Below are 131634 nucleotides of genomic sequence, written 5' to 3' on the forward strand. Positions count from 1 at the left end.
ATGGTATGTCTGTGTTGGTTGTGGTAACCAATGTGGTACCTTTTAACTTATTCACGAGTTGGTTAAGTTTATGCGTGTCTTTGTAATCTAGCCCTATTTTGGTTTTATAATAAGACCTTTTGGTTTGTCTTATTGCATATTTGTATTTTCTTTGCATTTGTTTCCATGCGTTGAGTGTGTGTACATCTTTTATTTTTGCTCATGCTTGTTCAAGCCTCCTGGCTTGTGTTTTTAGTTTTTTTAGTTCTTCGTTGTACCATAGTATCGAGTTGTGTCTAATTGAGGTTCTTGTTTGTAGTGGTGCTATTTCGTCTAATAAGCTCCTGCATCTGTTATCCCAGTTTAGGAGATAGTGTATGGAGTCCGTTTGTGCTGTCCATTCGTTGTTGTATATCTGTTGCCAAAATATTTCCGGGTCTACTTGGCCTCTCGTGGTGTAGGTTGTGCGTTCATGTATGTGGTATGAGCCTTTCTTTCGCCATTGTAGGGATAGGTTTAACTTGTGGTGGTCTGACCATGGAATGTCAGTCCATTTTGTTTCTAATAGTATAAGGTTCTGGTCAAAAGACAATTTGTGTGTAATAAGGTCGAGCGTGTGCCCTTTGACATGGGTTGCTTGCATATGTGGCCATTTCAGGCCCCATAGTTGGAGGAATTCCATGCATTACCACCTATAACTAGGTGGTTTCCATAAAAACATTCATAATCAACCACAAATACAAAAACATTACTCAGCATCAAACAGACTCATGTATAATTACCAAAACGTAGAAACAGTTTTGTTTTCAAAAGTTTTTTAAACTGCTTAAAGTCAGAGCATCGCCGAAGCTGGCCAGATAGTTTAATCCACAAGGAGATTCCAGCTGACACAAAAACTGAAGTTCTTGTATCAGCGTATCGCAATTACATTACTGCATCAACAGAAATATGCATACTTGATTCTAATCTTAACATATGTCTGGGACGGTACACCTGTAGTGCTTGCTTCAGGTAAAACGGAGCAGAAGCAAACAATGCCTGATGAACAATTGTCAGCACCTTTTTGTGCCACTGGAAGCCAGTGTAGTCGCTTAAGAGTAGGTGTCACAGGTGAAAATCTAGATAAACCCACAATTGTTTTCACAGCAGCATTCTGGACTATCTGCAATGCCTTAACTCCTGAAGCAGTCATACCAATGTACAAGGCATTGCAGTAGTCCAGTCACATCAAAATCATACTTTGAACCACACAACGATAATCATACAAAGTAAGCATAGATTTTAATCTACAAAATCATATATAATTGTCTAAAGGCTGTCTGGACAACATTAGCAACCTGGGATTTCATTGTAAGCATATGATCCAGCATCACCCCCAACAACTTCATCTCTTTCTTAACCAAAACACTTGTATCTCCCAAGCAAACAGTCTCAGGCCACTCTTTCAATTCTTCCTGTCCCACAATCATTACCTCTGTTTTTTCACCATATTTAAAACTAAACCATTCTCTTCCATCCACTGTTTCACTCCTACCATATATCTACTCAACTGCAAATTTAAACTTTCTCCCCACTTCAATATTGAAAAAAAATTGCACATCATCTGCATACACTCGATAATTAACCCTTAGTGACTGAAACATTTTACCCAAAGGTGATAATTATATATTGAATAACAGTCTTGACAGGGCTGATCCCTGTGGAACTCCACATTCTACCTGTATAGATGTTGAAACCTGCAATCCACTCCTCGCTATCATTGACCTTCCCATCAAATATGAAGCAAACCACTGCAATACTCACCCTTCAACCCCTAAACCTTGTAACTTATCAAGCATCAATTTCAAATTAACAGAATTGAATGCACCAGAAACATTGATGATGTATTGAAACCCTCTGCTCAGTGTGCAGCGGCAGCTAAGAAAGCAAATAGAATGTTAGGTATTTTTAGGAAAGGAATGGAAAACAAAAATGAGGATGTTATAATACCTTTGTATCACTCCGTGGTGCGATCGCACCTCTAATATTGTGTGCAATTCTGGTCACTGCATCTCAAAAGGATATAGTGGAATTAGAAAAGGTACAGAGAGGCGCAACAAAAATTATAAAGGGGATGGGACGACTTCCCTATGAGGAAAGGCTAAACCAACTAGGGCTCTTCAGCTTGGAGAAAAGACGGCTGAGGGGAGATATGATAGAAATCTGTAAAATAATGAGTGGAATAAAATAGGTAGATGTGAATTGCTTGTTTACTCTTTCCAAAAATTAAATTCATTTCCAGAGAATGTAGTAAAAGCAGTTAGCTTAGCGGGATTTAAAAAAGGTTTGGATAGCTTCCTAAAAGAAAAGTCCATAAGCCATTATTAAAATGGACTTGGGAAAATCCACTGCTTATTTCTAGGATAAGCAGCATAAAATGTATTATACTGTTTTGGGATCTTGCCAGGTACTTGTAACCTGGATTGGCCACTGTTGGAAACTGGATACTGGGCTTGATGGACCTTCAGTCTGTCCCAGTATGGCATTACATATGTACAGGGATATTAGACAATAACACATGTTATTATCCATGTTTCATTTTAAGCAATTTACAGTATAAATCAACAATATCTCAACACTATGAGCATGCCTAAATCCATATTGAAAAGGTTCTAGTCCATCAACTCTCTCCACAAGTTCATCCAATTGTTTCAAAACTATTTTTTCCCAAATTTTTCCCAGAAATGGAATAGTTGAAATCAGTCGATAATTAGATAATTCTGCAGGATCAAGTCCAGTATGTTTCAAAAATGGCTTTATAGTAGCTTGTTTACAAAACCGTGGAAAAACACCATCAGACAATGATTCATTTACAATCTGGCAAATAGACGGTGCAACCTCTTGGGACAGCGCACGCAGCACTCCAGTCGAACAGGGATCACGTACGGACCGTATTGGAGTAATCGAGCAAATTATTATTTCAATCGCCTTATCCTGCACCAATTCAAATTCATTCCATATATCAACCCCATCATCAACAAGCTGCACCTTCTTCCGTTCTACTCATGTGGCCATATTCACTTTTAAGCTGTCTAACTTAGCAATGAGAAAATTTACAAATAAATCTGCATCTGGCCCCACATCTGTTTCCTTGATCTTATAACCATACATCAAGAAACATATAGTTTGGTATAACTCTTTAGGTCTATGCAATGCTCCTACTAGTCTCAGTTGAAAAAATTGATTTTTTACATCCTCACAAAAATGCGTATATTTACACAACCAAATATGATAACCATCATAATCATCAACATCTCGAGTTTTCCGTCACTTAAACTCTGCTTGTCTCAACTCACGCCTCACCTGCCAAACGCCTGACGTTTTCCATAGACACGGATTGTAATCAGTTCTCACTTGTACCTCTCTACTCGGGGCAACGACATCTAATGCTTGCTCCAATGTATGCACCCAAGTCCCTACCATATCTTCCAAAGAATCAGAATCCCAAAACTGCAAACTTGAGGACCAAACTGCCCAGAGATCTGCCACCTCAAAATGCGGCCTAATTTGCATTTTCCTCTGAATCTCACCAATCTCTTTTTTTGTCCCACACACGTTTAATTCAAATAAAATGAGATAATGGTCCGGCCATCCTACCGGCCTCCCTAACAATCTTGCCTTCAAAATAGGTGACAAAAAAATTAAATCCAACACATGTCCTGCTGAATGAGTAGCTTCATGTACTATCTGACACAATGAAAGTGCTTCCAGTAAGTAAAACAACAGATGTTCTTGTAATAAAAACATCCCCCTCTGGCACAAAAGGGATATTAAAGTCACCTAACAAACAACTTTGTCACATCAATGGAAAGACCAGCTAAAATTTGCAATAAAAACGAACAATAATCACTCCAGGTGGGAAATACACCATGCGAAAGGCAATATCATCATTTATAACAAGAACACATTCCCCACATTCATTCACCTCAACACACACCAATTGTAATTTCAAACGTTCTTTCTAAAAAAAAAATCACAATCCCCCCTTCACACTGCCTAGAACGACATGCCCAATACCATTTATATCCTACAGGACAACATTGTCTTATTACTACTACATCAGTTTGCAGAAGCCACGATTTTGACACACATAACACATCCATCTCTTCAACATTCAATAAATCATAAATGAATTCAGCCTTTTATCTAATCTTGCATTCAAATAAGCAGTCTTCAAGAATGAGCCAGCAACCTCCTTCGCATCTACAATAGGAATGGATCCACAGAAGCTTAGCTGAAATTGGGTGGCGGGGGGAAGAGGGGTTGGTGGTTGAGAGGCTAGGATAGGAGAGGGCAGACTTATACGGGGTCTGTGCCAGAGCCGGTGATGGGCGGCGGGACTGGTGGTTGGGAGGCGGGAAATACTGCTGGACAGACTTATACGGTCTGTGCCCTGAAAAAGACAGGTACAAATCAAGGTAAGGTATACACATATGAGTTTATCGTGGGCAGACTAGATGGACCGTGCAGGTCTTTTTCTGCCGTCATCTACTATGTTACTATGTTATAGGTGTATTCTTCAAACAATTGGTCACTCCTGGATAATCACACCTACATCTTTTTAAATGACATAAAAGTCCCATATCTGCCTCCCCCATCATCACCTCAGTCGTTGCTATTACAATCTTAGCACAACACCAAGAAAAGAAAAAAAAAAAGAAAACAGAATAAAACTGGAGTCAGTGATCAGGTCATCTGCCCACAGCAAAGCCAATAGCAAACTAGACCTGGAGACCTGAAGCAGAGAAGTCTGCTAATACAGATTCCAAGGGAAGGAAGTTCAATAGCAAGAGGGCTGGTTAGTCCTTAGGTTACTGTGAAGTTTCCTGTTTTCTGGCAACCTCTTTTAACTGAATCCCAGTCAATTGCTGGTACCTAGGAGTATGGTCCTGCTGGCTTTCTAACACAGTTTAGTTAACTAACTGGGCTGATGGATAGGACACTCATCCTGGGCTGATTCCATTTTAACATCTCACTGGGGTCATGTCCTTTCATATATAAAGGTGAAAAATGTGGTTAGGAGGAATGAGCCACTGGAGTCTATGGACAGGGTTACCAGGACAATGACATTGAAGTCTATCAAGATGAATCATGGAGGTAGGAGGGGAGATACCACTAGATGTTAGAAAGAATGATGAGATGAGGAAGGAGGTTGCTACTGGATGTTAGAGGGAATGGTGAAGTAAGGAGGGGGGATGCCACTGTATATTGGAGGGAATGATGAAGCTGAAGGGAGGATGTTGCTGGATATTGGAGGGAATGATAGGGTTAGGAGGGAGGATGCCACTGAATATTGGAAGGAATGATGAGGTTAAGAGGGGGATGCCACTGGATGTTGGAGAGAAGGAGGATGTTAAAATGGGGGATAGCCACTATATGTTGGAGAGAAAGATAGTTAAAAGGGGGGCTGCCACTGGATTTTGGAGGAATGATGGGGTTAGGAAGGGGGTTGCTACTGGATGTTGGAGGGACTGCTGAAGGAGTGGAGTGGAGGAGTGGCCTAGTGGTTAGAGTGGTGGACTTTGGTCCTGGGGAACTGGGGTCGATTCCCACTGCAGGCACAGGCAGCTCCTTGTGACTCTGGGCAAGTCACTTAACCCTCAATTGCCCCAGGTACAAATAAGTACCTAAGCCGCATTGAGCCTGCCATGAGTGGGAAAGCGCGGGGTACAAATAAAAAAAAAAGGGGGTGAAAGATGCTGCTTGATGTTGGAGGGAATGATGGGGTTAGGAGGGGGGGTGCCACTGGATATTGGAGGGAATGATGAAGTTAGGAGGGGAGATGCTGCTGGATTTTAGAGAGTATGATGTGGTAGGAGGAGGGATGCCACTGGATGTTGGAGGGAATGGTAGGGTTAGGAGGGGGATTCTGCTGGATGTTGGAGGGAATTATGAAGTTAGGAAAGGGGATGTCATTAGAGTTTATGGGGTAAAATAATATGGTCAAGGTGAATAATAATGGTGGCAGTGGTGATAGTTGGGCGGGGGAGGGGGATGGGGTTGTCACTGGAGTCAATGGAAGTGAATGGCATGGTTAGAAGGGAGAATGCCACCAAGACTTAATGAACTGAATACTTCAGTGCAGCTCTGAATTCTAAGTAGGGGAACTGCAGGATGCACGATCATATTGATCACCACATAGTTGATAATGACAGCAGATAAAGACCTGAATGGTGCATCCAGTCTGCCCAACAGCCACCCGTATCAATTCATGATTAAAACCAACAGTGAATGACCACAAAAGTTATTTGGTCTTTTCTGCAATTATCATCTAAACTCAGCATAAGTGATGTGATGCCTGGGAGATTTCTATTTTATCCCTCTCCCCCCCCCCCCCCCCCCCAGTGATAGATGGCTATTTTCAGGTGAGAGTCACTATTTTCTTTTTCATATCTGCATCTTTATTGGTTGTACCTGAGGTCAAGCACAGAATTTCCAGAGCTGGGCTGTTGACAGCAGATCTGCACATGGTACAAACATTTTCTCGTGAGACTTTCGATACTGAATCAGGGGCAATAATGGGACCCCACAAAAAGGCATCACCCAGCCTTTAAAAAGAAAGCTTCTTGAGGGAGGGGTGCATGGGGATGGTGTCACCCTTCACCAAAGTCCCTCCTATTGAGGTGAGCCTGTGACTCTTGCCCGTGAGTAAGGCTGCTGAGATCACTGCAGGGTGGGGGTGGGAAGAGGGCCAGGGTTTTGTTTGAATTGGATTTAGGTAGTGGTCATAAAGTATTTGGAACTCTTTGGCTTGGATCTGATTTAAGGCCGGGACCTGGCAAACTGTCATTGATGTCATGAAATTTGCATCCCGTATACATCTCTTCATTTTCTTCCTTTCTCCAGTCTCTTTAGCCCAAACTTAGCTGCAATTTCAGCTGCTTTAGAATCTCAACCCTTCCCTGTCTGTCTTTGGGTGATTAAAGACTCTGAGATGGTGGAGGACAGGGAGAGAGCTCCTTTGCTTCTGTGAACAGTTCCCACTCTCTCTCTCTCTCTCTGTCTCTCAGCAGTAGGGAAGATGGGGGTGTGGTTAGAGGATGGTATAAAGTCCAGAGGCTCAGAGCTTGCACTGAAAGCACAGAGTCCCTCTTTACAAAGAATGCCTGTACAACTCTGCTTGGTCACTCATCATACTATACAGCCCTGGGTGTCTGAAGCGCTCTCTTGATCCCTATCAGCACTTTATCTTGGACCAGTACTCCTGTCTCTTGCCATCACTGGATGCACCTCACACTCACCAGCTTGCCTGAACTGCACCATCTCCAGTTGGTCCAATCCCCTAACGCCTGGTCTCTCATTTTACCATGCAGCCTGGCGGGCTGTCTGCCATCATGCTCCTGGCCATAAGTGGGCTTTGTGTGACCGACGAAGCCATCCACTGCCCGCCATGCTCAGAGGAGAAGCTAAGTCGCTGTAAGGTGCCTGTGGGTTGTGAGGAGCTTGTGCAAGAGCCAGGCTGTGGATGCTGTGCCACTTGTGCCCTGAGCATGGGGACACCCTGTGGGGTTTATACAGCCCGCTGCGGCTCAGGGTTGCGCTGCTTCCCACCTCGGGGAACTGAGAAACCCCTCCATACATTGATGAATGGACAGGGACTCTGCACAGACCTGACTGAGATACAGGCCATTCAAGAAAGCTTCCCGGCAACAGGTAAGTCTGCTTTCTTCATCATTCAGTGCTATATGACAGTATAATCATGCTGGAGCAGTGACATCTTTCCCAAGCCTCAGCTAAAGGGACATCTTCAGGGTTGGCAGGGTACCAATCCACTCACATGTATGTACAGTCAGAATCAGTCTGTCCTGCTAGGTCAGTATCTTATGAGCTGCTGCTGTGTTTACATATCTCAGCCACTACAGCAGGGAACACTAGATAGGTGGGTGGGAAGGGGATCACCTGCTGAGACCCTCTGTCAAATAATATGACACCCCTGATGAGATTTGTGGAGCAGGGACACTTTACAGTAAGCAGCCAATGGGGAGGGGAGGGGGGCAGAGGTGATTTTGTATTCTTAGGATTTTGAGACTGTTGTGAGAAAAGCATCAGATAGAAGATTAAAATGATTGAGAACCACAAGCTTAAACGTTCTTACTGTCAGCTTCACCTTCTCCTCTAGAGCCTGGATGGGGCCTCAGTCCCATGAATCTGCCTCCCACACTGGGGCTCAGAGGATTCAGTGAGAACCTGGCAACTCTCCCCAGGGCATATACAAATGCTTGTAATCCAATTTGTATGATCCACAGATAGAAAAGGTGGAATAGATTTTTTTTAATTAAATAAAATTTACAAAGACTTGTGCCCAGCACTGGGCGTAGACGTTTGTGCGCTGTGGTGGGAGCACTAGGTTACAGGGGTACAATTATGTGTGCACAGACGTGTACTGGTGCATATGTGCAAAGGTGCATAAGTCCAGGTGTGTATATGTGTGTGTGTGTGTGTGTACAAGTGCACATTTCCTGGTAAAGGATACAATGCAATATGGAGACAAGAGGTGGGAGGAATGGTAGTGTTTGCTTCCACTGCAGCCTTGAATGAGATTCACAGGCTCTGGGGTATTCAGAACTCAGATGAAGCAGGATAGGAGTAAGGGTGCCACTCTGCCTTCTACACATGGTGAAGGTGGGGAACTGTATGCAATCCAGTGCAGCTTTAACAGAGGAAGGGACTTCATTGAAAAGAGCAGACTGACCAACCCTTTGCAGCACCCCTCCCCAACAAATGCATGAAAATACAACCCTGTCCCCTTCTAAAAATCTGTAGATCCTCCTTTTCATCAGCTGTTAGTTGTTGTTGACTGACCTGAGAGATAAGCAGCAGCTGGTTGAGACAGGAGACGAATGATATTTAAAAAAGATTTGTCCAGGTAGACAGCACCTGCACCTGGTGAAATGCCCCTGAGAGATATATTCCAATGGCACTATCTGGATAGTGCCACTGAATATCTTTACAGACCACCTCAGCACTATCCGGACAGTACCACTGAATATATTTACAGACTACCTCAGCACTATCCAGATACTGCCACTATCTTTACAGACCACCTCTGTACTATCTTGGTAGTGCCACTGAATATCTTTACAGATCACTTCAGTGCTATCCGGACAGTGCGACTGAATATCTTTACAGGCCACCTCAGCACTATCCAGACAGTACCACTGAATATCTTTACAGACTACCTCAGCACTATCCGGACAATACCACTGAATATCTTTACAGACCACCTCAGCACTATCCGGACAGTACCACTGAATATATTTACAGACTACCTCAGCACTATCCAGATACTACCTCTGAATATCTTTACAGATCACTCCAGTGCTATCCGGACAGTGCCACTGAATATCTTTACAGACCACCTCAGCACTATCCGGAGAGCTAGGGCTGTCCAGAGGTGGAGACACAAGATATCCAGATGGCAATGATTTTCAGCACCACTAGCTGGATATCTTGACAGCAAAAAAGCTTTCCTACATGCTATCAATTCAACGGCTGAATATTGCTGCTATCCAAATAGTGCCGGCAGCTCACAACTCTATCGAGATATTCAGGGGCAGTCACTATCAGGATTCTGCCACTGGATATCTGGATTTTTTTTTTTTTGCCCATGATGGCTGGTGCTTAAAAAAACATTGACCTCAATCTTTGTGGGGAGGTCTGCAGTGTATATAGCACTATTACTGTCAACAACCCTGGGTAACATTGTTCAAACCTCCCTTCCCCAATGAGCTTACAGTGTAAGAGTGAGCATAGAAGACCTTGAGGGGGTCGTTTCAAAAAGCATTCTCATGAGTAAAACAGCATCTCAGAGGCAGATTGGCTAGTGTATAAGCTTTTAAATTTACACACATACACCCTGTGCCATAAGTGTATCTGAAATGGGGAGAGGCATTCCTGGGGGTGCGATTTGTTGCTAGATATACTGGTATCGTCTGTGTAGTGTATTAAATAGCAGGGGTTCGCGTGTGTCTGCACTTTCCATGGGGTACATTTCCATTTAAATACTGGTGATTCTTGCATAAGTTAGGCATGGGTATTATAAAATGATTTTCCAAGTGACTTATTAAAGGTCACAGACGGACAGAGCTATGTGTCCTCGGCACTGGGGTTCACTGCCACTGCCAAGTTTAATGCCACAGGAACTTAAGGCTGTGCACCTGTACTGAGAATTATTCATTTAGTAACTTAGGTTCACCTCTGTCCAACATTCGATGACTGGGGATACCGAAATTTACTCTGGACTTCCATCTCCCATCCATAGGAGCCAACTTTTCAAAATTATTGGGGGTGCTAAGCCTAGTGGAAATAACCCCTCTGGACACATACAATGAATTTTCTCAATATTGGGGGTGCTCAAGCACCCACAGAGCCGGCTCCTATGCCCTCATCCCTTCTTTTCCTCTTCCTCTCCCTGCCTCCTTCCCCCTTCCCTTCCTCGAGAGGATGCTGGACTTTAAATAGCTTACAAAGAGCCGGACACAGAAAAGAAAAACAGGAAAAAAAAAAGAGTCCCCGATGAGGCCTTCTTGTACTGCTGTTTCCTCTCCGAGTCCAGACTGGAGCATCAGCACCTGGGTCGTACATTGTGTGCGCCTTAGACTGGACCAGTTCCTGTTCAGGGTCCCAGGGCTCTGGTGATTGAGGACTGGGACTTGTTATCATGGGAATCTCGCATGCTCCTGCAGAGACAGGATGTGACCTTCAATGAGAGCAGGAGGAGGAACTGGCTGTCTCCACTCCTGATTTAAACTGGCAGATTGCTGCAGTTTTGGTGGAGGAGGCTGGGGTGCTGCTGCTGCAGTCTGTATTAGTGTCACGCACACGGAGGAGAGTTTCCTTAATCTGGGACTCTGGGCTGGAAGGGGAAGAGAGAGAATTTGACCCAGTGTGAGGTGAGAGCATTCTTCAGTCTGGGCTGGTATCAGGGGGAGAGGGGGAATCCCTCAATCTGAGCTAGTGGGGGAGGGCAAGGGGCTTCCTCAGTCTGGACTGGTATCAGGGGGAGAGGGGGAATCCCTCAATCTGAGCTAGTGGGGGAAGGCAAGGGGCTTCCTCAGTCTGGACTGGTATCAGGGGGAGAGGGGAATCCCTCAATCTGAGCTAGTGGGGGAGGGCAAGGGGCTTCCTCAGTCTGGACTGGTATCAGGGGGAGAGGGGGGAATCCCTCAATCTGAGCTAGTGGGGGAAGGCAAGGGGCTTCCTCAGTCTGGACTGGTATCAGGGGGAGAGGAGGAATCCCTCAATCTGAGCTAGTGGGGGGCAAGGGGCTTCATCAATCTGGACTGGCATCAGGGGGAGGGGGAATCCCTCAATCTGAGCTAGTGGGGGGGGAGGTAAGGGGTTTCCTCAGTCTGGATTAGTATCATGGGGAGAGATGATACCTCAGTCTGTGGGGAGAGGGGATTCCTCAGTCTCTGCTAGTGCTACATATAGGATGAGGGACTCCCAGAGTCTGTGCTTTTGTGAGATGCATAGAGAGAGACTCCCTTGTCTGTACATCCTCCCATGTGAATTTTGGAAAATGGAAGTTCAGGTAAAAGGATTCTCAACATGGCCATGTTTTGCCCAGTAGGGCTGCTTCAGGGGCAATCTTGAAGTATTATTTTTGCCCCTGAAGCAGGCCTGCTGGGCAAAACAGGGAGTGTCAGGCATCCTTTTACTTCCTTTCTACAATAAAGACTTGTAAATTTTTCTGTGGTCAGCTGTGACAGAATTATGCAGTGATCCCCATAACGGCTGCCAAGTCCAGAAGGTCCAGATCCTCACATGGGCTGAGCCAATCCTGCTGTTACCCCTTCCAGGCTTGGATTCACAATTTCAGGCAGGAACTATTTGGGTAAGAGTAAGGGGGAGGCAAAGGCTTTGGCAATGCCAACATGAACTCTGACAACATTAAAAAGCCCTGGACTCCTCCCACCTTGGGCAAATAATAATTTCCATGAACCCATAATGGCTAAATTGCCACAGTCTTTCTAGGCAGGGTCTAAGATCACCATCAGCGAAGCATTTGGCTCATTTCAAAGAGGATTATTAACAGCCCAAAACCTGGGGGGGGGGGGGGGGAGAGTAGTGATAGGAGCCCCCTCCCCTGGAATCTGTTGTGGATATGGTGGTGGTGGGGAGAAGTTAGAAAAGAGGAAGAAACTAAAGGTGGGTGGGGTGATGGAGGTTAAAGAACATAAGAATAGCCATACAGGGTCAGACCAATGGTCCATCCAGCCCAGTATCCTGCTTCCAACAGTGGCCAATCCAGTTCACAAATACCTGGCAGAAACCAAGATTGTGGCATACATAAGTAAATAAGTATTCCCATACTGGGAAAGACCAAAGGTCCATCAACCAGCATCCTATTTCCAACAGTGGCCAAACCAGGTCACAAATACCTGACAAGATCCCAAAAAAGTACAAAACATTTTATACTGCTTATCCCAGAAATAGTGGATTTTTCCCCAAAGTCCATTTAATAAAGGTCTTTTCCTTTAGGAAGCTGTCCAAACTTTTTTAAAACTCCGCTAAGCTAACCGCCTTTACCACATTCTCTGGCAACGAATTTCAGAGTTTAATTACACGTTGAGTGAAGAAACATTCTCTCCGATTCATTTTAAATTTACTACATTGTAGCTTCATCGCATGCCCCCTAGTCCTAGTATTTTCGAAAAGCGTAAACAGACGCTTCACATCTACCCGTTCAACTCCACTCATTATTTTATAGACCTCTATCATATCTCCCCTCAGCTGCCTTTTCCCCAAGCTGAAGAGCCCTAGCCGCTTTAGCCTTTCCTCATAGGGAAGTCGTCCCATCCCCTTTATCATTTTCGTTGCCCTTCTCTGCAGCTTTTCTAATTCCACTATATCTTTTCTTTTTTGAGATGCGGTGACCGGAATCGAACACAATTTTGTATCGCACCATGGAGCGATACAAAGGCATTATAACATCCTCATTTTTGTTTTCCATTCCTTTCCTAATAATACCTAACATGCTATTTGCTTTCTTAGCTGCAGCAGCACACTGAGCAGAAGGTTTCAACGTATCATCAACGATGACACCTAGATCCCTTTCTTAGTCCGTGACTCCTAACGTGGAACCTTGCATGACGTAGCTATAATTTGGGTTCCTCTTCCCACATGCATCATCTACGTCTACTACCACAAATCATTTCTATAACGCTACCAGTCGTACGCAGTGCTTCACAATTTAACATGAAGAAAAGACAGTCCCTGCTCAAAAGAGCTTACAATCTAAATCCTCTACCCTCCCTCGGGAGTTTTGTGAACTGTCAGTGGAAGGGTGGAATCTGGGACACTGACAGGGTGTCCTGTCCTCTCATGCCTTATCTCAATAAGAGAGTGCACTCGAGAAGGAGACTGTGGCGACACTATTTCAAGTTGAGAACGAGCCTGGTTACACTTCCATGAGAGCCATGCAAGAAATGCTTCAATTCCTACGCGAGTTCCGCAAACCTGGATGGGGTTTCACGCAACTTCCGTTCCAACACAGGTCCCTACTGTGAACAAAAAGGCCATGCAATTAAATGCCTTTTCATTATCAATCGTTAAAGCAACAGCATGGCACTCAAACCTTTCTGCCAGGTAGAGCGAATAATATAAAAGACTTTTCATTATCAGTGATGTGCTTCCCTGACATAAAACAAACCTAGCACCCATTTAGACTCCCAGTCTCGTAAGGTCCTCTTGTAATTTTTCACAATCCTCCCACGATTTTAACGACTTTGAATAACTTTGTGTCATCAGCAAATTTAATTACCTCACTAGTTACTCCCATCTCTAGGTCATTTATAAATATGTTAAAAAGCAGCAGTCCCAGCACAGACCCCTGGGGAACCCCACTAACTACCCTTCTCCATTGAGAATACTGACCATTTAACCCTACTCTCTGTTTTCTATCTTTTAACCAGTTTTTAATCCACAATAGAACACTACCTCCTATCCCATGACTCTGCAATTTCCTCTGGAGTCTTTCATGAGGTACTTTGTCAAACGCCTTCTGAAAATCCAGATACACAATATCAACCGGCTCACCTTTATCCACATGTTTATTCACCTCTTCAAAGAAATGTAGTAGATTGGTGAGGCAAGATTTCCCTTCACTAAATCCATGTTGACTTTGTCTCATGAATCCATGCTTTTGAATATGCTCTGTAATTTTGTTCTTAATAATAGTCTCTACCATTTTGCCCGGCACCGACATCAGACTCACTGGTCTATAATTTCCCAGATCTCCTCTGGAACCTTTTTAAAAAATTGGTGTTACATTGGCCACCCTCCAATCTTCCGGTACCACACTCAATTTTAAGGATAAATTACATATTTCTAACAATAGCTCCGCAAGCTCATTTTTCAGTTCTATCAGTTCTCTGGGATGAATACCATCTGGTCCAAGAGATTTGCTACTCTTCAGTTTGCAGAACTGCCCCATTACATCCTCCAGGTTTACAGAGAATTCATTAAGTTTCTCCAACTCGTCAGCTTCAAATACCATTTCCGGCACCAGTATCCCACCCAAATCTTCCTCGGTGAAGACCAAAGCAAGGAATTCATTTAATCTCTCCGCTACGGCTTTGTCTTCCCTGATTGCCCCTTTTACTCCTCGGTCATCTAGCAGTCCAACTGATTCTTTTGCCGGCTTCCTGCTTTTAATATACCTAAAAAAATTTTTACTATGTGTTTTTGCCTCCAACGCAATCTTTTTTTTTAAGTCCCTCTTAGCCTTCCTTATTAGCGCTTTGCATTTGACTTGACATTCCTTATGCCCCGTTTCTTATTATTTTCAGTCGGTTCCTTCTTCCATTTTCTGAAGGATTTTCTTTTAGCTCTAATAGCTTCCTTCACCTCACTTTTTAACCACGCTGGCTGTTGTTCGGTCTTCCATCCTCCTTATTTAATATGCGGAATATATTTGGCCTGTGCTTCCAGGATGATGTTTTTGAACAGCATCCACGCCTGATGTAAATTTTTGACCCTCGCAGTCGCTCCTCTAAGTTTTTTTTTCACCATTCTTCTCATTTTATCATAGTCTCCTTTTTTAAAGTTAAACGCTAGCGTATTTGATTTCCTATGTATACTTACTTCAAAGCTAATATCAAATCCGATCATATTATGATCACTGTTATCAAGCGGCCCCAGCACCATTACCTCCCGCACCAGATCATGCGCTCCACTAAGGACTAGGTCTAGAATGTTTCCTTCTCTCGTCGGCTCCTGTATCAGCTGCTCCATAAAGCTGTCCTTGATTTCATCAAGGAATTTTACCTCCCTAGCTTGCCCCGATGTTGCCCCAGTCAATATCGTGGTAATTGAAATCACCCATTATTATTGTGTTGCCCAGTTTGTTTGCGTCCCTAATTTCCTTTAACATTTCTGCATCAGTCTGTTCATCCTGGTCAGGTAGATGGTAGTACACTCCTATCATTATCCTTTTCCCCTTTACACATTGAATTTCAATCCACAGTGATTCCAAGAAGTGTTTTGTTTCCTGCAGAATTTTCAATCTATTTGATTCAAGGTTCTTGTTAATATACAATGCTACCCCTCCACCAATTCGATCCACCCTATCACTACGATGTAATTTGTACCCCAGTATGACAGTGTCCCACTGGTTATCCTCCTTCCACCAGGTCTCAGAGATGCCTATTATATCTAATTTTTCATTTAGAGCAATATATTCTAACTCTCCCATATTATTTCTTAGGCTCCTGGCATTCGCATACCAATACCAGCAGCCTGGTCCCACCCTGGTTAAGGTGGAGCCCATCCTTTCGGAATAGGCTCCCCCTTCCCCAGAATGTTGCCCAGTTCCTAACAAATCTAAAACCCTCCTCCCTGCACCATCGTCTCATCCACGCATTGAGACTCCGGAGCTCTGCCTGTCTCTTGGGCCCTGCGCATGGAATGACCAGGAGAGGATGAAGTGCTGACCATGCGGCTTCTTTCATAGTTAATATTTAGCTGGGACAGTAAACAGCTCTAGTGTTTCCTTTGAACAGGGAGGGAATCGATTTTACATTAGGACAAATTGGATCAAAGCTTTCCCCCTGCAGGGTTGGAGATGGTGAAAGAGTGTGATGCCTATCAGAGTCTAGATATTTTTTAAGTTCAAACGCGTTATTGAATTTTTATAACAAACAAAATACAACTGAGCAGAGTCTAGATATTTAAACTAGGTTTAAAATGGCTATAAGGAAACATTAAAGGAAGCTGTGCCCTTGGTATTTCCTCCTGCTGCTTCTTAAGTTCCTGTCATGTTCCTTTTAGTGTGCTTAAGTAGGCAGGACTTTAGGAGGACTGGGAAGCAGTGGCGTAGCCACAGGTGGGCTCAGTTAGGGCTCAGGCCCACCCAACAGTAGCACATATTTAGCGGTAGCTGTTGGGGATCCCAAGCTCTGTCAGCTGAAGACTTCCCCCTGAGGAGAACAAAAACACTGCTCTCCATGATACTGGCACCTGCGCATGTTCTGTTTTCAGTGCAAGCCTGCTGCAGACTGCCAAGGTGGAGAGAAGCATTTTCCCCGCCAGCTTAGATATTTTTTTGGTGGTGGGGAGAACACTTGGTGCCCACCCATTTCTTGCCTAGGCCCACCCAAAATCCGCTGTCTGGCTACGCCCCTGCTGGGAAGTGTCATCTTTAGGCCTCAGAAGGCTGAGCCTTTGAATTCTGTGATGTCACACTGTCCCCGGAGACTGCCTGCAATTCACATTTTGACATCATGCTATCTACTTGCTGCTCACATTCTCTGTGGTGTCACGCTATCCCTGGTTTTGCTGCAGCTCACAGGCTCTCTGGTGTCACACTACCCCCAGGATGTCTTACTGCTCATACTGTGTGATATCACACTGTCCCAGGGTGCAGGGGAAAAGCCTGTGGAGAACCGAAAAGACGCTTCCCCCCAAGACCAGCTTATTAAGTTATGATGTCGGCATGTCCTGCTGCATGGTGAGAAGCAGAGTAGGCTGAGGTCACTGACTGGTTATCTTGCTGCAGGCTTAAATTGAGCCACTCTGCCAGTTTATTTATTGCTGTTTTGTATACTTATTTATTTATTTATTTATTTATTGCATTTGTATCCCACATTTTCCCACCTATTTGCGGGCTCAGTGTGGCTATATTAAAGGCTATATTAAAGGCTATATTAAAAAGATCTGTCCTAACCCTCTTTTTTGGAGGTCAGTGTTTTCTGTGTCTTCTATTGTGGTGGAGATGAAAAGAAGATAAGAGCTGACTTGGGCTGTAGACCAAATTCTGCAAGTTGAATTGTAGTTATAACTCTCACTAGAAGGACAAGGCATAATGTGATCTGGATTTGCTTAGGGAGGTTGAGGGAACATGGATAATAACTTAGGTTTATTTAGAAACATTTATATGGACAGGATCACACTCCAGCACTATGATTACATTGCTTCCAGAAACATACATGCAGCCAGCACTGGAGTGGATGTCTAGGCAGCATGTTCACAGAGGCGAGAAAATAGAGGCAACACAGTAAAAGGCATGGGTGTGCCCAGGCTTGTCTTTCACATGAGACTGATTTTCAAGCTTCTCCCCGAGCAGGGCTTCTCCTCCTCCTCAGTTCATAAAGATTGCTGTAAGTGATAGGGATGTGCATTTATTTGAAACCTTGCACCTTGGTCCACAAAATCGTCTACGGGGAAGCCCCGACCTACATGTCAGACCTTATAGACTTGCCTATTAGGATCGCAAAAAGATCATCACGCACATTCCTCAATCTCCACTATCCTAACTGTAAAGGGCTAAAATACAAATCCACATACGCGACCAGTTTCTCATACATCTGCACACAGCTATGGAATGCACTACCGAAGGCCATAAAAACAACGCAAGATCTAACCATCTTCCGAAGGCTACTGAAAACAGATCTTTTCAAGAAGGCATTCCATAAACATCCATCCTAAATACTAAATAATAACATTATACACGATCTATACAAAACCGAACTTTTATCGCATGACTGCTTAACCTCTTTCCTATTAATGATCAAGCACTACCACTTTAAAACTTATATCGAATAGTGTTTTTCTATAGTCGATGGCCTAATGTATGTTACAACCCAATTTATTACTCAGGAACCTTCTTGCAATACCATAATGTATTCTTCTTTACCATGTATGTATGCACATGGTATGCCTTGTAGCGCTATAGAAATGCTAAATAGTAGTAGTAGTATATATATATACCATGATCTGTCCCATATATATTATGTTCCATGTATGTTACCATGTATGTATGCACCTTAACGCAATACCATTTGTAATCCTGTTAACCGGAAATGGCAACCGCCATTACGGCAAATGTAAGCCACATTGAGCCTGCAAATTGGTGGGAAAATGTGGGATACAAATGCTACAAATAAATAAATAAAATAAATAAACAACATTTCCCAAGTCATTGGCAAATTTCAAACTTTTAAAATTTGCTGTCAATATCGTGCCCTCTTCCTAAAGAGCGCAACACTTAAAGAATGCACAATTTTTGCAAAGTGCACCATCATGCATGTGCAAATAGTGCATACATGCATGCATTCTCAGGAAAGAATGCCCACTGTGAACAAATAGTGCACATTATTTGCAAAAAGCGCACACTCTTTTCGAAAGACTGCATGCTCTTTCTCAAAGAGCATAAGAATAGCCATACTGGGTCAGACCAATGGTCCATCTAGCCCAGTATCCTGCTTCCAACAGTGGCCAATCCATGTGACAAGTAGACGAAATAGCTCCTGTAACGAAAAAATGCCCAGAAAACTACCACACAATATGAACATTCTCATAAACAACATGGATAAAACCCCAGAGCAAAACGTTTCTGGCTGCTCACCCCTAGAAATGCAAGTTCCAATCCCACCTTCCCCAATTCACCAGCTCCTGCCTAGCAAAAGGGCATTTGTAGAAAGGTTTGCTTTGTCCTCCCTAGCTGTCTTCTGCCATGTGTTTTGTGGCCAGGCTCACTTGAAATATGGTCTCCTAATTCCTTGGACGCTAAATCTAAATTCAACACTTGTTTCCAGTGGACGAAAGCTGCTTACGAGGCCAGTTTAAAAAGGATTCCAGAGGTGATCTGGGAAATTACAGACCGGTGAGCCTGATGTCGGTGCTGGGCAAAATGGTAGAAACTATTATAAAGAACAAAATGACAGAGCATATACATAGGCATGGATTAATGAGACAAAGTCAACATGGATTTAGTGAAGGGAAATCTTGCCTCACCAATCTACTACATTTCTTTGAAGGGGTGAACAAACATGTGGATAAAGGTGAGCCGGTCGATATTGTGTATCTGGATTTTCAAAAGACATTTGACAAAGTACTTCATGAAAGACTCCAGAGGAAATTGGAGAGTCATGGGATAAGAGATAGTGTTCTATTGTGGATTAAAAACTGGTTAAAGGGTAGAAAACAGAGAGTAGGGTTAAATAGTCAGTATTCTCAAAGGAGAAGGGTTGGTAGTGGGGTTCCATAGGGGTCTGTGTTGGGACCGCTGCTTTTAAACATATTTATAAATGATCTAGATATGGGAATAACTAGTGAGGTAATTAAATTTGTTGATGACACAAAGTTATTAAAAGTTGTTAAATCTCAAGAGGATTGTGAAAAATTGCAAGAGGACCTTACGAGACTGGGCATCCAAATGGCAGATGATGTTTAATCTGAGCAACTGCAAAGTGATGCATGTGGGAAAGAGGAACCCAAACTATAGCTACATGATGCAAGGTTCCGCATTAGGAGTCACCATCCAGGTAAAGGATCTAGGAGTCATCATCATTGGTGGTACCTTGAAACCTTCTGCTCAGTGTGCTGCAGTGGCAAAGAAAGCAAATAGAATGTTAGGTATTATTAGGAAAGAAATTGAAAATAAAAATGAGGCTGTTATAATGCCTTTGAATTGCTCCATGATGCGACTGCACCTTGAATACTATGTGCAATTCTGGTCACCGCATCTCAGAAAAGATATAGTGGAATTAGAAAAGGTACAGAGAAGGGAGATGAAAACGATAAAGGGGATGGGACGACTTCCCTATGAGGAATGCCTGAAATGGCTAGGGCTCTTCAGCTTGGAGAAAACATGGCTGAGGGGAGATATGATAGCGGTATATAAAATAATGAGTGGAGTGGAACAGGTTGACGAGAATCGCTCGTTTACTCTTTACAAAAATAATAGAACTAGGGGTATGCAATGAAGCTACAAAGTAGTAAATTTAAAATGAATCGGAGAAAATAGTCACTCAACGTGTAATTAAATTCTGGAATTTGTTGCCAGAGAATGTGGTAAAAGCAGTTAGCTTAGCCATGTATAAAAAAGGTTTGGATAGTTTCCTAAAAGAAAAGTCCATAAGCCATTATTAAAATGGACTTGGGAAAATCCAGTGCTTATTTCTAGGATAAGCAGCATAAATTGTATTGTACTGTTTTGGGATCTTGCCAGGTACTTGTGACCTGGATTGGCCACTGTTGGAAACAGGATACTGGGCTTGATGGACCTTTGGTCTGTCCCAGTATGCCAATACTTATGTATATGTGCTTAACCTGAATAATCGTCCACCGGAAAGACAGATTGCTTCAGGTCTGAGAAAAATGAAGAAAGCCATACACATTCTTTTCCTAAAATTCTGCTTCTTTATGGGGCATATGTTACCAGAAAATCCTGTCAATCCTGTCTATACTGGTTCCAATCACAAAATGGCTGCCAGGACCTCCTGCAGCAGTATCATGCGAGACTACTGTTAAAAGTCTTGTCAGCCATTGCATCGGAGCAGCGGCACAGGGCAGGAATGAGTGGGGTCCCAACCGACCATCAGGACTTCCAAGTGTACAGTTCTGCGTACATCTAGTAGCGCTATAGAAATGATAAGTAGTAGTAGTAGTAGTAGTAGTAGTACTTCCTAAGGTAGGCCCAGGGAGGGCCTATGGGTGGTCAGTTGGGATGGGGGTGGGGAAGAATGAATTTCAAGTTTCAGCCAAAAATGCACAGGCATTTTTGGTCAGACCCCAAACCCGGATTTAGGTCCAATTTCAGTGCTGAATCCGAAACTGAAATTCAGTTGGCCTCTAAATATTAATATCTTTCAAATATTTAAAGGTCTGTATCACATCTCTGCTATCCTTCCTTTCCTCTAGGGTATACATACATATTCAGGTCATCAAGTCTCTTCTCATACACCTTGTGGTGCAAATCACATACCATTTTTGTCTCTTTTCTCTGAACTGCTTTTATGTTCTTAGTGAGATACAGCCTCCAAAACTAAACACAAATACTCCAAGTGGAGCCTCACCAATGACTTGTACAGGGGCATTAACAGATCCTTTCTTCTGCTGGTTATACCTCTCTATATGCAGCCTAGCTGTGTCACACTGTGACATTGTTTTGCCACCTTGAGATCCTCAGACACTATCAACCCAAGGTCTGTCTCCTGAACTGTGCTTGTCAGTATCACCTCCAATCTCGAACATTTCCTTTGGATTTCTGCATCCCAAAGTGCTTCACTCTGCACTTCTCTGCATTAAATTTTAACTGCCAGACCTTAAACTATTTTTCTAATTTTTGGAGCTCTCTTCTCATGTTTTCTACTCCCTCTGGGGTGTCCACTCTATTGGCAATCTTCGTGTCATCCACAAAAAGGCATACTTTTTCTTCTAACCCTCTTTGGCAATGTCGCTCACAATTATATTCATTAGAATCGGCCCCAGCAGTGGCGTTCCTAGGGGCGTTGACACCTGGGGCGGATCGCCGATGTGCCCTGCACCCCCTGGGTGCAGCGCGACCCCCCCCCTGGTGAAAGAACCCCCTCACCCCCGGGTGCACGCTGCTGGGGGGGGGGTACCGCACGCCGGTCAGCGTCGTTCGTTTCCATGCTCCCTCTGCCCCGGTTCCGAGGCAGAGGGAGCATGGAAACGAACGACGCTGACCGGCACGCGGCACCCCCCCAGCGGCGTGCACCCGGGGCGGACCGCCCCCACCGCCCCCCCTTGGTACGCCACTGGGCCCCAGAACCAATCCCTGAGGCACTCCACTACTCGCCTTCCTTTCCTCTCAGCAGATTCCATTTATCAGTCAACCAGTTTCCAATCCAGTTCACCACTTGGGTCCTAATTCTAGTTTGCTCAGTTTATTCATGACTCTGGTGTGAGGAACTGTATCAAAGGCTTTGCTGAAATCCAAGTAGATTACAACTAGAATGTGCTCTTTATCCAGTTCTCTTGACAACTAGTCAAAGAGATCAATCGGGTTCATTTGGCAGGATTTTCCTCTGGCAAAACCATGTTGCCTCAGATCTTGCAACTTGTTAGGTTCTAGAAAATTCACTTTTCTTTTCTTCAGCAGCATCTCCATTATTTTTCTAACCTGAGGCTTACTGGCCTATTGTTTCCCACTTCTTCCCTATCTCCACTTTTGTGAAGAAGGTCCAAATAAGCTCGTCTCCAATCCTGCAGAACCTTTCCCATTTCTTATGTATCTATTAAATAAATCCTTAAGAGGTAGCACCAGGATTTCTCTGAGCTCCCTCAGTATCCTGGGATGTATACGGTCTGTGCCAGAGACGGTGGTGGGAGGTGGGGCTGGTGGTTGGGAGGCGGGGATAGTGCTGGGCAGACTTATACGGTCTGTGCCCTGAAAAAGACTGGTACAAATCAAGGTAAGGTATACACAAAAAATGGCACATGTGAGTTTATCTTGTTGGGCAGACTGGATGGACCGTGCAGGTCTTTTTCTGCCGTCATCTACTATGTTACTATCTCATCCAGTTCCATGGCTTTGTCTACTTACAGTTTTTCAAGTTGTTCATATGCACTTTCTTCTGTGAAAGGCGCAATATTCACTCTGTTCTCATATATATTTTTGGCAGCTGGCTGTGGTCTTTCTCAAGGATTTTCCTCCGTGAACACAGAACAGAAGTATTTGTTTCACATTTATTTTTACCTTATTCCTCTCCACATAGCAATTCTCATCATCATTCAGTCTTATAGTTCCATTTCTAGCCTTCCCCGTTTCCCCAATGTGTCTGAAAAAGGTCACTCCTTTTTACATCTTAAGCCACCTGTGATTTTGTTAGCCGTTTTTCCTTCTTCATTTCTCTGAATTTTATTTGGTAATCTTTTCTGTGGTCCTCTTGTGTTCTTCTGCATTCATTGAACGCTGCCTGTTTTGCCTTTATTTTATCAGTCAGGTGTTTGGAGAAACAGATTAGTTTCTTGTTTCTCTTGTTTTTATTTTGTGAGCTCAGCCCTTCAGGGAAATCACCTTCATAAATCTCAGAAACAGGAAAATTGTATTTTATGTTTAACCCCCTCCCCCATATGTCCCCATCCTTGATAAGGAAATCAGGAGGTTGGAGGTCTAATTGGATTTCAAGCAAAGTCTTCCATTCCTTCACCTCCCCCAACAGGGACTGCCCCCATTATGGAATAATCCTTCCTGTTACCTCATTGGAATCCAGGATGGAAATCAGTCTCTCCTCCAGAGGTACCAAGTAATCCAGTTCCAGAGGGGAGATTTTAGCCCAGTCATGAATTTCTAACAACCTCATCCTGATGCTTTATGGGACTTGCAGCACTGATTGCAATGGGTAAAATCAGGAACCACAAATACCGCACTGCTTTGGTATGCAAGTTCAAACCCAAGACTGGCCAAAAGGTCTACCTGGCTGGAACTGGATATCTTGGAAGCTCTGCTTTCTCCCCTCTCAACTCTTATACATTGAAGTGTTTCTAAACTTTGATGCAACCAACCTGCCCCTTCTTCCTCAGGCCAGTCAGTGACTTCATTCATAGACTCCACACAGACTTAAAAAAAATGTTCTACTCAAGGCAAGTTGAAAGGGAGCTACCTTAGTGATTACCCTGGATCCCCAGCACTGGCTGGGCCCTATTCTTAGTTCCTGCCCCCTCAGTGTCTAATCATTGATGAAAACAAAAGCAAATTGATGTTCAGTTGTCCTTTCTGCCTGTTCCCATTTATATTTATTTATTGCATTTGCATCCCACATTTTCCCACTGTATGGCAGGTTCAATGTGGGTAAAAAAGGCGGTTACAAAATTTAGATTTGTAGAAGTACTATAAATGCTTAAGTTGATATATTAGCATATTCTTTAATTCAACCCTGACTATCCTGAGTATCTTTCCTCTTACCCTGGGGTCCGGGTACAAACAGTGTTCTTGGACTAGGCTTTGTTTAGAAGTTACTGTGGTCATTTTCCTCTATCTGATTGGCCACTGGACTGCACTTTGGATGATGTAGTGGCTCCTATTTCCAGGTGAAGTCAATGGTCTTTCCTGACTATTTTTAGGCAAACACTGAACTGCTCTTTTCTTTAAGGGCTGTGCTTAAATGTGATGTGATCCTACACATTCATCCAAGATGTTGAGTTGAAAAAGTTTCCTTTAAGGTTGCCAAGTGAATTTGCCCCTTTGCATGAATCAGAACAAGTCCCTGCATTCAGTAGGGGGTAAAGCCAGAACTAGATCAACCCTTTCAGGCAAACCTGGATCCAGTTGGCAACCCTTTTATATTTAGGGCAGAATGCAGGGGGGTGATCTTTTGTGCCCCATCCTACTAATCATTTCTATAGCACTACTAGATCTACACAGCACTGTACACATTACATTCAGGTACTTTCTCTGTCCCTAGATGGCTCAGTCTAAGTTTTTGTACCTAGGACAATGGAGGGTTAAGTGACTTGCCCCAGGTCACAAGGAGCTGCAGTGGTAATTGAACCCAGGTTGCCAGGATCAAAGCCCATTGCATGAACCATTAAGCTGCTTATCCACTATGTTAAACCATTTACAAGGACCAACTATTTAGAAAAGCATTGACAGCCCTGGTTTCCAAAGATGCCAAGTCACCCACTTCTAGGCAGGAGATTTTTGACCAGTACTGGTTTTGAACTTACCTTCCAAAAACAGTCTGGGATTTGTAGTGCCTGAACCTGCCCATTGAAATCAGTGCTGCAAGCCCCAAAATGCACTGGATTGAGGGTCCGAAATCCAGAACTGCCCAACATCCCAGCCTGGAACTGGGTAATTTGATATCTCTGGGTTTCTCTGATATCATTCCAGGGATGACACTAATGGGACAGGTAGGAGTCACAATAATTTCCCATGTTGTTTCTCTGAGCTCCGTAGCAGACTTCATTACTGATTTATAGTGGCATTAACTTTAATTAATGTCCTGCTTATGCTCCTCTAAACTTGCCAACTGGATCCAGATTCATGCAACTAGGTTTACCCAATTGCATGCAGGGACTTGTAGTTCTCATTTCATTCCCTAAGAAAAGCAAGACTACAAGTCCCTGCATGCAATAGGGTAAACCCAGAAGTGGATCAAGCCAGTTGGGTGAATCTGATTCAGTTGGCGACCTTACCAGAGCTACCAAGTTAGCCATTCCAGGGAGGAGACTTTTTGGGTGGTCCTGGATGTCTGCCAACCTGACCCTGGTGCATTATGGGATCTGCAGCACTGATTTCAATGGGTAGAATCAAGGATTACAAATACTACACTGCTTTGGGATGTAAGTCTACAACCAGAACCAGCAAAAAAGTCTCCCTCCTGGAATGGGGTAGGGTTACCATATGGCTCCAGAAAAAGGAGGACGGATTGAGCCAGCCGGGTTTTACTTCCATTGCTTTCAATGGAAGTAATTGAGCCAGCCGGGTTTTACTTCCTTTGCTTTCAATGGAAAGCAATGGAAGTAAAACCCGGCTGGCTCAATCCGTCCTCCTTTTTCTGGAGCCATATGGTAACCCTAGGAATGGGTAACTTGACATCTCTGCCTTTCTCTAAACCTGACAGCCTATTCATGATGACTCCCTGATGAGAGGCAGATGGGAACAAGTAAGGAGAGGCCATACTGGCTTCTTAATGAGAGATGAATGAGAAAGAATTAAGAGAGAGGCCGTGTGTGATGGCTTCTTAATGCAGGGCATTAAGTATATATGTGATGGCTTCCCGATGAGAGGCAGGACATTATGTTCAGAGAGGAACACATTCTAGTCCCTCTGAAACTTAGTAACATAGTAAATGATGGCAGATAAAGACCTGAACAATCCATCCAGTCTGCCCAATACTCACACTCTACTACTGCTACTTCTTTCTTTGGCGTTTCTGGGACATAGACCGTAGAATTCTGCCTGGCACTGTCCTTACATCCCAACTCCTGGAGTTTCTATTGAAGCCCATTCCAGCCTATACAAATTTGTCTTGTCATTTGCGGGATGCAGACTGTAAAAGTCTGACACTGTCCTCACATTCCAGCTCCTGAAGTTGCTGTTGAAGCCCTTTTTAGCCCATCCTAAACTGGATTGCCCGGCACCGGCCTTAGTTCTTCACAGCCAGAGTTGCCATCTGAATGCCGCTCAACACATCCAAGCATATGCGTCATTTAAGTTTTGAGTTTTTTTTATACCACCTATTTTCTAATTAGAGATCCTCTCTGTTCATCCAATGCCTTTTGAATTTGTATGCAAATTTATCTCATACATATCTCTATCACCTCCCTTGGGAGGGCATTCTAGGCATCGACCACCCTTTCCTTGAAAAATAATTTCCTGACACTACTCTTAAGTTTACTACCCCGCAACCCCAATTCATGTCCTCAAGTTTTACTGTTTCCCCTTCTCTAGAAAAGATTTGTTTCTGTATTAATACCTTTCAAGTATTTAAGTGTCTGTATCATAGCTGTCCGTTCTTTCCTCTAGGGTATACATATTCATGTCTGCCAGTCTCTTCTTGTATGTCTTTTGGTGCAGGCCCCATACCATTTTTGTCACCTACTCTGGACCACTTCAAGTCTTTTTACATCCTTAGCAAGATACAGCCTCCAAAACTGAACACAATACAGTACTTCGGGTGGGGCCTCACCAATGACTTGTACAGGGGCATCAACACCTCCTTTCTCCTGCTGGTTACACCTCTCTCTACTACTACTACTATTAAACATTTCTATAGCGCTACTAGACTTACGCAGCGCTGTACAAATTAACATGAAAAGACAGTCCCTGCTCAACAGAGCTTACAATCTAAATTGGACAGACGGACAGACAGCTAGGGGTGGGGAAATTGCAGTGACTCTTGGATTGGACCCGACTATTCTCTGTTCTGCTGCCTGCCCTGACTCTTGGATTGGACCCGACTATTCTCAGCTTTGCTGCCTGCCACGGCCAGCGGCTGTGCAACCCAGCTCGTATCCAGAAGTCCTGGTGGCCACCTGCACCTAGGGGCTCAAATCCCAGGGAATGGTGGTCGCTCCCCAGGTGAAGCTAGGGGTTGTCCAGCTGCCTGACCGAGTACAGCGCTCCTCTTCGGTCCACCGTGCTCTGTCAAGGCACAAGGGCTCACTACCGCAGTATCGCAGTAATCATAACAGTAACTACTACTACTACTACTACTACTATTTAGCATTTCTATAGCGCTACAAGGCATACGCAGCGCTGCACAAACATAGACGAAAGACAGTCCCTGCTCAAAGAGCTTACAATCTAATAGACAAAAAAATAAATAAAGTAAGCAAATCAAATCAATTAATGTGAACGGGAGGGAAGAGAGGAGGGTAGGTGGAGGCGAGTGGTTACAAGTGGTTACGAGTCAAAAGCAATGTTAAAGAGGTGGGCTTTCAGTCTAGATTTAAAGGTGGTCAAGGATGGGGCAAGACGTAGGGGCTCAGGAAGTTTATTCCAGGCGTAGGGTGCAGCGAGACAGAAGGCGCGAAGTCTGGAGTTGGCAGTAGTGGAGAAGGGAACAGATAAGAAGGATTTATCCATAGAGCGGAGTGCACGGAAAGGGGTGAAGGGAAGGACGAGTGTGGAGAGATACTGGGGAGCAGCAGAGTGAATACATTTATAGGTCAGTAGAAGAAGTTTGAACAGGATGCGAAAATGGATAGGGAGCCAGTGAAGGGTCTTGAGGAGAGGGGTAGTATGAGTAAAGCGACCCTGGCGGAAGATGAGACGGGCAGCAGAGTTTTGAACCGACTGGAGAGGGGAGAGGTGACTAAGTGGGAGGCCAGCAAGAAGCAGATTGCAGTAGTCTAAACGAGAGGTGACAAGGGTGTGGATGAGGGTTTTGGTAGAGTGCTCGGAAAGAAAGGGGCGGATTTTACGGCCTAGCATCCTTCAGGTTATGGACATCGCCTTGTCACACTGTTTAATTGTCTTCAGATCCTAGGACACTTATCACCCCAAGGTCCCTCTCCCTGTCTGTGCATATCAACCTCTCACCTCCTAGGACATACTGCTCGCTTGGATTTTCTACTCCTCAAATGCATCACTCTGCACTTTTTTTGCATTAAATTTTAACTGCCAAACATTAGTTTGTTCTTCTAACTCTTGCAGATCCTTTTTCAAGTTTTCGGCTCTCTCCATGGTGTCCAGTCTATTACAAATCTTGGTATCATCCGCAAAAAGGCAAATCTTACCTTTTAACCCTTCAGCAATGTTGCTCACAAATATATTGAGCAGAATCGGCCCCAGCACTGATCCTTGAGGAACTCCACTATTCACCTTTCCTTCCTCCGAGTGAATTCCATTAACTGCCACCCTCTGGCTTCTATCTGTCAACCAGTTTCTAATCCAGTTGACCACTTTGAGTCCTAAGTTCAGCCTGTCAAGTCTATTCAAGAGCCTTCTATGAGGAACCTTGTTAAAGGCTTTGCTGAAATCCAAGTAGATTATGTTTAGTGCATGACCTCGATCCTCTGGTCTCCCAGTCGAAGAATTCAATCAAATTTGTTTGGCACTATTTACCTTTGTTAAAACCATGCTGCCTTGGATCTTGTAACCCATTGGATTCCAGGAAATTCACTATCTTTTCCTTCATCAGTGCTTCCATTACTTTTCCAATAACTGAAGTGAGGCTTACCAGCCTGTAGTTTGTCGTTTCTTCTCTCAGGGCCGTGCCTAGGGTCTCTGGCGCCCCCCTGCAGCCTATCAGTTGGCGCCCCCCCCTGCAGACTATCAGTTGGCAGCGGCGGCAGCGGCGGCACCCCCCCCCTCGTGAAAATGATCGCTCACCACTTGCCACACTGACAGGAATTGTCAGCAATATTCTTAGAAACAAATTGCTATACATTGCAAAATAAGATAGCAGATGTAAATTCTCAAAGTGGACATATTCCAAACACTAAAATGAAAATAAAATGATTTTTTTTCTACCTTTGTTGTCTGGTGACTTTCTTTTTCTGATCATGCTGGCCCAGTATCTGATTCTGCTGCTATCTGTCCTCTTAACTCCGTTTCCAGGGCTTCCTTTCCATTTATTTCTTTCCTTTCCTCCTTTCTTCTTCATTTCTGGTCCTCAGCTTCTGCCTATTTTCTTCATCCATGTGCAGTTTTTCTCCCTTTTCCCTCATTTCATCTCCTTCATCTCTCTTCCCTCCCCTCTATGTCCAGCAATTTCTCCTCTCTCCCTGAGCCCTGCCCTCCCAATCCATGCCCATCCATGCTCCTCTGTCCCCTGCCCCCTCCATTCATCCCTTTCCAGCAATTCCCCTCTCTCCCTGAGCCCTGCCCTCCCAATCCATGCCCATCCATGCTCCTCTGTCACCTGCCCCCTCCATTCATCCCTATCCAGCAATTCCCCTCTCTCCCTGAGCCCTACCCTGCAATCCATATCCATCCATGCCCATCTGTCCCCTCCATTCATCCCTATCCAGCAATTCCCCTCTCTCCCTGAGCCCTGCCCTCCCAATCCATGCCCATCCATGCTCCTCTGTCCCCTGCCCCCTCCATTCATCCTTTTCCAGCAATTTCCCTCTCTCCCTGAGCCCTGCCCTCCCAATCCATGCCCATCCATGCTCCTCTGTCCCCTGCCCCCTCCATTCATCCTTTTCCAGCAATTCCCCTCTCTCCCTTCCATAACCCCCCCTCGCATCCATGCTCCTCTCTCTCCCATGTCCCAGCCTGGCCCGCCCTCTTCTCCCCCCCCCCCTTCGCATCCATGCTGTCGTTTCTCCCCTGCCCTCCCGCTCCCATTGTTCAACTGCCCACCCTCTTCTCTCCCCCCATCATCCCTTTTCTTTTTTTTTTCTTTTTAAATTTACCTCCGTGGCGGTTCCGGCAGCGCAGCGTCAGGGAAGGAGGCGGCGCTCCCGACATCTAGCCTTCCCTTCGCTGTGTTCCGTCTTCTTCTGACATTATCCTTGACGTCAGAAGAAGGCGGAACACAGCGAAGGGAAGGCTAGAGACGTCGGGAGCGCCGCCTCCTTCCCTGACCCTGCGCTGCCGGAACCGCCACCACGGAGGTAAATTTAAAAAGAAAAAAAAAGAAAAGGGATGTTGCGGGAGGGCGAGCGAGGTGAGCATGGTGAGGCGGCGCCCCCCAGAGGGAAGCGTCCCCCTGCCATGCTTACCTCGCTTACCGTGTTAGCACGGCCCTGTCTTCTCTGTCATCACTTTTGTGAAGAGGGACCACCATTTTGAGCCCAGGTAGTTAAATCCCGCCTTGTAAGTGGACTTGTATAGTATGTTTTTGCAGTTGGACAGGTGAATAGTAGGTAACCTGATAGTTTGATCATGTCTAGCATGTAGTCACCACATGTCAAACAGTATTTTGAAGACAATTGTACTAGTTTTGAAAAATAGTGTGGCCTTGATCGGGAGCCAGTATGGCATTATGAGTAGTGGGGTTGCTCTATCATATTTTGACTTTTTGAATATCAATCTCGCTGCTGTGTTTTGGACGGTCTGCAACGATCATAGTAGATTTTCTTTGCAGCCTACATATTCTGCATTACAGTAGTCTAGTTGGGACAATATCAGTGTCTGTACTATAAGATGGAATGATTGTCTGGGGAAATAGTCTCTGATTCTTCTCAGTTTCCATAGTGTTTTGAAGCTTTTTGACATGATTGCAGCAACTTGGTCTTCAAGGGTCAGATGTTTGTTGAGAATGATTCCTAGTATTTTTATTTGTGTTTTGATTGTATAAGATTGTTGATCTATTATAAGGTTTTGGTAAGTGGTGGGATTGTGCTGGCTGGATAGAACCTTCCTTTCTGTGTTCCTCTTCTTGAATTTTTCTGTATTTGATGAACACCAACTCTTTTGCCTTTATTTTCTCAGCCATTTGTTAGGCTGGTTACTGCAAACAGGAAAGGGCAGTGAGGCAGTCTGCATGAAAACACAGGAGTGCTGTTTCTTGCACACTCAGGATTGCCAAGTTATCTAGTTCCAGGAAGGATGTTTTAGGCCAATCTTGGATTTCTGACAAATCCATCCTGTTGCATTATGGGAAATGAAGTCTTGTTTTCAGTGGGTAGACTCAAGAGCTACAATCATCACATTGCTTTCAGATGTAAGTTCAAAATTAGGACTGTCCAAAATATCTCCCTCCTGGAACTGAGTAACTTGGCAGTTTTGTATATTTTCTGCTTCTGTAATCTGCAGGGTGACTCTGAAACTGCCTTATTGCAGAGGAGAGCCTGTTTGCATGATGCCTAGAGCAGTGTTTCCCAAGTCAAGTCCTGGAATACCCCTTGCCAGTCAGGTTTTCAGGATATCCACTATGAATATGCATGAACTTGATTTGCATACACTGCCTCCATTATCTGCAAATTTCTTTCATACATATTCATTGTGGATATCCTGAAACCTGACCGGCAAGGGGTTCTCCAGGACAGGAGTTGGGAAACACTGGCCTAGAGTCTCTGAACCTTTGCAGTGTGCTGAGTCTTCCATCTACAGTGAGCTTGTGGTCAGACAGTGCCATTGAAGATTTATAGATAGCACGGTTTCTCGTTTAGTGGCATCTTGGTAGTGATGTTGGCAGAGTCAAAGAAGTGAGGTTTCACTTGTTCAGCTTGTCCGTGAAAACAGGGAGCCACCTGGCAACTTGTTCTGCAGCTGGCCCAGGCAAGGACGGTAGCATCTTTATGCCAAGGGCCACCAACCTCCAGCAACTAACTTTTCTTAACATTGCAGGAAGTACTAGTACCTTTAGATTACTGCAATTCTCTTTTTCAGTGCCTTCATCTGTCGGGTCTAAAATGGAGGTGGTTTGACAAATGACTTGAAATACACATAAAGGTCTGGACCTGAAAGAACTGTGCGCTATAAGAGGTCTCATAACCTACTTGCACGATTTCTGATGTCTTTTCCCCTCCATAAAAAATTGATTTCTGATTTTGATTGTCACATTTTGCCTTACCCTTTTTCTTTTTTGTAGATCTAAAAAGACTGCAACTTGTGCATATTACTGCTGTTAAAATACTTTCTGAGGCAAAGCACTGAGACAAGGACACTGGCTGACTGTTTCAGCTAGAATTCCATAAAAAATCTTAACGTTAGTGTACTCTATACAGAGCACAGGTATTTCCATATTCCTATTTCTCTTACTCCTTTCTTATACAACAACCTGTGTTCTGTGCTCCACAAATCCAAATGTTCTGGTGGCCTCTTCATTTTGGCAAATTCAATTTGCTAACATTTGTTCTTCCATATTCAGTGTTATAGAACCCATACTTTGAAATAGCCTGCCCCTATACCTACGTTTTGCATCATGCCATATGGTGGGAAAATGTGGGATACAAATGCAATACATAAATAAATAAAGCCTACCAAAAGTCATAGCAGGACTTGGAACCCTTTTCTTTACACAGTCTTTCGATGAATAAGGAAGTATCATAAAATTTGGTGAAGTGACAGCAGATCAAGAACTGGGATACACAGGGTTATAAAACTATTAGTCTACATCTATCCTTTCCTATCTTGTCAGATTGGTGTTCCTTTTCTATTATGCGGCATATCAAGCATAAAATAAACTTGAAACTTAGAATGAGGTGCTCCAATCCAGGGCCGGTCCTAGGGTCTCTGGCGCCCCCAGGCAGACTATGAGTTGGCGCCCCCCCAATCTCCTTTCTTTCTTCTCCCACCCTGCCCCTGTCCAGTGATTCTCCTTCGCCCCATCCCCCGCCATACCGCGCCGCCCTTGGTACTTTAAATCTTTAATTTACCTCCGTTCTAGCAGCCACGTCATTTGAAAGCCCTGCCCTGTCTCTAGCCTTCCTTTCCTTCATGAGTTCGTTCCCTCAGAGTCCCGCCCTCGAGGAAATGACGTCAGAAGGCGGGACTGCGGAACAAACTAACGAAGGGAGGGAAGGCTAGAGACAGGGCAGGGCTTTCAAATGACACAGCTGCTGGAACTGAGGTAAATTAAACATTTAAAGCACCAAGGGCGGCGTGGTATGGCGGCGCCCTTGAAGGCAGGCGCCCCCCTGCAGTGCTTACCCCGCTTACCGGGTTTGATCGGCCCTGCTCCAATCTCTCCCTCCCTTGGTTTCATCGCATATCTAGTTGGGATTATTCACAGTGCTGCCAGACTTACTATACTTTACAACAGGTATTGTCTGGTACTTCACCCTACCCCTTAGAGAGGGTCAGCGATCACAGCTCTTTGCTTCTTTCTTCTCAGTGAACCTATAGCCAGGCACATCAATAGCAAATGCACAAATCATGCCTGTCCTTAGACAGCAGTTGAATTGCACTCTGTAACTAGCAGAACAATGGGAAAGATTTGTCTGAAAAAAGCATGGGCAAAGAGCTGCCAAGTAAACCTGTTCTAAGAAAGAGGTTTCTAGCCAGTCCTGGTTTTTGAACTGACTTCACAGTGCATTGTGGGATGCATAGTCTATTTATTTAATATACTTATTTATCACCTAATCAGAGAGCTCCAGGGCCAGGCGATGTGCAAATTAAAAAAGATAATGTAACCCCCCCCCCCTAGTGGTGGAGTAGTGTATTACACTTTCTTACAAAATTGTCACAGTTCAAGAGGGTTCCCCAAATAAACTCCACTCAACCAAGGGATTTAACAAAGAGAAAATATGTTATTTATTATGGGATAATAAGTTTAATAAACTAAAAAAAAAACCCAGGAAACACATATGTCCTAACTGGATAGTAGATGTTAAAATTCCAGCTAGTGTTCAAAGATATTATGCTTGAGTTAGGCCTAAGGATATCACAGTAACAAGTCACAATGTCCACAGTTAACAGTTCACAGTCAAAGTAAATCTTATTACCACAATGATTCTTAATTAGGCTTGCCTCGTATAGTGCAATTCTAATTTATACTTCAACAATAAATAAGGTACTTTATTACTGCTACTCTGTCTTTATGTGCACATGGTGTAGAAGATGTAGTGCTTGCCTTTGTTAGCTTGCTGCTCTCTTGTGTTGGCTAGCTTTGGTGGTTGGTCTCTGTCCCGTCTCTGCTTGAAGGTGGTCAGTTCTTCAGTGCAGGAACCTACTACACTACTTCAATAAACTAAAAAAAGGAAAACCTTGACTCCCTCTTCTGATGTGTACACTCTAGTCTTAGTCAGCATTTACTTTGGTGGGGGAAAGCCTTGTATAGCTAACTAGATTTAAATCAAAAGATAAGCAAATGAATCCCTATCTATCCCCCTGGCACATGCCTTTTCCTTCTTGTTTCTGTATGCACATGCCATTAAACCCTACAGCTCACAGTGGCAGGCACTTAGGTTGGGCTCCTAGGAGGCAGGCACTTATGTACAGACACTCGGACTGGGACTCTTTACAAGGCAGGCTCTTTATCTTCAGGGCAGGCACTCTTGGTTGATCGCTCTCTCTCTCTTCCTCAGGGCAGGGACTCGGACACAGGTTCTGTCTTTCTTCAGGCAGGCATTTGTAGTCGGGCTTTTAGGTGTAGGCACTCATGGTCAGGCTTCTCTCTCAGGGTTGGGGCTTCTTTCACGGGTTTGGGGCTCCAGCTGCTCAGCTCCCCACCAGCTTCTTTCCAGCCCAGCTTGTTTCACTCTGCCCACCTCAGACTTGCTCTCTTTTTCCTCTGTGTCTGGCCCCCCTCTCTGTACCTGCTGCCTGCTGTCCTTCTTCCAGGCTCTGTTCAGCACTTCTCAGGCATGCACGACCCCCCAAACACCAGTACTCGTCTCTTCCCAGGCCTGACCAAGGGCTCACCAGCTCTCTAGGCTTGCTTGCAGCCCTTCTCTCAGGCTTGTCTGCAGCTCTTTCTCTCCAAAGAGTCCAGCCTACAGCTCCCTCTTTTCTTCTGCTCCAGATTTGCTTGCAGCTCTCTTGCTCCCAGACTTGTCTTCCACTGCAGCTCTTGGCCCAGGCTTGGGCTCACATTTCTCTCTCTCTCTCTCTCCTCTTCCTCAGGGGTCCAGCTGGGTGGAGGAGTAGCCTAAAAATGTAGCCCTAAAAAATTAAAGAAAAGTAATAAAAAGATAAGAAATACAAAATTACAAATTAAAGAATCTAAAACAGCATACAGAATATACAGCCGTACAATTTTCAGAGCCTACTTCAGAAAAGCAAGCCTATCTAAAATGACAACTCATGCAGCTCGAACACCATTACAGGAAATCTTAAACAGTCTCTTGCTTACATAAATCTCCAGCAATTCATTATAAATTGGTCATTACTGAATCCAAGAAGAAATATTGCTCCTTTCAAATTACTGGCAGTAATCGGCAGTTGGCATGCGCTGGACGGTTACTGCGCAGGTAATGTATGAGCCCTTACTGCTAAGTCAATGGGTGGCATTAAGGGTGCTGGGTTTCAGTTTGCTGCATGTCCATTTCCCAGCCCCCTCCCCAAACCCCCTTTTTTCAAGATGTGTGGAGAAATGGTCCTATGCACAGCCAATACATGTGCCCACACTACCACCTTTTGGTGTGCCTTTGCAAAAGGGTCCCCTAAAGAAGGAAGAAATTGAGGGTCAATATAATGAAAATGTCTCGAATGATATATTCCATCTACCACCTTTTCTCTCAACCAACCTAATGCATCCTCATTCATTCCCTTGTGACTTCAAGTCTAGACTATTGCAATGCCCTTCTTCAGGGCACTAAGACTCAAAACATCCATTGCCTTCAAATAGTTCAAAACTCAGCTGTAAGATTAGTGATAAGGTCCCCAAAATTTGACCACATAACCACACTTTTATCAGAAGAACACTGGCTTCCCATCTCCCATAGGATCCCCTATAAGATTCTTCTCCTGATGTACAAGGTACATCATTCAAGCTTTCCCTTATATGTATCTCATTTACTGATACTTTATCTTCCTTCTAGGGCCCTTCTGTCATCCAACATAACCCATCTCTTAGTCCCGTCATGCCACCACATCTGCTTTGACTCTATTACCGGTAGAATATTCAGCATTGTCGGCCCCTCAGCGTAGAATGCTGTCCCCCTCCATCTTCACCTTGAACAGTCTCTGGATAAATTTAATTTTGGACTTAAGACTTTCCTCTTTTTAGATGCTTTTGGTCACTGGAGCTGCTCTCACCTGGTGGGGGGTGGGACTGTGAGGCGTGGCGGTTGGATCAGCAACACAACCTCTATCTGTTTTTCAAGTCTCCCTCTTCTATCCTGCTTATTGTTCTAGTCCTTTTACATTTCCAAATTATTCTATTCTTAACTGCCCTGACAGGGTTCCTCTAGGTCCATATATCAAATCTAAATAAACTTGAAATTTAAATGTTTGGGGTTTTTTCACTTAAAGCACAATGAAGCTATGGAATTTGTTATCTGAGGATGTGGGTGAAAGCAGTTAGCATAGCTGGGTTTAAGAGCGGTTTAGACAAGTTGCTGGAGGAAAAGTCAACGTAGTCTTGGGAAAGCCATAGCATGACTATTTGCAATTCTGCCAGATACTTGTGACCTGGATTTGCCACCGAGGCAGGATGCTGGGTTCCCTGAAACTTTGTTCTTTTACACACTCTCTGCTCTGTCCAGAAACCCACACACAAATGCCCTCCCCTCATCTCACATACCCATCCACCCAAATACATGAGTACTGAATACCTTTTGTAAGCACAGCAGTGCTGCAGGCTGAACTATTTACTGCAGCTCCAAGCCAGGGCATTGCCTCAATCTGCTGGAGAGGAGGGGTCAGGGTTGACTTGCAAATTCTATTCACTTTTTCCATAAACAGTAGCAGTAGTGTTTAGAGCAACATGTCAAGGTATTAAAACTCCATGGGGGGGGGGGGGGGGGGGGGGAGGGAGGGGAGGGATGGACAGCAGTGGGTGGGAGGAGGATACTCTTAGAAGCAGTATCAGAAAATATTTTTTTCACGGAGGCATGGTCCTACAGCTGACGTGGTGGATGAAAAAACAGTAGCAAAGGACAGAGAGAAAGGAAAACATGACCTAGTGATACTGAGGCCACGGGGTCGGCAGGTTGGTACCAGCAGACTAGAACTCCATAGAAACCTACTGGGGTGGTGCTGGCTGGTTGGTGGTGATAGGGTACTGTTCAGCCAGGTCACAGAAGCCTAGCAGATCTGATGTTTGGGCAGAACCTCACTACTTTTGGTGGCTGTTGATATTATTATAAGCTTAGTGGTGGATGGGTGTGGAGAGAAGAAGATGGAAGGCCGAGTGTTGAATTAAGTATGGAACCTTGATGGGAAGACCACAAAAACTGATTTGGATAAGGAGTGATAAGCTACAGATGGACAGAGTCTGGAGCTGGCAGTTGAGGTGGATCCTAGCATTGTGGACAGAAATTACTAGGCAGCCTAGATGGGCCAGCTGGTCTTTATCTACTGTCATTTATAATGTTACTAAGTAATTAGTGCTCCATTCCAGCATGTTCTTTTTGTCTGCAAAACAAAAGTATCTGGCATTTTTTTTTTTTTTGCTACTATACAGGATTTTTGTTTTTGTTTTTAAGTATCCATATCCGTGTCGGTGTTTTACTCTGTTCTGCCTCTGTCAAAGTAGTTGCACAAAGGGATCGCTGCAGGAACCACACACTTGGGAAAGACCCAAAAAATACTTCCAAAATTCCTCTCAAACATTTGTACACATTCTTAAAATTCTGGGCTACACATTGCTTTAACACAACTGAAGAGAACACTCAAGACACCACGTTCCACCCAAGAAATAGCAGCAAAGTCCCAGACCCACTAGCACTGATGCCCCTGCCAACATAGATTTCAAACAAAACACTGGACAGGTCTTGCATTGCGCTCATGGCTCCTCTCCGCTGACAGACCACTACTTATCAGGGAGCAGAGAAAATTAATAGAAGGAGGGCACGTAGAAAGGGGGATAAAAATTCTCCAATAGAAACATGGAAAAAGGGAGAAAGTAGAGGTAGGAACCCAAGGGGTGAAGGTGGGGAAGAGGGGGTGCAGGGAAAATCATTGTTGTTTTTTTGTTTTGTTTGTTACATTTGTACCCTGCGCTTTCCCACTCATGGCAGGCTCAATGTGGCTTACATGGGGCAATGGAGGGTTAAGTGACTTGCCCAGATTCACAAGGAGCTGCCTCTGCCTGAAGTGGGAATTGAACTCAGCTCCTCAAGACCAAAGTCCACCACCCTAACCACTAGGCCACTCCCCACCCCTGCCACAGCTCATGATCTGTGGCCAGAACCCTGTGCTCCTTGAATTGACTAGTCAGGAGTGCATCACCTGGAAGGTAACTATGGACCCAGAAGGAGAGAAAAGACAGAAGTACTAAGTCATAAGTATTGCCACACTGGGACAGACCAAAGGTCCATCATGCCCAGTATCCTGTTTCCAACAGTGGCCAATCCAGGTCACAAATACCTGGCAAGATCCCAGAAAAGCTCAATACATTTTATGATGCTTATCCCAGAAATAAGCAGTGGATTTTCCCAAGTCAGTTTAATAATGGAGTATGGACTTGTCCTTAGGAAGCTGTCCAGACCATTTTAAACCCTGCTAAGCTAACCGCCTTTACCACATTCTCTGGCAACGAATTCCAGAGTTTAATCACACGTTGAGTGAAGAAAATGTTTCTCCGATTCGTACTGAAGTTACTACTTTGTAGCTTCATCGCATGCCCCCTAGTCCTAGTATTTTTGGAAAGAGTTAAACGATTCACGTCTACCCATTCCACTCCACTTATTATTTTATAGACCTCTATCATATCTCCCCTCAGCCATCTCTTCTCCAAGCTGAAGAGCCCTAGACGCTTCAGCCTTTCCTCATAGGGAAGTCGTCCCATCCCCTTTATAATTTTTGTCGCCATTTTCTGTACCTTTTCTAATTCCAGCTATTGTCTGGCAAACCTCTGGCTGGACCCTGGTGGTGAGGGGGCTGGACTGGCGGGGTCCTCATTGCCTGCAAGCCTGAGCCGTAAGGCTGAGGTTTCCCATCTCATAGCAGACTGGACTGGGTAATCAAGTCTGTGTCACTGTTTTGATTCTAGAAATTGAAGTCACGGACTGCAGTAGCCCAGGAAAGAAAAGTGGTCGGTGTCAAACGCCACTGTGGATAAATCGAAATGGGAGCCAGTGTAGGTTCTCTTTACTAAACAGCAAAACGTCACCTCGGCTCACCTGAGTTGCTAAGGAGAAGGAAAAACTTTTTATTCTGTTTTGGGAATGAGTTCAAATATGAACCAGTAAAGAAAAGAGATAAGTGGATGGCTTGTATTTTCTTTAGAGGTAGCCTCAGGTGCTCAGCTTTGGCTGGTTTATGAACTTGGCAGCTTCTGCTGCTCTCAGTGCCTCTGAGCAATCAGATTTTACAGACTCTCACTTTTCCCTTCACATTTCAAGGACTTGACCCGTTTCTTGGAAAGTCACAAATTAAGCTGAAAGCAAATAACGTGAGGCTGTGTGTGCCAAGTCAGACCCTGAACGGTAAAAACAAAACAGGACAGTAGGGAGGAGGAATATGTGACGTGACCTCCAGAGAGTTTATCTCCAGCCTGCAAGTAGAACATTTGGTACTTTGGTTTGGGGGCGTACGGAATCCCTACCCAGAACACAAAAGGGAAGGTCAAATATATATTGATTATAAAAGCTTACAATCCCCCAAATTGAAAATTGAAAATAGAGGAAAAAGAAACTCTAAACATTAAAGGATTGCTGGAATAACCAAGTTTTCGATACTTTCTAAATTTTTGGTAAGAGAGTTTCGGTCTAAGATCAATTGGAAGAGAATTCCAATAAGTCGGGCATGCACAGCTAAAAGCGGAGTACCTAAATGAATCAAGCCTGATTTTCTTACGTGTGGGGATAATTCATTGGTTTCTGATGACCTGAAGGCAAGAAATGCCTGATACAGCAGGAGCAAAGTGTGAAGATAAACTGGAATACTCATTTATTAAGCTCGATGAGCCAAAATCGATATCTTATACTTTAATCGTGCTGCGACAGGAAGCAATGCTGTTCTTGTAAAAGAGATGTAACATAGTCAAAAGATTTGCTATTATTAAGCAATCTAACAGCAGTGTTCTGATATTGGTGGCATCCTACGAGTGAAGAATTACAATAAACAATTCAATTCCACTGATAACCAATGAATGTAACAGAAGATTGGCTGCCAATTTTTGAGCATTATTTATAGAATTCCCCCCTATCTGCCAGATTCTATATAGCACGACTAGAGATCCATGACAAAATCCAGGTGTAATGTGTAACAACATGCGTAACTTAATTGACTTAACAAGCTAATCAGCGTTGATAACAGCACTTAACAAGTAAGGAGCAAAAATTGGCAATGATTACAATTTACACACACAACTCACTAAACATATTCTGTAATGAACTGTGCCTAAATTTTAATGTAAGCAGTTCAAAAGGGGTGTGGCTATGGGTGGGGGACTGGACATTCCAAAATTTGCACATGTAGTTATAGAATATGGTCCAGTGCGCGTAAATCTTTGCACAGGGATTTATGCCACAGTTTCGTTTGTGTAAATGGAGAAGTGTAGTTTTAGGCACTGGGATATTATCTAAGCATATCCTATATAATAATTCTCCCCTCCAACGTTCGGACGCTGCCTGGGACCGTGGCTCCCTCGGAGGTGGTCTGCTTCCGTCAGTAGATCAGAGTGACGTCATGACCTTCTGTTTCAGCTGTTCCTGTGGTCCCGCCCTTCAGGAACAGCTGAAACACAAGTGAAAAAAAAATGTCAGAAGCGGCATCCCTGCGTGCAGGAGGCTCCCTACCCCCTCCTCCTCCTCCTCTTACCGGGGTCCCAGCGGAAGCATTGAAGAGCGAGCAGGCTCAGTGAGTCTGCTGCCTTCCCTTCTCTTCGCTCTGAGCTCTGACTCTGGTCCCGCCCTTGCGGAAACAGGAAATGAGGGCGGGACCAGAGTCAGAACTCAGAGCAAAGAGAAGGAAAGGCAGTAGACTCGCTGAGCCTGCTCGCTCTTCAATGCTGCCGACGGGACCCCGGTAAGAGAGGGGGAGAGGGGGGTTGGCGATTTTGGAGGGGGGCGACGTGCACGTTGGGGGATGGGGGAGGGGGGGACTGGCACTCAGAGGGAGGACAGAGCGAAGGAGAATGACAGAGGGAGGGGGGACTGGAACGGAGGGAGGACAGAGTGAAGTAGAGTGACAGAGGGAGGGAGGAAGCCATGGAAATTGGAAGGGAAGAAAGGGGGCCGTGAGACTTGGAGGGGACAGAGGGAGAGAAGGGGGGGGGGGAGGAAACCCTTGCTAGCGCCCATTTCCTTTCATACCGAAACGGGCCTTTTTTACTAGTTCTATATACTTTGCCTAAATCTAGGTGCCGCGTATAGAATACACTTAGGCAGAAATCTTTACAGTGCAGATTTTTTAGGCACCTTACATAGAATCTGGCCCTATGTGTATAAATATTTAGAATACTAGCATATACGCGTGTATATGTGCACATATGCATGTAAGCACCAAGATTCCACCTAATCACTATTCTGTCACTATGCATGGATCTTGCATTTGACAGGTGATGTACATGGGCAGAATCTGGGCGAGGATCATGTAGCAGAACAGGGGACTTCCATGCTTTGTGATTTGTACTGCTACACTATGCCTAATGGAAGGTGCAGAGAAGGGCGACGAAAATGATAAAGGGGATGGGATGACTTCCCTATGAGGAAAGGCTAAAGTGTCTAGGGCTCTTCAGCTTGAAGAAGAGATGGCTGAGGGGAGATATGATAGAGGTCTATAAAATAATAAGTGGAGTGGAATTGGGTAGACGTGAATTGTCTGTTTACGCTTTCCAAAAATACTAGGACTAGGGGGCATGCGATGAAGCTACAAAGTAGTAAATTCAATACGAATCAGAGAAAATGTTTCTTCACTCAACATGTAAATAAACTCTGGAATTCGTTGCCAGAGAATGTGTTAAAGGCAGTTAGCTTAGCGGGCTTTAAAAAGGGTCTGGACAGCTTTCCTAAAGGAAAAGTCCATAGTCCATTATTAAATTGACTTGGAAAAATTCACTTCTTATTTCTGGGATAAGCACCATAAAATGTATTTAGCTTTTCTGGGATCTTGCCAGGTATTTGTGACCTGGATTGGCCACTGTTGGAAACAGGATGCTGGGCTTGACGGAGTATGGCAATACTTGTGTACTTATGACACTTTTTCCCTTCAGGGTATTTCCCTTGGTTGACCAGCAGGTGGTGTTTGACCTCTGCATTATATCTGTAGAGGTCTGTTTTCTTTTTAGATATATTTATTTATTTATTTATTGCATTTGTATCCCACATAGTAACATAGTAGATGACGGCAGAAAAAGACCTGCACGGTCCATCCAGTCTGCCCAACAAGATAAACTCATATGTGCTACTTTTTGTGTATACCCTACCTTGATTTGTACCTGTCCTCTTCAGAGCACAGACCGTACAAGTCTGCCCAGCATTTTCCCCGCCTCCCAACCACCTAAGTGGCTTCCCTTCTTTTCCCACCTATTTGCAGGCTCAATGTGGCTTACAACGTATCGTTATTGGTAGACAGAGATTGGAAGATAACAATCAGTGTTGCATAAAGAGCGTGAATAGCATAATAAGGAGTTTAAACAAGCATTTATAATAAAGAAGATTGTTCTGATATAGGTAAGGTGGAGAAGTGTCACATTTACAGCTGTTGATCTTTGTGGTATGCCTTGTTGAAGAGGTGGGTCTTCAAGGATTTACAAAAGTTAGTTAGTTCCCAAATAGTTTTTAATTTGCACGGCAATGCGTTCCATAACTGTGTACCCAGGTAAGAAAAGTTTGACGCATGCGTTAGTTTGTATTTGAGACCTTTACATCTGGGGAAGTGAAGATTAAGGAATGTGCGGGATGATCTTTTGGCGTTTCTGGGTGGCAAGTCTACCAGGTCTGACATGTAGGCTGGGGCATCTCCATGAATGATTTTATGAATATGAGTCTGGCTGCGGTGTTCTGGGCGGTTTGAAGTTTCTTGATGATTTGCTCTTTACATCTGGCGTAGAGTGCATTGCAGTAATCTAGGTGACTAAGCACTATTGACTGTACCAGGTTGCGAAAGATGGTCCTTGGGAAGAAAGGGCTTATTCTTTTTAGTTTCCACATTGAATGGAACATCTTCTTGGTTGTATTTTTCACATGACTTTCAAGTGTAAGATGTGATGGAACATCTTCTTGGTTGTATTTTTCACATGACTTTCAAGTGTAAGATGTCGATCAATGGTAACTCCAAGAATTTTCAGTGTGTCCGAGACGGGAAGTGACAAGTTTGGTGTGTTTATGGTGGTGAATTTGCTCGTGTTAAATGGTGAGGTGAGTATAAGGCATTGTGTTTTTTCTGCATTAAGTTTCAGCTGAAATGCATCTGCCCATGAATGCATAGTATGGAAGCTTTGGTTTATGTCGTTGGTAATTTCCTTTAAATCATGTTTAAATGGGATGTAGATCATTATGTCATCTGCGTATATGTATGGATTGAGGTTTTGGTTGGATGGTAGTTTGGCCAGGGGTGTCATCATTAGGTTGAAGAGGGTCGGCAAGAGGGAATATCCTTGGGGAACTTCACATTCAGGTGTCCATGTGGCTGAGGTATTCGAGTTACATACCACTTGGTATGATCATGTGGTTAGGAAGCCTTTGAACCAATTGAGGACGTTGCTTCCAATTCCAAAGTATTCAAGGATGTGTAGTAGTATTCCATGATCAACCATGTCGAATTGTAGAAGAAGTATATTATTGCCGGTTGCGAGCGCTTGTTTAAATTTTGACATGAGGGTAACTAGTACTGTTTCAGTGCTGTGGTTATGTCGAAATCCTGATTGGGAGTCGTGGAGTATTGAGAATTTGTTTAAGTAGTTGGTGAGCTGTTTGGTCACCATACCTTCCGTTAGTTTGGTTATCAGAGGAATAGATGCTACTGGGCGGTAGTTAGTTAGGTCGCTTGAACCTTTCTTTGCGTCTTTGGGTATAGGGGTGAGTAGAATATTTCCTTTATCCTTTGGGAAGAGTCCGTTTTGTAGCATGTAGTTCAGGTGCTCCATGAGGTCAGATATGAACTGTTGAGGGGCAGACTTTATTAGGTTGTTAGGGCATATGTCCAATTTACAATGAGACTTGGCGAACCTTTTGAGCGTTTGGGAAATGGTATCATCTGATAGTGTCTCGAAGTTGGTCCAGGTTCTGTCCGCTGGGTATTCACCAGGGTTTGGGTCTAGACAGTCAAGTAGTTTTGCGTAGTCAATGTTATTGACAGGTATCTTGAGTTGTAATTGTATGATTTTCTCATTGAAGTATTTTGCGAGATTGTCTGCTGCTGGTGTGTCTGTGCTGTTAGAAGTCACCGGTGTAGTATCTAGTAGTTTGTTCATGAGTTGGAAGAGTTTATGTGTGTCCTTGTAGTTTGGTCCAATTTTAGTTTTGTAATAAACTCTTTTAGTTTGTCTTATGGTGTATTTGTATTTTCTTTGTAGTTGCTTCCAAGCGTTGAGTGTGGAGTCGTCTTTCTTTTTATTCCATGCTCGTTCTAGTAACATGCAGTGTTATTGGTCAAACATCTTTAGTGCTAATGCTCTGTGCCCTGATTGGGACTGGAGCCAAAGACCTAGCCCAGAAAGTACTATAATTCCTCAGTCTCAGTTGGGCATGTGGAGGGAATAGACCTCTGCAGTGATACCCTGTTCAATTCCTATGAGCAGTTTCTTTCCCTGATCTCCCCAGGTGCTACTTAGGTAGTAACAAGTGTTCAGTTAAATTTAATATTAAATCCTTGTTATTTTACCTGTTCCTGTTTGCTGTTTTAAAACTTTTACCGTTCACTGTTCTACTTTTTTTTTATATAATAATAATAATAATAATAAGCAACCTATTAGTTTGTTAGCTCTGTTGTCCTGGACTGAATAAGAATCCTGGCAGTTTGTGTTCTTGATCTGTGTTTTTCTAGGAACTGTGGGGCCCCAGGATTCCAGCTCCCAGTGTCCCTAGAAACCACCAGGGAATAACTTGTGGGTGAGAGACTTGCCCAGAGGGTATGCCAGTATAGGTGCATGTGCGCAGGTGTAGGCAGGCCTGGGCAGTGCTGGGTAGGGCACTCCAGGTGGCCAAAGGGTTAACCCCAGGTGGGTGCTAAAGGTAGCGCTCAGTGATTACATGACAGCTCATACTATATGATATGAGCATATCTCCAGCAATTATACACAACCATTTACATCAGCCGTATGGCTGGTGTATGTAATTGTGCCTAAGCACATGTATATATTTTGTTACACTAGTATTCTATAAAGGAATAGATGTCTACTTTTCCTTATAGAGTGTTGCATTGTTCTGCTATCAGGTGCCTTCTCTATGTGGCAAAAAAGATTCAAAGTTAAATGGAAATGGTGATATCGGACATCCCTGCTCTATAGGGTGCAATTTTGAAAAATAGGGACTAACATTTACACAAACTTAATCCCCAGATTCTATACATGGCACCCAAACTTGGAAGCGCTGCCGAGTTGTGTGCACAAATTAATTGGTTCATTGGCACTGATTAAAATTTGCAAGTGCATCTGGCTGCACGCTATTCTATAACGCCGAGTACCTAACTCCCTTAGCACATATCCCAAAAGCGGGCGTAGTCATGGGAGGAGCATGGGCATGTCAGGAGCATTCTGAAAAGTTATAGACGCAATTACAGAATGCCGGGTAAGTGTTCCTAACTTGGGTGCCAGAATTTACACCAGGTTTCAGCAGGCCTAAGTCTGGCACCCAAAGTTAGGCACGGGAGTCAGCGATACGCACTATTCTATAAAGGGTGTGTGGACTTTTTATTTATTTGTATATTTGTTATACCATTTTCAAATGAATATCAAGGCAGTTAACAATACAAAATTAGGTTTACTAGAAAAATTAGCACAGAACCAGAAACCAATGGCTAAGTCCAAATAAAAAACAATAAACAAAAACAAAATAAAAAAGGAAGGAAGGAAGGAAAGAAAATGAGTAGCACAAAGGTACGTTTCCAAAACACTGCTTAACCAGCAGTAGGGGTGAGCAACAGAGGCGTAGCCAGACAACAGATTTTGGGTGGGCCTAGGCAAGAAGTGGGTGGGCACTAAGTATTCTCCCCCCACCCACCACCCAAAAAAATATCTCAGCTGGTGAGAAAATGCTTCTTTCCATCTTGGCAGTCTGCAGCAGGCATGTGCTGAAAACTGAGCATTTTCAGGTGCCAGTATCATGGAGAGTAGCGTTTTCATTACCATCAGGGGGAAGTCTTCAGCTGGCAGAGCTTGGGATCCCCACCAGCTACCACTAAACGTGTGCTGCTGTTGGGTGGGCCGGAGCCCTAAGTGGGTGGGCCCCGGCCCACCTAGGCCCACCTGTGGCTACGTCACTGGTGAGCAATTAATGTATTAATAACACGATTAACGTGTTAACATTTGAATGCAGATCAGGAGTTTTGACTCAGAAGTCTCTCCTCTGATGCAGATGAAAGCTGCAAAGATGAGGTTGGGTCAATGCCATCGCCGCTGCCGCTGCTAAAGCCCAAGCCAGCGCCATTGCTGCTGCTGCCACCGTTGTCTTGGCCAGAGCCACTGCTGCTGCTAGAGCCCGAGTTATTGCCACTGCCATTGCCAGAGTCATTGCTGCTCCTTTAGCCTGAATACAAGACAGAGCCCTTGCTCTTACCTGAGGCATTGCTGCTGCTAGAGCCAGAGATGGCTAACAATGAAACATTTTAGTCACACACGATTATTAATTGTGACTAAAATGTTTCATTGTTACCCAACCGTGGCGTAGGAGGGGGGGGCGGCTCCGAAGGTTCCCTGCTCCCTTTGCCCCGGAACAGGTTACTTCCTGTTCCATGGCAGAGAGAGCAGGGAACCAGCAGGTAAGAATGCACGCGGCGCGGCATGCATTGGCGAACCGCCCCGGGTGGCAGCTGCCCTAAGCCCTTGCTACGCCACTCGGAATGGTTGAATTTTAGTTTCTTCCCACTTTCGTTTCACCCATGCCCTCAGGTCGTGTGTTTCCTGGTATCATCGGTTATGTTAAAGTAGGAGGAAAGAGCAGCAGAAGGAAGGAGGAGCTGATTTAGACTCGCAAGTGTGATCCTGTGTTATGATGACAAAAACCAGAGCAATTTGACTACATTGTGGGTTGCTTACATATGGATTCTTTAGTTTATTTTCCAGGGCTGTAGAGACCACCAGTTGTCATTCTTATAATACAGAGCCCCGCTCTTCTGTTTCTCACACATATCTACATTCATTTTCTCAATCTACAGGGACCAGTAGCACATTTTCGGGGGAATGCATGTGTCGTTTCAGCTTTTCGTTTTGCCTGCTCTTCAGCTAAGACCTGTCGCTTCTTCCTCTATAATATTAGCAAAATTCGCCCTTTCCTCTCTGAACAGACCACCCGAACCCTCGTCCACTCGCTCGTTACCTCTCGTCTTGACTACTGCAACCTTCTTCTCGCTGGCCTCCCACTCAGCCATCTATCCCCCCTTCAATCTGTCCAAAATTCCGCCGCACGTCTTATCTACCGCGTGAACCGATACTCTCATATCACCCCTCTCCTCAAGTCGCTTCACTGGCTCCCAATCTGCTACCGTATACAGTTCAAGCTTCTCCTATTGACCTTCAAGTGCACTCAATCTGCAGCCCCCCACTACCTCTCTGCCCTCCTCTCCCCGTATGTTCCCACTCGTAACCTCCGCTCTCAGGACAAATCACTCCTATCTGTACCCTTCTCTACCACCGCTAACTCCAGACTCCGCCCCTTCTGCCTCGCATCACCTTATGCCTGGAACAGACTTCCCGAGCCCATACGCCATGCGCCCTCCCTGCCCATCTTCAAGTCCTTACTCAAAGCCCATCTCTTCTCCCTTGCTTTTGGCGCCTAACCACCTTCCCCATTCATGATACCTACACTGACTACATAGTTTGTAACCTTTAGATTGTAAGCTCTCCTGAGCAGGGACTGTCCTTCCCCATGTTAAACTTGTACAGCGCTGCGTAACCCTGGCAGCGCTATAGAAATGCTAAGTAGTAGTAGTAGTAGTAGTCTTCCCCCCCCCACCCAAGCAGATTTGAGTCTGCTTGAGTTTTCCCTTCAGGAGTACCAGCTTAGAGCCTAAACCTTTTCTCCTCTTCCTTAAAAAAATGAACCTTTTGTGCAATCAGTTCTATTACCATGTTCCCTATAAGTGAGATTTGTCATCCCACTCCGGCCTCCACCTTGCTTGCTGCCATCTCACATTCATCCCATCTTTCCTCACCTATTCTGCTTCCCTCCGTGTGTCTTATGCCTAACTGCCAAGTTGTCAATGAACCCAAGGGCTGTGGCATTCATCCATTGAACTGTGCATGTGCAATATTTTATATCAGTACTGTATACACGGACTGTGTATGGTGACTGTCAAGGTACACTGTAATATTATCTAACCACTGCCATGTTATGGTCTTTCATATTATGGAAGTTGCCATCATCTGAAGACTTATTTTGTGGGAATTCCCAAAACGTTCTGTAGATATAATTAAATGTTAGTTATACAGTAAAAATGAATAACAGCCTTTTAGAGTCATGGTCTAATGGTTGTGGAGTTACTCAAGGTTCTCCCTTATGGGCTATTTTCTTCAGTGTAGTGTTATTTTCGATCAGGAGGATAGTAGAAGAGAATGGGATAGAGCATTTTATCTATGCTGACTATGTGACTTTATTGCTTCCTATTCCAGGTCCTAAGTTTGATATTAGAACACAGGCAGAACGTTGTGTCAACAGTGTAGAAAAAGGGGGTGCCCTTTTACAGAGCAGCATTAAGCCCAATGCGGGCATACCGCTTGCTCTTCTGGTGCTTTTCTTTGCACCGCTTCAATTCTTTTTACATCCTTAGCAAGATACGGCCTTCAAAACTGAACACAATACTCCAGGTGGGGCCTCACCAACGACTTGTACAGGGGCATCAACACCTCCTTTCTTCTGCTGGTCGCACCTCTCTCTATACAGCCTAGCAACCTTCTAGCTGCGGCCACCGCCTTGTCACACTGTTTTGTCGACTTCAGATCCTCAGATACTATCACCCCAAGATCCTTCTCCCCATCCGTACATATCAGACTCTCAACGCCTAACACATACGTCTCCTGTGCATTTCTACACTCTAAGTGCATCACTTTGCATTTCTTCGCATTGAATTTTAATTGCCAAACCTTAGGTATAGGATTTGGTATGGGATTTGTGTTACAAGACGTATGAGGAGAGACTTGCTGACCTGAACATGTATACCCTGGAGGAAAGGAGAAACAGGGGTGATATGATACAAACGTTCAAATATTTGAAAGGTATTAATCCGCAAATAAACCTTTTCCGTAGATGGGAAGGCGGTAGAACTAGAGGACATGAAATGAGATTGAAGGGGGGCAGACTCAAGAAAAATGTCAGGAAGTATTTTTTCACGGAGAGAGTGGTGGAGATGAAAACAGTAACGGAATTCAAAAATGCGTGGGATAAACATAAAGGAATCCTGTTCGGAAGGAATGGATCCTCAGAAGCTTAGCGGAGATTGGGTGGCAGAGCCGGTGGTGGGGGCGTGGCTAGTGCTGGGCAGACTTCTACGGTCTGTGCCGTGAAAATGGCAGATACTAATCAAGGTCAGGTATACACAAAAAGTAGCACATATGAGTTTATCTTGTTAGGCAGACTGGATGGACCGTGCAGGTCTTTCTCTGCCGTCATCTACTATGTTATGTTACTATGACTACCGCTGGCCCAACTGGTAGTCCCACCCTGAGCACACGCCATTTCTGTGGGAAAAAGAACCCCCCCCCCCCCCCCTGAAATGGCTTGCGCGGCGATAATCGAGCATCACACTGCACTGCCCGGTTGCCACCAGGTTAGCACAGGAGTCCTTATCACCACTTCAGTGGGTGGCGGTAAGGGCTCCCTGCCGCATGGTCATGTGTGCCGAGGGCTTTTTTTACCCGCTGCGGTAAAAAGGCCCTGAAGTGCAGGAAAAATGGCCCTCACCACTAGCACAGGGCCCTTTTCCCCACAGCTTGGTAAAAGAACCCGAGTGTCTAGTCATAAGTTAAAACTAATCTCCGTTACTAAGTCAAGCTAGCGGCTGCTGTGCGCTAATGCCGACAAAGCCCATTCACTTCGAATGGGCAGTTGTGTGGCTTAGTAGACAGGAGGGTAACTATTGAAAAGACTAAAATAAGTCTTCAGATGATGGCAACTTCCATAATATGAAAGACCATAACGTGACCGTGATTAAGCCATGTTGATTACTGCAATGGAATCTATGCGGGATATAAAGAACAACTCATAAAGAAACTTCAGACGGCCCAAAACACAGCAGCCAGGTTGATATTTGGTAAAACACGATTCCAAAGCGCCACACCACTCCGTGAAAAACTGCACTGGCTTCCTATCAGAGAACGTATCTCTTTCAAAATCTGTACCTTGGTTCTTAAGATTATCTACGGTGAAGTCCCAGGTTACGTGATTGACCTGATCAATATCCCAATCAGAAATAGTACCAGTTCATCACGGTCTTACCTGAATCTACACTACCCAAATTGCAAAGGACTAAAATACAAGACTACCCATGCGTCCAACTTCTCTTACATAAGCAGGCGTCTGTGGAACGCACTGCCACATGTGGTGAAAACAACTTACGATCACCTAAAATTCAGAAAATTATTGAAGACTCACCTATTTGGAAAGGCAAACCCGACTGACCCAATTTAAATGCCTCAACCCTGCAACACTTCACTATCAAAGATCGTATTGGACATTAACAAACCCTTCTACCTCTAACCCAACTTGACTGAATCTTATCTTCTCTATCCCACTATAACATCTGTTGTACAGTGGTGGAAATAAGTATTTGATCCCTTGCTGATTTTGTAAGTTTGCCCACTGACAAAGACATGAGCAGCCCATAATTGAAGGGTAGGTTATTGGTAACAGTGAGAGATAGCACATCACAAATTAAATCCGGAAAATCACATTGTGGAAAGTATATGAATTTATTTGCATTCTGCAGAGGGAAATAAGTATTTAATCCCTCTGGCAAAACAAGACCTAATACTTGGTGGCAAAACCCTTGTTGGCAAGCACAGCGGTCAGACGTCTTCTGTAGTTGATGATGAGGTTTGCACACATGTCAGGAGGAATTTTGGTCCACTCCTCTTTGCAGATCATCTCTAAATCATTAAGAGTTCTGGGCTGTCGCTTGGCAACTCGCAGCTTCAGCTCCCTCCATAAGTTTTCAATGGGATTAAGGTCTGGTGACTGGCTAGGCCACTCCATGACCCTAATGTGCTTCTTCCTGAGCCACTCCTTTGTTGCCTTGGCTGTATGTTTTGGGTCATTGTCGTGCTGGAAGACCCAGCCACGACCCATTTTTAAGGCCCTGGCGGAGGGAAGGAGGTTGTCACTCAGAATTGTACGGTACATGGCCCCATCCATTCTCCCATTGATGCGGTGAAGTAGTCCTGTGCCCTTAGCAGAGAAACACCCCCAAAACATAACATTTCCACCTCCATGCTTGACAGTGGGGACGGTGTTCTTTGGGTCATAGGCAGCATTTCTCTTCCTCCAAACACGGCGAGTTGAGTTCATGCCAAAGAGCTCAATTTTTGTCTCATCTGACCACAGCACCTTCTCCCAATCACTCTCGGCATCATCCAGGTGTTCACTGGCAAACTTCAGACGGGCCGTCACATGTGCCTTCCGGAGCAGGGGGACCTTGCGGGCACTGCAGGATTGCAATCCGTTATGTCGTAATGTGTTACCAATGGTTTTCGTGGTGACAGTGGTCCCAGCTGCCTTGAGATCATTGACAAGTTCCCCCCTTGTAGTTGTAGGCTGATTTCTAACCTTCCTCATGATCAAGGATACCCCACGAGGTGAGATTTTGTGTGGAGCCCCAGATCTTTGTCGATTGACAGTCATTTTGTACTTCTTCCATTTTCTTACTATGGCACCAACAGTTGTCTCCTTCTCGCCCAGCGTCTTACTGATGGTTTTGTAGCCCATTCCAGCCTTGTGCAGGTGTATGATCTTGTCCCTGACATCCTTAGACAGCTCCTTGCTCTTGGCCATTTTGTAGAGGTTAGAGTCTGACTGATTCACTGAGTCTGTGGACAGGTGTCTTTCATACAGGTGACCATTGCCGACAGCTGTCTGTCATGCAGGTAACGAGTTGATTTGGAGCATCTACCTGGTCTGTAGGGGCCAGATCTCTTACTGGTTGGTGGGGGATCAAATACTTATTTCCCTCTGCAGAATGCAAATAAATTCATATACTTTCCACAATGTGATTTTCCGGATTTAATTTGTGATGTGCTATCTCTCACTGTTACCAATAACCTACCCTTCAATTATGGGCTGCTCATGTCTTTGTCAGTGGGCAAACTTACAAAATCAGCAAGGGATCAAATACTTATTTCCACCACTGTACTTATCCCCTACTGGACTTGGCGAATGCCTTTGCGGTATTATGTAAGCCACATTGAGCCTGCAAATATGTGGGAAAATGTGGGATACAGATGTAACAAATAAATAAATATATATTGCCTTTTCTCCATCTCAATCTCCCTGGCATCAGAGTTTAAATATTCACATGGCTGACTTTACTTTGCTTTCAGAAATAAAAGTCCTTCTAACGCAAGCATTAATTCTATGTTAGATTACTGTAACTCTTTGTATGTGGGTTGTAATTCTTTTCTTCTGAGAAAGCTGCAGACTGCAGAACACGACTGGTTTACTCTATGGGGAAAAATATGAACATGTGACTCTTTCTTTTGATTAAAGATCACTGGCTGCCTATTTATGCCAGGATCATATTTAAGCTCTATATGTTGCTATTCAAGATATAACACCCTACTATATGTGTCTTCTTATTAATCGTCCCACTTTGGAAATACTGTCAAAATTATGAGGTCCTTTGGTATTACATTTCCCTCCTGCTAAATGTGTTCATTATTTGAGTATTTTAAAATCATCTTTCACATATCTGACTGCCACTTTTTGGAATTTTCTTCCAAGGAAACTTTAGATACCAGCCAGAAACATTTGTAAATTTGGCTTTTTCATGAACATTTAATTTAAACTTTTAGGGTTGGCAGTTGTAGTTTATTTTTAATAGGTAAATTTCATTGGGCTATTCCCAGTTCTCTTTGCTTTTGTAATCTACGCCGAGCTGCCCAGGTTTCGCAGATTATAAGCATCTGTGTTATGTCATGCTATGTCAAATGCTTCCTTCCTGCAGCCATATCTGAAGAAAGGACCCACATTGGTCTCCAGGGCTCAGGAATTACATCAACATGTTCTGCTACTTCATTAACAGTTCTCACATCCTACAAAAACAGAGGACGGAAGCCGAGAAAGAATAATGGTTGTGAAATATCTACAGCATTGCATAGGAGATTTTTTCACTCTGTGCCCAAAGGACTTGATGGTTACTGGATGATTATTAAATGGACAACGATGTTGATAATATTATTGCAGGATTAAAGTTGTTTTGAATTCAAAAATTAATCATTTAAGATTGGTTATGGGAGGTGGTGTAACAGTATAAAAAGCTTAAAAAGTGTTGCAGGAATATTGTGATTGATAGAATGCTTTTTATATTCATGTAAACATCGTTGCTTTGGGTAGAGAAGGTGGACAGAGAATGTGAGAGCGTGTAACATAACATGAGGAGATGTATTTAATTCTGTCATTTAAATGATGTTTTAGGAATTGTTTTGAAATAAAGGCAACAGAGATTAGAGCAATATCAAGAGTAGTTACTTTGTAATAGGGTTTTAATAAATGTAACTAGATTGAAATTAATATACTCAACAGGAGGTAATTGTGTTTGCATACCAGAAATATCTAGAGATATTATGGAAGTATCTCAATTTGATTCTAAATGTAGATCACTCTACTAGAAAAGTAATTATTTTTTAAAACTGTAGTTAACTTAGCCATTTCTCTCCTTTTCAATCTGTTCAAAATTCTGCTGCACGACTAATATTCTGCCAGTGTCGTTATGCTCATATTAGCCCTTTCCTCAAGTCACTTCACTGGCTTCCTATCCGTTTCCGCATACAGTTCAAACTCCTCTTATTGACCTATAAGTGCATTCACTCTACAGCTCCTCAGTACCTCTCCACTCTCATCTCTCCCTACATTCCTCCCCGGGAACTTCGTTCACTGGGTAAATCTCTCTTATCTGCACCCTTCTCCTCCACCACTAACTCCAGATTCAGTTCCTTTTATCTTGCTGCACCATATGCCTGGAATAGACTTCCTGAGCTGGTACGTCAAGCTCCATCTCTGGCCGTTTTCAAATCTAAGCTAAAAGCCCACCTTTTTGATGCTGCTTTTAACTCCTAACCCTTGTTCACTTGTTCAGAACCCTTATTTTATCATCCTCACTTTAATATTCCCTTATCTCTTGTTTGTCCTGTTTGTCTGTCCTAATTAGATTGTAAGCTCTGTTGAGCAGGGACTACCTCTTCATGTTCGGGCGTACAGCGCTGCGCACATCTAGTAGCGCTATAGAAATGATAAGTAGTAGTAGTAACTTTGATGACTTGGGTCGGTTGTAGCCATCCTTATGACCTGCAAGTAAACTCCTTACAGGATAAAGGCGGTGGGATTTTCTATAATCATGGGTGTACTTAACTGTACTCTAGAAATAGAGAAGATATCAGTAGAAAGGGACTATTTGGCCCCCTCAGCCTGCCCATTTGTATCTGCCTATGATGATGTTAAAGTCTTACTCCATCTATGTTTTTTTCTCTCCCTTCCTCCTGCCACTAAGATTCCTTTGTGCCTGTGCCATGTATGCCTGAATTTTGCCACATGTTTGGCTTCTGTAAAGTCTGACCCTGGTATCTACAATCCTCTCCATGAAAAAGCATTTTTGTACATGCTTTTTGCACTTCCATCCCTTCAGGTTCATATGATGATCTTGAGCTTTTCAATCTATTGAAAATGTTTCTTCTGGTATTTTACTGAAAAACTCCTAGCTATCTGGATAATCTCTCTTTTCCTTTCTTCTAGAGAGCAAAGCTTTAACTTCCTCAGGGGGTCTTTTACAAAGCAGCGGTCACCCCAATGTGGGCTTACTGCATGGTAAAATGGAATTGCCACTGGCCCAATGCAGCTGCCGGTGGTAGTTCCGGCTGGAGCGCACGCCATTTCTGGCACTCCAGGAAATTTTTTTCCCCTAGCGTGGCGCTAACCCAGTGGTAATCGGTCATCACCATGCACTGCCCGGTTACTGCTGCCACCTCAATAACTCTTACTACATGGTCATGCAGGGGGGAGCATTTTACCGACTGCGGTAAATAGGGCTCTGGTACGCGGGAAAAACGACCTCGCTGCTATTGCAGGGCCCTTTTTCATGCAGCTTAGTAAAAGGACTGGGGGATTGGGCGTCCAAGTGGCAGATGAAGTTCAATGTTGACAAGTGCAAAGTGATGCATGTGGGTAAGAGGAACCCGAATTACAGCTATGTGATGCAAGGTTCCGCGTTAGGAGTCACAGACCTAGAAAGGGATCTGGGAGTCATCGTTGACAAGACGTTAAAAACTTCTGCTCAGTGTGCTGCGGCGGCTAAGAAAGTGCACAAAATGTTGAGTATTATTAGGAAAGGGATGGAAAACAAACACAAGGATGTTATAATGCCGTTGTATCGCTCCATGGTGCGACCGCACCTCAAATATTGTGTCCAATTCTGGTCGTCGCATCTAAAAAAAGATACAAAGGAATTGGAGAAGGTGCAGAGAAGGGTGACGAAAATGATAAAAGGGATGGAACGACTTCCCTATGAGGAAAGGCTGAGAAGGTTAGGGCTCTTCAGCTTGTAGAAAAGGCGGCTGAGGGGTGATATGATAGAAGTCTACAAGATAATGAGCGGAGTAGAGCAGACAGATGTGAAGCATTTGTTTACACTTTCAAAGAATAATAGAACCAGGGGACACAAGATGAAGTTAGAATATGGTAGATTTAAAACAAATAGGAGAAAGGTTTTCTTTACTCAGCGTGTAGTTGGACTCTGGAACTCGTTGCCGGAGAATGTAGTGACAGCAGCTGGCCTTACGGAGTTTAAGGGGGGTTTGGACAGAATCCTGAGGGAAAAGTCCATTGAACATTATTAAAAAATCATTTTTTTTGGGGGGGGGGGGGGGGGGGGGTTGCCGGGTTCTTGAAGCCTGGATTGGCCGCTGTCGGAGACAGGATGCTGGGCTTGATGGACCCTTGCTTGGTCTTTTCCCAGTATGGCGGTGCTTATATGCTTATGACTCCTCAGTGTCTCACTCCATGAACAGGATGATGGTGGGGCTTTCTATAAAATTATAATTGTGTAGTTATGCTCATGGAAGTTGCTTTTCAGAGTCTTCACTTCTCTTGTGTGGGGAGTTTAAATAGACATGGACAAGTTCCCCAGTCACAGGTCTTTAATCTGTTTCCCCAAAGTCATTTTGGGATACACAGAGGTAGATCTCTTTGTCTGAGCTGAGAAAGCTGGACTAATGAACTGGGGTGGGAGATGTAACAAAAGGACTGGACCAAGGAGCACATTTGTAAAAAAGAATGTTCTGTTAAAGACTGATAAATCCAGTTACAGCCTGTATATGGTCAACAACTGTAGCTTACTCGACCTCAGACAGTTATTCCCTCCCGGCCCACTGCCTTGGGCTGTGACTCTCCTAGAAGCCACATCATGTAAGGTATTAATCCGCAAATGAACCTTTTCTGGAAATAGTAAGGCGGTAGAACTAGAGGACATGAAATGAGGATGAAAGGGGGCAGACTCAAGAAAAATGTCAGGAAGTATTTTTTCACGGAGAGAGAGTGGTGGATACTTGGAATGCCCTCCCGCTGGAGGTGGTGGAGATGAAAACGGTAACGGAATTCAAACATGCGTGGGATAAACATAAAGGAATTCTGTTCAGAAGGAAGGGATCCTCAGACGTTTAGTGCAGATTGGGTGGCAGAACCGGTGGTGGGAGGTGGGACTAGTGGTTGGGAGACGGGGCTAGTGCTGGGCAGTGGCGTAGCCACAGGTGGGCCTGGGTGGGCCGGGGCCCACCCACTTAGGGCTCAGGCCCACCCAACAGTAGCACACATTTAATGGTAGCTGTGGGATCCCAAGCTTGGCCAGCTGAAGACTTCTCCAGATGGTAACAAAAACGCTACTCTCCATGATACCGGCACCTGCGTATGTTCAGTTTTCAGATTGCCAAGGTAGAAAGAAGCGTTTTCCCACCAGCTGAGATATTTTTTGGGTGGTGGTTGGGGGGAGAGCAATTGGTGCCCACCTACTTCTTCCCTAGGCCCACCCAAAATGTGTTGTCTGGCTACGCCCCTGGTGCTGGGCAGACTTCTACGGTCTGTGACCTGAAAATGGCAGATACAAATCAAGGTCAGGTATACACATAAAGTAGCATATATGAGTTTATCTTGTTGGGCAGACTGGATGGACCATACAGGTCTTTCTCTGCCATTATCTACTATGTTACTATCCTGCTTATAATCGAACGAGAAAAACGCCCAAGTTCCAACCTAAATCGGGAGATGGACGTTTATCTCACAAAAACGAATAACGCGGTATAATCAAAAGCTGAACTTGGACGTTTTCAACTGCACTCCATCGTGGAAGCATACAAAGTTGACGGGGGCGTGTCGGAGGCGTGGTGAAGGCGGGACTGGGGCATGGCTATCACCCGAACAGAGATGGGCGCCTTTCGCCGATAATGGAAAAAAAGTATGCGTTTGTAGCTAGAATTTAGGGCACTTTTCCTGGACCCTGTTTTTTCACGAATAAGGCCCCAAAAAGTGCCCTAAATGACCAGATTACCCCCATAGGGAATCGGGGATGACCTCCCCTGACTCCCCCAGTGGTCACTAACCCCCTCCCACCACAAAAAAATGATGTTTCACAACTTTTTATTTTCACCCTCAAATGTCATACCCACCTCCCTGGTAGCAGTATGCAGGTCCCTGGAGCAGTTGTTAGGGGGTGCAGTGGACTTCAGGCAGGTGGACCCAGGCCCATCCCCCCCCCCACCTGTTACCATTGTGCTGCTTAATGCTTAGTCGTCCAACCCCCCCAAACCCACTGTACCCACATGTAGGTGCCCCCCTTCACCCCTTAGGGCTATAGTAATGGTGTAGACTTGTGGGCAGTGGGTTTTGAGGGGGATTTGGGGGGGCTCAACACACAAGGGAAGGGTGCTATGCACCTGGGAGCTCTTTTACCTTTTTTTGTTTTTGTAAAAGTGCCCCCTAGGGTGCCCGGTTGGTGTCCTGGCATGTGAGGGGGACCAGTGCACTACGACTCCTGGCCCCTCCCACGAACAAATGCCTTGGATTTATTCGTTTTTGAGCTGGGCGCTTTCATTTTCCATTATCACTGAAAAACAAAAAACGCCCAGCTCACAAATTGTCGAATAAAACATGGACGTCTATTTTTTTCAAAAATACGGTTCGGTCCGCCCCTTCACGGACCCGTTCTCGGAGATAAACGCCCATGGAGATAGACGTTTTCGTTCGATTATGCCCCTCCACGTCTAAGAGATAAGAACTTTGCTGACCAGGTTAAATTGAGATTGTTGCTGCTATATAAAGTCATGTTTTTCTCTTAGCAATGATGAATAAATCCTCATGTATGTTTATTTCCAATTTGCTAATTATTCTAAATGCATTTCTAAACTCCAGACCCCCTGCCAATCAAGGAGTCTATGCCAACCAAAGGTAGGGTTACCATATGGCTCCAGAAAAAGGAGGACGGATTGAGCCAGCCGGGTTTTACTTCCATTGCTTTCCATTGAAAGCAATGGAAGTAAAACCCGGCTGGCTCAATCCGTCCTCCTTTTTCTGGAGCCATATGGTAACCCTAACAAAGGGATGTGAGGGCTTGGCACCCCAGCACTGTCTGCATAACCCTTAAGTTGCTCTGTGCACAGAAACCCAACAAGAAAAACTGGTGGGTGGAGAAGGGAAGAGAAGGGAGGTATTGCTCGCCTTATCATCAAAACGTCAACGACTCTCTGATACAAAGAGACAACTGTAGTTCTTTTGGAAGTAAAAATTAATCAGGTGGGGTCCCAGGATGATGATCTGGCAGCTCCCAACATCTGGAATTATAAACTGAGGACAGCGTTTGATTTGGGAATCAGCTGGCAAGAGATTTGTGGCAATCCCTTCTTGGAAACGAGGTTTGCTCTGTTTCAATTCATGACCACCTCTCCTCTTACTGGCATGTTCTTTCATGACTTCTTTGAGAACCTGGTGTCCTTCCTCTTCACTGGCTGCCTTTGAACTGCCCTTCTTTTTCTTTGTTCCACCTTGCCTGTCCCCTAGATTGGCTTGAAATTCGCGCCAATCTAAGGGTCAGACTGCCTCCTGCCACCTCATCCTTGATCGTTACACATGACTAACTATATCTGATATCCTAATATGACAATGTCAATAAATCTATGTAAGCCACATTGAGCCTGCAAATAGGTGGGGGAATGTGGGATACAAATGCAATAAATAATAAATAATAATACCACAGCCTGACTCCCAATACCGGAAGACCCAAATCAGCCCTTTGACACTACCCCTCTTGTACTGAAGTGCACTTATTTAGAAGGAAGATAACATGGAGACCACTTAAAGACCCAACAGGGGGGGGGGGGGGGGTCTTCACAGTTTGTTTGTGACAAGACAGTTGGTTGGGATGTCATGACAATGGTTTTATCAGTTTGTGGTCAGCCAGAAATTCCTGTCTTGTAACTATCAGTGGAAACTCACAGAAACACAAACAGAAATAAGCAGACCCAAAAGAAAAGGCCAGAAAATTCCAGAACAGTACATGGCAAGATCCCAAAACAGTACAATACATTTTATGCTGCTTAGCAGTGCATTTTCCCCAAGTCCATTTTAATAATGGCTTATGGATTTTTCTTTTAGGAAGCTATCCAACCCTTTTTTAAACCCAGCTAAGCTAACTGCTTTTACTACATTCTCTGGCAACGCATTCCAGAGTTTAATTACATGTTGAGTGAAGAAATATTTTCTCTGATTCATTTTAAATTATTAACACAATCACCTGGTTCCCAACACTTAGGAGCAGGAGACAGATAGATTGAGGGAGCAGAACCTTCTGCCTGCCTCCGGAAACCTTGCTGGCACCAGCCCCCCTTGGAGACCAGGCCCGGGGAATCTTGCCCCCTTCCACCCCTCTCAGCCATGGTTGGAGACCATGCATATCTCATCTTCAGACAGTCAATGAAGACATCTACCATCTTGAATAATATTCAAGAGCCCTTTACATACTGGCATTCAAGTCAGCTAATCAGATTAATGGTTATTGCTCAACATTCTGACACCTCTGTGATCCATAAGAGATATCGCCCACATGGCAACACAGGAGAAGCTTCACCTGTTACCCAAGTTGTTCTGGCTTTTGATGTTTAATTTCATGCAAAAGTTTTTGAAGTTAGGTCACATGTTTTGCCCCTTCAGAACTCCTATGGCAAACTGAAGTCCTTGGAAGCGGTTCTACATCTGCCAAAGTAGACTAGGGGCCAGGGGCTTCCCCATGCAGTACCAGCATGGTGGAGTGAGGTGAAAGTGGACAACTAAGCAGCCAACCTGAGGAGACAGGAGGGAAGAAATGAGAAAACAGACCAAACATCAAATTAAATAACTACATAACTATGAAAAGAAAACAACATATTTATCACATTCAGTCCTGAGCTGGTTAAACGACTGAAAAAGACCGATTCCATTCTCCTTCCTCCCTCCTCCTCTCTGGACTGTTGGAGATAATTGTTTGAAAATCATTGTAAAACCTTAACTCAATTAATTCCATTGTAAGATGCCAGAGAGAGAGAAAGCGAGAGAGAAGCTGTACTTGTTTGCCAAAGCCTTTCTAAATCCTCCTTTTAATGGACTTTCAGAATTTTTCCCCCTCTCACATTTGGATGGACAAATAACAAAACATTACATGGAGGTCCGGGAAACATGAAAATACACAGATTTAAAAAAAGGGGAAAAATAAGCACAATGGAAGGATATGCAATTTTAAATCCAAAGCTCTTTCTCAACTGCAAGGAATACTGAACAAAGTACCAGTATATTTAACAAGAAATAGACCTTGCACTGTAGGCAAACTTTAAGAGCTGCAGAATTTGCAGCAATACCCATCTTGAGCTGACTCTTTTTCCTTCTTTCCTCTTTGTTTTGTGCTAGTTGTTAAACACCTGATCTCCAGCTGGGTCCCTTCAGTGATTTCATAATCTAGCCTTTATGACATCATAGTCTACATTCCTGAAAATGCCTTTGATGTTGCAAAAACACTGAGAGGATTGTGATGTCATTGTAGGAATCACTCCTTTCCCTTTTTCTGTTTTTCAAAAACAAAACATACAGACACAAATTCACAGGTTGACCAGTTCCATAGTGAAAGTGGATGGAAAAATCTGTGCTCCTAAGATCTGCATCCATTGACTAAGCTTTGTTACAATGACTAGGACTTAGCAGATTTGGAGGCATATTTTCAAAGCACTTAGGGCCCCTTTTACCAAGCTGCAGCAAAAAGGGGCCTGTGCTGATGTTGGTGCGTGTTTTTTGACGTGCGCCGAGGCCCCCTTTTACTGCAGTGGGTAAAAAATAGGTCTTTCTTTTTTTAAAAGACATGGACGTGTGGCAAGTGAAACACTTGCTGCGTGGCCATTTCGGAGGGAGCCCTTACTGCCACTCATTGAGGTGGCGGTAAGGGCTTCCATGCTAAGCCAGCGGTAACCGGTGCCCGATTACCACCGGGTACACACCAGCGCCAGGGCCGCCAAGAGGGGGGGCAGGGGGGGCAAAATTCCTTGGACCTCTAAGGGGGGCCAGGCACCAGGGTCAGGCTGCCGCAGTCCGCGGTCTCACCTGCCTGCCTCCTCGGCTCCGGGCCCTCTTCATTCAAAGCGGCAGTCGTAGATCGCGTCTCTTCTGGCCTTCCCTCCCTGTGTCCCGCCCTCGTTTGATGTAACTTCCGGTTTCCACGAGGGCGGGACACAGGGAGGGAAGGCCAGAAGAGACTCGATCTGCGACTGCCGCTTTGAATGAAGGGGGCCCAGAGCTGAGGAGGCAGGCAGGTGAGACCGCAGACTGCAGCGGTGGGGGGAGTGACAGGGGGTGGCGGGGGGAGCGGCGGGGGGAACTTTGTAAGTCTAAGCGCCCTGTTTACTAAGGCACACTAGTGTTTTTAGAGTGCACTAAAATTAGCTCAGGCTAAACACTAGAGACACCCATAGGAATATATGGGTGTCTTTAGCGTTTAGCATGTGCTAAAAATGGTAGTTCGCTCTTAGCGCAGCTTAGGAAACAGGGCCCTAAGTGCTTTGAAAATGAGCCCCATAGTAACATAGTAAATGACGGCAGATGAAGACTGTATGGTCCACTCAATCTGTCTAATAAGGAAGCCAGAGTTGTAGCAGCTGCTTATTGCAATGGACACCCCTATATGCCCCGTTCAAACTTCTTCTACTAACCTATAAATGTACTCACTCTGCTGCTCCCCAGTATCTCTCCACACTCGTCCTTCCCTACACCCCTTCCCGTGCACTCCGCTCCATGGATAAATCCTTCTTATCTGTTCCCTTCTCCACTACTGCCAACTCCAGACTTCGCGCCTTCTGTCTCGCTGCACCCTACGCCTGGAATAAACTTCCTGAGCCCCTACGTCTTGCCCCATCCTTGGCCACCTTTAAATCTAGACTGAAAGCCTACCTCTTTAACATTGCTTTTGACTCGTAACCACTTGTAACCACTCGCCTCCACCTACCCTCCTCTCCTCCTTCCTGTACACATTAATTGATTTGATTTGCTTACTTTATTTTTTGTCTATTAGATTGTAAGCTCTTTGAGTAGGGACTGCCTTTCTTCTATGTTTGTGCAACGCTGCGTACGCCTTGTAGCGCTATAGAAGTGCTAAATAGTAGTAGTAGTAGTTTAAAATGTGAAAGTTATTTAACCTTGCTTTGCTTGCATTTTCTTTCTATGTAGGTGTCCTCTGTGTTTATCCCATGCATTTTTCAATTCAGTCACTGTTTTTTTTCTCCACCATCTTCCACAGGGGGGTATTCCAGGCATCCAATACTCTAAGCATAAGAACATAAGAATAGCCATACTGGGTCAGACCAATGGTCCATCTAGTCCAGAATCCTACTGCCGGTGGCCAATCCAGGTCACAAGTATGTGGCAGAAACCCAATTAGTAGTAATATTCTAAGCTACCAATCCCAGGGCAAGCAGTGGCTTCTCCCATGTCCATCTCAAGAACAGACTATGGACGTTTTCTCCAGGAACTTGTCCAAAACTTTACTAAAGTCAGATACGCTAACCGATGCTACCACATCCTCTGGTAAAGAGTTCCAGAGCTTAACTATTTGTTGAATGAAAAAATATATGCTCCTATTTGTTTTAAAAGTATTTCCGTGTAACTTCCTTGCGTCCGCATCAGCCAAAGGGAAGGAAGGTAGGAAGAAACTGCCAGTAAAATGCTTGTAACAAGGAGGAGGGGTATGGAGGAAATAATGACGGTGTTGGGTGTGGAGGAGAGACTTGAGTATGCCTTTTTTTGGCCCAAAAATCTCAGTTTATATTCGAGTATGTCACGAGAGGGTGGTGGATATGTGGAATGTCCTCCCACGGGAGGTGGTGGAGATGAAAACGGTAATGGAATTCAAACATGCGTGGGATAAAGACAAATGAATCCTGTTTAGAAGGAAATGTTCCGTGGAATCTTAGCAAAGATTGGGTGGCGACGCCGGTAATTGGAAACAAAACAGGAGCTGGGCAGACTTCTACGGTCTACGCCCTGATCGTGACTGAATAGATAGGGATGAGCTGGAGTGTAAATTTTAAGGGGCTTCAACGTTAGCTTCAGAACTTAGTACAAGAACAGTACTGGGCAGACTTCTATGGTCTGTGCCCTGAGAAAGGCAAGGACAAATCAAACTCGGGTATACATATAAAGTATCACATACCATGTAAAATGAGTTTATCTTGTTGGGCAGACTGGATGGACCGTACAGGTCTTTACTATGTTACCATGTTACTATGAGGGTCCCCTAGTCTTTGTACTTTTTGAAAGAGTGAAAAATTGACTTTTACCCATTCTACACCACTCAGGATTTTGTAGACCTCGGTTGTATCCCCCCTCAGCCATCTCTTTTCCAAGTTGAAGAGCCCTAACCTCTTTAGCCTTTTCTCATACAGGAGGAGTTCCATCCCCTTTATCATTTGGTCGCTCTTCTTTGAACCTTTTCTAATTCTGCTATATCTTTTTTGAGATACAGTGACCAGAACTGAATTCAATACTCAAGGTGAGGTTGCACCATGGAGTTATACAGAGGCATTATAATATTCTCTGTCTTATTTTGCATTCCTTTCCTAATAATTCCTAGCATCCTGTTTGCTTTTTTGGCCACCGCTCCACACTGGGCAGAAGATTTCAGCTTATTGTTTACAATGACACCTAGATCTTTTACTTGAGTGCTGACTCCTAAGGTGGACCCTAGTATCAGGTAACTATGATTTGGATTATTCTTCCCAATGTGCATCACTTTGCATTTGTCCATATTACATTTCATCTGCCGATGCCCAGTTTTCCAGTTTCTTAAGGTCTTCCTGAAATTTTTTCACACTCTGCACATGTTTTGACAACTTTGAATAGTTTTGTGTCATCTGAAAATTTAATCACTTCACTCATCGTTCCGATTTCCAAATCATTTATAAATGTTATATAGCACCAGTGCAGATCCCTGTGGCACTCCACTATTCACCCTCCTTCACTGAGAAAAATGGCCATTTAACCCTACCCTCTGTTTTCTGTCCAATAACCAAATCCTAATTCACAGAAGGACTTTGCCTCTTATCCCATGACTTTTTAATTTTCTCAGGAGTCTCTCATAAGGAACTTTGTAAAAAAAAGCTTTCTGAAAATCTAGATTATTTCCGATCTGACGAAGAAGGGCAACCTTCGAAAGCTAATCAAGAAATGTATTAAGTTATGTCCAATAAAAAAGGTATCATCTTATTTTCTTTTCCATGTTTTATTTTGTTTGATTTCTATTGAAAATCTAGATACACTACATCAACCGGCTCACCTTTATCCATGTGTTTATTATTCATGCCTTCAAAGAAATGAAGCAAATTGGTGAGGCAGGAGATTCAAAATGGTCGCCGACTAGCTCGGACGCTCAGCAAGCTCTCTGAGAAAATGCCGAAGAGAAGGGGCCGCTTGTCCTCCTCTGCCACCCCGCCATGGCAAAATCCCCTACCAGTGCAATCTATCATAGGAGCCAACGTTTCAAAATTATTGGGGATGCTATGCCTAATGGAAATAACCCATCCCTGAACACATACAAGGAATTTGCTCAATATTGGGGGTGCTCAAGCACCCACAGCACCCACAGAGTCGGCTCCTATGCAATCTATAATGACCACTTACCTTCAAAGAGCTGAGATACCGAGGACATCAAGAGCAGACCCGCTAGGTCAACTGGGTGGAGATGGAAACACTGCGGGGACCTCTGGGTTGGAGCTATCGCTCAGCCCTGATGCTAGAGCACCTCCCTTGCAGCCCTCGGGAGCAAGCATTTCGACGCCGGTTTCCAGTGGGACACCACCAAGGAGTGTAGCAGTCTAACGGACCGAGGAGGGGAGACATCATGCTGAGAATGCGGGCCTAATTGGAGAACAAGGCGCCTCAGGAGGGATAGAAACAACGCCTAACAGCCAGGTTCAGATGGAGATTGGAAGAGAAAATAGAACACAACAATCTGCTGGAGTTGCAGAGGTACAATTTCCTTTGACTCAGAAACCAACTGAAATTACACTAGAGGCTTTGTGGACTTGGGGAAATCCCTAAGCCCACAAATAAAACAAATATCTCAGGATGTTGCTATTCTTGACCAGAAGGTTCAAGATACTGAAACCAGGGTAGAGACGATAGTGAACCGACAAATAGATATGGAGAAAGAGTTGAAAGCAGTACATTTACACCAAGAAACTATGATGAAAGATTTACAGTAATTACCTTAAGAAGACAAACTGAATTTTTGGAAAATGTAACTAGAAATAATAATATTCGTTTTTTTGAATTTTCCTAAGAAAATTGGGGTTTTACCAAGAGAAATGCCCAGAAAGTATATTATGGAGATACTAGGTGTTTCAGAAGAAATGGTTCCACCATTCACGCAAATATACTATTTACCTCAAAAAAATCAAGTATCTCAGGAAAATCCTGTATTAGATATCTTGAGGATATTAGAATCCTCAGATACTGAATTAGTAAATGCCTCTACCTTAATGGCCACTGTAGCTTTATCACCGGATAAAAACTGGTTGATGAGGCTTTTCTTTCAAAATAAGGATAAGAGCTTTCTCGGTTTGAAGGTTCAACTCTTCCCTGATGTTACCAAGGAAACTCAAAAGCGTAGACAGAGATTTCTACTTATGAAACCCGGTGTAATTCAGATAGGTGCTACTTTCTTCTTAAAAGACCCTTGCAAATGCCTAGTAAAATATGAGTCTAATAAGTATGTGTTCTATGACCCTTCACAACTTTCTTCCTTCCTGGCTGCAAAAGGCCAAGGGAGTAATTAGATTACAGCTCTAGGTAAAAGGAATAAGGGTATCTTTAACGAGCATCCGAAATAGTGTGGTTTTCCTTAAAACTTTTTTGATCTGTCCATATCGTAAATTTTGAATCTCATCAATGTGGACTTTGGTTAACTTGCTGTATGGAATTACTTTAATACTAAATTTTCTCTGTTTTTGGTGAACAGTATAGTTATTTTCTTGACAAGTATTTATTCTTGTTTGATGATAATGTAAATGGATAAATAAATAAATAAAAATTGGTGAGGCAAGGTATCCCTTGGCTGAACCCATGCTGACTCTATCCTATTAAACCATGTTTGCCTATGTGTTCTGTAATTTTATTCCTTATAATAGTTTCCACTATTTTACCCAGTGCTGAAGTCAGGATTACCGGTCTGTAATTTCTCTGGAATCCTTTTTAAAAATCAGCATTATATTGGCCACCCTCCTATATTCAGGTACTGCGGATGATTTTAGTGCAGGTTACAGATCACTAACAGCAGATCAGCTATTTCATGTTTGAGTTCTTTCAGTACCCTGGAGTATATACTATCCTGTCCAGTTGATTTATCACTCTTTAACTTGTCAATTTGGCTCAGTACGTCTTCCAGGTTCACCAAGATTTCTTTCGGTTCTTCCGCATCATCACCCTTGAAAACCATCTCTGGTACAGGTAGCTCTCTTACATCTTCTTCCGTAAAGGCCAAAACCAGTTAAATGGTACTTAGCTGTCGAAGCGCTAATATTCAGTGTGAGGTAGCTAGATATCTTGGCTGATGTCACGTTTGTGGCCGTGACCACCCTCATACTTACCCTGTTTCTGGGAGTCAGTGGCTGTGCTGGCTTCTGCTTGTCTCTGTGTCTGTCTCTGTCTTAGTTTCTCTCTGGCTCTGTGTGCTGATTGCCCTACTGAACCTCACCTGTGTGGGCTATGCCTCTTCCAAGATGGCTGCCGCCTCTTCCTCCTTGCCAGTTTCCAAGATGGCTCCCGCTGTTCCTTCCTATGGAATGACTGCTTTGTGTGTCAAGCCTCTGTTTGGTTGCAAGGTGATTGCTGCAGCTGTGGCTCTGGTCTTGATGGGCTTTATTAGTCACCTGAAGACTACAGTCCTGGCCTTTGCATTGCCATTCCCTCCGCAGTGCTTTAGGTCCCGAGGTTAGTGTGCTGTTAGCACAGTTTGCTTTCCTTGTCTTTTGCTCTGTGGGTTTTCAGCCCTTCTGTGTTTATTGTTCTGTGGGCTTCCTACCCTTCTGTGTTATTTGCTCTGTGGGTCTCCTACCCTTCTGTGGGTTTTCAGCCCTTCTGTGTTTATCGCTTGTGGGTTTCCAGCCCTTCTGTGTTTATTGCTCTGTAGGTTCCCTGCCCTTCTGTGTTTATTGCGCTGTGGGTGTTCAGCCCTTCTGTGGTTATCACTTAGTGGGTTTCCAGCCCTTCTGTATTTATTGCGCTGTGGGTGTTCAGCCCTTCTGTGGTTATCGCTTTGTGGGTTTCCAGCCCTTCTGTATTTATTGCGCTGTGGGTTTTCTGCCCTTCTGTGTTTATCGCTTTGTGGGTTTCCAGCCCTTCTGTGTTTATTGCGCTGTGGGTTTTCAGCCCTTCTGTGTTTATCGCTTGTGGGTTTCCAGCCCTTCTGTGTTTATTGCTCTGTAGGTTCCCTGCCCTTCTGTGTTCTTGCTCTGTGGGTTTCCAGCCCTTCTGTGACCATTGCTTTGAACCTACCTAGTGCCAGAACCCGGACATTCCCTGCCTGTCTGCCTTGCCATCACCTAGGGGCCAGGGGGCACTCCTGGACCTTCATTCCTGCGGTTCCTGTAAGTCCTACCGGCTGCCAGAACCCGAGGGCTCAACCTGAGGGGGAAGGCAGTCAAGTGTAGGTGAAGCCTAGGTCCGGTCCGGGTTCTAGTCCAGTGTGTTCCGGTCCGGTGTGTGTTCCAGTCTGGTGTGCTCCAGTCCAGTGTTCCAGTCCTGTGTCCTCCAGTCCGGGGGATTCCAGTCCAGGTGTTCCGGTTCGCTGGGCAGTGCCTGCAGTCCCTGCCGTTGTGCTTACCCTGTGTTGGTTGGTGGGTTTTGCCTGCTGCTGTCGCTCCTCGTCAGCAGCCCAAGGGCTCACGTTTGCTCCAGAGCCCGGTCCCGCGGGCTCAGAACCTGACAGAACCTGACAGCTGAATATTAGCGGCTAGCGGGTCAGCAGTGATATTTAGCATCTAGCCAGCTATGTTTGGCAGCCAAATATGGCCACATCAATAGATGGAATATCTTTGGCCGGTTTGAATTTAACCAAAGAGCAGCTTGGCCGGTTAAGTTCAAACCGGCCAAAAATAAACTGGATATTCGATGGCAGTCATTGGAAACAGCCTGGCATTGAATATCCGGATTCAGTGCTAGCCATGAGAGTTAACTGGGCTAACTCCCACGGTCTAAATCTCATGCCCTTAAATATTAAACTTTGCTTTGTTTGTGTATGTGTGTTAGGAGGGTGATATCCAAAAGTCATTTACCCAGGTAAATGAGCTATTTGAAAATTCCCCAGCCTTCTTGCAGGTAAAAGAACATAAGTGCATCTAAGTGTTGCCATACTGGGACAGACCAAAGGTCCATCGAGCCCAGCATCCTGTTTCCAACAGTGGCCAATCCAGGTCACAAATACCTGGCAAGATCCCCAAAAAGTACAAAACATTTTATACTGCTTATCCCAGAAATAGTGGATTTTCCCCAAGTCCATTTAATAATGGTCTATGGACTTTTCCTTTAGGAAACTGTCCAAACCTTTTTAAACTCTGAGTTTTTGTGGCTTTCAGGATCTTATGCCCCTCAGAAGCTGCTGCCCTAGGTGATTGCCTAATCGTTCTGGCTCTAGATGACTCCTTGCTACATCTCCCCACCAGAGGCGTAGCTAGATGGGTCACCAGGGGAGCGGCCGCTCCCCCAAATGGACTTCTGATGGTGTTGGCGTCTATTTTTCACGTGATCTGTCGCATTTAAAATATGGGCTGGCACTGTCGGCAGTCTGCTGTCCGCTCCCCCGCGCTCTCAGCCTGGCTACGCTTCTGCTCCCCACCCAATTGGGCGGGTGAGAAACTAAACAGTGCAGTTTCTAATCCTATGGCACAGTAGACCTGTCTACACGGCAGCTCTCTTCCTTCTTATCCCTGTAATGGCTCTTTCTCTGACACAAACACAGAGTCCAAGTTATGCATTAGTGCATGGAAACTTGGACACGAGCTGTTTGGAAAACGTTTCTAGCAAAAGCAGGCTGGAAAGACATGGAACAGCTGGAAACCAAACAGAAACCAAATGTGATTGTACAATAAAGACTAGCAGTGAACTGGTTGCTCAAAAAGAAGGTACAACAATCACAGGTGGTATGATGCGTTATTTACAGCAGAATTGAAAATAATAAAATGTCCCTATTTGACCCTGCAGCTAAGGATCTTTGGGCTTATCCCAGGCTCAGGGCAGTCAGTCTTAGACATGCCAGAGCCAGGGAAGAAACTTGGAAGGGTTGACTCTCCTTCAGCTTTAGGTAGGATTGGGGCTTCTATGTCATGGGGGCCAAGCGCAGTTGCCCTGTTTGCCACCCTCTAACACTGCTCCTGCCCATGATTTACCCCTCACTTCCTCCATAGCTAAGAATCCTTTGTGCTTATCTCAGTCTTTACCCCTCACTCTCCACTCCCCCCCCCCCAGCACACACACACACACAGCTAAAGATCCTCTAAGTTTATCCCAGGCTTTACCTTTCACTGCCTCCCCCCCATAAGGATCCTCTGTGTTTATCTCAGGCTGTACCCCCACAGCTAAAGATCCTCTGTACTTATCCCAGGTTTTACCCCTTCCCCCACAGCTGAGGATCTTTTGTGCTTATCTCAGGATTTACCCATTAATCACTCCCCATTGCTAAGGATCATCTCTGATGATGCCTTCTTGAATTCTTATGCTGCCTTTACCCTCATCAGCACCTCTGGAGTTTTAGTTTATTTATGTGCATCCATTACCTTGTCTGTGATGCACTTATGCAACTTCTAGATCCCACTTTCATATCATAAAGGAGGACAGACAGTAATTTATTCGTGGCTTTAATATTTGGTTACAAATGAGGTAGGGATCCAAAAGGACAATTTATTTATTTATTTATTTTGGTTCACTTGCATCCCACATTTTCCCAGCTTATGCGGGCTCAATGTGGCTAACAAAGTTACTAGAAAATTACATAATACAACAGGATAAAATTGTTCCAGAAAAAAAGTGACAAATACAAGCACAGAAGCAGCAAATCAGCAATAAAAGTCAGTTTCAGTGAAAATGTATTAAAAATGAGAGGGCTTGTTTTATTTTTTTATTTTAGTTACATTTGTACCCCGCGCTTTCCCACTCATAGCAGGCTCAATGCGGCTTACATATACAGGTACTTATTTATAAAGCCGCACTAGCGATTCCCACGTAGCAAATGAGAGGAAGCCCATAGGAATTGAGGGGTTCTTTTACCAAGCCTTGCACTAGTGACGGGGACCATTTTCTCCATGCACCAGGGGGCCCTTTTTACTGCAGCAGGTAAAAACACCCCAGGCACACATGGCCATGCGGTAAGAGAACTCTTACCTCATGGCCATGTGACAGGAAGCCCTTACCGCCACCCACTGACCTTCTGCGCTAACCCGGCGGTAACCGGGCAGTGCACGGGGGCACGGCGATGCCCGATTACTGCCGTGCAAGCCATTTCTGGGAGTTTTCTTTTTCCCCTGGAAATGGCACGTGCTCGGGGCGGGACTACCGCTGGTGGCCACGTTGGGCCAGCAGTAGGTCCCGGAAGAGCAAGCGGTAAGCCCGCGTTGGGCTTATTGCTGCTCTGTAAAAGGGTCCCTGAGCGGGCTTTCTCTCATTTGCCGCAGCAAGAATTGGTAGTGCAGCTTTGTAAAGGAAGCCCTTAGTGTATTAATATTGAAATTGACTTTTATTGCTGACTTTCCTTTTGGATCCTTGTTTGCTTGACTTTAATATTTGGACTTGCAAGGAGCTAGAAACGTTCATCGTGCACCAACCACTTATCTGCAAATTTCTTCAACACTGCTGTGGTCCTTCCGTTAGTACTTCAATCCAGCAATATAGTAAATCCAAACTTCTGCTCAAACGGACCATGAAGCCTCACAAACTTTCCAACTGCAGAATATCATTGTCCCGACAAAGATCTTTGTTTGGTGCACAATGAACTTTTGTAGTTCCTTGCATGTTTTACTGGTAATCCTGTCCAATACTGAGTGTCAGATGGAGTTTTTTTTTTAATGCTATTGATAGGATTGAATCAAATTCAATAGTCAAACTTTAGCACAGTGGAGGCGGTAAATCCGTAATACTGATGAAACCCAGCACTGGTAAGACATAAATATTGAAGTTGCCAGTGGCTTTAGCACTACATAGTCATTGAGCTCCAGGACTTATCTGCCTTATACTAGATTTCATCATAATATTATGGTGCTTTACATATGTCCACAATCACACACCATCTCCAAAATATGAACTCATGGGCGGACACATTCCAACTAAAGCTGAACGCAGAAAAAACACAATGTCTCATCTTGTTTTCACAATATAATACAGACAAACCCAATACCATAAACACACCGGACAACACCCTCCCGGTCTCAGACAGCTTAAAAATTCTGGGAGTCACAATCGACCGAAATCTCACACTTGAAGATCATGCGAAAAATACAGCAAATAAAAAATGTTCTACTCAATGTGGAAACTTAAAAGAATCAAACCTTTCTTCCCAAGGGAAGTATTCCGCAACCTAGTACAATCAATGGTGCTAAGCCATCTAGACTACTGCAATGCAATTTATGCTGGATGTAAAGAACAAATCATTAAGAAGCTTCAAACCGCTCAAAATACAGCAGCCAGACTCATATTTGGGAAAGCAAAATACGAAAGCGCCAAACCCCTAAGAGAGAAACTACACTGGCTCCCACTAAAAGAACGAATTGCATTCAAAGTTTGCACCCTGGTCCACAAAATCGTTCATGGGGAAGCCCCGACCTATATGTCAGACCTTATAGACTTGCCTACCAGGAATGCAAAGAGATCAGCACGCACATTCCTCAATCTCCATTACCCTAACTGCAAAGGACTAAAATATAAATCCACATACGCGACCAGTTTCTCCTACATCTGTGCACAGCTATGGAACGCAGCTATGGAATGCCATAAAAATAACGCAAGACCTAACTATCTTCCGAAGGCTACTGAAAACAGATCTGTTCAAGAAGACATACCATAAACACCCTTCTTAAACATCAAAAAATAAGACTTTACACAAAATAGACATAATTGAAATCTTATCACTTGACTGATCAACCTCCTTACCATTAATGAATAAGCATAACCACTTCAATCGCTATGTCGAATAAGGTCTCTCCATAGTCGATGACCTAAAGTATGATATAACCCAATTTCTTACTCAGGAACTTTCATGTATTACCATAATTTATTCTTCCTTAACATATGTATGCACATGATATATATCTATACCATGATCTGTTCACGTATGTTATGTTACATGTATGTTACCATGTATGTATGCAACTTAACACATTACCATTTGTAATACTGTTACCCGGAAATGGCAACCGCCATTACGGCAAATGTAAGCCACATTGAGCCTGCAAATTGGTGGGAAAATGTGGGATACAAATGCTACAAATAAATAAATAAAAGGTAGTCGGATTTCCATCCAACCAGCATTCTTCCCTAGACAATATGTCAATAACAGCGAAGCAGCTCTCCGTGCTTTGGCTTGCAAGAGCTTCTGTTTAGAGCAGACTCAAATCCTTAGAACGTTCATTCAGTTTGTTTTCTTTTAACCTTTTATTAAAGACCTAACCATATGTTGAGGCCTCCTTACTCAGTAGACCTCAGCAGAGACCTTGTTTCTCACTGGGATCACTGCCTAATGACTCACTAAGTCATCATCGGTCTTTTCAACTTTTACACATTTTTAGAAACATTTTATAAACTTTTTATGATTTTCAGTTTTTAATAAAACGCTACTTAGCTTTGTTTACAATCTAGTGAAGCATATGGACCCACACCAACATGATCTATGTTTCAAGAACCTGCCTCAGGGTCTGGTTAATCGCCACAGCTCTCATTTAGTTATACATGATTTACAAAAATCACGTTAATTGGTGCGGCGTTTAAGGGCCAGATCCTGAGGCAGGTTCTCGAAACATGGACCGTGTCGGTGTGGGTTCACTTATGCTTCACTAGATTGCAAACAAAGCTAAGGTAGCGTTTTATTAAAAATTGAAAATCATAAAATGTTTATAACATGCTTCTAAAACTTTATTAAAGTTGAAAAGACCAATGACGACTTAGTGAGTCATTGGGCAGTGATCTCAGTGTGAAATGAGTCACTGCTGAGGTCTGCTGAGTAAGCTCTGCAACTTTAATATTTATGCGTTACCAATGCTGGGTTTCATCAGTAGTATGATATTATGATTGAAGGCAGCAAGTTTTATGTTGATATAATGCTGCCAGTTAAGTTTCAGACTTTTTTCTTCATCTGATTTGTGGTTTGTTGGACTGGATTGCAGCAACATGCTTTTGGGAGCTAATTAAGGCCATTTTAGTTCATTAATTGCCTTCCACAGTGGGATTTTATATGGAAAATTAACCCCTTTGGAGATGTTGCCCCAATAGGAAACTCTGTTCCTCTTTAGGGATTTTTAAATATTAAACCGTACCTGCTGTACACTGCCTTCGGTGAATCTTCATAATAGGTGGTTAATAAATAACAATAAATAAATAAATAAATAAATAAATAAATAAATAAATAGGAGAATAAACAGCACAGTTTCAGCAGTTCTGGCAGGCAATGAAACAAGAAATGTTCCAGAACACAAGGAAATACTGACCTTCCTGCTGCTGCCTCTCCATTTTCTTTAATAAAACTCAAATTTCATTGAGAATGAAAGAGGAAAAACAAATGTAGTCAGGACTGCACATTTTTTAATTTGTTTTTTTTTTCTTTTTAAAGATGACAGTGAGATCCCAAACAACAGCTTAAACCCCTGCAATCCACTGGATCGCAAATGCATCCAGAAGCACACAGCTAAAATTCGCGGCTATCCGAACAGTGGCAACATGAGGCTTAATGGTAACCTTCATCCACCCGAAATAAGAATCATGGTGAGACATCAGTATCCCTCTCATTGTTACAGTGTAGGGTTAGTCATGAGCAGAGCCCAGGAGGTTACAAGGACACAGGAGAACACCTCTAGTGAGACAGCTTAGGGATCAGGGAGAAGCAGAGCCCAGGAGGTTACACAGGGGAATTCCACTAGTGATACAGTGTGCAGTGAGAGAGGTTGCAGGGACACAAGGAACTCCTCTAGTGTCACAGTGTGCAGTGAGAGAGGTTGCAGGGACACAATGAACTCCTCTAGTGTCACAGTGTGCAGTGAGAGAAGTTGCAGAGACACAATGAACTCCTCTAGTGATACAGTGTGCAGTGAGAGAAGTTGCAGGGACACAATGAACTCCTCTAGTGATACAGTGTGCAGTGAGAGAGGTTGCAGTGACACAAGGAACTCCTCTAGTGTCACAGTGTGCAGTGAGAGAGGTTGCAGGGACACAATGAACTCCTCTAGTGTCACAGTGTGCAGTGAGAGAAGTTGCAGAGACACAATGAACTCCTCTAGTGATACAGTGTGCAGTGAGAGAAGTTGCAGGGACACAATGAACTCCTCTAGTGATACAGTGTGCAGTGAGAGAGGTTGCAGGGACACAAGGAACTCCTCTAGTGTTAAAGTGTGCAGTAAGAGAGGTTGCAGGAACACAAGGAACTCCTCTAGTGATACAGTGTGCAGTGAGAGAGGTTGCAGAGACACAATGAACTCCTCTAGTGATACAGTGTGCAGTGAGAGAGGTTGCAGGGACACAAGGAACTCCTCTAGTGTTAAAGTGTGCAGTGAGAGAGGTTGCAGGAACACAAGGAACTCTTCTAGTGACACAGTGTGCAGTGAGAGAGGTTGCAGGGACACAAGGAACTCCTCTAGTGATACAGTGTGCAGTGAGAGAGGTTGCAGGGACACAAGGAACTCCTCTAGTGATACAGTGTGCAGTGAGAGAGGTTGCAGGAACACAAGGAACTCCTCTAGTGTCACAGTGTGCAGTGAGAGAGGTTGCAGGGACACAATGAACTCCTCTAGTGTCACAGTGTGCAGTGAGAGAGGTTGCAGGGACACAAGGAACTCCTCTAGTGTCACAGTTTGCAGTGAGAGAGGTTGCAGAGACACAATGAACTACTCTAGTGATACAGTGTGCAGTGAGAGAGGTTGCAGAGACACAATGAACTCCTCTAGTGATACAGTGTGCAGTGAGAGAGGTTGCAGGGACACAAGGAACTCCTCTAGTGATACAGTGTGCAGTGAGAGAGGTTGCAGGAACACAAGGAACTCTTCTAGTGACACAGTGTGCAGTGAGAGAGGTTGCAGGGACACAAGGAACTCCTCTAGTGTCACAGTGTGCAGTGAGAGAGGTTGCAGAGAGACAATGAACTCCTCTAGTGATACAGTGTGCAGTGAGACAGGTTGCAGAGAGACAAGGAACTCCTCTAGTGATACAGTGTGCAGTGAGAGAGGTTGCAGGGACACAATGTACTCCTCTAGTGATACAGTGTGCAGTGAGAGAGGTTGCAGAGACACAATGAACTCCTCTAGTGATACAGTGTGCAGTGAGAGAGGTTGCAGTGACACAAGGAACTCCTCTAGTGTCACAGTTTGCAGTGAGAGAGGTTGCAGAGACACAATGAACTCCTCTAGTGATACAGTGTGCAGTGAGAGAGGTTGCAGGGACACAAGGAACTCCTCTAGTGATACAGTGTGCAGTGAGAGAGGTTGCAGGGACACAAGGAACTCCTCTAGTGATACAGTGTGCGGTGAGAGAGGTTGCAGGGACACAAGGAACTCCTCTAGTGATACAGTGTGCAGTGAGAGAGGTTGCAGGGACACAAGGAACTCCTCTAGTGATACAGTGTGCAGTGAGAGAGGTTGCAGAGACACAATGAACTCCTCTAGTGATACAGTGTGCAGTGAGAGAGGTTGCAGGGACACAAGGAACTCCTCTAGTGATACAGTGTGCAGTGAGAGAGGTTGCAGAGACACAATGAACTCCTCTAGTGATACAGTGTGCAGTGAGAGAGGTTGCAGTGACACAAGGAACTCCTCTAGTGTCACAGTTTGCAGTGAGAGAGGTTGCAGAGACACAATGAACTCCTCTAGTGATACAGTGTGCAGTGAGAGAGGTTGCAGGGACACAATGTAACATAGTAGATGACGGCAGAAAAAGACCTGCACGGTCCATCCAGTCTGCCCCACAAGATAACTCATATGTGCTACTTTTTGTGTATACCCTACTTTGATTTGTACCTGTGCTCTTCAGGGCACAGACCGTATAAGTCTGCCCAGCACTATCCCCGCCTCCCAACCACCAGCCCCGCCTCCCAACCACCGGCTCTGGCACAGACCGTATAAGTCTGCCCAGCTCTATCCTTGCCTCACAACCACCAGCCCCGCCTCCCAACCACCGGCTGTGGCACAGACCGTACAAGTCTGCCCAGCACTATCCCCGCCTCCCAACCACCAGTCCCGCTTCCCACCACCGGCTCTGGCACAGACTGTATAAGTCTTCCCAGCACTATCCCCGCCTCCCTACCACCAGCCCTGCCTCCCGATCTTGACTAAGCTCTTGAGGATCCATTCCTTTGGCACAATGAACTCCTCTAGTGATACAGTGTGCAGTGAGAGAGGTTGCAGGGACACAATGAACTCCTCTAGTGTCACAGTGTGCAGTGAGAGAGGTTGCAGGAACACAAGGAACTCCTCTAGTGATACAGTGTGCAGTGAGAGAGGTTGCGGAGACACAATGAACTCCTCTAGTGATACAGTGTGCAGTGAGAGAGGTTGCAGGAACACAAGGAACTCCTCTAGTGATACAGTGTGCAGTGAGAGAGGTTGCAGGAACACAAGGAACTCCTCTAGTGATACAGTGTGCAGTGAGAGAGGTTGCAGAGAGACAATGAACTCCTCTAGTGATACAGTGTGCAGTGAGAGAGGTTGCTGGGACACAAGGAACTCCTCTAGTGTCACAGTGTGCAGTGAGAGAGGTTGCAGGGACACAATGAAGTCCTCTAGTGTCACAGTGTGCAGTGAGAGAGGTTGCAGGGACACAATGAACTCCTCTAGTGTCACAGTGTGCAGTGAGAGAGGTTGCAGAGAGACAATGAACTCTAGTGATACAGTGTGCAGTGAGAGAGGTTGCAGTGACACAAGGAACTCCTCTAGTGTCACAGTTTGCAGTGAGAGAGGTTGCAGAGACACAATGAACTCCTCTAGTGATACAGTGTGCAGTGAGAGAGGTTGCAGGGACACAATGTAACATAGTAGATGACGGCAGAAAAAGACCTGCACGGTCCATCCAGTCTGCCCCACAAGATAACTCATATGTGCTACTTTTTGTGTATACCCTACTTTGATTTGTACCTGTGCTCCTCAGGGCACAGACCGTATAAGTCTGCCCAGCACTATCCCCGCCTCCCAACCACCAGCCCCGCCTCCCAACCACCGGCTGTGGCACAGACCGTACAAGTCTGCCCAGCACTATCCCCGCCTCCCAACCACCAGTCCCGCTTCCCACCACCGGCTCTGGCACAGACTGTATAAGTCTTCCCAGCACTATCCCCGCCTCCCTACCACCAGCCCTGCCTCCCGATCTTGACTAAGCTCTTGAGGATCCATTCCTTTGGCACAATGAACTCCTCTAGTGATACAGTGTGCAGTGAGAGAGGTTGCAGGGACACAATGAACTCCTCTAGTGTCACAGTGTGCAGTGAGAGAGGTTGCAGGAACACAAGGAACTCCTCTAGTGATACAGTGTGCAGTGAGAGAGGTTGCGGAGACACAATGAACTCCTCTAGTGATACAGTGTGCAGTGAGAGAGGTTGCAGGAACACAAGGAACTCCTCTAGTGATACAGTGTGCAGTGAGAGAGGTTGCAGGAACACAAGGAACTCCTCTAGTGATACAGTGTGCAGTGAGAGAGGTTGCAGGGACACAATGTACTCCTCTAGTGATACAGTGTGCAGTGAGAGAGGTTGCAGAGACACAAGGAACTCCTCTAGTGATACAGTGTGCAGTGAGAGAGGTTGCAGAGAGACAATGAACTCCTCTAGTGATACAGTGTGCAGTGAGAGAGGTTGCAGGGACACAATGAACTCCTCTAGTGATACAGTGTGCGGTGAGAGAGGTTGCAGAGAGACAATGAACTCCTCTAGTGATACAGTGTGCAGTGAGAGAGGTTGCAGAGACACAATGAACTCCTCTAGTGATACAGTGTGCAGTGAGAGAGGTTGCAGGGACACAATGAACTCCTCTAGTGTCACAGTGTGCAGTGAGAGAGGTTGCAGAGAGACAATGAACTCCTCTAGTGATACAGTGTGCAGTGAGAGAGGTTGCAGGGACACAATGAACTCCTCTAGTGTCACAGTGTGCAGTGAGAGAGGTTGCAGAGAGACAATGAACTCCTCTAGTGATACAGTGTGCAGTGAGAGAGGTTGCAGGGACACAATGAACTCCTCTAGTGTCACAGTGTGCAGTGAGAGAGGTTGCAGAGAGACAATGAACTCCTCTAGTGATACAGTGTGCAGTGAGAGAGGTTGCAGGAACACAAGAAACTCCTCTAGTGTTACAGTGTGCAGTGAGAGAGGTTGCAGAGAGACAATGAACTCCTCTAGTGTCACAGTGTGCAGTGAGAGAGGTTGCAGGGACACAATGAAGTCCTCTAGTGTCACAGTGTGCAGTGAGAGAGGTTGCAGGGACACAATTAACTCCTCTAGTGTCACAGTGTGCAGTGAGAGAGGTTGCAGAGAGACAATGAACTCCTCTAGTGATACAGTGTGCAGTGAGAGAGGTTGCAGAGAGACAATGAACTCCTCTAGTGATACAGTGTGCAGTGAGAGAGGTTGCAGGGACACAATGAACTCCTCTAGTGTCACAGTGTGCAGTGAGAGAGGTTGCAGGGACACAATGAAGTCCTCTAGTGATACAGTGTGCAGTGAGAGAGGTTGCAGAGAGACAATGAACTCCTCTAGTGATACAGTGTGCAGTGAGAGAGGTTGCAGGAACACAAGAAACTCCTCTAGTGTTACAGTGTGCAGTGAGAGAGGTTGCAGAGAGACAATGAACTCCTCTAGTGTCACAGTGTGCAGTGAGAGAGGTTGCAGGGACACAATGAAGTCCTCTAGTGTCACAGTGTGCAGTGAGAGAGGTTGCAGGGACACAATGAACTCCTCTAGTGTCACAGTGTGCAGTGACAGAGGTTGCAGAGAGACAATGAACTCTAGTGATACAGTGTGCAGTGAGAGAGGTTGCAGAGAGACAATGAACTCCTCTAGTGATACAGTGTGCAGTGAGAGAGGTTGCAGGGACACAATGAACTCCTCTAGTGTCACAGTGTGCAGTGAGAGAGGTTGCAGGGACACAATGAAGTCCTCTAGTGATTCAGTGTGCAGTGAGAGAGGTTGCAGGAACACAAGAAACTCCTCTAGTGTTACAGTGTGCAGTGAGAGAGGTTGCAGAGAGACAATGAACTCCTCTAGTGTCACAGTGTGCAGTGAGAGAGGTTGCAGGGACACAATGAACTCCTCTAGTGTCACAGTGTGCAGTGAGAGAGGTTGCAGGGACACAATGAAGTCCTCTAGTGATTCAGTGTGCAGTGAGAGAGGTTGCAGAGAGACAATGAACTCCTCTAGTGATACAGTGTGCAGTGAGAGAGGTTGCAGGAACACAAGAAACTCCTCTAGTGTTACAGTGTGCAGTGAGAGAGGTTGCAGAGAGACAATGAACTCCTCTAGTGTCACAGTGTGCAGTGAGAGAGGTTGCAGGGACACAATGAAGTCCTCTAGTGTCACAGTGTGCAGTGAGAGAGGTTGCAGAGAGACAATGAACTCCTCTAGTGTCACAGTATGCAGTGAGAGAGGTTGCAGGGACACAATGAAGTCCTCTAGTGATTCAGTGTGCAGTGAGAGAGGTTGCAGGAACACAAGAAACTCCTCTAGTGTTACAGTGTGCAGTGAGAGAGGTTGCAGAGAGACAATGAACTCCTCTAGTGTCACAGTGTGCAGTGAGAGAGGTTGCAGGGACACAATGAACTCCTCTAGTGTCACAGTGTGCAGTGAGAGAGGTTGCAGGGACACAATGAAGTCCTCTAGTGATTCAGTGTGCAGTGAGAGAGGTTGCAGAGAGACAATGAACTCCTCTAGTGATACAGTGTGCAGTGAGAGAGGTTGCAGGAACACAAGAAACTCCTCTAGTGTTACAGTGTGCAGTGAGAGAGGTTGCAGAGAGACAATGAACTCCTCTAGTGTCACAGTGTGCAGTGAGAGAGGTTGCAGGGACACAATGAAGTCCTCTAGTGTCACAGTGTGCAGTGAGAGAGGTTGCAGAGAGACAATGAACTCCTCTAGTGTCACAGTATGCAGTGAGAGAGGTTGCAGGGACACAATGAAGTCCTCTAGTGTCACAGTGTGCAGTGAGAGAGGTTGCAGGGACACAATGAACTCCTCTAGTGTCACAGTGTGCAGTGAGAGAGGTTGCAGAGAGACAATGAACTCCTCTAGTGATACAGTGTGCAGTGAGAGAGGTTGCAGGGACACAATGAACTCCTCTAGTGTCACAGTGTGCAGTGAGAGAGGTTGCAGGGACACAATGAAGTCCTCTAGTGATACAGTGTGCAGTGAGAGAGGTTGCAGAGAGACAATGAACTCCTCTAGTGATACAGTGTGCAGTGAGAGAGGTTGCAGGAACACAAGAAACTCCTCTAGTGTTACAGTGTGCAGTGAGAGAGGTTGCAGAGAGACAATGAACTCCTCTAGTGTCACAGTGTGCAGTGAGAGAGGTTGCAGGGACACAATGAAGTCCTCTAGTGTCACAGTGTGCAGTGAGAGAGGTTGCAGGGACACAATGAACTCCTCTAGTGTCACAGTGTGCAGTGAGAGAGGTTGCAGAGAGACAATGAACTCCTCTAGTGATACAGTGTGCAGTGAGAGAGGTTGCAGGGACACAATGAACTCCTCTAGTGTCACAGTGTGCAGTGAGAGAGGTTGCAGGGACACAATGAAGTCCTCTAGTGATACAGTGTGCAGTGAGAGAGGTTGCAGAGAGACAATGAACTCCTCTAGTGATACAGTGTGCAGTGAGAGAGGTTGCAGGAACACAAGAAACTCCTCTAGTGTTACAGTGTGCAGTGAGAGAGGTTGCAGAGAGACAATGAACTCCTCTAGTGTCACAGTGTGCAGTGAGAGAGGTTGCAGGGACACAAGGAACTCCTCTAGTGTTAAAGTTTCTAGGTGACAGGGGAAGCAGAGCCCAGGAAGTTACAGGGATACAGCGAACTCCTCTAGTGTTACAGCCTATGGGTGACGGGGAAGCAGAGTTTGGGAGGTGATACAGACATGGGGGATTTCCTATAGAATTATAGTTGCAATCCTTGAGCAGGAGAAGTCAGGAATTCAAATGTATTTATATACTGCCTAGACCTATGTGGTTTACAGTTTTCTTTTTCAGGTACTAATACTGTCCCTAATGGGCTCACAATCTAGTATTATATTGTACCTGGGGCAATGGAGGGCTAAGTGACTTGCCCAGGGTCACACAGAACTGCAGAGGGAATTGAACCCAGTTCCCCAGTATCTCAGACAGAAGTGGGAATTGGTCTGCAACCTGCTGCACTAACCATTAGGCCACTCATCCTCCATTCCAAAGCTAGATTTGGCTGATGTGCAGAAGTTGTGATTGATTTTCCTGGTTCATTGTATCCTAACTCCTTTTAACTGTGTATTGAAGGGTTCCTGCCATGGTGAGCTGCACAGAGCACTGGATCGACTTGCTGCCTCCACAACTCGTACACAGGAAGATCTATTCAGTATCCCCATCCCCAACTGTGACCGAAATGGCAATTTCCACCCCAAGCAGGTGACTCAAATATCTAATCAAAAAATATTTTAGTTAATAGACCAAAGAACTTATGCGGCTGCAGTCTGCTGACTATATAAGTGACTTTAAAAAAAAATTGGACCAGATGTACAAATAGGGGGAGATTCTATATATGGTGCGTAAAAAAAATCCACGCGAAAAACATTTCCGACTAAGCGTATTCTATAAGCGGCACCTAGATTTAGGTGCGGCATATGGAATACGCTTAGTCGATGTCCCAGTGCCTAAAACTACACGCCTCCGTTTACACCAACGAAAATGTGGAGTAAATCCTGGCATGTAGATTTAGGTGCAGAGGGCCATATTCTATAACTACGCGTGTACATTTCAAAATGCCCAGTTCCCTGCCATTAAACATGCCCCTTTCAGCCTGCACGTGATAGAAGTTAGGTGCATTGCATTACAGAATACGCTTAGCTAGTTGTGTGTGTAAATTCTAATTATTACCAATTAGTGCTCATTATTACTTGTTAAGTACTGATCAACGCTGATTAGCTTGTTAAGCCAATTAAGTTACGTGTATTATTATAGAATATGCCTGGATTTCAGCACGGATCTCTAGGCACGCTATAAAGAATCCATGGGATAGCGTTTGCTGTTATAATTGCAAAAAGGGGGCATAGCGGTACAAAAACTTAGATTGTGAGCCCTCTAGGGACAGAGAAAGTACCTACATATAATGTGTACAGTGCTGCATATGTCTAGTAGCGCTATGCAAATGATTATTATTATTAGTAGTATAGCGGGGTGGAGAGGGGGTGGGCAAAAAAGTTAAACATTTGGGGTAGATATTCAGCCAGTGGAGGTGAATGTTTTTTTTAACCGCAGCCAACTTGATATTCAGTGCCAGGCCATGTCTGGGCACCGGCATTGAATATCCAGGTTAGTACAGGCGGCTATTTCTTATGCGGTTAAGTATTAGATCCAACACTTAACTGCTTAAGTGACACCACGTAAGGGCTCACATACTAACCCTGTGGTAATCATGCAGCGCACAGCAATGTGGCTGCGCTGCTGCTGATCACTGGGAATGCCCCCCTGTGGTAGAAAATAGAAAATTATTTTCTACTGAGGGAAACTGCACATGCCAACTTCAGAGCTACCGCGGAGTTTCTGTGCTACCCTGGCAGTAGGACCGATTTGGCATGCGCTACCCATGCGGTAGCCCTACCACGCGCACCTATGTAAAAGGGCTCCTTAGGCAGTTAAATGCTGAATACCAGCAATTAACCAGATAATGCCTTAACCAAATAATGCAGACTCCGCCCCTGGACAGTCCACAAAATAGCCGGCTTTCAGTTTAGCAGTATGTGGTGAAATTCAATGGCGCTAATAAAGGGGACAGGACGACTTCCCTATGAGGAAAGGCTAAAGCAACTAGGGCTCTTCAGCTTGGAGAAGAGACAGCTGAGGTCTATAGAATAATGAGTGGAGTGGAACGGGTAGACATGAATCGCTTGTTTACTCTTTCCAAAAATACTAGAACTAGGGGGCACGCAAAGAAGCTGCTAAGCACTAAATTTAAAACGAATCAGAGAAAATATTTCTTCATTCAATGTGTAATTAAACTGTGGAATTCGTTGCCAGAGAATGTGGTAAAAGCAGTTAGCTTAGCAGGGTTTATAAAAAAGGTTTGGATAATTTCCTAAAAGAAAAGTCCATAAGCCATTATTAAGATGGACGGGATAATCCACTGCATATTCCAGGTTAAGCAGCATAAAATCTGTTTTCTTGTTCAGGGATCTTGCCAGGTACTTGTGACCTGGATTGGCCTCTGTTGGAAACAGGATACTGGGCTTGATTGACCTTTGGCCTGTCCCAGTATAGCAATGCTTATGTTCCTATGTAATCAGTTAAGTGCCGCTAAATAACAGCAGATAGCCCCGCACAAATGATTTAACTGGCTAGAGGAGCATCTCCTGGCCACTTAAATTGCTTTGAATATTGACTGGCCAACAGCAAAATTTAGTCACTGATCCCCCAATTCTGTATTTGGCATCAAAGATACGAGTGTAAATCTGTACACTATGCAGGATTGTGCATGTATCTTAATTAGTTAATAAACTAATCAGCAATGATAATTGACTGCTAATGAGCAATTAATAGCAGTAATTGACACTAATGAAGAATTACACGCACATCTCTCTACGCATATTCTATAAAGTGCTGTGTGCAGTTTGTAAGTCACACAGCTGAAAAGGGGATGTGATCAGGGGGCAGGTCTACTAGTTATGTGTCCTATTATAGAATCAAGCCTTGAATGTATAACTTATGCAGGTAAGTGGTGACAAATGAACCGCAAATATAACTTTAAACAGATAAGAAATCAGTTTAAAGTTGTACATGGTGGTATTTATAAATTTTCTGTTGCTGAATTTATCTGTTTAAAGTTATTTGACCTCCTTATGGGTATGTAATCAGATGCTGACTTTCATTGCGTGCTTTTTTTTTCTTTATCTGAGCCGTGCCTATTTTCCTTCTCTGTTAGTGTCATCCAGCTTTGGATGGGCAGCGTGGAAAGTGTTGGTGTGTGGACCAGAAAAGTGGTCTGAAGATCCACGGAATCCCTGAGCTGAAGGGAGACATCGATTGTCAAGCCCTGGTGGACAGCCTGAGGGAATGAGTACTGCGAGAATCCTTCATGGACTAAATGAAGCAGAAATGAAACAACGCCCAGTGGTTCAGCTAATGTATTAAAAGGGAGGGGCAGAACACTTGATCTTTTTCAGTTGTGTGCGGTAAAAATAATGGTCCCCCTCCATGTACACGTCCGTGTCCTATAGTGATTTGCTGGAGTCATTTCCAGAATTGCAATCACTTTGCATTTTGCTGGTGTCTCTGGAATTAGAATCCTCAAGAGTCCGTCTCTTGAGTCCGAGTCTCCAGCAAAATGCTTGAAGACTGGCATGAAATTCCTAGGGCATGGAGAGTGAGCTTGGATAATGTGGACAAGAGGTCACCAAGTCACATCAGAGACAGACAACGCCCACACCCACCTGCTGTTAAGTGAGATGTGCATAGGGTTTGTGAGGTCCGTCTCTGATTTCCTTGTGTGACCTCCTGGTTTCTCACCTAATCTATTCCCTTTTGTGTAAAATTGAATTTGCCCTTCTATGACCTTTATCGGTGCCTTTCTGGACAGAAACTCTCTGCCTTCTTAACAGATTCTTTAAGTACATGCCAGTAATGGTTTGGGGGATAGCGGGGTGGGGGTGGGGGGACACTGATTTATGGTGGCTGAGTTTGAGACTCTGGAGGTGAGGGCTGGAGTCCCAGAGTTTCTTCACCACCGATTCAAGGAGAGCAAGCCAAACATGGAGAAACATGAAAATACATTATAGAGCACTAGTGAAGAAACAATAAATTACGGATATAAGAGTAATGCTTTCAGCAGACTCGTGATGGGGACATATACTTAATTTTGCCATTGCTTATTATATGCAGTCTAATTCTGTGTGGTTCTAGCCCTAGAAGTTCACGACAGTGAGTGGGAGGGTTATCATAAACAGTTGCAGAAATGTTTGAGGCCGGCTCTTAATGTTTAAGAAATTGTCCTTTTGCGAGGTTACGAGAGAGAAGATGCATGTGTCCTGCTAAAGCATACAGGCACCAGGACTGGCTCAATCCTTCCTTATGAACTGGAAAGCGTAACGGAGAATGGGGACAGGGTTTGCTCAGTGGTAGTGCATGTGATAGCCTACCTACCCCATTTCACAAGGTGAGATCTGTGGACACACTGAGCCCAGGAACCCCATTTCTGCCCCATTACATGAAGCTACTAAGTAACAAATCAGAGAAAATATTTATTCACTGAATGTATAATTAAGCTCTGGAATTCGGTGCCTGAAACGGCTCCTGTTCGGGGCTAACCGGTCATTTTCAGCAGCACTTCTGGTCGGTGCTGCCGAAAATCGCCGGTTAATGCCTAACTCAAAAGCAGCTATTTCGGGGGTGTTCCGGGGACAGCGTTGGCGCTTGGCCTGTTAAGTGCTGCATATCACACTTAGGGACCCTTTTACTAAGCAGTGATAGGGCTAACATGTGGGTAGCACGTGCCAAATCGACACTACTGCCGGAATAGCGTGGGCTCCTGGGGTAATTGTGAAGTTGGCGCGGGCCGTTTCCTGTGGTAGAAAATATTTTTCTATTCTCTACTGCGGGGGCGTTGCCAGCGTAATCGGCAGTGCGGCCACATTGGCACACGCCAGGGGCGTAGATAGGTGGGGCCACGGGGGCATGGGCGCCCCCGCAGATTTAGCCCTGGCCCCCCTGCTTTCATCCCCCTGCCGCCGACCCTCCACTGCCGCTGCCGACTCTCCATCGCCGCCGCCGTCAGGTACATTTGCTGGCGGGGTTCCCCAACCCCCGCCAGCTGAAGTCCTCTTCAGTGCCAGTCTCCGGCACGTTGCTGATCTGGATTCTGTTTCTGTGAGTCCTGATGTCCTGCACATACGTGCAGGATGTCAGGACTCACAGAAACAGAATCCAGATCAGTGAACGCACCAAACCGGCGCTGAAGGGGACTTCGGCTAGCGGGGGTTGGGGACCCCCGCCAGCAAAGGTACCTGGCGGTGGCAGGGAAGAGTTGATGGCGGTGGGAGGGGGGGGGTCAAAAGGGATGGGGGAGGGGCGGTGGTACCGGGGGGGGGGGGGGGGTTAAAAGTGGCAGAGGGTCGGCTAAAATGTGCCCCCTCACCTCGGGGTCTGGACCCCCCTCCCGCCGAAGACTGGCTACGCCCCTGGCACATGCTGCATGATTACCTTGTGATAAGCGCATGAGTCCTTAATGCTAGGTCAATGGGTGGTGGTAGGGACTCAAGCAGTTAATAGCCACGCACTACTTTTGATTTTAGCGCACAACCATTTACTGCCCTATAAAAAAGCTTTTTTTCCCCTAGTTGTGGTAAAAATTGGCCCAGTGCACCTCAATTTCACACGTCGAAACTACTGCAGGCCACTTTTTACCGCAGGACCCCTTAACTGGCTATGTGTAAGCCGGCTCTGGAAACCCAGAAATTCAATGCCAGTGCTTGGACATGGCCCAGCATTGAATTTCCAGGTTTAGCGCCGGCGGCAGTCAACAAAACACTGATCACCGCCGGCTGAATGTTGACCTCTAGGTGACTTTTATATTGTATTAATGTAGGTGCTGGCACATGCTTTGTATACATATAGCCCCTAGCAGTTTTATAAGACCCTACTTGAGTGCAAAAGATGCTGTTCTACATGCTCAAATCCCTTTTAAAATTACCCCCATTGTGGAGTTAATAAGGCCTAAAAGCCTGATTAAGTTGGAGTCAGCAGTAGAATGTGAGTAGCTGATGTGTGGCTAGTAGCCACTGGGCAAAATTGCTGCATGAACTTTAATTATCCAGATCACGGTTCAAATATCGTCACGATCTAGATAACAGCTTCTCTTCCGGCTCTGTCTGGATACTGAGCGCTGCTCACTGTCTTTATAGTGGCGCTGATCATCTGTTTAAACGCTGCAGGCCAACATTGAAAGCATTGCCGATCTTTAAATATGGACCCAAAGATTTCCTGAGATAACTGGGGTCCTGGGATTGGGTGTAGGTTGGAAATGTGACCACTTCCCTTTCCAACTTAAATGCCTGATCTCTGCAACACAACCAAACTAAAGCACGTAATGGACCTAACACAACTCTTCCGTTCTCCGATTCCATAATGTGGCTGTGTCACATGAACTTGATCTTACCACAACACCACCCTGTATTTGTTCACACCGGAGCCTGCAAAGGTCTCTCCGGTACTATGTAAGCCACATTGAGCCTACAAATAGGTGGGAAAATGTGGGATACAAATGTAACAAACAAACAAATAAATAAATCTAGACTCAAGGAGATTTTCAAATTCAATAGTTAGGTAGCTCCCTTCCTCATGAGGGCTTATCTGAGACAATGGAGGGTGAGGCGATTTGCTCAAGGTCACAACGAACATCAGTGGGAGAAGCAGAATTTAAACTCTGACTTCCCTGCTTCACTGCTGTAACTATGAGTCTATTGCCTCCTTTTTGAGTTGTGCTGTGAGCAAGCGGCAGTACTTGGACACGGAAAAGAAATACACAGATATCACAATTTTAAATTTGCCATATATAATGGAAGTGTAGAAAAGAGAGGGCTTCAAGCACAAACTGACCTTCAGGAACAGGACAAAAAGAGAGTCTATTTATTGGAAGGACCCGACACGGGCCGTGTTTCGGCGACCAAGTGCCTGTGTCAAAAAGTTTCAGTGTCAACGAGATATACAGTTGCACCACCAGGGGGAGCTTGAATTTAATGTTGGTTTCTCCACTTCACTGAAATGTGGTGCAACCTTGATAGCACCGTAAGCCTAACAATCCCGCTGACAATCGGGAATAAAAGTGCTCTTATAAATTCTGTTAATCCTTCGGTCCTGAGATAGCGAAGCGTTAACTGAAAAACCGCCCAAACTAAGAAATATATCGTGGAAGACCTGTGAGCCGGGAAAGAAGTACGTGAGCGTTACACAGAATCAGTATTTTATGCTATAAATTTGAAGGCCAGAATGATCCTTGGACAGTCTCACTGGCACCGAGGCTGGCGCCACAGGAGTCATATGGCATTTGAATGGTCAACCGCTAGGCTGTAACCTTGCCCCATTGTGGGGCTCTATGCCAAATACAGATTGCAGTTTCAACACCCTGACACCACCCCACTGGTGATTGCCAACAGACTCACCAATTAGGCATAGAGAAATCTAGAGTTTCCTCTAACATGCACAACTGCTGCCCTTCCCCTGTCCAGGTTTTTTCTTTACATGCCTGTCTAAGAGGAAAGGGGGGGGGGGGTGGTAGGCCCTAGCTGGGCCCTAGCTGACTGGCTTGGAGAGTGGCTTCTCTCTATGTGCCCATGTTTTCTGCTGATCTCAATTTGAGTGGTCTGTAGGTTTCAGTCTCTCTGCTAAGAGCTTTCATCAGCTCTGGGTTATTTCCAAGGCTGGCAGAAACCATTTAGAGAAGCATTTCTTTAAAAAATATAGTTTTCTACGTAAAATTCTCCTGGAAAGAAACCAAAGGTTTAGTTTAGTGTGACTGGAGTTTCTGCTAATCCTAAGATTTACCACCCCCAGATATGACTCTATCGCTTCCTCCTTACAGCAATAAGAATTTGAAATGATACAATTAGGGGAGGTGGGTTCAGAAGCAAAAGGCCCTCCCCCCCCCCCCCCACAGAGTCTCCTAAATAATCATCATAAGTGTTTCCACCACTTTGGTGTGATGCAGGGAGTTCCGAGGTACGCTTTTCTTGTAGGCCAGTGTTTCCAAATGGGTTAGTCTTGCACATACCATGAGAGGAACGAACCTCACTCCTATGCCACGGTATGGGTCTCAGTGACTGATTTTGCATTAAGTGACATTTTTTTCGCTTCAGTTGCTTTGCAGAGGCCGAGAAGTCAGAGATCCTGATCTGATACGTAAGGGCCAACTTGTCAAAATGATTGGGGTGCCAAACACAGTACAAATAACCCCTCTGTAGACACAAATGAACAAGTTTTGCTCAATATTGGGGGTGCTGTGCCCAGTGCATTCCCAGAGTTGGTTCCTATGATTCCCCTCTCCACTCTGGATTCCATGAACCGCTCTTGGCTCAGACTTTGATTATAAGCTCCCAGAGGGCAGGAGAAATATTTCAGAGCCATTCATACCGTTGAAGACTCTGGATTATCCCTGCTTCACCCCAGTGCCTTTTCAATGACTAGTGGTTTGGCTGGTGGTGCCCTCATAAGGCTTGACCCAAGGGCGTAGCCAGACACCCAATTTTGGGTGGGCCTGGGCCCAAGATGGGTGGGCAGACTCCGCCTTATCCCACAAGTGACTTGTTCTCTCCCTTTCTCGCCTGCATGCTCTATGGTCTCTCAAACATCCTCCCCCCCATCCAATACCTTTTAAATCGCAGATTTTCACTGGCAACTAATACACACTGCTCATGTTGGCCCCACAGCCTTCTCTCTGATGCAACTTCCTGTTTCCACATAGGTGGGAATACATCAGAGGGAAGGCTGTGGGGCCGGTGCGAGAAGCGTGTATCAGTCACTGCTCGCTGCAGGCGAAGATCTGCTATTTACAAGGTATGTAGGAGGGACTTTTGTTGGGAGTTTTTGGCTGCAATTTCAAAGTCTCTTCCCAACTATGTAATGGTCAAGCCAGTGACGTAGCCAAGGGTGGGACTGGGTGGGCCCAGGCCCATCCAGTAGCAGCACACCTATGATGTGGCTGGCAGGGATCGCCAAGCTGGGGCTTCGCGAACCCTGCCAGCCACATCATAGGTGTGCTGCTACTGGGTGGGCCTGAGCCCAAAGTGGGTGGGCCTGGGCCCACCCTGGCCCACCCTTGGCTACGTCACTGGCTTGACCATTACATAGTTGGGAAGAGACTTTGAAATTGCATTTCATCTTGATTGCTAGAAAAGAATAATTATCTATCAGCCTCCTGATTTTGTATTATAGAAATAGGATTTTCTTGCCATGTGGAACATGAGTCTCCTCCCTCCCTCCCTCCCTCTCCCTGCTTCTTGCAGCTCCTCTCTATACACAGCATGCTCAAAGTATTGCCTGTATATGTATATATATAAATATAAAATAAATATATAAAAAGTAATTACTATATTTAATTTTCACTGTTATTTAATGGTTCTATTAAGTTTATGTTATCTTTGTTATACAGCATAAAAATGACCAGATGCACGGTGGCACACAGCAGACACGGCCTGGTGCTCTCCAATACATCTGTGTCTCACACTATATGCTTTGAAACAGCAGGAATAAAAGAGACACCTCTTGTACTTTCCGTGTCTGTCTATTTTTGAGTTCCTTCAGTCACTGATGGGGCATCCACTGCAGTGATTCATGTGAAGTATAAGAGGGAACATAATAGGTGCACATTGTAGGGAGAATTTTGGAACTGTCACTGTGCTGGATTCCACTAGACCGATCCCTCATGGCAGGACAGGTCAGTCAGGAGGAGGAAATGGGAACAGTAGCCCCAGCCCTGGTGGGGGCTGTCAGGTAAAGAGGTGCTATGACTTGTTTTATTTTACCAGAGTCTGAACACAGAAAATGGAGCACAGGGGCCCATAGGAAAGAGTCACAACCCCCCCCCCCCCCCCCCCCGAGCTGCAAGCATCAATAAAAGAGTCAGATTCTTCTGGGGGGGGGGGGGGGAGGGGGGGAGGCAGAGAGTTGCTGCTGATCACACAGGAAGAATAATGTGGTTTTGTGAACATTGCTCAAAGGGTTCTCTAAGACATTTGAGAAACATTGGTAGAACAGTGTGTGAGTGTAGCCTGCACTGCTGTGCTTGTGCTCTACCTGTCCCGTGGTGGGGAAGTGCTTGTATATGTGTGTGTGTGTGTGTGTAGCTTCCACTGCTCACGTCTGTGTTGTGCTTGTCCTGTGGAGGGGCAGTTTGTGTTTTTGTGTGTGTATATGTAGCTTCCTCTACTGCTGCCTGTGTTGTGGGCTTTTTTTGAGGGGGTACTCGGGGGTACTGAGTACTGGCACCTTTTCCAGTGTCTGCTAAAATTGACCCATGGATCCCAGGTTTTAATGAAAGAGCTCAGGCTCTAAACACCAATTCTGACTGGTTGCAGGGGGCCTGGCTATTGTGGGGTGAGTCCCTCAGTAATCACCCCACCCCTGAAGGGTGGCCTGGCATTTGAGTACCGGCACCTTTTTTGCTAGAAAAATTGCTCTGGTTGTACCTGTCCTGTGGTGAGGCAGTGTGTGTTTGTGTTTATGTGTGTAGCTTGCACTGCTGCTGCCTGTGTTGTGGTGGGGCAGTGTGTGTGTGTGTGACAGTAAAGGAAGGAAGCTTACCTTATGCTCCTGCTGCACTTGTTCTGTGCTGAGATAAGATTGGGGAGTGCTGTGCTGCCAGATGAGGGGACTGAAGCTTGTAGCTGTTCTGCAGTGAGAGACCTGTGCATAACATAGGCAGCCGAGACCCTTCGAGCCCCGCATACTGTATTTATCCCTTTACTGAATAAAGACTTCACACATATCTTGTAGATTTGGCACAACTTGGCCGCAGCTTTATTTAAATACAACAACATATCTTAACCCTGGGCATACCCAAGCCGCTTTCAGCCTCTGGCTCAAATACCCCCAAGCCAAGTCCGCCGCCCTAGCAAGACTGGCTAATCTTGAACAGGGCTCCCCGCCGCACAGCAAGGGAGCCGTATGGTATCCGCAGCTGCTAGCTGCCTAGCAAAATGTCAACTGGCTTGGGTACCCCGCCCAAGCTGCGACTATTTCTACTTGCGTACATTATGTTTTACTGGGAGGGGGGGGGATGGGTGTACTCGGCTGGCCGCGGCGACCGGAAGAGGTCGACCCGGCTCTAAACCTGGGCTTTTAAGCCCTTCTCTGGCTCCTCCCGTTGCCCAGCGGGGAGCCTCTGGCGATGGGGGCCTGTCCCTTCCCTCGCCTCGCTCGCCCCCGCTGGGATTGGTGCGCATGCCCGTCGGGGCACGGCGCCATATTATTTTTGGCTCCGTGCACCCTACGGGGCACTGCGCCTTGCATGTCTGTGAAGCTCGCCCCACTGCTGCTCATGCTGTATCAGTTCTATTGTAGAGCAGTGTGTGTGTGAATCTTTCACTGCTGCTGCCCATGCTGTATGTGTACTGTGCTGAGGCAGTGCATGTCTGCGTTTGTGAGAGAAGCTTCACTGCTGCTGCCTGTGCTGTGTTGAGGCAGAGTGTGGGTGTGAAGGAAGCCTGTACTCTAGTGCTTGTGCTGTATTTTTTTTTTTTTTTGTATATGTGTGTTTTTCTTTTCTTACATTTGTACCCCGCGCTTTCCCACTCATGGCAGGCTCAATGCGGCTTACATGGGGCAATGGAGGGTTAAGTGACTTGCCCAGAGTCACAAGGAGCTGCCTGTGCCTGAAGTGGGAATTCCATGTAGAAGTCGGCCCTTGCAGATCACCAATGTGGCCGCGCAGGCTTCTGCTTCTGTGAGTATGACGTCCTGCACATACGTGCAGGACGTCAGACTCACAGAAACAGAAGCCTGCGCAGCCTTCTACATGGAATGTTGCTAGTGGAATAGCAACATTCCATGTAGAATCTCCAATAGTAGCAACATTCCATGTGGAATCTCCAATACTAGCAACATTCCATGTAGAATCTCCAATAGTATCTATTTTATTTTTGTTACATTTGTACCCCGCGCTTTCCCACTCATGGCAGGCTCAATGCGGCTTACATGGGGCAATGGAGGGTTAAGTGACTTGCCCAGAGTCACAAGGAGCTGCCTGTGCCTGAAGTGGGAATCGAACTCAGTTCCTCAGTTCCCCAGGACCAAAGTCCACCACCCTAACCACTAGGCCACTCCTCCACTTGCATGGCTGTTGCACATATTGTATCCAGTTCTGGGGCGGGGTATTTGTGTAAGTTAGATGGGGGGGGGGGGGGGTAGGGGGTGGGCCTGGTGCTCGTACCTGTTCTGCACTAGGGCAGTGTGGATGTGTATATTTCATGCTGTTATTTCTCATGTGGAAATAGTTGCTTCTTCTTCCCATTTGTTATTGTCTGTACACAGAGCCTTAGAGTGTTACTCTTCATGCCTGGTTACCTTGGGCACATCAGAGGTTTGCAGGGTCTGTTTTTATGCAGAAGGCAGCGAGGTAGCTAAGGCTGCCAGAAAGACTTTTCTTAGAAGTCGGATGCACCTGGATCCTGGTCAGTGCAACCATGAACTCATATGTTACCAGACACTCAGCCAGAGAGGATCTCTTTCTCTGAAATAGTAAATTTAACTGTTGGGGCTGGAACAAGAGAACAAATGTCATCTCTGCCAAAATATTTGAGAGATTTACAGCCCTGGAACTAGTCGAGAGACTGATTTTATGCCTAACAGAGAGATGCCTGTTTTGCACTAGCAGGAGAGAGACAGAAAGGTGTCAGACAGAGAGAAAAAAAAATGGGAAAGAAACAGATTGGTCTTTACATGTTGAGACGGGCAGTTTGCAAAGCAATTTAGCCTGGTTAATTGACTTGTCTGAAAATTTTCCCTTGTCTGCGGAGCTAAAAGTAAGCAGTTTAGATCAGGGAGAAAAACAGTACATGTATTCAATTTGGAAATGTACACACACTGTTATACCCCCACACAGAGAACAAGTATGAAAGCTCATGAGCCTCTATTACACGATGGTTTTACACACGATTTTCATAGAGAAACCAGCCAAGCAGCTTCTGTTGGCAAACTGCCTACAGAGTTCATGATGTGTACTTTTAACTGCCTCCTGAAGTCCTATATCTTATCTCATGGGTCATTTCAGAGACTATAATCTTATCTGTGCTTTGTTTATATAGGCAGACTGTATTTGGCTATATACCAGCGTTTTTTAACCAATGTGCCACAGCTGATCCCCCGGTGTGCCGCAGGAGCTGGGTCAGCTTAATTTGTGCCAGAATGGAATACGTTTTCTTGTCTCCAGCGGTCGGTGGCAGGGAGCAGTAATTCAGACAGCCTACCCACACCAACCCTGGAACCTTCTATTTGACACTTCCCGCCTATGTGGAAGCAGGAAGTTACATCAGAGAGAACTAAGGCTCCGGCATTGGTGCGAGGAGGCTGTATGAATCGCTGCTCCCTGCCAAGGACCGCAAGAGACAAGAAAACTTTTAAAATTTACACTGGGGGGATGGGGGTTTCAAGAGAGACAAGGGGAGATGCCTGGTTGCTGGCTGGAGAAGGGGACAGGAGGAAGAGATACTGGACTATTTTTGTGGGGGTGGGGGGAACAGAAGGTAAATGCTGTACTATTTTGTGAGGGGGGGGGGGGGGGAGAAGGTAAAATACCGGACTCTTTGAGAGGGGGTGTGCCTTGACAATTTTAATGCCGTATAAGTGTGCCATGATATGAAAAAAGTTGAAAATCTCTGGGCTATACTATGTATACATTGGTAGACTGCATGTGTACTATGTGTATAGGCTGTGTATGTGCACAGTGCTAGACTGTACCTGGGTAGCTGTACATACATGGGTAGGCTGTATGTGCATAGGTAAGCTATGTGTAAAAGGGTAGTTTGTGTGTATATCTATAAGCAGTGTGTAGACAGGTAAGGTGTGTGTATAAGGGTATGTTAAGTGTACATAAGATGACTATAAGTAGGCTGTGTGTGTGGGTAGCTGTGGCAAATTCATATAGACCGACATGATTTTTGGTTTCAGTGCACACAATAAGCAATGAAGCTTATACTTGTTAACATTACTACTCATCTCTGGTGTATGCTACCAGAATTGCGTGTGTGTGGGTAGCTATGTGTACATGAGCAGGCTGTGTATATACAGTGAAACCTCGGTTTTCGTTGATAATCTGTCTGAAAACAATCGGCGAAATCCGAAACTGATGAAAACTGAGGCAATTAACGAGGACGCCCAAAATCGGGAGAAGGACGTCCATCTTCTGATACAAATTGGGAGATGGACGTCCTTCTTGTTCGACGAAATCCGAGGCAACCAATAAAAACCGAGACAAATTTCTCATCGAAAAAATCAACGAAATCCGAAACTGATGAAAACTGACGTCAACGAAAACCGAGGTACTACTGTACAACTAGGCCATGTGTGTGTGGGTAGGAACCAGGATCTTCTTCAGTGGCAGTGGAAAAGGTGTTGTTCCCTCAGCTGGCCCTTGAGGTCTTTCAGGTTCAACATTATCATTAGTTGAGCTAGGGTTAGTATAAGATGGACATTCACAGTACCCAAACTTGGGCTCAGTCTTCGGAAATCCAGTGTTATCCATAGGACATGACTTCCATCAGATAAGAACTGTTACACATTAGGGAAGATATCTCAGCACTTGCCCACAACTAAGGATTGGACATAAGGAGAAAGACTAATCTAATCATATCTAATCTATGTGTTTGTATTCTTCCTTCTCCCACACCAGGTCCCAGGTGAATCACATAGAGACCGGTTTAAGTGCTAGGATTGGTACAATATCACCACAATTATAAACAATTAAACAAAGTGACTATCTCAATACTTCAAATATTTATGAAAGTTTTTGAATGTTGACAAAGACGAAGAAGAGGCCCTGTTATCTAATAAAAGGTGGAAGACTATAAACTCTAGCAGCTTGAAAACTAAGGGACCCTTTCACTAAAAGGCATTACATAATTAACACACACTAGCAGGCTACCACAGAAACGCGTTAAAGCGTTTTGCAGTATTTTGCTTGTTTGTGCACTCTAACCGCATGCTACCAATTTTTAAAGATTATTTTTAGGAGGGTTGTGTCATAGGTGGAGAATGGGTGTTCCTGCATTATCCGGCTAGCGAGTTATGTTTAGGACTTGCTAATTGGACAGTGGCTTATTTAAACTAGGTGTGTCAATGGCGTATGCACCTCCTTTCAGACCAGGGCAAATCCTCTCGGCTTTAGTCTTTACCCAGGCAGCGGCAGCAGCAGCAGCATTCATAAGCTGCCTGTGGCCTGCTCTGGGACTTTCTCCCTGCACTGTCCCGCCCTTCACAAAACAGGAAGTTGCATCAGAACAGGTGGGACGGTGCAGAGAGGAAGTTCTGGAGCAGGCTGCCTATGAGTGCTGCCTGGGTAAAGATGAAAGCTGAGAGGATTTTAAAGTACAGGGGACAGTGGGGGTAGATGGAGGGGTGGAGGTGGGCGGCGGGATGCAGTAGGGGTGGGGGTGACATACCCCCTATAAAAGGTTCCTGGCTATGTTACTGTAACTGGATAATGCAGAATTAATGCAGTAGTTCTTAGTGCCCCCTGAATGGGAGGCAGTAATTGCTCCACTAATTTTTTGCAGGTTATGTGTGCTAATGGGAACATTAGTGCATGACCTGCACCTAAAGAAAAAAGAAAAAGCCCTAAAATTGCCGTGTAGCATCTGGGCTTAGTGCGTGGGACAGGCCACATTAAAATGTGCTAAGCCCAGATTTTACCACACTTTAGTAAAAGGTCCCCCAAATAAAAGAAATGAGTTCAAACTATTATCCTCCATCTTTAAAAATTTTACAGGGTCTCACCCCTGAAGATCTTTCTCTCTATTCCTTGACTAAACCTCTGGGTTTGCCTCAGCTGTTCCTTTAAACACTCTATGCCAGAAATCTTTTACGTTAGGCTGAGGACATGACTTGAAGAATAGATCACTGCTCACTTTGAGAACTGTAGGCTGCCATTATCCTTTCCAGCATCTTCTGAAAGCATATTTGGATATTTATTAAGAAATTAATTTTTGGTATTTCTCTGTTTTTTATACTCTTATAAGAAATAGGTTTTCTTCTTGGGATTGTTGCCCAATTTATTTTATTGCTGTTCGCCTTGAGCTTCAGTTTGGTTAAGCGGAGTAAAATTGTTCATATTAGATTAGAAATGAACTATATAAAATTCTCTTACAACGAGGGCCCTTTACAGAGAGAAAACATGGTGATCACACATCCATGAGTTGAAATGATCTCCAAGATACCAGAAGAAAAATCAATTGAGTAGTATATTCCAGGGCACATCCTGATAGAAGTTTAAAAACCATATAAGAAATTTTAACAGTAATACGTGCCTGAACTGGCAGCCTAAAAAGTTCAGGGACCCTTTTACGAAGCCCAATGTGGGCTTACCACTCACTAAAAGGGAAGTACCGCTGGGCTACCGCAGCAGCCCAGTGGTACTTCCCTCCCCCAGCGCACGCTATTTTTGGCGCTGCACAAATATTTGAATTTTTGTAACGCTGATGTGTATCCTGCGGTGCCGCATGCTGTCTGGTTAGCGCGGGAGCCCTTAGAGGTGGCGGTAAGTGCTCCCCCCTGAAATGACCACGGGGTAAGTGGTTCACTTGCTGCGTGGCCGTTTCTTTAAGAAAACTACCTTTTACCCACTGTGGTAAAGGGGGCCATTGGCGCACATCAAAAACATACACTGACACCAGCACAGGCCCTCTTTTGCTGCAGCTTTGTAAAAGGACCCCTAAATTAATAGAGGTATAACAATTATATTTCGGGCTTTAAGAATGAACTTAGCAGCAATGTTCTGCAGTAGCTGCGGTTTCTTAAGAAAAAGTTCACCTAGGCGTTCAGAAACCAAGCAGAATCCAGGATGACTCCTATGTCATTTTAGCAATGGGTATAGACTTGCCAGAACACAATATAATTTTTATTTTTTTATTTATTTTAGTTACATTTGTACCCCGCGCTTTTCCCACTCATGGCAGGCTCAATGCGGCTTACGTGGGGCAATGGAGGGTTAAGTGTCACCAATGTGGCCGTGCAGGCTTCTGCTTCTGTGAGTCTGACGTCCTGCACGTACGTGCAGGACCTCAGACTCACAGAAAGATAAAACCTGCGCAGCCTTCTACATGGAATGTTGCTAGTGGAATAGCAACATTCCATGTAGAATCTCCAATAGTATCTATTTTATTTTTGTTACATTTGTACCCCACGCTTTCCCACTCATGGCAGGGTCAATGCGGCTTACATATTGTATATAGGTACTTATTTGTACCTGGGCAATGGAGGGTTAAGTGACTTGCCCAGAGTCACAAGGAGCTGCAGTGGGAATACAACTCAGTTCCCCAGGATCAAAGTCCAGTGCACTAACCACTAGGCTACTCCTCCACTAGCAACATTCCATGTAGAATCTCCAATAGTATCTATTTTATTTTTCTTACATTTGTACCCTGCGCTTTCCCACTCATGGCAGGCTCAATGTGGCTTACATGGGGCAATGGAGGGTTAGATGACTTGCCCAGAGTCACAAGGAGCTGCCTGTGCCTGAAGTGGGAATCGAACTCAGTTCCCCAGGACGAAAGTCCACCACCCTAACCACTAGGCCAATAATTGGGTATAGAGCTGGAAGAATTACTTAACCAGAGTGTTTTTGTTTTCTCTTTATTGAGCTTTAGAAAATCAGCTCAGATCCAATTTCCCACCAGTTCAATACATTCTTTTACTTTGTAAGAAACTTAGAGCTGGTACCAACAATAATATATCATCTGCATAAGAATACAATCAAATTCCTAGTCCTTCCATGTTTTTACCCAGTGAGCTCATATAAATATCAAAAGGCATGGACTGTGTCCCAAGTAGACATTGAAGGCCCCAGCTGGTAGGATGCCCAAACCTCAAGGGATGGAGCAGACCTCCATATTGCAGATCTGCTTTACAGATGCCAGGTATTAACCTTGGCCCATACACCTTGAACTGATTTCCATATTTACTGCACCTATGTCTTCCTCCAGTGATTGATCCTATGGCCTTGCTTAGAATCAGCAAATCTAAAGCACCTTTTATTTTGTTTGCATTTAAATAAACATTCTGCTGTTGGATGGTGATCTTTGGAAGGGCAGGAAGGAGTTGCGTGTGCTGTACATGTGAGTGGAGATGCCCTGAGCTCTCCATGAGTACTCTGAGGACACAGAGGACCAGGGGCAGTACTCTGGGCCCATGGGCACTGAAACTACTCTGGGCCCACCCCGCCATGCTGCTGCTGCCCTCCCCCCACCATGCTGCTACCGCCACCACCACTGCCCCCACCCCCGCTATGCTGCCTACCTCCAACCGTGTTGCTGCTGTCCCCCTCCCCCCCTCACCTTGAAGGACCCTGGTGGTCTAGTGGCTGTGGCTTCGAGGGCAGGAAATAAATCCCCTCTTTTCTGCCCACCTGTTGCCTCTACTCTGCCCGGCGTGGTGCAGTGTTTACAAAAAGGCTGCCAAGAGTTGTCTCGGCAGCCATTTTGTAAACACAGCAGTGCAACCAGGGAGAATAGCAGCAGTGGCTACTAGACCACCAGGGCCCCATTGGAGCTGTAATGTGCGGTGGCGGGCAACCTGAAAGAGCCTCTGGGCCCTCGGGTACTGCCTGGGTACCCGAATGGTCAGTCCGCCCCTGCAGACGACCCAGGCACTAGGGCTACCACTTTCTCTCCTCTAAATTGGGAACACCAAAATGACATAGTAACATAGTAGATGACGGCAGAAAAAGACCTGCACGGTCCATCCAGTCTGCCCAACAAGACAACTCATATGTGATACTTTTTGTGTATACCCTACTTTGATTTGTACCTGTGCTCTTCAGGGCACAGACCATATAAGTCTGCCCAGCACTAGCCCCGCCTCCCAACCACCTGCTCTGGCACAGACCATATAAGTCTGCCCAGCACTATCCCTGCCTCCCACCACCGGCTCTGGCACAGACCTCTACTACAACTTTAGGAGCAGCTGCATAACTGAGGTAGCAGGTTGTCCTCCATGCTATCAGAACCAGGCTAAATCAGTCCTGTTTTCAGCCAAAGTATCTTCTTTAGGAAAAGTAGGAATAACATTCCAGGTTGACGTCAGTGGGGTGGCACAGAAGAGGTACAGGAAGAAGAAACTTCTGCTCAATTATTGGCAGGATAATCCATAAAGAACTTGAGCACGCTGCCCTCACCAAAGCATTCATAGGTCTGTGGCTATTCCCTGGACCCAGCCAAAGGTTGAACCATGGGACTATTTGCAGTTCTGAAATCCTCTTGGTGCTTACTGCCATGAGGCCAGTGCCCCACCTACCTTGTAAATAGTCATGCCTTTCCCTTCCTTCCAAATCAAAAGTAAACAACTGAACATTAAAAATATGAGACAAAAGAGCAATCAAAGAACTGTCCTGGCTATGGTGGCACCATGAAACAACATGCCAGTGAGAGGGGAATGCCCCATGGCTCCAGTCATCACCTTACCCAGGTTGACCTGAAAGACAGAGCTGGTCCTGGTTGTCCCCTATTTCAAAGAGGGAGACAGAGTTCCTAGGATCGTCAGAACTGCCTCTATGCATTCACCAGCACCGTCTTTCCTGGTTGATCTAGGGGTTATATGGCAACCTCAGTGTCACAGGAGGAAAGGGTTAAAGTACACAGTTTGCAGTATGATTGTCATGTTTGGAAGTGCTCCATGGTCTGACTGGACAATAGATTTTTTTTTTCAGAAACACTCAGTCTTTTCTCATGCTCTTCCCTCTTCTCCCCAGTTTTTGAATTTGTAATAGCATGATCATACTTTCCTAACCCTGTGCTGTTCTGACTCCTCAGCCTGCCTGCCCTCATGTTCATAGCAGGGCCGCCGAGAGACTGAACTGGTCCCAGGGCAGGGCCGCTGCTGACCCCCTGGAATGCGTCCGCTGCCCCCCCCCCCAGGATCATGGCTGCCCCCTCCAGTTGCCGCCACTGCCCAATTGAAATACCTAATTGGCTGGCGGGGATCCCGAGGCCCCGCCAGCAGAGGACGTCTTCCTCCAGCGCTGCTCTTCTGCTGATTGCCTGCCCCTACGGCTGCTTTTCCTCTCAGGGCATGCTCGGTTTCAAAACCGAGCATGTGCACCTGAGAGGAAAAGCAGCTGTTCAGCTGGGCAGAAGAGCAGCACTGGAGGTGCTCCTCCGGGTCCTCCCAAGCCTCCAAGGGGGGCCCGGCTGCGGCGCCGGAGTTTTCTCTCTCCTGCTCCTGTTGGGACTCAGGTCCCGTCCAGAGCAGGAGCAGGAGAGAGAGAGACCCTGGTGCTAGGCCGGCCCAGAGAATTTTGTCCCCCCTTCCCCCCCTCTCAGCGGCCCTGGTTTATAGCTACAGATCACCACATTCTGTCCCTCCCCATCTTAGACACTTTTTGTTTCCTTTCTCCAAATAAAAAAGCGAATGAGCAAAAAGAAAAATGAATCAATCAAATGAGCACCGGTCTTGAAATCCAGAGGTGGCCGGTTCAAATCCCACTGCTGCTCCTTGTGATCTTGGGCAAGTCACTTAACCCTCCATTGCCTCAGGCACAAACTTAGATTGTGAGCCCTCCTGGGACAGAGAAATATCCAGTGAGCCTGAATGTAACTCATCTTGAGCTACTACTGATAAAGGTGCGAGCAAAATCTAAATAAATAAAAATAAATAATTAATTAATTAAAAGCGTTGAAATGCTATGAATCCACTTCAAGGATGGGAGGTGAAGGGGAGTGGCCTAGTGGTTAGGGTGGTGGACTTTGGTCCTGAGGAACTGAGTTCGATTCCCACTTCAGGCACAGGCAGCTCCTTGTGACTCTGGGCAAGTCACTTAAACCCTCCATTGCCCCATGTATGCCGCATTGAGCCTGCCATGAGTGGGAAAGCGCAGGGTACAAATGTAACAAAAATAAAATAGATACTATTGGAGATTCTACATGGAATGTTGCTACTATTAGAGATTCTACATGGAATGTTGCTATTCCACTAGCAACATTCCATGTAGAAGGCTGCGCAGGCTTCTGTTTCTGTGAGTCTGACGTCCTGCACGTACGTGCAGGACATCAGACTCACAGAAGCAGAAGCCTGCGCGGCCACATTGGTGATCTGCAAGGGCCGACTTCTTACATGGAATGTTGCTATAGCAACATTCCATGTGGAGGAGTGGCCTAGTGGTTAGGGTGGTGGACTCTGGTCCTGGGGAACTGAGGAACTGAGTTTGATTCCCACTTCAGGCACAGGCAGCTCCTTGTGACTCTGGGCAAGTCACTTAACCCTCCATTGCCCCATGTAAGCTGCATTGAGCCTGCCATGAGTGGGAAAGCGTGGGGTACAAATGTAACAAAAATAAAATAGATACTATTGGAGATTCTACATGGAATGTTTATTCCACTAGCAACATTCCATGTAGAAGCCTGCGCGGCCACATTGGTGATCTGCAAGGGCTGACTTCTACATGGAATGTTGCTAGTGGAATAGCAACATTCCATGTAGAATCTCAAATAGTAGCAACAGTGGAGGAGTGGCCTAGTGGTTAGGGTGGTGGACTTTGGTCCTGAGGAACTGAGTTCGATTCCCACTTCAGGCACAGGCAGCTCCTTGTGACTCTGGGCAAGTCACTTAACCCTCCATTGCCCCATGTAAGCCGCATTGAGCCTGCCATGGGTGGGAAAGCGCAGGGTACAAATGTAACAAAAAAAAAAATGACAGTCAGTGCTTCAGCTGAAGCTGCATGTGAGGGGGGTTGGGGGGGGGGAGGGTAGAGGGACAATGTGGGATATCAGATACTTTGGGGGAAGGGGCATGGTGGAAAAATACTGGGTCAGAGTCTCATCCTCTGCTACCACACCTGGCACTCTTGGCTTCAGTATGGATGGGATGGTAGAGCACCAGCCAACATGTGTCCTGCTCACTGATCCCCAAATCCAACCTGAGGGTGGCAATGGGTCTGGGTTTTATTAGGAAAACCTGAATCTGTGGTTCTTAAACCAAATGTTTGCAAATGAATGTTATGAATATTCATTGTGGATATCCTGCGAACCAGACCCAGACCTCTGGGGGTGGGGAGGAGGGCCTGATCTAGAACTGAAATATACTTGAGCTTTCTCTAGGAGCTGTAGATAGGGAAGGGGAAGTGGGTGGTAGATACTTGTATTTTTGTGGGCTGGTGTAGAGTCCTAGGATCACAGAAGTGTCTGATTCTGTAATACATTAATGGAAGACACAAATAAAAGCACTTGGGCTCAATATGGCTAGCAGGGAAACAAGTGACCAGCAGATGGCATCCTAGAGTGCACAAGCAGGACCTGCAACAGCATAGGAGAAATAACCCTACTTTAGAGAATGACATGGGAATGGAGACCCTTAGTAACCGCGGGGATGGGGCAGGGACAGAGCCCGTGTGGATGGGGTAGGTAGGGACAGGGATAGATCTCGCGGGGATGGGGACAGAACCTGTGGGGAACGGGACAAACTTTGTCCCCTGTCATTTTCTACTTTGAAGCCTGTTAATGAACTGGACTGTTGTTTAGATTTGAGTGATGCAGACGATGATATTTTGATTTTTTTGAAAAACAAGCAAATATGCTGGCTACAACTAGCAAAATTTGCACGGGGGATCCTGTACATTCCTGCTACCAGCACATCTTCTATTGCAGGAAGGACTGTGGAAGACAAGAGAGCTAGACTGAATCCTGAGATTGTTGATGACTTATTCAACCACAATCATAACAGTGCTTTATAGGGTATATGTCTCCCCAGCTAGGGCATACAGAGCAAGTTATACTTTGTATCCCTGGAGATTTTAACAGGGTGGATGAGGATTCTTTGGGGTAGTAGAAGTCAGCTATTGTTGGGGTTGGAAGGGTAGAGGGTGGAGGTGGTGGTGGTGGGAGGGTTATTATAGTTGCTCGTTGTTGTTATTTGTGATTTATAACAACAATTGCACAGCATATTGTTCTTTTTAATACTTTAATGAAAAGATTTAAATATAAAATAATAAGTGTCTGAGCCTTCTGCAGATGAGGAAAGAGCCCAGGGGGATGGAACGGGACGGGGATGGAGATAGAAGCTGTGGGGATGGGGTGGGGACTGAGACAGAACCCATGTGGACGGGGTCATACTTTGTCCCCATGTCATTCTCTACCCTACTTGATGGAGTTCAGCCTCAGTAAGCCTCCTCCTCTCCTGCTCTCTCTTCTTTTCCTTCTTCAATGCACCTTTTCCTATGACCTTGTTTGATTTAAAAAGTATTTATTATGACCACACTTTCAAAAATTTCCACTGTGCCCATACGTTGGCTGTTCATGCGTTTCACATGGACAGTGGAACCCCTTTTTGGTTAAGGGACAAAAAAATAACCTTAATCTCTTCACCCCAAGCTCCCTAGAAGCCGCAGTGGCCCACTTCATTCTTTTGCCTATGTGACACCTGCAGGGGCTGTGATAAAAGATCCATTCTTCAGCTGTCTGTGCTATATTCTTGATCTGGGTGTACTAGTGTGACACCTGCATGGGACTCTAATGAAGGCTTTCTCTCCGGTAGAGACCTGCATGGGAAAGGGTTTGCGGGAATCCCAAGGAATCTGCTGGAATCCCCTCTGGGGCTGCAGGGTTCCCGCGGGGACGGAAGCAGTTCTGCAGGGTTCCCGTGGGGATGGGAGCAGTTCCTGTGGGGTTCCTGTGGAAGTGTAAGCTGCACCTGCACTAGCCTCTCACTTTGAGTGTTGCCACCTCCTCCTCCTCCCCATTGCTTTAACAGGGTAGATACAGAAAGTCTTCCATTAACCCTGTCTGCTCCTGGGCTGATGCGCAGACCTCAGCTCTGACACAGGCACGAGCATCTGAGGTCACCTGACCTACTGGCGCGTGCATGCAGCGACCTCTCAGCACACAGTGCCAGCAAATCAGAGACAATCTTACATGTGCGCATCAGAGTGTTCCAAGTTCTAACTTCTGTTCCTTCCTTGCCTGCAGTGTTGCGGTTCGAACCCAGAAAGAGACAGAGAGCCGACTGGAATTTCTTTTCTGTACCATTAAATTCTTGCGGGGACGAATGGGGAAAAATTATACTCTTGTGAGGACAGGTGGGGATGGGTTAAATTCTTGCGGGTGTGGGTAAGATTCCAGTTGGGATGAGTGGGATGGGTTGGATTCCAACTGGGACAGGCGGGGATGGGTTAGATTTCTTTCCCAGTGCAACTCTCTACTCTCCAGCTGTCTGTGCTGTATTCATGCTTCATACATATCAGTGTAATACTGTGATGCCTGCATGACACTCTGATGGTGATCAGTATAGCAGTGCCCTGGGATGAATATGAGTGGATGTGACTAAATGGAAACAGTTTTTGTAGAACTCGAACCCTCTTTAAGAACAAACAAAATGTTAGAGCTTGGACACAAATTGTAATGATTTTGCTCATTTTCTCTGCCCAACGGATAGTTTCAGCTCCTTATATTGGTAGCACAGGTCCTGAACTTACATTTGTGGTGATGAGGAAACAGCATGCCTTCAGTGACAATGGGTTTCCTCTCAGGAAGACTGCCTACAACTTGGATCCTACAAATTCCCCCAAACTATCAGCCCATGCCAGATGACAGTGACACTGACTGCCACAACCTTAAGTTCAACTCAGAGAACAGGTCAGAGGGTGGGAAGAGGACAGTGGCTACTCAATTAATCTTGGCAAACAAGCTCTCTTGTGTAATAATCCCCCATCATCCCCTGTTGTACTAAAATTCCTCTTCCCCAAGGATTAGTCACAGGAGGACAGACTGTTCCCAACTCAAGAAATACCCCCAAACTTGGATCAAAGACTTGAGAATATCCCCCACCTGCCTGGCCTCCTCTGTGCAGCTGTGCCCTGTGTGTGTTCACTACTGATGATGTGATCCTGGCATCCTGAGATGTGTCCTATGGGGAGGCGATGGGGGTCAGGGGAGGAAGGAAAGTGTGAGATGGTACTAGGATCTTGCTTCTGTATTTCCAAGGCTTCCCAACACTGCAATGTATTTGTCACATGGCTGTGGATGAGCCCTTAGGCCGAAGCTGAGTTTACACTGCCTAACTAACCCAATGGCTAGGTAGGCCCCAACTAGCCACAGGTGAGTCACATTCAGACTAGGAGTGAGGCTGGCCAAGTCTAGAGATTCTCAAGGTAGGTGCTAGAGCATAAGGAAGACTAGGAGTAGCCCAGAGGTGGTGTAAGCTTTGCTGAATGAGGTCCAGGGATGAATCGGGTTGCAGTTGGCTGCGGCTCTCACTTCATGGGTTTACCAGCATAGGCAATAGGAAGTATAGTAAGAAAGGCCAACCGCAGGCGATCAGGACCGAATACCCACAATGGTACAGAAGAGGTTCAAGAAAGTCAAAACAACACTGCCAGGGAAGAGGGCCAGGAATGTCTTTAATGAGTTCCGGAGGTCAAGGCTGGCTGCAAACAAGGTATGGTCAGGAATACAGGAACCAGGGTAGGTGGAGGTCCAGGAGAAGCAAAGAATCCAAGCTGGGTTCAAATCCTGAAGTCCCAGAGAAAGCAGCGGAGCCTGACCTTAACACCTCCTGACAGCAAAAGGTGAGCCAGGGCACTGGGCACAGCCTTTGCCGTGACAGTATTCCTTCCCAGAGAAGTTTGTAAGACTCCCATCTTTCCCTAAGACCTTGTTTAATCACATTTGAACAAATCAGAAATTTTATCTTTACCTTTCCAATTATTCCAAAGAGAAATATCCCTGGGTGTGCCCAATTACACACAGAATAAAGCATAGGATGACTCAGGCTTGCTGGCAGTTCCCTATCTCCTCCTCATGCTCCAGAGCAGGCGGGTCCCCAGGAATCTCAACACCTCTATTATCAGAGATAGTCCTGCAAGCAGCCAGTTATCCCTTGGGAAACATTTCCAAAATTCTTAGAATCCAGCTCTGAATTTATAGCCAAGATCTACATGAAGCAGCATCTTGTTGGCCAGGGTGGAGGATGTGAAGAATTTCAACAACGACTTTTCACGCTTTTCACTTTTCAGTTGAAAGTCCGATAGCTGGCTTGGCACTAAGCAGGTCCCATGGGTACAGGGATCAGTAAGAGACGAACCATCTTCTCAGTCCTGGGTCAGGATAGCCTAACTGAATGTGAAAAGGTCTAGATTCCCTTTGGTCTGATCTAATTAACCTCTCTCCCACCTAAATCTTTTCTGACTTGACCTGTGCTAGACAGAGCAGGGGACTGTGGGGTTCATGCTGGCTACCTGAGTAACTTACTGAATAGAATGAGTCATATCATGATGTGCAGGGTTTCTGGTTGTCTACAAATTTTCTGATAGTAATAAAGAAATAAATAAACAAACTAAACATCTGTAAAAAAAATAATGAAATGTCTGAAAAAATGTCATGGGCGGTGGACTTGTGAGTGAAGGCTTCATCTCAGTGCATATAGAGGTGAATGGGGGACAGTAAGGGCTTTATTTTCGAAAGAGAAAAATGTCTAAAAAGTGTCATAAAGCAGCATGTGGACATTTTTCTCACATAAATGTCCAAATCAGTATTTTCAACCAGTGGGGTAGCCAGACAGCCAATTTTGGGTGGGCCTGAACCCAAAGTGGGCGGGCACAAAATTTTCTCTCTAACCCCCTCCCCCAGCATTTCCCAACTCAAAAGATAAATACTTTAGCTGATGAAGATCCCCAAGCTCTGTCACCTGAAAACTTCCACCAAAGATGGCCAGAATTTACTTTTACCAAGCTTGGTCGGAAGCAACAACTCCTTGAGCCAACGATAGCGGCACCCCATGCAAGCTTAGTTGTCAGTGGCTCAAGGATGCTGCCCCCATCTGCCAAGCTCAGCAGAAGGGATTTCTGGCCACCTTCAGTGGAGATCCTCAGCTAGCAGGGCTTGGGGATCCCCACCAGCTACAGCAAGGGTCAGGGCTGCTGTTAGCCATGCTGGTGCCCAGGGCAGAAAATAAAGAAGCCCTCTCCTCTTTAATCTCCTCATCTGCCCTTACAGTCTCACACTGACAGACCATCACCAAATACAGAACAAGGGATTACAAATTAGAAATAAAAATATGTAGACAAAAATTGAACTGAGAACCTCAACATTTAGTGCAACACTGGAGAAATAAAAACAAAAATGCATTTTCTTTTCTACTGAACACAATAAAACTGAACATATTCCATTTAAAACATTGTTGTCTGGACATTTTATTTTTCTATCATGTTGGTTTCAGTTTCTCCTTCCCACTTTCCCGTCGTCTTCTGCTAATTCTTCAAGCAACTGTTGTCCATTTGTCTTTTCTCTCCTCTCGTTCCATTTCCTCACTACAACTGCTTCTGAAATATTGATCTTTCCATTTTAGCTCTTTCCTTTCTGTTTTTTTGTTCTTTTCTGCCTCTGTCCACTCAAATTTAACCCTCTTTCTAAACTTTTTCCTCCTTTTTACTTTTCAGATATCTATCAAATTTTAATCTCCTTTCACCCACTAGCTCACCCATATCCAAACTCATTCCTTCCCAGCCTTCCATTCCCTTCCATCTTCAATGTACGCACCATTACCATATTTCTACCACCTGTAATCACTCTCCTCTCATTCATTTCATTACCATCTCCCCCCTCTCTTTATTCTCTCTTCACTCTCATAGCCTGACATCTCCCTTTTACCCCCTCCCTCCATTGTCCTGCATTTCTCTCTCTTACCCATTGTCCAGCATATCTCCCTTCTGCCCCTGGATCCAATATCTCCCTCTTCCCCCTTTTGTGCAGCATCTCTCCTTCCCTTTGCTCCACCTCTATGTCCAACATCTCTCCCATATTGTCCACTATCTCTTTCTTCCTCTTTCTCTCTCCCTGCCTCGAGCCCCTGGTCTAACATCTTTTTCTCTCCCCTCCAGCCATGTTCAATATTTCCCTCTCTCATCTCTCACTCCCTTCCCTCCACTGTCATGTCCAACACTTTTTTCCTCTATCGTCCTTTGCCACTCCTCTGCAGCCTTTCCCTTCCTCTCCCCACCATAGCCATATCAAACAATTCTCCCTCTCTTTTCCTCCTGCATCTCTCCCTCCCCCATGTCAAACAATTACTTCTCCACCCCACCGTTTCACTCACTCACTCGCTCTCTCCACCCCACCCCCTCTCACGGGGCAGGCCCAGGGCAAGGACACTGATGCCCAACCACTAGTTTCTCCTCCTGGCCACTGCTGTAGTGTGGCGGCCTTGAGGAATTGCTGTAAGGCAGCTTTCATGCCCTTCCCTGCCTCTCTCTCCACCCCTGTGTCCCACCGCGCCTGCAACGAAAATGGTTGTCCTCCCCACCGGCACTGCCTCGGCCCCTGCACGCTACCCTGCCTCTGTCCCTGCCTGCATTCTTTTCTTCGATCGTCGCGTTGCCGGCAGCGCTGCCATTCACTCAGGCAGCTCCGCTCCAGGGTTGCCAGGTGGAAATTTTTTTTCCAGCCCAATCCAGCCCAAAAAACAGCCCAAAACCCGCCCAAACACAAACCCCGCCCCTGACACCCCCACCCCCGCGTCATCACCCCCGCCCCCGCCGTCATCAACCCCGCCCCCGCCGTCACCGGCCCCGCCTCCCACGTCATCGGCCCCGCCTCCCCGTCATCGGCCCCGCCTCCCACGTCACCGGCCCCGCCTCCCCGTCATCGGCCCCGCCTCCCACGTCATCGGCCCCGCCTCCCCGTCATCGGCCCCGCCTCCCACGTCACTAACCCCGCCCAAAACGTCACTAACCCCGCCCAAAAACGTCACTAACCCCGCCCACCCGCGGCCGAAAAAACCGCCCTGAAGCCCAAAAACAGCCCAAAAAACCGCAACCCCCGCGGCGGGTCGCGGAAAACCGCCCAATTGGGCGGTAAAACCGCCCACCTGGCAACACTGCTCCGCTCCCCTCTGATGCGTCCATCCGGCTCTTTCTGATGAACTTCCTGTTTACGTAGGGCCAGATGGACGCGGCAGAGGGGAGCGGAGCTGCCTGAGTGAATGGCAGTGCTGCCGGCGATGCGAAGATCGAAGAAAAGAATGCAGGCAGGGACAGAGGCAGGGTTGCGTGCAGGGGCCGAGGCAGCGCCGGCGGGGAGGACAACCATTTTCGTTGCAGCGTGCGACATGCGAGGGATGTTGGGTGGGCCTGAGGGAAAGTGGGTGGGCCTGGGCCCGTCCAGGCCCACCCGTGGCTACGACCCTGTTTTCAACACCTATTTTTAGACGTTTATCTATGAAGTCCGTCAGGGGTGCATTCAGATCACAAGGGGGTGTGCTGGGGGCATTTTGAAAGTGGGATTAGGGCGTACTTAACACATGGACATTTTACAGCCATAATGGAACAAAACAAAGATGTCCAGGACTAAAACCAAGACGTGCCCTAAATGACCACTAGAGGGAATCAGGGGTGACCTCCCTCCCACTCCCCAAAAATGTGAATAAAAATATGACTTACCAGCCTCTACGACAGCCTCAGACATTAAAGTCAGGTCTATTAGAGCAGCATGCAAGTCCCTGGAGTAGTGTAATGGTCAGTGCAGTGCGCAATGGGGGACCCAGGTTCCTATCTCCCTCTACCTATCACACTTGTGGTGGAAACTGTGACCTCTTCCAAGGTCAATAAAACCCTACTATACCCACATATAGGTGACCCCTTCACCCATAAGAGCTATTGTAGTGGCATACAGTGGGGGACAGTGGGTTTTGGAGAGCTCAAGGGACAAGATAAGGAAGCAAAGGTGAGATGTGTACCTGGGAGCATTTTTATGAAGTGCACAGAAGTGCCCTCTAGGGTGCCTCATTGCTCTCCTGGGATGTCTGGGGGGACCAGTCTACTAAAAATGCTGGCTCCTCCTACATCCCAATTGCATGGATCTATACGTTTTGCACTTATTCGATTTTATTTTGAAAATGGACCAAAAAAAACAAAACGTCCAAATCACAAAACCTTGTTCAAAACAGTATTTTCGGGGAAAAAAAAGACATTTTTCTTTTTTGAAAATGACCTTCTTTCCTATTCGGATTTTGGACGTTTTGTTAAAAACGTCCAAAATCGGACTTAGACATCATATCGAAAATGCCCTTCTTGGCTGTGCACAAAATGATGATAAATCATGTGTCCTAGTGGCATACATTGAAGCAAAAACATTTCAAAGGGCCGCTGTCCTGACTAATTTAAGATCCAGCTCTTAAGATTTGCAGCTAACTCATGAGTCCCTGTGCTTTTAATGGTAGATGCATCTTATCTGACCCCCTTAAAGGGGCCGGGGCAGTAAAATTAGCCTGCCAGTGTACCAATTCTTTACATATATCTCCTGTGACTCCTTCCTAGATTCTCTCCTTCCTACCATTCCCCTGGTCTTTCCTGGGTGTTCCCCCTTATACCCTCCCAACCATGGCTCCTTCCCAGCTTCTCTCTTGTCTGAATTTAGAGCCCTTTGTCTGCCATTATCTACTATGCTACTATGATGACAGATCTATGGCTGAAATGACTGAATTAAAGTGATTTGAAAGGGGATGTAAACTTGGGGGGAAATCCCAGGGTAGTTGTGAGTGAAGGCTCATCACACAAGGGCTGGGTTTACTTTATTTATTTGGATTTAACTCACACCTCTTCAGTAGAAGCTCAAGTTGAGTTACATTCAGGTTCGCTCTTTCAACTCACAACTGGATGGTCTTAAGAACAAGCTGGATGGTCTTAAGGACAAGTGGGCTTCAATTTGGCCAATTTGTAGTTTTTTTTTGATCTAGTCAATATTTACCTGTGGACAAGTGGACTAAGCTAAAAGCCAATTAATTTTTTCAGATTTTTGCACATGATTGAACGGGCTGTTTCCATTGGCCACGTGGATAACTAGGCCGGCCGGCCACCTCAGATGTGAAAATGGGTTAGCCCATTTATCTGTAAGACCATCTAACTAACCTTTATGTTCCCTCCACTTCCTGGTAGGTAGTTTGTTCTGTCTCCTCCCATTTTTCTTCTATATCGACCCTCCCACTGTTCTTTGACTCCCCAGCCACTTCTCTTCTCCTCTTTCCCCTCTTTCCCTCCTCCTTCTTCCTCTTTTCTCAACACTGCTTCTCTTATCATAGTAACATAGATGACGGCAAATAAAGACCCGAACAGTCCATCCAGTCTGCCCAAGAAGATAAACTCATAGTATAAGGTATGATGTGATACTATAGACCATAGAAGGCTGCTTGGCACTGGCCTTGTTCTCCAGTTACAGAAGCTGAATCTGTTCAGTCACAATCAGGACACAGACCGTAGAAGTCTGTCCAGTACTGGCTTCGCTTCCCACTGTTTGGTTCCATACCTTCTATACAGGATTCCTTTGTGCCATTCACTTCCCAATTTACTTTGATTCTCCATTTCTTATTTTTTATCAAGATGTAAAGCACTGTGATACAACTGGCGGTATATTAAGCCATTGTAATAAATAACATATTTCCCTGTCCCTAGAGGGCTTATATTCTAAGGGCCATTTTATTAAAGCTTAGAGTGTGCTAACCAATGGAGTAGCTATGTGGGGCCACGGGGGCCTGGGACCCCGTAGATTTGGCCCTGGACTCCCCTGCCAACGAAGCCTTGCGTGGGAAGAAGCGGGGGTTGGGGTCCTCCGCCAGCAAAGGTAGGTGGCAGCGGGAGGGGGGTTGAGAGGGTCGGCAGCAGGGAGGGGGGTCAAAGTTGTTGTTGTTGGTGGTGGAAGCAGCGGCTGCGGCAGGGGGGGTCAGCAATGGCAGCGGGGGGGTCGGCGGTGGCAGGGGGGGCTAAAATGTGCCCCTCACCTCGGGCTCTGGACCCCCCTCCCGCCGAAGTCTGGCTATGTCCCTGGTGCTAACAGACATTATACGAGCGCTAAATGCTGCCAACCCTATTTTATACCCATGGGCCAGACGGCACTAGTGTAAACTAATGTCCGTTAGCATATGCTAAGCTTTAGTAAAAGGGCCTCTAAGTTTGTACCTGGGGCAATGGAGGGTTATGTGACTTGCCCAAGATCACAAGAAGCTGCAATGGGATTTGACAGCCCAGTACTCTGAGCACTGTGCTACTCTTCCACTGGTGGTAGTAGGCAGGATCGGAGGGTAAAGGCAGGCAACTTTTGGAGATTGGAAGCAGGGAGGAAGGGGAAGGGGTGAACCAGAGTACCATGGTGGTGACTCTGAAGTGGCACCAGTGGATGTTCCTAAAGTAACAGGGGGAAGGCTTCCTTCCGGCCTGGGTACTAGGGGTTTGCTGGCCAAATAGTTGTGCTTTGTTGAGTTTCCCATGCCATTTACAGGTCAGGATTTCCTGTTTTATTTACATTTTAAAACAAGTTTTGCATTTGGAGGGTTAATAGTGCATGTTATTACTCAAATAGCACTCTATTGTACAGTAGAGCAATCTGTTGATAATTAGTGCACTGCACACTAATGATGACACAAACTAATAACACAGATGAGAGAACAATGATATAACCTATATCAAATTATCAAGGATAGTGAATTTCCTGGAAGCCAATAAGTTGCAAGATTAGAGACAACATGGTTTTACCAAAGGTAAATTGTGCCAAACGAATCTCATTGAATTCTTTGACTGAGTGACCAGAGAATTGAATCATGGATGTGCTATAGACGTAATCTGCTTAGATTTCAGCAAAGCTTTTGACACGGTTCCCCACAGGAGGCTCTTAAATAAACTTGATGGGCTAAAAATAGGACCCGATGTGGTAAACTGGATTAGGAACTGGTTGACGGACAGACGCTAGAGGGTGGTGGTAAATGGGATTCGCTCGGAGGAGGGAAAGGTGAGTAGTGGAGTGCCTCAGGGATCGGTGCTGGGGCCGATTCTGTTCAATATATTTGTGAGTGACATTGCCGAAGGGTTAGAAGGTAAAGTTTGCCTTTTTACGGATGATACTAAGATTTGTAACAGAGTGGACACCCAGGAGGGAGTGGAATACATGAAAAAGGATCTGCAGAAGCTAGAAGAATGGTCTAAGGTTTGGCAATTAAAATTCAATGCGAAGAAATGCAAAGTGATGCACTTAGGGTGTAGAAATCCACGGGAAATGTACGTGTTAGACGGTGAGAGTCTGATATGTACGGATAGGGAGAGGGATCTTGGGGTGATAGTATCTGAGGATCTGAAGGCGACGAAACAGTGTGATAAGGCGGTGGCCGTAGCTAGAAGGTTGCTAGGCTGTATAGAGAGAGGTGCGACCAGCAGAAGAAAAGAGGTTTTAATGCCCCTGTATAAGTCATTGGTGAGGCCCCACCTGGAGTATTGTGTTCAGTTTGGGAGGCTGTGTCTTGCTAAGGATGTAAAAAGAATTGAAGTGGTGCAAAGAAAAGCTACAAGAATGGTATGGGAATTGCGTTACAAGACTTATGAGGAGAGACTTGCTGACCTGAACATGTATACCCTGGAGGAAAGGAGAAACAGGGGTGATATGATACAGACGTTCAAATATTTGAATGGTATTAATTCACAAACAAACCTTTTCCGTAGATGGGAAGGCGGTAGAACTAGAGGACATGAAATGAGATTGAAGGGGGGCAGACTCAAGAAAAATGTCAGGAAGTATTTTTTCACGGAGAGAGTGGTGAATACTTGGAATGCCCTCCCACGGGAGGTGGTGGAGATGAAAATGGTAACGGAATTCAAACATGCGTGGGATAAACATAAAGGAATCCTGTTCAGAAGGAATGGATTCTCAAAAGCTTAGCCGAGATTGGGTGGCAGAGCCGGTGGTGGGAGGTGAGGCTAGTGGTTGGGAGGCGGGGCTAGTGCTGGGCAGACTTCTACGGTCTGTGCCCTGAAAATGGCAGAAATAAATCAAGGTCAGGTATACACAAAAAGTAGCACATATGAGTTTATCTTGTTGGGCAAACTGGATGGACCATGCAGGTCTTTTTCTGCTGTCATCTACTATGTTGCCACATATGTTACAAGAAAAAAAATGTGGTTTATTGTCTCTCTTTCAGATTAAAAAGGGCATGAAATGTTAACATTTCCCATGTCTTTTTAAACGAATGCACATCCCAACTGAGTACTTGGCGCCTTCAACATTTGCATGGTGCCAGATCCCAGTTCTGGTTCCAAATGAGCTTAATATTCAAAGGGAAAGGGGATGGGATTTGATATACTGCCTTTCATTGGTTATAATAGAAGCGGTTGACATATTACATACAGGTACATATTTTGTACATGGGGCAATGGAGGGTTAAGTGACTTGCCCAGAGTCACAAGGAGCTGCCTGTGCCTGAAGTGGGAATTGAACTCAGTTCCTCAGGACCAAAGTCCACCACCCTAACCACTAGGCCACTCCTCCACTGTTGCTACTATTTGTGTTGCTACTATTTGAGATGCTACATGGAATGTTGCTATTCCACTAGCAACCTTCCTTCCATGTAGAAGTTGGCCCTTGCAGGTCGGCCGCGCAGGCTTCTGCGAGTCTGACGTCACAGAAACAGAAGCCTGCGCAGCCTTCTACATGGAATGTTGCTAGTGGAATAGCAACATTCCATGTAGAATCTCCAATAGTATCTATTTTATTTTTGTTAAATTTGTACCCTGCGCTTTCCCACTCATGGGAGGCTCAATGCGGCTTACATGGGGCAATGGAGAGTTAAGTGACTTGCCCAGAGTCACAAGGAGCTGCCTGTGCCTGAAGTGGGAATCAAACTCAGTTCCTCAGTTCCCCAGGACCAAAGTCCACCACTCTAACCACTAGGCCAGTCCTCCACTCCAGTCATGAGGACTGCCTTTGATATTTACACACATACAAACATTCAAAACACATTACGATAAAATCACAAAGGTACAATACAAACAAAAACAACATAAAATATATATTTAGAAAACCTTGTAAAAAGCCTTAATGTTTTCAAAAGCACAGCAGGTTCTCTGACATTTTCAAATATTTATTTATCCCAATCAAATGAAACTCAAGAAGAGCTTGAAATGTTTTCCCCTGTCTCCCCCTTGCCATGTATTGTAAACTACACTTTTAAGCAACCAGAGGTTAAAGTAAAAGCCAAAAGAAACATTCCAACTTAAATGCCTTTAATGTGGTTAAAATGTTTGAAGGCTCTTATTCCTGTAGTACAATGAAGGGGCACCTTACCCCTAGGTACGCTATCTCATTTGGGAGCACTGGCAGCATCTCCAGGGACAAAAGGGTCTGCAGTTGGCAACAGAGTCTGGGCCGTAATCATAGTAGCCAGCTTTTCAAAAGGATGGGGAGGGTGCTAAACTCAACACAAGCCCTCCCTGGACACTGTGAAGGATCCTCCAGCACCCACAGAGCTGGCACTAATGACTGGAATGAGAGCCATTTCGGCTTTCTCTGACTGCACTTGCCCTCACCGCCAAGAAACGTCTAATTTCATTTCTTAATCTACTCACGACTGTGCACATGTGGTGTGCCTCTATCTGAACCCAGATGGGTCTTATTACTTAATGAATGCGTGCTTTTATTAAATTCTAAATTCCTTTCCTATCCCATGCTGTCAGTATTCACAATAACAGTCAGCAGAACCTCATGAGTGCTGGGGGGGGGGGGGGGGGGGGGGGGGGGGGGGGGGGGCCTATCAGCCAGTTAAACTGCTAGAGTGGTTGAGATTTTCAGGCCCTACCCTCTCACTCTGCCTCTGATCTAGCATCCACTGTGCTTTTGGCCTAGGGGAGGGGATTGTCTCTTTCACCTATGTCTGAAATATTTTAACACTAGTGACTAGAAGAGTCAGCAGGGTTGTGACCAATTTCTTATGATATAAGAGGGCAACTGGTGCTTGAAGACAGACTGTTTTAGCCTCAGCAGCGCTTCAAAAACCTGTAACTTGCCTGGTGCAGTCCCTGACCCTGAGAGCTTAGAATAGCAGCTCAGCAGAAGGATGTTAAGTGGCTTGTAAAAGATCACAGTGTGAACACAGCTCCCTAATCATAAGAAGGGCCAGTTTATATATATATATATATATATATATATATATATATATATATATATATATATATATATATATATTTTTATTTTATTTTTTTTAACTTATAATTCAAATTTGACTGTCTTTTCCTCAAAGACAGCCCTAATGGAGTACATTAAAACAAGTGGGGAAAGCATTCAGAGCATGGATTATGGAATTCCCTAGGTATATGCTTGTGTGTATCTGTGCATGTGTGTGTACATGCATGCTCATACAGGGGTACAGAGGAGGGGAGTGTATGTGTGTGTGTGGGGGGGGGGGGGGGGGGAGGTGTGATAAAGATTTTAAACTCTGAAATATGTCCAGGTATATTAGCCATCCTTGTAACTTTTGGACATTAACGCATAAATCTATTGAATCCTGAAATAAAACCAGACAGTCCTAATCTGCCAAATCTTGAGAACATCTCGTAGAGTTGCTCTAAACATTTAGATCCAAAATATGTGGCCTTAATCTGGCTCTGCCCATGACAATAGATATTAATTGGCAGAATACATAACAACCAATAAGAAAACTGTATGATTCAGTCAGTTTTTACAGTAGAATTAACGAAGAAAATGAAATATATATATCAGAATGACTAAAAATGCATCCCATCAGTGAGAGAGAATTATTTACCATCTTTCCGCCTGATATTCTGACTGTGGCAGTATGCAGCATCTGAGCCACTCACATCCACAGGCTGACGACCTCTGATACTCAATCCTGGGGCATGCGTGGCTTGTGGCATTGAGAATCTGGGTACCAGCAGCCACCCAGAAGTTAACTGGGCACTGGCTGATATTCAAGTCGGTGCCCAGTTAACTTTAGTGCAGTTTTTTTGCTGTCCTAACTTTATGTGGTTACTTAGCCGATTGGCAGACTGAAAATCACCGCTAACTGGCTACATAGGCACTCCGTCCATGCTCTTCTTCCACCCCTTCCCTAATCTAATCAGTTAGGAGATGACTGGTTAGTGACAATATTCAGCAGCACTAAATGGGTGTGTCACTGAATATCATACGCTGGGTTATGTGGAGGGGCATAATCGAATGGGGCCGGCCATCTTCAAGGCCGGCCCCGTAAAGTGGCGTCCCGACCATGTTATCGAAACAAGATAGCCAGCTATCTTTCGTTTCGATAATACGGTCGGAGCCGGCCAAATCTCAACATTTCGGCCGGCTTTAGAGATGGCCGGCATTGGTTTTCAGCGATAATGGAAACTAATGGCGGCCATCTCAAACCCGGCCAAATCCAAGGCATTTGGTCGTGGGAGAAGACAGCATTTGTAGTGCACTGGTCCCCCTCACATGCCAGGACACCAACAGGGCACCCCCCAAAACCCACTCCCCACAACTGTACACCACTATCATAGCCCTTAGGGATGAAGGGGGGGGCACCTAGATGTGGGTACAGTGGTTTTTTTTTTTGGGGGGGGGGGGGATTGGAGGGCTCCCATTTACCACCACAAGTGTAACAGGTGGGGGGGGGGGCCTGGGTCCACTTGCCTGAAGTGCACTGCACCCACTAAAAACTGCTCCAGGGACCTGTATACTGCTGTGATGGAGCTGGGTATGACATTTGAGGCTGGCATAGAGGCTGGCAAAAAAATGATTTTAAATTTTTTTGGGGGGTGGGAGGGGGTTGGTGACCACTGGCGGAGTAAAGGGAGGTGATCCCCGATTCCCTCCGGTGGTCCACTGGCCAGTTGTGGCACTTTTTGGAGGCTTGGTCCTAAAAATAAATGGACCAAGTGCAGCTGGCCAAATGCTTGTTAGAGCTGGCCTTCTTTTTTCCATTATCGGCCAAAGTCGGCCATCTCGCAACCACACCCCCGTCCTGCCTTCCGTACCCTGCCGACACGCCCCCTTTAACTTTGGCCGGCTCTGCGACTGAAAGCAGTTGGAGCCAGCCAAAATCGGCTTTCGATTATACCGATTTGACTGGGTTTAGGAGTTGGCTGGCCATCTCCCGATTTGTGTCGGAAGATGGCTGGCCATCTCCTTTGAAAATAAGCAGGATAGTGGACAGCTCTTATCATGAGACTGGTCCCGCGGCAGCAGGAGATGACATTTTATTAAGTTGTCTCCTGCTGCCACTGAAAGGGGAGGCAACTTCTGGACCACACCTTGAGTATTGTGTTCAATTCTGGTCGCCGCATCTCAAGAAAGATATAGTAGAATTGGAAAAGGTGCAGCGAAGGGCGACTAAAATGATAGCGGGGATGGGACGACTTCCCTATGAAGAAAGACTAAGGAGGCTAGGGCTATTCAGCTTGGAGAAGAGACGGCTGAGGGGAGACATGATAGAGGTATATAAAATAATGAGTGGAGTGGAACAGGTGGATGTGAAGCGTCTGTTCACGCTTTCCAAAAATACTAGGACTAGGGGGCATGCGAATAAACTACAGTGTAGTAAATTTAAAACAAATCGGAGAAAATTTTCTTCACCCAACATGTAATTAAACTCTGGAATTCATTGCTGGAAAATGTGGTGAAGGCGGTTAGCTTAGCAGAGTTTAAAAAGGGGTTGGACGGTTTCCTAAAGGACAAGTCCATAAACCGCTACTAAACGGACTTGGAAAAATCCAAAATCCCAGGAATAACATGTATAGAATGTTTGTACGTTTGGGAAGCTTGCCAGGTGCCCTTGGCCTGGATTGGCCGCTGTCGTGGACAAGATGCTGGGCTCGATGGACCCTTGGTCTTTTCCCAGTATGGCATTACTTATGTACTTATGCCATGGCTGAAAATTGGCGTGTTCCAGGGGCAGAGCTGTGGGTGGGGATAGGTGGAGCTGTGGGCAGGCTGGGAGTATGCCCTAAATCTCTTGCAGAAAAAGTAGGCCCCCTTGGCAGCTGAGCTCTGTGGTACGTCTCCTGCCTTTTCCTTCTACCCGAGGTCTAAGGTCTACTCCTTCCTGCTGGAAGCCCCTTGGGGCCTGTGCCTGAAATCCTGGCAGCTTCTGAGTATCAAAAGGTTCAACCTGAAGGGAAAGAGCACTTATAAAAGAAAAAGCATGTTTCTGTTCCCAGGTGTTATTGAGAGTGGGCCTGGCTGTGACACTGGCCATTTTTGAACCTGATGTGTCTTTTCACTGGGTTTTTCTCCAGCTGAGATTTCACCTTATTCTGTTCACTTTTTGGAGTGTTATTTTGTTCCTAGACAGACTGACATCTTTGATCCCTTCAGTATAATTCTTTGCAACTTCTGTTGGAGTGGAAAAATAATAAATTATATTCAATGGGCATAAAATGTAACCTCTACTCCCTAAAACACAGTAGGACAGTATCCTTATCTAATTCAGCCCACTAACTCTTACAACTAATGACTTGCAGTGAAAGCCTGCTCCAGAGAAAATATATAACAATAAATACTTAACCCCAACCCCAACTCTCTTAGAAAAGTAATTAACTTCTAGCTTCATTTTAGGAAGCAAAATGTTCCGCACTGTTGGTACCAGTGAACTAAAAGCCTCATGCTCAGTAGCCCAGTAGAACTGGTCTCCGACAGCTCTGGGACACACAAAAGGCTCTGCTGAGATGAAATTTCTCAATGGCTTATCGTGAAGCAGAAGGTGGGTCAAATATTTATCATGCTTTGAACTCTGCACTCTACCATATAGAGGGCCAGTGCAGCTCCATTTGTATTGCAGTATGTAACATGGTCAAAAAACATCTTTTTGAGAAATTACTTTTAGTCTGAAGGAGTTGCAATCAATGTGCATTTTCTCTACATGCAATTAAGGAACAGTGACACCTAGTGGGCTCTTTAGTTTACTGTGGAGTGTTTCTAACATTTATAGAAGTATTTTTCTCTCTTTTTGCTTCTGATGACTGTTCCAGTTCCTGTTTTGATATAAAATGAGCCCAAGGTCTGAACAGATGCAGCTGTTGTCTCTGTGTCTTCCCACAGTATATAGCAAACCTGAGCAGCAGGACAGTAAGACTCCTAAGGGAACTGTATTTCTGGAGAGGAAAGATGAACTTTTCCCAGTAAAGGGCCTGCATCCCTGCTTGTTTGATACCTGAGACCTGTAAAGGGGTCCGCTTCCTCCACTCTGGGATGGGGCCTGCAGCCCTGTTAGGCTCACAGGTTCCCAGCAAAGAACCAGCCTGCCATATGGACTTAAGACCAAAGTGCTTTATTCTCAATTCAGCTCCACTCTCAAAACAGGGTTCAAGCTGGGTTCCAAGTTCCAGCCAACACTCAGTTCCTTAACAGTGCAGGCCCACTACCTTCCCCTCTCCCTCAGAAGGGCTCAGTCAAAGTTCAGCCTGCTCTTCTCTATACATCCCAATAATTCAACCCTTTCACAAACAGTCTCTTCAAAGGAAACCACTGCTCAATGCCCCTGTCCTCTTCATAGCACCCAGGAGGACCCTGTACCAAACAGGGCTGGCAGCTTTCCTCCTACCTCACAGCACCACACCCCTGTGGCCTCTCACACTGCCTTCATGTGCTGGACAGGGCTACATTTACATTCTCCCTCTCCATGGCAGCTTACTGACTTCCCCACCCCCACCCCAGGAAGCTCCATTGGCAGGCCCTTTCCATCCTCCACCTACTCCATGGCAGCTTCTCTCAATCAGTTTCCTCTCCTTCCTACCCAGAAATCTCTCTCACCATTCCCCTCCTCACAGCTGTAGGGAATTATATACCGGCGATGCAGCTAAGGGACTGAGCTTCACCTCCCCTTCTCCCTCTAGTGGGGAAGGGAGTAACTGGCTCCCCTAGCACTGAGCCACTGCTCCCCCTGCTGGTGTTGGAAATCCATTCCACCCTTTTGGGGCTACCCTCCTCTCTCCTGCTTGCAAGGGCTTCTGGGAACCGTAGTTCAGGGATTAGCTGCTTCTCTGTGGGGCCCCGAGTGCTAGCTTTGTCATAGACCACACAACAGTTGGTTTAAACAGTGGGATTGAAGCGTGGGCCTATAAGTGTGTGTCAGTACTCGCCCTTGTAAGACTTCACTGTCAACATACTCATGACACATGTAGGTTAATGTATTATAGATACAGTGCAATGTCTTTGAGACTTGGAGTGTGGAGACCAGAGAACTACGGCACAACAGTGGACAAGAATAGCAGAATTTGAATACCCTGCTGTGAAACAGGACAACCGATAAAATTTGCTACAGCAGAAAAATCACTTTGGGATCATTTTAAAAGTCAGGCAGGCTGCCCAAGCATGTCAGTACAAAGTACATTTTACTTTTAAACACATCTGTTATGAAAGATTAGGAGTAGTTAGTGTGTGAAACCTCACCGCCTCACACTCAGTGTGACCCAAAACAAGGGATTCTTTCCTTCTTTGTCCTGCAACCGGATCCAAGTTCAAAAAGGAAGAGAGAAGAAAGAAACAAAATATAGAAGTGAATATTAAGACAATGAAATATGTTTAACATAGGGATGCCGAAAACATAAAATATATGTGCTTAAGATCTGTGTATTATGTCAATTGTCCTATGTCCTCACCTCTTCCTTTCCACCTGTATGAAAACAAAAGAAAACATTCTCCAAAACATTTACAGACCAGTTGAGGACACCTTTAATCCACCTATACAAACCAATAAAAAAAACGACCAGGAAAAACTGGAAAAAGAAAGACAAACCAAGAGACACCAAAGAGTTTATCAGTTCAATTTATGTTTTCCTTCCTATTGAGTTAATCCAACTAGAAAGTCTCACCCACAACCAATTTGTTAACCTTATTTCTAAAATATTCAAGTGGACTAAAGCAACAGCTGTAATGCATCTTAGCAGTAGAAACCAGAGCCTTGGAATTTGGCCCTGTGATTCCTGGTAACAATTAGTAGACACATAAAATTATAGAACATTTTGGCAGAAAAAAGCCATATGGGTCATCCAGCCTGTTCGTCTACATTAACTGCTCAGCTCTACAATCCCTTCCTCTCTCTCAGTCATCCATTGTGCTCATCCCATGATTTCTTCAATTGAACCAGGTTTTCACTCAAACAGTGACCAAAATACCCCACTGTGAACAGGGAAGAAACTTCTCCCTACTGCTACCTCACAGGTATAAATACATTTAGAAAATTATATGAAACCCAGTATCCTGTTTCCAACAGTGGCCAATCCAGGTTACAAGATCCCAGAACAGTAAAACAGATTTTATGCTGCTTGTCCTAGAATTTGCAGTGGATTTTCCCAAGTCCATGGCCTATGGCCTTTTCTTTTAGGACCCTGCTAAGCTAACTGCTTTTACCACATTCTTTGGCAATGAATTCCAGAGTTAAATGACTCGTCGAGTGAAGAAATATTTTCTCCAATTTGTTTTAAATTTACTACTTAGTGGCTTCATTGCGTGCCCCCTAGTCCTAGTATTTTTGGAAAGAGTAAACAAGTGATTCACATCTACCTGTTCCACTCCACTCAGTATTTTAAATACTTCTATCATATCTCTCCTCAGCCGTCTCTTCTCCAAGCTGCAGAGTCCTAGCCGCTTTGGCCTTTCCTCATGGGGAAGTTGTCCTGAATAGAGCGACAGAAAGGAGCAGACACTAGAAAATCTCAGGGGTGAGGCACAGTTTGGAAATATTGATCAGGCACAAAACATGGGGCAGGATGTGGTGAAGAAAGAAAACTAGTATAGCCCCCTCCACCTGCCCTCCTCCCCCGTTGTGATTAAGCCAGGACCCTTAGGTAGTGTAAAAGACAGCTTCTGTAGGGAGCATGCTAGGACTTGCAGTCCCAGGAATTGCTTCACTTCGCTCTATTCTGTTCATCATATCATAAGATTCTTTGGAATCTGATTACTGATTTGGAAGCTGTAGTCCCGCACACCAAGGCAGGGGTCAGTAAGAGACAGCCATAAGACATGAAGTCACTTATTAACAGAGGTGGACTGAGAGTGGTCTGGGCCCCCCACCCGGCCATCACCCGACACCCCCCTACTACCACGCTGCTGCTCACCTACCACTGCAGCTGATGCCACTGCTGCTCCGGACCTACCTGAAGGGCTCTGATGGTCTAGTGGTCTCTGGGGGAAGGGAGAATGTTCTTTCCTGCCCACTTCGCTGCCGCTATTCCCCCACCTGCTGGCGCCGCTGTGTTTTCCAAATAGTAGCCGAGATTTCACATGGTAGTCTCGTGGGTCTCGGCAGTCTCATGAGACTTCTGCAGGAAGTCTCGGCCGCCATTTAAAAATATTCCAGGCAGGGGGAATAGCAGCAGCACAATGGGCAGGAAAGAAAATAGTCCCTCCTGCAGAGGCCACTGGATCACCAGCGGCACACCTTTAATGGTAGGACCGGGGAGGGCTATAGTGTGTGACGGGCATCCAGGCAGATCTTCTGGGCCCTTGGGCACTGCCCGGTTGCCCGAATGGTCAGTTTTTGGTGGAGGCTGAACAGAGAAAAGGGTCAATCATTTTCATTTTCTCCCCAACTATGTTATCTTTCACCTTTGCAAGGGATTTTGCAATCCCTTTTAGGAGATAGCTTGCGAGTGAAGAAGATCCCACTCCCCCACATATATTCATAGGTGCAGAGGTGCCAGGGTTTTCATTTCATCTGTTTGAGATTAACTCTGATGCCTGCAGAAACACAATAAAATCAGTAATCTGTTCTAAATATCTGATGAAGAGACACACTAAGCAAAAAAATGTCCATTAAATCTGAAGCCACACAGCTCACTGTGGACAGAAATAGAAAATGACAGCAGATAAAGACCATACAGCCTATCCAGTCTGCTAATCCACACCAACTATTAAGCTTTACAATTTCTTCCCTTCCCTCAAAGATTCTACGTGGCTTGTCCCATTCTTTCTTGAGTTCATAGGCAGTCCTCACCTCTACCACCTCCATTGGGAGGCCATTCCACACCATCTACCAACCTTTCCATAAAATCTACCCACCTTTCATCCTCATCCTATAACCTTTTGTTCCAGAGCTTCCTTTTAATTCAAAGAAACCTGCTGTGAGGGGGCATTACCAATGGTGTGCCACAGGGATCAGCCAAAATCTGCAACAAGGTAGACACCCTGGAACAGAGGTGGGCAACCATAGCCCTTGGGGGCCACAAACCAATTGGGTTTTCAAGATTGCCGCAATGAATATGCATGAGATCTGTCTTGAAAACTCAACTGGGTTGCGGCTCTCGAGGATCATGGTTTCCCACCCATGCCCTGGAAGGTGTGAAATACCATTCTACAAAGGACCTCACTCTTGCTCTGCAGCACCCACTGCTATTCCAGTACTGAGAACCCTAGATACAGAATACAGCTCTGCCATTGCACCTTGCTCCTAACCTACAGGATCTAGGCTTGGATTTCCCAATAGGCAGAGTAGGGCAGAGCAAGCAATGGATTGATTGTCCATGGGTCAGAAAAATAAGTGAGTCAGAGTCATGGGTCTGTATATTCAGAACATGATCTATCTTTTTAAAGTAGGGGTCTACTTATTCAAGCTCAATTTCAAGTATCACTTCACAGTTATCTATTATAGTTGCTGTTTTGAGGGGGAACATGTGAGAATGGTATTTCCATAGTTTGCAAGTTGGTAGAATGCTTGGGAACGGTGTTGACCTTGTTCAAGATTTAAGACTCTAAGTAGTGCAATTGCTGAAAGCTGATATAGATAATGAACTTGTATCTCCGACTCAAGCGTTGTCAGATTTCTCAAACCCTACAATGCAAACTATACCTATGTGATTTTTGTGGTATAGAGATCACCTTATTCAGACTCTGATGTTTTTCATAGCTTATCACACCATACATGCTTGCCATGTAAATAGAGGGAGGATTCCTGGAATGAAGATCTACTTGACCGCAGAGATGGGGTTGCATGGCTTAAGACTATATGTATAAAAGCAATTTGAGGTGTGTGTGACTCATGCAAAAAAAAACAAGCTGAGGTACAAGGGAAAAGTGGGTTATTGGGTCATCTTCCAGTTTATACACATATATTTGTACTATAGCTGAGGTGGATTGCAGGGGGTTGGTGTGGAGTATAAGTAGATACAGCTAAGGATACAAGGATATAAGAATAAGCTGCTGAAGTGACCAATGCAACAGTAAAAGAGTTAACTGTCATTGATTATATTCAATGTATTGTGGGTGGCCATGAATAATGGATCATGGGTCAACTTGAATGACCCATCAATTGCTCTTGAGTAGGAAGACACCCAGGAGCACTTCATCTGTCCTGGCAGTATTCTGTCAAACACTGTTCAGGGGCTGGTGTCATTCAGAGCACTTTAACACAGAATGGCTGCTGGCCTGCCCCCTTGCCCTTAAAGGGGCAGATATGATGGGAATCTCAATGTTACCAGTCAGTTTGAATGATGCATTGCAAAATAGCATTAGCTCCAACTGATCCTACATCCTGCCCCTGCTTGGAGAATATTCCCTCCACTTGGCTCCTATGCATATGGGCTGTTAAGAGGTAAATCTGGCCCTGGCAAATCCCCCCCTCCTTGAATACTCCATCCGTCTCAATCAGCACCTGTTATGGTACCGAAGTGGTTGGCTCTTCACAAGGTGTTTGGCTTGAGAACTCATCTTTCCTTGGATCTTGGCTAGATTGGAATCCAGATCTCAAGCAGTGAAAGACTGATTGATAGGTAACCCATGGCCCTGAAGTCCTTCTCTCTTAATGGGCTTCAGTGAGTCAAATTTCTAAACAGCTTTAGGCAAGCAAGTGAAAGTATTGCTCAACTAGGAAAACCCACCAGTGACTGTAATTAGCCCACCTCAGCTGCCCTCAGACCTTCTGTAAGGGAAGGATAAAAGGATTGTGCAACAAAGCCAGGTCAAACTGAAATACAGAGGCTGGAAAGAGCATGAACTAGGGAGAGAGCCAGGGCTGCTCTTATCTCTCTTTGATAATGCAGGAACTTGATCTAGCTTTGGGGGGGGGGGGGGCACTACTTTCACAGATAAACAGTAGGCAGTGGTTTGGGAAAGATAAGAACACGGTCATTCTTGTACATTCCAGATCTGGGGGCCAAGCATCACATGGACACAAATCTGACGTTATTCAGGTGCAAGTTTCAGTTTGTAACGCCACATGGCAGGTGTTGGCAAATGAGCCAGAGATTCTCTAGAGCCATCCAGCTGCCAGTGGCTAGTGAGGAGCTGATGCAGAAAGTCGTGCGTTAGAGCTTTGCACCAGTTGCATAGCACAGGCTTTCCTAATGTACACATACAGAAAATGTTGTGCCCAATGTAGTACTCCAAATACTATGGTAAAAAGATGTGTGCAAAAAATGTGCAGTAGCATGAGGGAGCACGCTGGATGTATGCACACTTAGGTTTGTGCTAGCAGGTGCTAGATTTGCACACAAAATGTTGAACTGGGACTCAGCTTTGCATGGGGACATATCTGTGCCTATGCTGGAATGCTAATCTGTGCATACAATTTTTGAAATACCACTATTTATGCAGAAAGTAGAATTCCAGTAACACCAATAATATTGTGCTGCATTTGGCAACAGTCCAAAAGGAAAGAAGTAGGGAAGACCCAATGGACATCCACACAAGAGGCCAAACCAGAAGTCAATGTAGAAAACACCAAATTTATTGTCCACAATAAACCAAATATGCACAGATTGATTCTGACTTAACACGGATCCATGTTTTGCCTGCTTCAGGAGTTGGCATATCTGATGTGTGCTTTAGGTAAATGCATACAAACACTACAGTTCCATGAGTCTGTATATGGAGCACCAACAGGTCGTCAAAATCTTACGATGCCTGTGTTGGCTCAGTTGAGCTCCATACATGGACTTGTGGAGCCATAGCATTTGCAAGCGTTTATCTAAGGCACATATCAGATATATTGACCCCTGAAGCAGGTATTGAGTTGCTGAAACATGGTTCCGTGTCAAGTCAGAATCAATCTGTGCATATTTGGTTTATTATGGACAATAAATTTGGCACTTTCTACATTGATCTCTGGTTTGGCCTCTTGTGTGGATGTCCATTGGTCCTTCCCTACTTCGTTCCTTTTGGATCTTGTTCATGTAGGGAATCTGTCTCTCTGGTTGTGTTGGTTTGTCAACGGTCCAGCATGTTACTGTTTGTTCCCACACACTTCACAAACTCCTCATCTTTGTCTCTTTTTTGAACCATCCTTCTCAACGAAGCCAGAAAAAAGTTGCAGGTCCTGTATGCTTGCAGTAAAGAGGAGAAACAGGCATGAAATCCTTACTAACACTGACCACAGAAGAATGAGCTAAGCTTGTACACCTCCTCAAACCTTGTGTTAAAACCCCAGTGTTAGAAGACTCTTGAGCATACTTTCAAAGCACTTAGACTTACAAAGTTTCATAGTAACTATGGAACTTTGTAAGTCTAAGTGCTTTGAAAATGAGCTCCTCTACCTTCAGCCTTCTGGTCTTCTGGGCATTTCTCTGCATCTCTGTTGAATAATTAATACATTTGGGGTTGATATTCAAAAGGGTTTAACTGAGCAGAAGAGGCTCCTGCCCAGTTAAAGCCTGCTACGCAAGCCAGCACCTGCTTTTCAGCAGCATTTATCCGGTTAATGCTGCTGTATATCACTAGTAACTAGTGATTCCCTAACCAGATAATTTAGGGGTGGGCTGGGGATGTAGTTAGTGCTGAACAGTAACTTGGCTGGTTAGTGGAGTCCATAGGCATAGTTTGACTGTTCCATTGGGAGGAGGGGCAAAGTGTAGGCTGTGACACAGCATAATCATTTGCATATATACATCTCATGCATATTCATTATGGTTATCTAAAAAAAATAGACTGGATAGGAACCCAGTTTATTGGACAGTGAGGATTTGTTTTTCACTGAAATGAGCCAGCATCAAGGGAAATTTGTCTCATGGTGGCCCCACTCACATCTCCATGAATTATCAAGGGCAGTGCACCCTGTCATTCTCTCCTTCCCTTCACTCCTGCGGCCTGCTTTCCCTTCCTCCCTTCCTCCTTCTTTAGCCGGGACTCCCTCTTCCCCAGTACTCCAATATTTTCTCTATACCATGCCAGTATGAACCTTAAAATACACAGGCTTTAGATGTAGAAATGCTGTATTTGGGTTGGCAAAGTGGCTGACAGTGACAGCAAGTAATTTCTTATCTTCCAGAATAACATTTTCAGATGGATTAGTTTTGTGTGTTTCATAACAGTGACAGGAATGAACCTCACTCTTGACTCGGTATGTTGCCCGGAGATGATCTCAGACTCTCAGATGTACTGTTAATACTCAACTCAACATTTTTCATTGTGTCAAAAGCAGCCTCCTTCAGAAGTTTGTAGGGTGTAACATCGACAAGCAACATAAACACTTTTGATATGTTGCTTATTGATGTTATACCTTATAAATTTCTGAAGAAAGCCATTTTAAACACAATGAAAGGGGTGAGATGAGCATTAACAGTACACCAGTTTACCATGATCATTAATAAGAAAACACTTCCCTAGAACATCAGTACATCTCCTACTGGGAAAACAGAACAAGCTGGACTGTTACAAATCCCTAGGCAGAAAATATACCCTCGCAAAACACCTCGCCACAAAAGGGACTCGGCAGCCCCACCACCCGACCTTCCATCTTCCCACAAAGGCACAAAAGGGGCCTATTCTATAAAGGAAAGTAGGCACATGGTTTCCTTCACAGAATAGGCTCCTATCAGGTGCCCTGTTATAGAACCACCCTTAAAATATCCCTTTTCCAAATCCTCTTTTCTCCCTGAAGATTTTGTACAACAGTTTCCCCATTTTCTTGCGCCTCATGCTGACCTCCACTTTTGGCTTCCAATCCATCATAGGCAATCAATGACTCAACTGGGGAGGCTCAGATGGCTGGGACGGGGTAGGTTAAAATCCTTATGGTGGGGTAGACAACACCTACGTCAACAGTAAGGGAAAGGGGGTGGGACTTGATATATTGCTTTTCTGTGGTTACCATCAAAGCAGTTTACATATAGTATACAGGTAGCTATTTTGTACCTGGGGCAATGGAGGGTTAAGTGACTTGCCCAGAATCACAAGGAGCTCCTGTGGGAATCAAACCCAGGTCCCCAGGTTCTCAGGCCACTGCACTAACTGCTAGGCTACTCCTCTACTCCATTTTAAACACAGCAGAGAAGGTCCCCTTTAAGGTGTTTCTGGTGCAGAGCCAGGGCCGCCGAGAGACTGAACCGGGCCGCCGCTCCCCCAAATCGTGTCTGCTGCCCCCCCCAATTGTTGCCGCTGCCCTCCCTAGATTGCTGCCCAATTGAAATACCTTGTTGGCTGGCAGGGATCCCGAGGCCCAGCCAGCAGAAGACATCTTCCTCCAGCGCTGCTCTTCTGCTGACTGCCTGCCCCTGTGGCTGCTTTTCCGTTCAGGGCATGCTCGGTTTCAAAACTGAGCATGCGCGCCTGAGAGGAAAAGCAGCCACTCAGCTGGGCAGAAGAGCAGCACTGGAGTTGCTCCTCCGGGTCCTCCACAGCCTCTAAGGGTGGCCAGGCTGCAGCGTCGGAGTTTTCTCTCTTCTGCTCCTGTCCGGAGCAGGAGAGAGAGAGACCCCGGCGCCGGGCCCCACTTGGAGGCCCGAGCCCAGGGAATTTTGCCCCCTCCTCTTGGCGACCCTGTGCAG

General features: G+C 45.4%; 1 protein-coding gene and 1 long non-coding RNA gene across 2 annotated transcripts; one reads left to right on the forward strand and one right to left on the reverse strand.

The window, feature by feature from the left end:
• The first annotated feature begins 7105 nt into the window (after positions 1 to 7105).
• On the forward strand, positions 7106 to 87258 carry IGFBP4 (insulin like growth factor binding protein 4). The gene is made up of 4 exons (XM_030220839.1): positions 7106 to 7671; positions 74876 to 75027; positions 82740 to 82868; positions 85378 to 87258. Exons 1-4 carry the CDS (start codon positions 7326 to 7328, stop codon positions 85510 to 85512), a joined length of 762 nt encoding a protein of 253 aa, XP_030076699.1. The 5' UTR covers positions 7106 to 7325; the 3' UTR covers positions 85513 to 87258.
• A 1409-nt stretch (positions 87259 to 88667) lies between these two features.
• LOC115481583 lies at positions 88668 to 108688 on the reverse strand. Its single transcript, XR_003943979.1, has 3 exons — positions 108677 to 108688; positions 96641 to 96645; positions 88668 to 90108 (listed from the first exon to the last, which is right to left on the reverse strand). It is a non-coding gene; the product is annotated as an uncharacterized LOC115481583 (long non-coding RNA).
• Between the last annotated feature and the right edge of the window lie 22946 nt (positions 108689 to 131634).

Source organism: Microcaecilia unicolor, chromosome 12, assembly GCF_901765095.1.
Source record: "Microcaecilia unicolor chromosome 12, aMicUni1.1, whole genome shotgun sequence".
NCBI classification, from domain to species: Eukaryota; Metazoa; Chordata; class Amphibia; order Gymnophiona; family Siphonopidae; genus Microcaecilia; species Microcaecilia unicolor.

Coding starts and splice junctions, on each gene's coding strand:
- IGFBP4 (XM_030220839.1), top strand. CDS start 7,326: ATGCAGCCTGGCGGGCTGTCTGCCATCATGCTCCTGGCCATAAGTGGG. Junction 7,672..74,875: donor AGAAAGCTTCCCGGCAACAG/GTAAGTCTGCTT, acceptor TTCTTTTTAAAG/ATGACAGTGAGATCCCAAAC. Junction 82,869..85,377: donor GCAATTTCCACCCCAAGCAG/GTGACTCAAATA, acceptor CTTCTCTGTTAG/TGTCATCCAGCTTTGGATGG.